Source organism: Schistocerca gregaria, chromosome 11 (genome assembly GCF_023897955.1).
Source record: "Schistocerca gregaria isolate iqSchGreg1 chromosome 11, iqSchGreg1.2, whole genome shotgun sequence".
In the NCBI taxonomy this organism is placed as follows: domain Eukaryota; kingdom Metazoa; phylum Arthropoda; class Insecta; order Orthoptera; family Acrididae; genus Schistocerca; species Schistocerca gregaria.
In genome coordinates this window covers 63,739,488-63,883,666 of record NC_064930.1, presented here as the reverse complement: position 1 = coordinate 63,883,666, position 144,179 = coordinate 63,739,488, and the positions used below count along the sequence as shown (strand labels likewise).

General features: G+C 40.6%; 1 protein-coding gene across 4 annotated transcripts; it reads right to left on the bottom strand.

Annotated features, from left to right (window-relative positions):
• Window positions 1-67,599: 67,599 nt before the first annotated feature.
• Window positions 67,600-139,815, bottom strand: LOC126295466 (zinc finger protein 691-like). Of its 4 annotated transcripts, XM_049987999.1 has the most exons (8): window positions 139,294-139,769; window positions 114,014-114,109; window positions 104,306-104,401; window positions 95,621-95,686; window positions 95,416-95,490; window positions 83,643-83,717; window positions 75,613-75,650; window positions 67,600-69,764 (listed from the first exon to the last, which is right to left on the bottom strand). In XM_049987999.1, exons 1-8 carry the CDS (start codon window positions 139,348-139,350, stop codon window positions 68,927-68,929), a joined length of 1,341 nt encoding a protein of 446 aa, XP_049843956.1. In that variant the 5' UTR covers window positions 139,351-139,769; the 3' UTR covers window positions 67,600-68,926. The 4 variants fall into 4 exon arrangements, with proteins under 4 accessions (XP_049843956.1, XP_049843958.1, XP_049843957.1 ...); XM_049988001.1 differs by lacking the exon at window positions 95,416-95,490 and having other exon boundaries at window positions 139,294-139,815; XM_049988000.1 differs by lacking the exon at window positions 83,643-83,717 and having other exon boundaries at window positions 139,294-139,787.
• Window positions 139,816-144,179: the final 4,364 nt, after the last annotated feature.

Below are 144,179 nucleotides of genomic sequence, written 5' to 3'. Positions count from 1 at the left end.
ATTCAGTTGTGGTAATATTGGAAAGTGTTGGGTACTGAAAAAGCTGGAAATTAATCCAAGTGAAAATATGATCACTGGGCTGCAGCAGTGCAATATAATGAGGATAGCCGATGCGGAAAGGTCTGCATCTAATATGGCCAAGAAAGAAAGACGATCATCCAGGAAGGTGAAAAAGAAGATGGAAGACCTGCTAGAGGCCAAAGAAGGGCCATCATATGCAGCACGACAGTTTTAATTAACTGTAAGTAACAAAATTAAAAAGTTTTTTCTGTAAAGTCAATTTCCCATAAACTAAAATTTTCAGTACATATGCCCCATTGTAACAGAAACTATAACAAATAAATGAATGAAATTTTCAGAGACTCTGCATAACAAAAAAAGACACCACTGGTATTACGTTCATTAATATTCCACCATTACAAAGCCCACAAAAAATATTTTCTGCAGAAAAACTCAATATTTTAGTTGTTGTTGTCGTCTTCAGTCCAGAGACTGGTTTGATTCAGCTCTCCATGCTACTCTACCCGCTGCAAGCTTCTTCATCTCCCAGTACCTACTGCAACCTACATCCTTCTGAATCTGTTTAGAGTATTCATCTCTTGGTCTCCCTCTACGATTTTTACCCTCCACGCTGCCCTCCAATACTAAATTGGTGATCCCTTGATGCCTCAGAACATGTCCTACCAACCGATCCCTTCTTCTGGTCAAGTTGTGCCACAAACTCCTCTTCTCCCCAATCCTGTTCAACACTTCCTCATTAGTTATGTGATCTACCCATCTAATCTTCAGCATTCTTCTGTAGCACCACATTTCGAAACCTTCTATTCTCTTCTTATCCAAACTATTTGTCGTCCATGTTTCACTTCCCTATTCCCGGAGTAGACAACATTCCATTGGAACTACTGATTGCCTTGGGAGAGCCAGTCCTGACAAACCTCTACCATCTGGTGAGCAAGATGTATGAAACAGGCGAAACACCCTCATACTTCAAGAAGAATATAATAATTCCAATCCCAAAGAAAGCAGGTGTTGACAGATGTGGAAATTACCGAACAATCAGTTTAATAAGCCACAGCTGCAAAATACTAACACGAATTGTTTACAGACTAATGGAAAAACTAGTAGAAGCCGAACTCGGGGAAGATCAGTTTGGATTCCGTAGAAATACTGGAACACGTGAGGCAATATCGACCTTACGACTTATCTTAGAAGAAAGATTAAGGAAAGGCAAACCTACGTTTCTAGCATTTGTAGACTTAGAGAAAGCTTTTGACAATGTTGACTGGAATACTTTCTTTCAAGTTCTGAAGGTGGCAGGGGTAAAATACAGGGAGCGAAAGGCTACTTACAATTTGTACAGAAACCAGATGGCAGTAATAAGAGTCGAGGGGCATGAAAGGGAAGCAGTGGTTGGGAAAGGAGTGAGACAGGGTTGTAGCCTCTCCTCCATGTTATTCAATCTGTATATTGAGCAAGCAGTGAAGGAAACAAAAGAAATATTCGGAGTAGGTATTAAAATCCATGGAGAAGAAATAAAAACTTTGAGGTTAGGCGATGACATCGTAATTCTGTCAGAGACAGCAAAGGTCTTGGAAGAGCAGTTGAACAAAATGGATAGTGTCTTGAAAGGAGGATATAAGATGAACATCAACAAAAGCAAAACGAGAACAATGGAGTGTAGTCGAATTAAGTTGGGTGATGCTGAGGGAATTAGATTAGGAAATAAGACATGTAAAGTAGTAAAGGAGTTTTGCTATTTGGGGAGCAAAATGACTGATGATGGTCGAAGTAGAGAGGATATAAAATGCAGACTCGCAATGGCAAGGAAAGCGTTTCTGAAGAAGAGAAATTTGTTAACATCGACTATACATTTAAGTGTCAGGAAGTCGTTTCTGAAAGTATTTGTATGGAGTGTAGACATGTATGGAAGTGAAACATGGACGATAAATAGTTTGGACAAGAAGAGAATAGAAGCTTTCGAAATGTGGTGCTACAGCAGAATGCTGAAGATTAGATGGGTAGATCACATAACTAATGAGGAAGTATTGAATAGGATTGGGTAGAAGAGAAGTTTGTGGCACAACTTGACCAGAAGATGGGATCGGTTGGTAGGACATGTTCTGAGGCATCAAGGGATCACCAATTTGGTATTCGAGGGCAGCGTGGAGGGTAAAAATCGTAGAGGGAGACAAAGAGTGACTACACTAAGCAGATTCAGAAGGATGTAGGTTTCAGTAGGTACTGGGAGATGAAGAAGCTCGTACAGGATAGAGTAGCGTGGAGAGTTGCATCAAACCAGTCTCTGCTACTCATTCATGAAGAAATACTTTCCAATATGTCTATATCTGCAGCTTATTCCGCTTAAAGCAAGAGAATGTAAATACATTTCATGCCTGAGAAGCCCATATTTCTGTTGTCTGTTATTATTAGAGGCACTTTCGTTAATATTTAAAACTTTTTTGTGGAGTCCAATGACTCACCCTTTCTTACACTTCACTCGACCTTCTGGTACACGATTATTTTTGTAAATGTAATTTCTTTTGCTTTAGAAGGGAATGTGTTGAAGATTCTTGCCATTTGTGACTCAGATATGGCAACATTGTGGATTTGGTGTCCCCTGTGCTGGGAAACAATTTTACCGCGTTTGACGATTTAGCGTATCTGTGTTTTTTACTATAAAGCTACAGCTATGGTGGCTTATTGCGTATGTTAAATAGTGCAAGTATTACATTCCACAGAAGTTCCCTGTGTTCCAAATTCACTGATTTGACTCAGTGTAACGAACAGAATTGCACTTTGCTCGATAGATACACTATGTGTTCAAAAATATCGGGACATCTGGCTGAAAATGACTTACAAGTTCGTGGCGCCCTCCATCAGTAATGCTGGAATTCAGTATGGTGTAGGCCCACCTTTAGCCTTGTTGACAGCTTCCACTCTCGCGGGCATACGTTCCATCAGGTGTTGGAAGGTTTTTTGGGGAATGGCAGCCCATTCTTCACGGAGTGCTTCACTGAGGAGAAATATCGATGTTGGTCCGTGAGGCCTGGCACGAAGTCGGAGTTCCAAAACATCCCAAAGGTGTTCTGTAGGATTCAGGACTCTGTGCAGGCCAGTCCATTACAGGGATGTTATTGCCTTGTAACCACTCCGCCACAGGCCGTGCATTATGAACAGGTGCAGTCTCCATTCTCGAACTGCTCTTCAACAATGGGAAGCAAGAAGGTGCTTAAAACATCAATGTAGGCCTGTGCTGTGATAGTGCCACGTAAAACAACAAGGGGTGCAAGCCCCATCAATGAAATACACGACCACACCATAACAGCACCGGCTCCGAATTTTACTGTTGGCACTGCACACGCTGGCAGATGACGTTCACCGGACATTCGCCATACCCACACCCTGCCATCGGATCGCCAATTCATGTAGTCTACCATGATTCGTCACTCCACACAACGTTTTTTCACTGTTCAATCGACCAACGTTTACGCAGTTTACACCAAGCGAGGCGTCGTTTGGCATTTACCGGCGTGATGTGTGGCTTATGAGCAGCCGCTCGACAACGAAATCAAAGTTTTCTCACCTCCCGCCTAGCTGTCATAGTACTCGCAGATCCTGATGCAATTTGGAATTCCTGTGTGATGGTCTGGATAGACGTCTGCCTATTACACATTACGACCCTCTTCAACTGTCGGCAGTCTCTGTCAGTCAACAGACGAGGTCGGCCTGTACGCTTTTGTGCTGTACGTGTCCCTTCACGTTTCCACTTCACTATCACATCTGAAACAGTGGACCCAGGCATGTTTAGGAGTGTGGAAATCTCGCGTACAGACGTATGACACAAGTGACGTCCAATCACCTGACCACATTCGAAGTCCGTGACTTCTTTGGAGTGCCCCATTCTGCTCTCTCACGATGTCTAATGACTACAGAGGCCGCTGATATAGAGTTCCTTGCAGTAGTTGGCAGCACAATGCACCTAATATGAAAATCGTATATTTTTGGGGGTGTCCGGATACTTTTGATCGCATAGTGTGTGTGTAAAAAGTCAGGCCTTCTGAAGTTAACCAGCGATTTTTTTTGTTATTAAAGGAAAATGACATTCTGCAGTATTTCTACGTGACAAACGAATCGTAAATAAACTGTACTGTAATGTACCATTTCGTACCTCCCAGGATCCTTGGAAAACAAATGTGGTTTAATTTTTTAGTTATTGTCGATTTTTATGGCACTACATACACAACCTATTTTAAAAACTATGTTAAGAATCAATATCGTATTTACAAGTGTCGCTTGCTGACCGTTTGGGGGTAACAAAAACGATACGGCGTGTCGTGACTGTTATGTTAGACTGTGATACTCACTCCCCTCTACGCATCCCAGAAGTTTGTAACGGGAATTTCCCGTTCACGTGCTCTTCCAAGTCCTTTGCTGTCTCTGACAGAATTACAGTGTCATCGGCAAACCTCAAAGTTTTTATTTCTTCTCCACGGATTTTAATACCTACTCCTAGTTTTTCTTTTGTTTCCTTCACTGCTTGCTCAATATACAGATTGAATAACATCGTGGAGAGGCTGCAACCCTGTCTCACTCCCTTCCCAACCACTGCTTCCCTTTCATGCCCCCTGACTCTTATAACTGCCATCTGGTTTCTGTACAAATTGTAAATAGCCTTTCGCTCCCTGTATTTTACCCCTGCCACCTTCAGAATTTGAAAGAGAGTATTCCAGTCAACATTGTCAAAAGCTTTCTCAAAGTTTACAAATGCTAGAAACGTAGGTTTGCCTTTTTCTTAATCTAGCTTCTAAGATAAGTCGTAGGGTCAGTATTGCCTCACGTGTTCCAGTATTTCTACGGAATCCAAACTGATCTTCCCCGAGTTCGGCTTCTACTAGTTTTTCCATTCGTCTGTAAAGAATTCGCTTTAGTATTTTGCACCCGTGACTTATTAAACTGATAGTTCGGTGATTTTCACATCTGTCCACACCTGCTTTCTTTGGGACTGGAATTATTATATTCTTCTTGCAGTAGTAGATATACACTAGGCAGTGTAAAGCAGCGTTGATGGAACCACTACCTGATACCAACCATACAGAGCCCGCGTAACTCAAGTTGCAAATCAGTTCCTGTAAGTTCATTTTCACAAATTTCGTGTGGTGGGAGAATCCATTTTAACTGCAGTAAGCATTTGAAAATTCTATTAATGTCTTTTTATTCACATGGAGGGACATGAAATGGCTATCAAGTCCGTATTTGCTATGGTAATACTACCATTCACAGTTAACTGTCTATCCAACATATTTCACACGTAAAAGCAGCCAGAATTCCTGCAAGTCCGACGCGGTTAATTTTGCGATCTAACAGTCACTGACCCACCACTGTTAGCGAGTTGAGCATTCGGTCGTTTCAGCGGTCTTCTATGTTAGAAGTGCTCGCCAAAGTATTCCAGCAAGAACACGGAATACGCCACGTGGAATTTTTGGATGCTGCTCGTTTAAATCTTTAGTAATTTCCTCTATTTCTTCTTTTTTCCCTTTGAATAATAAAGTAGTGTCGTCAACATACCGTCTGTAAAAATTCAGTTCACGCTAGAAATGGAGAACAATGGGGCGATTAACTATTTAGATTTGACCGTCAGAAAGGAGGGAGGTAGCAACGTTTTCGGCGTCTATAGGAAAGACACTTGTTTCGACATCATAGAAGCGACGTCGCACCACACGGGACAGCATAAAAGAGCCTACTTTCATGCAATGTGCAACAGAGCCCTGAGATTGCCACTAAAGGAAGATGAGCTGCAGAAAGAATTAGGTATTATTAAGCAGGTTGCAGCAGCTAATGGATACAGGACACAATATGTTTAATAAGATCAAAAACAAATCCGCGGGTATCAATAATGATTCTAGGAAAATTAAAGTTAAGAAGAAGTTTGTCGCTATGACATACAAAGGGCGTGTGTCGGAAAGAATTGCTAAATGCTTTCCAAAAAACATCGCTGTGGCATTCCAGAATGATGGGCAAATGGCACATAGACTAAGACATAAACCAGCAACGAAAAAAACAATTGAAATAAAACAATTCCGGAGTATATAAGATCAAATGTGCTGAATGTGACAGCTATTACATAGGGCAGACGGGACGGAATTTTGAAATTCGATACAGGGAACATTGCAGTCATAGAAATCGGACAGCATTTGGAGCGCATGTAAAAGGTAGTAAACATGAAGAGAGTAATATAAATGAACAAATGTAGATGCTACATAAAGCTCCAAAAAGTCTCTATCTTAACGTGCTCGAAGAGATTGAAATATACGAGAAAAAAAAAACCCGATCTACTACTTAATGAGCAAAGTGATTTTATGCACAGAAGTTGTTATGAGATTTTTAAAGACTTCTTTTAGGCTTACTCTTGTATGCAGCAGCACGCCCAAGTAAGAACCAGTTGCAGCGGAAGGGCCCTCAGCGCTCTGGCGACGAGGTGAATTGGGCACGGAGGAAGAGAACTTGGCGTGGCGTTGTATACATTCTGACGTAGGGAAACCCTCTCCACCACCAATCAATACAAAGAAGAGGAAACGCACATTTTCGAATGAATATCTACATTTTAATAATATTTCCATGTTTCTTTATACAAAATTTTTGCATTAGTGTAAATTATTTCGGTTCGTGGCCCACTCAAAAATAAACTGTTTTATTAAAAAGTATATTCGCCATTAATATGTACGGTGAAAAAATAACATATGCACAATTCTTATAGGTAGAGGGCACTTTTTACTGTTTCCAATCAGGTTTCTCCAAAACTGCTATATAAGCTTGTAACAGATTAAAATTTACTTTAGTTATGACAGTGAACCGATAGTTCTGTACTGACAAGTTACTCTGTAACTGCAATGTATGGTATATTGGCATTTGATACACCCCAAAATTTCTTCATTTTTTGGCAAACTAAGATATTACTATCAGTAAATGTATCTCTCTTGTTAATTATATATTTAACTTTGTCTAACAGATCTGAAGATGGGCAGCTAGCCTGAAACCGATAATGAAAATAAAAAATAGAGATCAAAGACTGAAATGCCATATTTTTATTTCTCAGAAGTGTTCTTCGAAATGAATGTCTACTTCCCTACAGGGATTCCCACTTGAATACATGGAGCATATTTGTAAACTCTTGCATGCTGATCAAACCTACAGATAACAAAACTAGCAGATCGCGTGTGAATTGATTTGATGTCTTCTTTCAATGCGACCTGGTGCAGATCCCACACACTCGAACAGTACTCAGGAACAGACAGCACTAGTGTCCCATATAAGATTTCCTTTACAGCTGATTCACACTTTCCTAAAATTCTCCCAATAAACCCAAGCTGACCGTTCACCTTCCCTACCACATTATTCACATGCTCGTTTCATTTCATATCTCTTCGCAACGTATCTTCAAGATATCTAAACGATGTGACGTGTCAGTGTATGTGAACATTGTTGTTGTTGTGGTCTTCAGTCCTGAGACTGGTTTGATGCAGCTCTCCATGCTACTCTATCCTGTGCAAGCTTCTTCATCTCCCAGCACCTTCCGCAACCTACATCCTTCTGAATCTGCTTAGTGTACTCATCTCTCGATCTCCCTCTACGATTTTTACCCTCCACACTGCCCTTCAGTACTAAATTGGTGATATCTTGATGCCACAGAACATGTCCTACCAACCGATCCATTCTTCTTGTCAAGTTGTGACACAAACTCCTCTTCTCCCAAATTCTGTTCAATACCTCCTCATTAGTTATGTGATCTAATCTTCAACATTCTTCTGTAGCGCCACGTTTCGAAAGCTTCTATTCTCTTCTTGTCCAAACTAGTTATCATCCACGTTTCACTTCCATACATGGCCACACTCCATACAAATTCTTTCAGAAATGACTTCCTGACACTTAAATCTATACTCGTTGTTAACAAATATATCTTCTTCAGAAACGTTTTCCTTCCCATTGCCAGTCTACATTTTATATCCTCTCTACTTCGCCTGTCATCAGTTATTTTGCTCCCCAAATAGCAAAACTCCTTTACTACTTTAAGCGTCTCATTTCCTAATCTAATTCCCTCAGCATCACCCGACTTAATTCGACTACATTCCATTGTCCTCGTTTTGCTTTTGTTGATATTCATCTTATGCCCTCCTTTCAAGACACTGTCCGTTCCGTTCAACTGCCCTTCCAAGTCCCTTGCTGTCTCTGACAGAATTCCAATGTCATCGGCGAACCTCAAAGTTTTTATTTCTTTTCTATGGATTTTAATACCTACTCCGGACTTCTCTTTTGTTTCCTTCACTGCTTGCTCAATATACAGATTGAATAGCATCGGAGAGAGGCTACAACCCTGTCTCACTCCCTTCCCAACCACTGCTTCCCTTTCATGTCCCTCGACTCTTGTAACTGCCATCTGGTTTCTGTACAAATTGTAAATAGCCTTTCGCTCCCTCTATTTTACCCCTGCCACCTTCAGAATTTGAAAGAGAGTATTCTAGTCAACATTGTCAAAAGGTTTAAGTCTACAAATGCTAGAAACGTAGGTTTGCCTTTCCTTAATCTTTCTTCTAAGATAAGTCGTAGGGTCAGTATTGCCTCACGTGTTCCAACATTTCTATGTAATCCAAACTGGCCTTCCCTGAGGTCGGCTTCTACCAGTTTTTCCATTCGTCTGTAAAGAATTCGCATTAGTTTTTTGCAGCTGTGACTTATTAAACTGATAGTTCCGTAATTTTCACATCCCTCAACACCTGCATTCTTTGGGATTGGAATTATTATATTCTTCTTGAAGTCTCAGTGAATTTCGCCTGTCTCATACATCTTGCTCACCAGATGGTAGAGTTTTGTCAGGACTGGCTCTCCCAAGGCCGTCAGTAGTTCTAATGGAATGTTGTCTACTCCCGGGGCCTTGTTTCGACTCAGGTCTTTCAGTGCTCTGTCAATTTGGTCTGTAATTTCGCCTGTCCGTTCTTTTACCCTTCTTATATACAGGAGTCACCTGCGTTTTTTTCCAGTCACTTGCGACTTGGCGCTGGTCGAGAGATTCGTGACAAATGCAAACTAAGTAGGAGGCCAAGTCGTAGGGTACACATTGTAAAACCGAACTGGAATTCCATCTGGACCTGGCGCCATATTTATTTTCAGTTCTTTCGTTTGTTTCTCTACCCCAGGGATGCTTACTACTATGTCATAGATACGGGACTGTGCAGTTGTCAAACTGCATTACGTTTGTACGATTTTCCTGCGTGAACGATTTCTCAAACGGCCTTACGTTTGCTATCTTCTACTGCCAAACCAGACTGATCGAAGCTTTAGAGTCACTTATCGGTTTTACATAGTACCCCAGCAATATGAAAGCATATGTTCAGGAAGCACTGAGGAGAGATGGCAGCTCTGCTTGGATACGCTGGGTAGTTATGTCGAACGGCAGAGATTTCATTGAATAACATGTCTTCCTCCATGTTATATTCACGCCACAAATCCCCGTTTCTTTAAAGAATCAGTTCTCGCGTAAAAATAGCTTCAAACGTCTGGTTACTTTACAAATGAGCTAATTCATTAAATACTTCCCTTAAAAATGTAAGCGAGAAAAACTTTAGGAAAGATTTCAAGCCATGTTTCAAGTGTGTTGTATGTCGCTAAATGCTCTTCTTATGAAACACTGGATGGATATAAACTGGGTTATCTGCCCTCCATTATGAGCAAAGCTGGTTCCTCACGCATCTAAATGTTTGACATCACATATCCAGAACTATGTGTCGTACAATTATATAATATTGCAGTACATTCAATGTTGTTTTTTTTTTAGTCATCAGTTTTTCTGATCGCTTGACGCGGCCTGCCACGTATTTGTCTGCTGTGGCACTCTTCATCTCAGAGGTAGCATTTATTCCCTGACATCTTACCGTGTGTCCTAACATCCTGTCCCATCTTCTTGTCAGTGTTTCCGAATTGTTTTTTCATCGCCGATTCAGCGGAGAACCTTCGCATTCCTTACCTTATCAGTCCACCTAATTTTCAACATTCATCTGTTGCACCACATCTCAGGTGCTCCGATTCACTTCTGTTCCAGTTTCCCACAGAACACGTTTGATTAGCATGCAATCCTGTGCTCTCAGAAATTACTTCCTCAAGCAGCCTTTTTGCAAAGGCTAGTCTGCTTTTTTTTCCTGTTTACAGCACAGAATAATGGATAGAAATTAGAAAGTTTTATTAAAACTCATTCACATTGTGTGGCGTGTGTACTGTAAGACCTTCAGTACACACACCATCAGGTTATTTGGCTTGTCGCTCTAACACAGTAGGCGAGTGTCAGCAATATGTCTCGTGGTCTTATCGTGGCGCGTTTATCTTCTGCCGTTAGGTCAGACGATAGAAATGCCACTTGCACGCTTAGAGTAGCAGACTGACGGTGACCAACTTTAAACAGAACTTGATTAATTTTCACACACATTTATTAAAATAATAACAAGCATAAAAATTACTTAACTTGGTTCTGGATGGTGTTTACAATTGACAATATGAAGTTCCTTTGGTACTGGTACGTTAATCTTATTCTCACATATATCTCTGATACTTGAGAAAAGTGTCTATACAGTTATCTTCATGGCTATGTACAGGAATATGGTAATCTTATTAGGCACAGACTAAAACTTGACTATAGACTGGTGCAGACTGACTAATCGGAGGTCTGTACACTCGTTATAATACCTCGCGTGTTCAGGTATCACTGCGCGAGTGTGATCCGCGAGGAGAAAAGGTTCTACGTTAGCAGCAATCTCATTGGCTGCATTACATATTAATACGCAGATCGGCGGAAGCAGAATTTGGTCCGTCTCTCAGGCAGCGCCATCTCGTAGCGCAGACACGGATGAGCGCTGCGCCTGCGCTGTTGTCCATAGCGGGGTGCGCTCTAGTGAGAAAGATGTGTACGCACTGACTATGCGTAACTATGTACACAACACATTGCCACCACATTGCCACAAGCAAACTCAAGTCGTCCTAGAGACAGAGGTGGACTGTACTGTTTTGTTTTGTTTTAGGGTGCAGAAACAAGTAGGGTCATATGCGCACATGTGAAAACTGTAGAACACACAGACAAAAAGGAGTTAAAAACGACTACACGTCAGACCCAATCGACGGAAGAGAAGTCAGCTAAAACAGGGACGTGGAGAGAGGTCTATAGAGAAACGGAGGTTCAGAATTAAAAATTAAATGGGCTTTGCCATATTGCTACGACGGATAAAAATTAAATCGCGGTCAGCAGCCCACGCGACAAAACGGCCGATAACTCAGAAGGCAAGAACAAACGAGAACGTAAGGGTTTAAGATGTAAGTAGGCTGTTTAGGTTTTTATATTGGTAACGCCACGTAGCGCTCTGTATGAAAATCACTGAGTGTGCTGTGTGCAGTCTGTGGCTGGTTTGCATTGTTGAAATATTCGCTATTGTAGTGTTGGGCAGTTGGGCAGTTGGCTGTCATCAGCATGTAGCGTTGCGCAGTTGGAGGTGAGCCGCCAGCAGTGGTGGATGTGGAGAGAGAGATGGCGGAGTTTTGAGAGCGAATGATCTGGACGTGTGTCCATCAGACAGAGTAAATTTGTAAGATTGGATGTCATGAACTGAAATATATATATATATATATTATGACTTTTGAACACTAGTAAGGTAAATACATTGTTTGTTCTTTACCAAAATCTTTCACTTGCTAACTATGCCTATCAGTAGTTTGTGCCTTCACTAGTTTGAATCTTTTATATAGCTGGCAGTAGTGGCGCTCGCTGTATTGCAGTAGTTCGAGTAACGAAGATTTTTGTGAGGTAAGTAATTCATGAAAGGTATAGGTTATTGTTTGTCAGGGCCATTCTTTTCTAGGGATTTTTGAAAGTCAGATTGCGTTGCGCTAAAAAATATTGTGTGTCAGTTTAGTGATGATCAGAATAAGTAAAGAGAAAAATGTCTGAGTGCGTTCAGTTTTGCTCAGCTGTTTGAAAATCAAATAACGTAAGGGGTTTCTGAGCACAGTAATTCACTGATTTTTCTAAGGAGACGTTTCAAAGAAAGGTCATTCCATCAGGAAATGATGGACCGTGAAAAGTTGAGCGCAATGTGCACAAAGTGGTGGGGGAGCACCACTTAACAGATGGCGGTGGCTAAAAAGGCAGTGCCCAATACGCAACCTAATTAAAATGATCTTGCGACGAGAGACGAGAGCAAGTCGTCCAAGGTGCTGGCAGAGGATTAGTGACCCGGAGCTTGGTCCCATGAAGGGAAGACCAGTGGTGATGCCAAAGTGACACCATCTGCTGACAGACGGCAACACAGAGATCATCGGAGGGAATTTAAGAACTAGGAGTCTGAGGTACGAGGACTGCAGCTTCAGTAGCCTCGTCGCCACCAAGAGTGAGCAAGTGGCAGTTTTCCTGGACCTGCTGTACTAAGGGATGGGCAGTGTACAACGCACGTAGACTTTGAAGGGCGCTGATAACGTCAGAGCAGAGGACACAATTGAAAAGTCTGTGTCGCCGGATGTACTCCGTGGCCTGATACAGACCGAAGAGCTCAGCTCTAAATGCTGACCAGTCTTCCGGAAGCCGATACCGAAAAACGTCGGCGCCAATAATGCAGGCACACGCGACACCACAGACAGCTCGAGAGCCATTAGTGTATACTGAGGTACTATCGCGAAGTTACGAGGGGCGTTTGAAAAGTTCGTGCAAAAATTAAAACTACGTACGTGTTTGTGGTAAACCATTTTTTTTATTTTTCGACATAGTCTCCTTTTAGACTTATACACTTCGTCCAATGCTGTTCTATACTACTGGCCATTAAAATTGCTACACCAAGAAGAAATGCAGATGACAAATGGGTATTCATTGGACAAATATATTATACTAGGACTGACATGTGATTACATTTTCACGCAATTTGGGCTATTAGATCCTGAGAAATCAGTACCCAGAACAACAACCTCTGGCCGTAATAACGGCCTTGATACGCCTGGGCATTGAGTCAAACAGAGCTTGGATGGCGTGTACAGGTACAACTGCCCACGCAGCTTCAGCACGATACCTCAGTTCATTGAGAGTAGTGACTGCCGTATTGTGACGAGCCAGTTGCTCGGCCACCATTGACCAGACCTTTTCAATTGGTGAGAGATCTGGAGGTTGCGTTGGCCAGGGCAGCAGGGGAACATTTTCTGTATCCAGAAAGGCCCGTACAGGACCTGCAACATGCGGTCGTGCATTATCCTGCTGAAATGTAGGGTTTCGCAGGGATCGAATGAAGGGTAGAGCCACGGGTCGTAACACACCGGAAACGTAATGTCCACTGTTCAAAGTCCCGTCCATGCGAACAAGAGGTGACTGAGACGTGTGGCCAATGGCACCCCATACCATCACGCCGGGTGATACGCCAGTATGGCAATGACGAATACACGCTACCAATGTACGTTCACCACGATATCGCCAGACACATATGCGACCATCATAATGCTGTAAACAGAACCTGGATTCATCCGAAAAAATGGCGTTTTGCCATTCGTGCACCCAGGTTCGTCGTCGAGTACACCATTGCAGGCGCTCCTGTCTGTGATGCAACGTCAAGGGTAACCGCAGCCGTGGTCTCCGAGTTGATAGTCCATGCTGCTGCAAACGTCGTCGAACTGTTCGTGCAGATGGTTGTTGTCTTGCAAACGTCCCCATCTGTTGACTCAGGGATCGAGACGTGGCTGTACGATCCGTTTCAGCCGTGCGGATAAGATGCCTGTCATCTCGACTGCTAGTGATACGAGGCCGTTGGGATCCAGCACGGCGTTCCGTATTACCCTCCTGAACCCACTGATTCCATATTCTGCTAACAGTCATTGGATCTTGACCGACGCGAGCAGCTATGCCGCGATATGATAAACCGCAACAGTTCGACCTTTATCAAAGTTGGAAACATGATGGTACGCATTTCTCCTCCTTACACGAGGCATCACAACAACGTTTCACCAGGCAACGCCGGTCAACTGCTGTTTGTGTATGAGAAATCGGTTCGAAACTTTCCTCATGTCAGCACTTTGTAGGTGTCGCCGCCGGCGGCAACCTTGTGCGAATGCTCTGAAAAGCTAATCATTTGCACATCACAGCATCTTATTCCTGTCGGTTAAATTTCGCGTCTGCAGCACGCCATCTTCGTGGTGTAGCAATTTTAATGGCCAGTAGTGTAATTTGTTGATCCCTTCCGAATAATAGGAATTGTCCAAGTCCGCAAAATAGCTATTAGCTGCAGCAGTCACCTCCTCGTTCGAATAAAATCTTTGCCCTGCCAGCTATTTCTTCAAATTGGGGAACAAATAGTAGTCTGAGGGAGCCAAGTATGGGGAATGGGGGGGAGGGTGGATGGGGGATGTGAAACGAGTTGGAATCCTATTTCCATTAACTTGTGACCACAACTGCTGAGGTGTGTGATGGTGCATTGTCGTGATGTTAAAGGACTTTTTTTGCGGTCCAATCGCCAGCGTTTTTCTTGCAGCTCGGTTTTCAAACTGTCCAATAACGATGAATAATATGTACCTGCAATCGTTTTACCCCTTTCCAGATAGTTGATGAGGATTATCCCTTGCAAATTCCAAAAGACAGTTGCCATAACGTTTCCAGCCGAAGAAATGGTCTTCACCTTTTTTTGGTGCAGATTCTCCCTTGGTAACCCACTGTCTAGACTGTTGTTTGGTCTCAGAAGTATAGCAATATATCCATGTGCTTCCTGGTTGGTTGATTCGGTGGAGGAGACCAAACTCCGAGGTCATCGGTCCCATCGGATGTGCCCTTTCAAAGGAACCATTCCAGCATTTGCCTGAAGTGATTTAGTGAAATCAGTATTTCCCTCATCCTGTATAGTAAGTCGCCTCTGACCTGTGGTTCTGAGTGACTTTCCCAAAATCTACCCGTTTTTCTAGACCTCTCCAGTTCTTTTCCTTCACCCTTCTCCCTGAAGGAGGAGCCACTGGCTCTGAAAGCTTGCCACTCACATCAGTCTTTTATGCATATGTTCTGCAGCTGTTTGCTTGGTGAGTAGATTTTTATCTATCCTGTCACTATCGATTTTTGACTTTGTTGCCGGAGCCACAACCTCATTTCTGCTTTCACTGCTTCATCACTATCGAAGTGAAGTCTTTGAAAATGTTCTTTAAGTTTTGGTTGTCCGCTCCATTCTGTCACTCATGTTGAGGCTAGAACCACCATTTCCTTCATTACAAGCACAAACTATACGATGTCATTAATTACTGATGTCAATAGCCTCACAGCTTTTTTCCTTGTATGGATTTCAATTGGAAGTTCATTTTCTGCCGTTGGAAAATCAATTACAGCTTGCTGTTTCTCACGCACTGACATAATTACGTTACATACTGCCACGTTACACGTTACAATTCGAAGCCCTCTACAGGGCAGAAGGACAGAACATGTGTCAGCGAAGCAGGAGTAATATGTATGACATGTAATAACTCAACTGATATTGAGAACTCAATAAAAAATTCAGAGGCATTACTTTTCAGCACCCTCTTCTATCTTAAAAATACTACACATATAACTAAAAGTCCATGTCGAATTAATCAGCAACTCTCTGCATAAAAGAAATTTAATTTCTTAACTGGTTTTGGGCACTTAGTTCCCTTCTTCAAATGGCTGTACAGGAAAATACACCACAAATAAGTAGATGTCACAGAAGAATATTAAAATTAAGGACAAACCGTTAAGAAATTTTAAAAATTTAAATATAAGAACTGGTACATTCTTATACCTATTACATTACTTGCGTCAACAATAAGACGCATACAGCAATACGCTGATGTCCTAAAAAATACAACAGTAAGAAGTAATACAATACCGAATCCATGAACACAATAAGAGCTCATAGATGCTTACATGTGGTTCATAGTGGCTGTACACAAATGATATAAAAAAGAGAAACAATAAATGCAGTATTCATGCCAGAAATGCAGCTAATCAGCTAACGACATGCATGTGTTGACGTTGGTCTCAGGGTGGAGATGGGAGTGTGATAAAACAATAAAACAACACCGTATACGACTATAGTTGTCATAAGGCATAAACAAAAATATAAGTGGACATAAACAGCATCATTCATTTCTTTATTTTTGAATTTGGCCAGCTATGGATGGCACACAACTTAAGACATATGGTGTTTCTTTTTCTTCCTTTCTTCTCAGTACTTCTTCATTTTCTCTCCAACTGCTCGTCTGTGCTCATCTGTCCACATTCTCTTGGGTCGAGGTTTTGGCTCATCTTCTTCATAGTCTGCATTTTCTATCAGTAACCTGAAGGGATTCCTGTCACATATTATTTCTTCTGTAACACCTATATTGCTGGCATCTTTCTTTACTGCTTCTATCCATCCTACAGTTTTTTTCAGCTTACTAATGTCATTAATAATTTTCTTTGTAATCCGTGGTTCTTGCATTCTTTTTAAATGTCTATAAAATTTTAGCCATATCTTCCTCATTGTATCTGTAATTGTTCCTATATTTTTGTACAAATCTTCATTTCTCCTTTTCATCCACCTATTTTCATTGTTTTTCTCAGGACCTAGAATTTTTCTTAGTATTTTTCTCTCTCTTTTTTTTCTAGTTCTCTTAATTAGGATTTCTTATTCAATTTTAGGCACTCTGATCCATATGTTGCTTGTGTCCGAATAACTGAATTATGATGACCAATCTTCACTTGTATGGATATTGATTTCTTATTGTAGTAGTTTTGTGTTAAGTTATATGCAAATTCTATCTTTTTTATTCTTTCTTTATTTATTGTGCTATGCAGTCCACCCGCCTGGATCCACTCCCCAAGGTATTTGAATTTATCAACACTTTTAATTTTTCCATACTTCGTTTTTATACACTTTTCTGTATTATGTGTGTGTTCAACCTACTCAGTTTTTTCATAGGATATTTTTATCCCAGACTTTTAAGCAATCTCGTGTAACAGATCAAGCGTAACTGTTGCATCTGTTCACTTTTCAGTTGTCAATGCCATATCATCCGCAAAGGCTAAAAATTTAACTTCAAATTTGTTCTTTCCTTGACCCATGCTTTGTGGCTCTGTTTTTTTGATGTGCTTTCCCATGTTTTTACTATTTTATCTAAAACCAAGTTAAAGAGAACGCCTGTTTTGATTTTGAATGGTTTAGAAATTTCACCTTGAAACTTAATCCTTGGTGTTGTATATGTCAGCATTTGTTCAACAAGTCTTCTGGTGTTTTTGTCTATCCCTGATTCATAAAGTATCTGGGACAGTGTTTGTCTGTCAAATGAGTTGTAGGCCTTCTTGAAGTCTATGAAAGTATCTACTGTATTTTTATTTTGTAGCGCTTTCACTCTCAAAATAGTTTTTAAATTAAGAATCTATTCTGCACATGATCTACCTTTTCTAAATACTGCTTTATAATCTCCTATATTGGGTCCCGCTTGTTCCTCTATTCTATTTAAAAGTGCTTTAGACAGTATTGTGTATGTTACTGATAACAAGAATATACTCCTGTAGTTGTTGGTGTTTGTTTTATCTCCTTTTTTATGGAGAGGATGGATCAATGCTTGTTTCTAGTCACTTGGTATGATTCCTTTTGTCCAAATGTCTTTAATTACTTTGCGAATTTTCTGCCATGTATATAAGCCCCCTAGTAAGAAATATAAAACCTAGTGATAAAAAGTTAAGTTAATATCACCGACAAGTGGCATTGTGGATGGGCAATTTGGGAACTAATCTCCAAACAGCTGCAGCATTTTTGAACAGACACTATGAACCACATGTATGCATCTTTTTTTTTTTTTTTTTTTTTTTTTTGGTCATCAGTCTACTGACTGGTTTGATGCGGCCCGCCACGAATTCCTTTCCTGTGCTAACCTCTTCATCTCAGAGTAGCACTTGCAACCTACATCCTCAATTATTTGCTTGACATATTCCAATCTCTGTCTTCCTCTACAGTTTTTGCCCTCTACAGCTCCCTCTAGTACCATCGAAGTCATTCCCTCATGTCTTAGCAGATGTCCTATCATCCTGTCCCTTCTCCTTATCAGTGTTTTCCACATATTCCTTTCCTCTCCGATTCTGCGTAGAACCTCCTCATTCCTTACCTTATCAGTCCACCTAATTTTCAACATTCGTCTATAGCACCACATCTCAAATGCTTCGATTCTCTTCTGTTCCGGTTTTCCCACAGTCCATGTTTCACTACCATACAATGCTGTACTCCAGACGTACATCCTCAAAAATTTCTTCCTCAAATTAAGGCCGGTATTTGATATTAGTAGACTTCTCTTGGCCAGAAATGCCTTTTTTTGCCATAGCGAGTCTGCTTTTGATGTCCTCCTTGCTCCGTCCATCATTGGTTATTTTACTGCCTAGGTAGCAGAATTCCTTAACTTCATTGACTTCGTGACCATCAATCCTGATGTTAAGTTTCTCACTGTTCTCATTTCTACTGCCTCTCATTACCTTCGTCTTTCTCCGATTTACTCTCAAACCATACTGTGTACTCATTAGACTGTTCATTCCGTTCAGCAGATCATTTAATTCTTCACTTTCACTCAGGATAGCAATGTCATCAGCGAATCGTATCATTGATATCCTTTCACCTTGTATTTTAATTCCACTCCTGAACCTTTTATTTCCATCATTGCTTCCTCGATGTACAGATTGAAGAGTAGGGGGCGAAAGGCTACAGCCTAGTCTTACACCCTTCTTAATACTAGCGCTTCATTCTTGATCGTCCACTCTTATTATTCCCTCTTGGTTGTTGTACATATTGTATTTGACCCGTCTCTCCCTATAGCTTACCTCTACTTTTTTCAGTATCTCGAACAGCTTGCACCGTTTTATATTGTCGAACGCTTTTTCCAGGTCGACAAATCCTATGAACGTGTCTTGATTTTTCTTTAGCCTTGTTCCATTATTAGCCGTAACGTCAGAATTGCCTCTCTCATGCCTTTACTTCCTTGTCCCAAGCCCATATTCTCCTGTAACCTTTTCTTCTACTCCTTCCCCTACAACTGCATTCCAGTCGCCCATGACTATTAGATTTTTGTCCCCCTTTACATAATGCATTACTCTTTCAATATCCTCATACACTTTCTCTATCTGTTCATCTTCAGCTTGCGACGTCGGCATGTATACCTGAACTATCGTTGTCGGTGTTGGTCTGCTGTTGATTCTGATTAGAACAACCCGGTCACTGAACTGTTCACAGTAACACACCCTCTGCCCTACCTTCCTATTCATAACGAACCCTACACCTGTTGTACCATTTTCTGCTGCTGTTGATATTACCCGATACTCATCTGACCAGAAATACTTGCCTTCCTTCCACTTCACTTCACTGACCCCTACTATATCTAGATTGAGCCTTTGCATTTCCTTTTTCAGATTTTCTAGTTTCCCTACCACGTTCAAGCTTTTGACATTCCACGCTCCGACTCGTAGAACATTATCCTTTCTTTGATTATTCAATCTTTTTCTCATGGTAACCTCCCCCTTGGCAGTCCCCTCCTGGAGATCCGAATGGGGGACTATTCCGGAATCTTTTGCCAATGGAGAGATCATCATGACACTTCTTGAACTACAGGCCACATGTCCTGTGGATACACGTTACGTGTCTTTAATGCAGTGGTTTCCATTGACTTCTGCATCCTCATGTCGTTGATCATTGCTGATTCTTCCACCTTTAGGGGCTGAGGCTGACTTCTTATGCTGAAAGTCTTCGGCCGCCAGTGCTGATTATTTATCAAAATTTAGGCGGTGGCAGGAATCGAACCCGGGACCGAAGACGTTTTGATTATGAATCAAAGACGCTACCCCTAGACCATGGGTCTTGCATCTGTGAAGTTTTATTGTGTTAATCGATTCAGTATTGTATTACTTATTGCACATGTATTTTTTGGACCACAGCATTTCGCTGTATGAATCTTATTGTTGACACTCACAAATAATTCAAAAGGTATAGGTATGTACCATTTTTATTTTTAAAATTTTAAAACTTTTTAAAGTTTTCATCCTTAATTTTATCATTCTTATCTGACTTATATTTTCCTGTACAGTTTTCTGAGGAAAGGCACTAAGTGCCCAAAAACAGTTAAGAACTTAAATTTCTTTTATGCACCTGATTGCTGATTATTTCAATATAATTTATACAACTGCAGTTGCTGAGGACGGATAAAACACTAAACTATCAGTGTTTAGAGATACAATAACTCTGTGTCTTTCTTGTTACATTTAGTTCTCGGGACATGGCACATTTTCATATTGACTGAATTAATTGTAAGTTTCGAATCTTGCCTTGACTTGAAAAAATTTCTGTGAATGCCCATGCATGCGATAGGCTTTGGTGCTGTAATAGTTTTGTCTACCACTCCATGACTAGGGAGAAAGAGCAACTGATCTTGACTCTCAAAGCTGATTTGGCCATAGCACAGGCAGAATTAGAACAGTTGATAGCCACACTTAGCAGCAGTCTAGTTAGTAGTAACATAGGTGACTGCACTGTGGTCAGACCTGAATCTTGTGAGGTGAATTATCATCTGTGGTTGACAGGTGTCTTGAAATTAAATATAACTAGGGTGACCAGATGCAATTGTTGAAAAACGAGGTCAAACAGCTTCAAAAAGGAGGACAAAGGAAGAAAAAAGAGGACACATCAAAGGGGTCAACTGCAGATGAGGAAACCATCCGTCAGCTTTAGACAAGTCACGTGACTGCCGGGAATTACTGGTAAAACTGGTAGTTAATTGTCACTGGTGATCAGGTGGTGTCTACTAGAGCAAATTTTTTTTTATTTTAAATTAAAAACATTGATTGTGGTGGCAGTGTGGCGTCAATTGTTTTATGTCAACAATACGGAATTGTTTACCAAGCGAAAAACGTAAGACCCTTCACCTCCCTTCATTCGACGCACCGCTACCAGCATCTACTATTCAAGCACCCACTGACAACATTTAAACTGCACTTTAACCTTCCGAATACAGATAAATTGTATGACTATGAAACAATGAAATAAAACCATGACAGTTAATCTGTCGAGTTACTTCTTACCTTTATTGACCACTGAGACGTACGTTACAGCTCCACATATCATACATTTCGCTTCAAATTCATTTCTCCCTTTCTTGAAAGTCGGATAGTTGCAGGAAAGGACATCAGAAAATGTACACTTTCGTTTAGGCATAGCCAAATGTTTTACGTGACTCACTTGGTTAAAAATTACACTCACAAATCTCACGTATACTACAGGAAGGCAGGCCAATACAAAGCGAAGATACGAAAAGAAAATTTTAAATAATCGATATTTGCATTTGCTTATAGGTCGATCAACGATAACATAGACAATCCTGGTGCCACCTAGTAACACTGCCTTTGTGTGTGTTTATCACGAAGGCTGTGCCAACAGTCAAAGTATTTAAGAAAATTGCAATAGAACGGGACAAATTGTAAATTTAACTGCATTACGCTCAATTTTGCGAAAATTGCCGGGCACTGTAAAAATCAGCCCGGACCCCGGACAAAGATCTAAAAAGGAGGACATGTCCAGATTAATCTGGACGTCTGGTCACCCTAAATGTAAGAAATACATGAAGAGGTTTTGTTAGTTGTTTTAAGCCATGTCAGGACACTGGAGATGTCAGTGACACTACACGGAAATGAAGTAATAGTTCTTCCACTTCATGTGAATCACCACATTCTCAGGGCGTATTACGTGATCCTTAAAACTGCAGGGATTCAGAAGTAACCGAACTTTGTATGCTGCCATTATTTTGGCTATAAAGTGTTGAGCCATCATTGGATGAACCTACAAGACTGAGGCAATGTATTGGGTTCAAATTTTGAGGAACCATTGGGCCATGCCTATCTCACATCAGAATGTGCTAGTGCAGTAAATATGAGGGTTTGGGGAAGGAGCTTCTGTGTAAATGTTTTTGTTTAATGTCTGCATCTGCTTCTGATCTCTAAAGTGGTGGAGTAGGGTAAGTTTTGGATGGCACATTATTGCAAAGGTTGAAGGTGTTTGGTGCCTAAATTTTGAATGAGAATATTGGGCGATATTTGAGTTTGTTCCTAGAATTTTCATGGTTTATTTAGGATGGAACTGTAAATGGTGGGCTGGCCTAAAAGATCTCTAGTATTTGTGTGTGGAACATACATTCCGCACCTGAAATAATTCTGAAAGTTTTGTTTCAAGGGGTTTGGTGACATTCGAGGGTGGTGTCTGCCACCAGAAACTATACTTCCGAGCCATAGCTGCTAGTATGAGCTGGTGCCAGAAAAGGAGTTTCCATTAAACTGTCAATCGTTCACCTTTCAGGAGATGGTACAGGCAAGATAAGACTGCACCACCTTTATTTGCAGCTTTTGTGTCTTGTTTGATCCAGGCCTAGATATTGTTACACCGAGGCAAATCCTAGTCGACAATGGAGGGTTCACAGTCTCGGAGTGTGATCTTGATCAAGAAATATATAAGTTGGCATATTTCTGGATTAATTATCACCCTCTAAATGTTGCACCATGGTGTAATTCTGTCCAGGTGCTGTTGTAACTTGCAGTGTATGAAAAGAAGGGTGCGATAACTCTTGTTTATAACATCATCAGCATAGAGAGCAATCTCACCACTGATCTGTTTAGAAATATTGTTTGTGTAAGACAGGGCGCTGAAACCCAAATTATGGCAATCTTGTGCCTCAATCAGTACTTCCTGGCTGGATTGGATACTTTTCTCATGAAAAACTTGCAAGAAAGGGCTGAACAATCCAGATTATGTGCTCTGGCCACCTAAGTTGGCCAAGTTTGTAGATGAGCCCTTATGCCAGTGGTGGCCAAATGCTTTTCCTATATCCAGGAACACAGTTCCTGTTAATTCCCTCTTTGCCCTGGCAAGGCAGACATATTCTACGAGTACAGGGAGATGGAAAAGTGGAACACACACTGCAGAAAACGAACTGTGTAGGCATCAAGATATTTTTCTCTGTGAAGAATTGGCAGGGGGAAGTGAGGGTTATTTGTTCTACGATTTTGATGAGGCCTGTTAGAAGGTTGATAGGTTTATTATTTTATTCATGGCTGTAATTTTCAGCAATTGTAGTCTGCCTCGTATCTAAGATATTTTTGAACTAGGGCAAAAACTTGATAGTGGCGCCTCCCCCTCGAATGTTTGAGTTAAGACATCAAAAATTAAAAACATAAAAACAATTTTTCAAAAATATGTTCATTTTGTAGTGCACATCTTTTTGAACATATATGTGCAAGGAAATGTAAGACATGTTATTTGGCCTTCAGTGTGCAAAAGTGCAATGCCACACCTCTTCACACAGCATTTTTCTACCACTTATCACTGTATTTCATAATGTGGAATTCAGACGTGTTTATTTTGTAATGTAAGATAAAAACTGTGTGCAAGACAGTGGAAATTAAAATGTCCTGTGGTGCCTCTCCTGCACCCACTTGGCGGGTTTGACATCCTACCCCCTTAAAAAAATCTCACTAATAACTCTGAGCAGGAGAGTGAAAACTCTCCAGAGAATTTGCACTCTTTATTGCCTATTAGCTAATAACTTTCTATTTTGTGTGAGATAAAATTAAAAATAGGAATCATAAAAGCAGTAAAGGATCAAGACTGCACACATGTCTTCAATCCCTTGATCCCAGCATTTTTTTTCTTTTCCTGTCTAATCTTGCCACAACTTTACACAAGTTTTGCTTTCTGTCAAAGAATCTATCACTTCATCAAATGTATTGCTACATAAAAAATCAAAATCTCCTTGTCTAATACTGAAAAACCTGTTAGTATGAATAGTACCCAAGACTGGTGTGGTTTCTCGATTTGATTATGTCTGTTTTGTCATTGCCCGCTAGATAAAATAAAATAAGCCATTCTAATATTGCAGCAGTTGTAACACACCCCAAATAAGCGAGGTTGTTTTGGCACAAAAGGTCATTTTGTCCACCTCATTTACACACATAACCTGTCAAAATATAATTCACAAAGTACCAATATCAAATGCCTATTATGCCTACTACAATAAAAAAGTTTTGTGTTAGGAAATAGTTTCACACAACACTCATATGCTCCAGTTTTTCAAGCATGAGATTGAAAAGTAGTAGTAGTATGAAATTTTTGTATATATTTGAAATAGTCATATTCTTCCACATAATTTGTGCAATATCCCTGTTTCTCCTCCTTCCTCATTGTAACAAACAATGTTGTCATCGCTACTTCTGTAATTGTTTCTGCTACTGCCAAAACTTATTCTCCAATTAACTTCGCTAGCTCTGCCAGAATCACTGGTTCAGTTACCACACGTTTACTCTTCGGTTAGGCATTATTACACGTTCACACAACACATTTTCCGCACTATTCTGAGAATAGAACTTAAGCGGCTGCTAAATGGAGATTGTACAACTGACCCGTACTACTGTAGCAATCTGGAAAAAATTTTCTGTCAAAATTTCATGTCCTTGGATACACCAAGAAGATAATATGTAATCTTTCTTACCTGTTATTCTTTTTAGTCATTTATTGCCACTCTGGTAGTCTGAATCTGTGGATTTGCTAATAATTATAACAATGCTTATCTTTCGCACACTCAGTCAACCACATAAACAAACAGCAATTGGCATTCATCTGTTCAGATTTATTTGGCACAGTTCATATAGCCCCATGCCGTTTTGTTTGCGGGAAAGTTTTTTATTTCTATATGGGACTGGGATTCCCCTGGCAGAGACATCATGTCCACTGTGCACACATTCCAAAATCAACTTCTGATTTGTTCAGATATCAAATAAGAATGTGTTCAAGAATGTTCAGAAACCAACTGGGATGCATTTCAAAATCACATAAACAATTAATAGAGCAACGTGCACAGGATGCTAGGCAATTAGTGTAACAAGGTTTTTTTTTTTTCCTTCAAGAACATGAATTTGGTGCCCCCTGAAATTGCCGACAGGGGCAGATACCCCAATTTACCCCCCTATTCCCTGTAGATCTGGGGCTGACTGTAGTACATTCTTTTCAGAATAAAATTTAGTCATCAATTGCAAAACATTTTTCATTATACTTTACAAATTTTGAAAAATGAATTTTTCATCTTCAGAAGCTTAGTATTGGTTTAGTAGATGTTGTTATCTTCTTCATAGAAGCATAATGCCATGATACGTCAAGAAATACACATATTGTATGTGATTATTGTAACCACAGATTGACAATTTACAGTAACTGAATCACATCTATGTATATGCCAAGCTCCTGTGCTGGCAGTAGGAATATTTACAGTAAATTTTCATTCTGTGTTTAGGATTATCCCATACAATATGAACATTTGAACAAGTGTTATAAATGCTAGTTAGTTATGTAACAGCAGGAGTGTGAAAGCATTTTAGGGGTGAGATGCGAGTACAGTCAGGGCCAGCAGATTTGTAGTTCCCTTGACACCAGATTAGGATGCATGCTGTCGGCTCGCTAACAGGCACGAATTCTGTGATTGTGGTGGTTTTTCTTTGATTTCCAGCCAGATTTGAGCTCCATTTCACTTTCAAACTATACAGACAAATAAAAATAAACTTGTCTAACTTCTAAATACAAAATTTTCTTGAATTACTAATTTCAATCAAATATCAATATTTCGGCACATGTAAAACAACTCTCTGAAAATTTATTTCCTCAAAGTCATGGAAAAGACCTGTCTAATGCAAACTAAAATATTTATTGTTAATTACAACACACAATTACAGTTACTAACAAAACAGCAATCATGAATTATACACTTTATATATTTCCAATCGATATCAAGATTGATAGCAACATAACACAGGAATTTGCTTACAAATTTTGTTATGCATGTTTAATTTACAATACACTATTGTCCACTTTAAAAAGTTTTACATAAATTGTGTAACTAGAATAACAACCAATAAACTAAATTAAAAATGTATATAAATACCGGAAATACAAAAAGATTCAGTTTCCTCAGAGTATTATTCTCAAAGCTTATGGGAGAGCCTGCTGATGCATTTTATAAAAGATAGTGTCACATGTGAGGCAGCTGTCCCAGGAACTGAATGAGACAAGAACTGTGATGTTCTTGTTAAGATTTTAATACTGTGTAGTACAAAAATACTGATTGCACCACATATTTTGTAGTTGCTAATGGGTCTTCTGGTTGTTTGGCTATGGTCCAGAAGACTCATCAGCAACTGTAACATCCAGTCATGAGAGGTTTCATTGTGTAATCTATATTGAGGTGAAAATTGTGCATCAAGGAAATACAAATTCTGTCAATTCACAGTGAATCAATAAAAGGTGAACTAAATTCAGCTACTGTGAAGATTTGGCGAAACAGAAACTTAATGAAAAACTCATCCTCACACACTAAGAGACGAACAGAAAAAAGAAAGATGAAGAATTTCAGCTCAACTACTGGATAGAGCCAGACATGATCCCACTTTTCTGTCAAAGATTACTGCTGGGGCTGGTGCTACCAGTATGAACCTCACACACACCATCAAAGTGCTGAATGGTGGAATCCAGGATCACCAGTCTCAAAAAAAGTAAAACGGCAATCTTTGAGAAAAAAGAAAATGTTGATCGCAATTCTTTGATAGTAAAGAATTAATTCACCATGAGTATTTTCCTCCACATCAAACAGTAACCCAAACTCTTTCTTTACATTCCAGTCTTAAAACGTTTGCGACAAGCAATACAACATCGCTGCCCTGATCGGTGGCATTCTCGGGACTGATCCTTTCTGCGTGACAATGAAAGACCCTATACTGCTTTATCTGTTACCAAATATCTGACCAGACATTCTGTTATTGCCATTCCATATCCACCAGATCTCTCACCTTGTTTTTTTTTCTGGTTTCCGTGAGTGAAAAGGAAACTGAAATGAAAGCTTCTTAAGATATTACAGACATCCAATGGGCTGTGACAAATGAGCTTACAAGCATCATAGTTGAAAATTTCCCTGCTTGCATTGGAGACCTTCAGAAATGTTGGCAACTGTGAATAGGTAGCCAAGAGGACTACTTTGATAGGAGGTATGACATTACATGGTAAGTGCTATTTTCTATTTTTAAAAAAGGCCTGTCCTTGGTCTTTCCTGACAAAATGAGTATTTTGTTAGAAAATAATGCAATTAAGTGTACCTTACACTTCTACAGCTGTTAAATGTTTTCTAGTAGGCAATCAGCGAGAGAATCGATTGCACACTAGGCGAGTAAAGCAGATTCACTTGAAAATCTATTTCATGAATCTTTCCGTGGTGCAATGCCAGATTCAGAGCTAGCAGGATCTTTGTTGTTAGTAGGAATATTAAGCAGAACAGTACTTGTTCAAGGAATTATGATAAGGACATACAGATGATCATAAATGCAAGCAGCAAAAATGTCACCTTAACTAATGCCACTGAGGTAGCTTTGATGGAAGAATCAGCAATTATACATATCAAAGAAAAGAGATTTAATGATAAAAATCATCAGGGCAAAATGGGGCAGTTATTATTAAGTGTTTCTCAGAATTCATAAAGTAGAATCAGCTCTATTGTGTCAAGAATCAGAGACTCCAAAGCCAGTCAGATGCAAAAGTTGCTATTTATTACGGGCCTCTGAAAGAAAGCGAAGGTGATTATGTGTTTTGCTTGTCACAGGCCAGGGTGGAGAGGGCTAGAGAGTGTATTGAGAACATGGGATTATCACTTAAAAATAAGAAGCACAGAAAATACAAAAAGGTGTAAGATTACAGCTGCCTTATGCTGAACTGGGAAAAATATTAAAGTCAGCTGTGAAAATAAAAATGAGTTTGCAGAGTTAACTTGCCCACAGGGTACAGAAAATCCATTAAAACTGCTTCTTGATAATAGAGCACAGATTAGCTTGTTTAATATGAAGTATCTGAGGATCCAGGTCTGGTACAGACCTAAAGAAAGTACAAAGATTAAATATACTACAAGTCTGGTCAACTCATATGGGATGGCTGTTTCAGATCAGGAATTATGAGTGAAATGTAAGCTAAACACGCAGTGGAGTGGCCCATACAGTGTAGTTAGGACAAGAGGTCCAATAGTGTCATTCATTTACAGAGAAACAGATTTTCAATGGTGCCTATGGGTAAAGGTGTTCTACTCAAATAGAACTTTTTCTGGATTTTTTTTTTCCTCACTATGGGACTTACCATCTGAGGTCATCAGTCCCCTAGACTTAGAACTACTTAAACCTAACTAACCTAAGGACATCACAAACATCCATACTGCAGCAATGTGGTTCTGGACTTCTTGAATTTCAGATGAGGAAACTGACAGAAGTGTTGCACCTGGTGAGTCGTATTGCAGCAGTGCACACCCTTCGACAGTTTCAAGATTTTAATACAGAGAAGTTTCCCCCATCATCGGTCTTATATTATGATAGTAATAGCAAGTTACAAATTTACAATGTTACATGGAAAATCGTTACCTATGCACATTTAGGGGAACTTTGAAGAAAAGCTTATGAGACAGAGAGACTGGCACAGATATCTGTATAATATTGTAAACAAAAATTAGCAAGTTTGGGAATAAGAGATGAAGAATGTCCACTTTCAGAACAAGCCTTACAATGGCATGTCAGAAAGATGCGGAATTCACAAGGTTTACTTAGACAACTGAGGAGACACGAGACCCATAGGGAGTGTGGTATCTTGAATTTCGTGGGTGAAATTAGTAAAATTTGATTGGGACATTAGATGAACAGCATGCCAATATTTCAAATCAGAGAATGTTTTAACTGAACACGAACAAAAGCGGTTGCTTAATGTGACCAAAGAGCAATTAAGAGTAGTAAGACAACTTTAACAAGTTTCAATCTCACATTAGCTAGCCTAGCACATAACAAGGAAATAGTTGTCAAAAATATGGAACAGCTTGACAGATACATAAATGAATATGCAAATAAAGTAATCGAAATATACAGCACACAGATAGTGATCACTACAGTTAATGAACAGGTAATACAGCTAGTAATGATATATACTGAGTTAGAAATTAAATATGAGCTATTGATTTCTGCCATTGTACATGTGTAGAAATGAATACAGGAACTTTACCTAATTAATCCAGTACAAATAGTTCAATACTTGCATTTAATATGGACAACATTAAATATGAGAAGTTCCCAGTTGCTTTCTAAGGAGAGAGTGGATACCAGTTATTATGCATAATTGATGTTGCTGTGTTTATGTTTGGCTAAATGTTATGTACTGAATGTCCCATTAGTGGAAAATGAACAGTTTAATTTGTACAGAGTATTACTCCTACCTTGCAAAATTGACAGAACTCAAAAGTTATTCATGTACATAAATATATAGAAAGACAACTTGTCAACTGCCGAAACAATGTGGCACTGTGCAAAACTGAGCAAAGAACAAGTGTTGTGTAAAGAGACTGATCGATTTTGAAAAATTTGTAAGTAAAGGTTTGTTTTCATGTCCACGTATGATCTCTAAATGTGTGAAGCTAGGATACAACATTAGTATGGTATGCAATAGTTCCACATACTTTATTTTTGTTCTCCAGGGTAATGTAATTGCTGTGTAAAACTTTTCCCTGTGAATTGGATTGGTGCTTTAGAAAGCCAGTATTTCAGTTGTAAACAGCAAGATTACCTTGTGCATTAGACATGCTCAGAAGCGTCCAATTCCACCACTTAAGGAACACAAGACACTTGCAGATACTTATAACTTGACCAGTGAAACTGCAGTTTACACAGTGAGTAGATTCATGTGTTAGGACACTATCTAAGCTATATGACCAATATCTAAACTTAAAGAACAACTGAAACAGACTGACAAAAGTTGAAATAATGAAACAAAATACATTCAGGAAAGTCCTGAAGAAGTTGTTTGATATTGCTACGAAACTTGCAATAAAAGAGATTATAAATGAAGAGGAGATGCAGTTTCTTCAAAAGTAAAGAGAAGATGCCTTTTCCTGTAATAGAGCAGGAGCTGATCTGAAGACAGCAGCAAAAGAAAGCAAGAAGAGGGAGATGGAGGAAAAAGATATAGCGAGCTCAATATGAAGACAAAATAAAATTATTCATGAAAGGTTCAGCAATCATCCTTTCTTCTATTTCATCATCATCATGATGTTCATCATCTACTGAAACTTATGACAAAGAATGATACAGACCATCCAGATCATTAAGTACACCTTCAACATCATCTGCTGCAGATGTTCTCTCCGTACCACCAAATGCACATGTAAACATATTCAAATCATCTTAAGTTGTTAGTGCTTTGGATACAGTAAATCTTACAGATTGTGGAGCAGTATTTGTAGCTGGAGACACTGCGCAGGCACTAGGTCATGTTTCTGATTTAACTACCTCTAGAAGTTCGATCAGGAAGATGACAAGGAAAACGAGGAACGCAGTTATAGAAGATGAAGAGAACGGTACCCTATTTCGATTGTCCTTCTCTTTTACACTGGGATGGCAAAATGGTTCCAGATATCAGTGGTCGAAGGAAAATGATTGACCGGATTGCTGTCCTCGTTACAGGAAATAGACAAGAAAAGCTCCTAGGTGTTCCAAAAATAGAAAGAGGAATTGCTGAATCCCAGGCTCAATTTTCATAAATTTAATTAAAAAGTGGAATCTGATGTCAAAAATAAAAAGACTTGTGTTCAATACAACAGCTAGTAACACAGGACTCCACAAAAGGAATGTGTACAAATATCCAATTAACTTTCATAAAGAGTTGGTATGGATTGCTTGCCATCATCATGTTCTAGAAATTATATTATCAGCTGTATTTTCCTATATTTTTGGTACTTCTACAAGTCCAAAAACAACAATGTTCAATGCTTTCAACAAAAATGATATTCAATGAATTACTCTAATTATTCTACAGCACCAGACAAACTATTCAAGGATGCAGTAATGAAAAAAATCTGGCATCAAATGCTGGATTGCCCGCCAAATGCCCTACAAGTTCAGTAACAAAAAGATGATTATAAAGTATTCTTAGTAATATCCTTATTGTTCCTCGGTGGCGGAAGACATACTACCGTGTCATTTTGAGCTTCTAGTCCAACGTATCACGCTCACTAGATGGCAGAAGGCATTTGTGCACTGAAAATATTTTTTTTTGCAACCTCAATTTAAATAACACAACAAGAGGTTCAGAATATAGCTGGCTTGGCTTTGTTTGTCAGTCTTGTTTATACCAGAGTATGGAATGAAGCACATATTAGTATCAGAAGTCCTTACAATGATACCAGACGTATTACTCTCCTCTAGAATTATCCCAACATAACTGTGGCTAATAAATTTATTAAGATAGTAACTGTTCTCTAAAGAACAGATACAATTGATGACCGTGCAGATTCTCTGAAATAAATGATAATTAATTGAAACCCTCAGCTGCCAACAGGTGGTGTTGATATACCTCGATTGGGACAGCTGAAAATGTGTGCCCAGACCGGGACTCGAACTCGGGTTCTCCTGCTTTCATGGCAGACGCTCTATCCCTCTGAGGCACCGAGGATACAGACGAATAGCGCGACTGCAGGGACTTATCCCTTGCACGCTTCCTGTGAGACCCACGTTCCCAACTGTCCACAATCTACATACGTAATTTAGCTAATTGATATTTGCCCATCCACTCATTACTCACGTACACTAAGAGTTCGGGCAACCTGTGCGTATTCGCACAGACGAAGATCAATGGCTGGGTAGCCTATAACTATATATAGTAACTGTTCTTTCGAGAACAGTTGGGAATGTGGGTCTCACGGGAAGCGTGCAAGGGATAAGTCCCTGCAGTCGCGCTGTTCATCTGTGTCCTCAGTGGTCTGCCATGTAAGAAGGAGATCCCAGGTTCGAGTCCCGCTCAGGGCACTCATTTTCAGCTGTCCTAACCGAGGTATATCACCAACACCTGTCGGCAGCTGGAGGTTTCAATTAATTATCATGTAGCCAATAAGGCATATAAGGCTCTTTGCAGACATCTTTGGTTCCTCTCTGAGCACATGGTTGCCCTAGCCTTTTTTTATGCTTCAGTAGAAACAGAGACAAATGAAAACATGGTGAAAGCACCCACGAATATCTGGTACTCCTCACTGACTGTAGATGACGAATCAATTGGAAGAGTTGGAAGACCTGAAATTACGGAATCTTGAGACGGAACAGATGGCTTGCTTGTCTGACGTATTCATTGAAGGAGGAAGAATTAAATCAACATACACTCCTGGAAATTGAAATAAGAACACTGTGAATTCATTGTCCCAGGAAGGGGAAACTTTATTGACACATTCCTGGGGTCAGATACATCACAGGATCACACTGACAGAACCACAGGCACATAGACACAGGCAACAGAGGATGCACAATGTCGGCACTAGTACAGTGTATATCCACCTTTCGCAGCAATGCAGGCTGCTATTCTCCCATGGAGACGATCGTAGAGATGCTGGATGTAGTCCTGTGGAACGGCTTGCCATGCCATTTCCACCTGGCGCCTCAGTTGGACGACGCTTCATCCAGTCCCAAACATGCTCAATGGGGGACAGATCCGGAGATCTTGCTGGCCAGGGTAGTTGACTTACACCTTCTAGAGCACGTTGGGTGGCACGGGATACATGCGGACGTGCATTGTCCTGTTGGAACAGCAAGTTCCCTTGCCGGTCTAGGAATGGTAGAACGATGGGTTCGATGACGGTTTGGATGTACCGTGCACTATTCAGTGTCCCCTCGACGATCACCAGAGGTGTACGGCCAGTGTAGGAGATCGCTCCCCACACCACGATGCCGGGTGTTGGCCCTGTGTGCCTCGGTCGTATGCAGTCCTGATTGTGGCGCTCACCTGCACGGCGCCAAACACGCATACGACCATCATTGGCACCAAGGCAGAAGCGACTCTCATCGCTGAAGACGACACGTCTCCATTCGTCCCTCCATTCACGCCAGTCGCGACACCACTGGAGGCGGGCTGCACGATGTTGGGGCGTGAGCGGAAGACGGCCTAACGGTGTGTGGGACCATAGCCCAGCTTCACGGAAACGGTTGCGAATGGTCCTCGCCGATACCCCAGGAGCAACAGTGTCCCTAATTTGCTGGGAAGTGGCGGTGCGGTCCCCTACGACATTGCGTAGGATCCTACGGTCTTGGTGTGCATCCGTGCGTCGCTGCGGTCCGGTCCCAGGTCGACGGGCATGTGCACCTTCCGCCGACCACTGGCGACAACATCGATGTACTGTGGAGACCTCACGCCCCACGTGTTGAGCAGTTCGGCGGTACGTCCACCCGGCCTCCCGCATGCCCACTATACGCCCTCGCTCAAAGTCCGTCAACTGCACATACGGCTCACGTCCACGCTGTCGCGGCATGCTACCAGTGTTAAAGACTGCGATGGAGCTCCGTATGCCACGGCAAACTGGCTGACACTGACGGCGGCGGTGCACAAATGCTGCGCAGCTAGCGCCATTCGACGGCCAACACCGCGGTTCCTGGTGTGTCCGCTGTGCCGTGCGTGTGATCATTGCTTGTACAGCCCTCTTGCAGTGTCCGGAGCAAGTATGGTGGGTCTGACACACCGGTGTCAATGTGTTCTTTTTTCCATTTCCAGGAGTGTATTTCCTACAGTTATCTCCTACAGAGTGGCCAGATCGTGCAGTATCCAACAAACTATGTAATTATCATGCAAAATAAACAGTTCAGCTAACTTGTTCCCTTACACTCTACAGACTGCACTGTGCAAACTGTGATGTCTCTCTGGCGATCTCTGGAAGACTGCTTCATCTATGTTCATGACAATTGTTGGTCAGACACAACAGTGTGGCACATGCATTTTTATCAGTCACCAATTCATATACCAGCTGTGATACAGGATCCAAAAATTAAAGTCTACAATATACTTAGGCATTTTAGAGATGGTCTGAACCGAGGACCTCTCGTTCTGCAGCTGCTCACGCTAACCAGGGGACCACGGCACTCCTGCACTCCCTATCTTCCACATGGACTACACAGTTTTATTTTGCCTATTTTTTTCATAGTTCCACACAACTTCTTCCTGTTTTCTCGATTGATGTGTGTTCAGTTTTTCAAGGCCTATCCACTGTGCCAACTTATAACTAAATCTGAGGGGGGTGCGATCGGGAGGTTCCCTTCTTAGTACTATCCTTATTGTTCCTGGTCTGTATGATCATATATGCTTTTCGACACGCACTTGCATTTCATACCAGTCCTATGTATTTTGACATAAAAATCAGGTAAAGAACCATGGTATTTACACACTATTTTTTATGATTGCCCTGTGATTTGTACTTCTATTGTTTACTCCTTGTTCTTTCACTTGAAAATGGCCTTACGCCAAAATCTGGATCATAAAACAATAAAATAAAAATTATTATAGTCAAATGGCGCCAGCATCATTCAAAAAATTTACGACTATGGCTCTAGCTAAAATAAAAATTATCAGTTGTAGTGATTGTTTTAAGTGTTTGTGGAAGGGTATGTGTGATGACAACCATAGTGAACACATGTGAAGGGTTGGAGGTGACATGCATTCATGGCAGAAGACCCCCAGCCCCCCCCCCCCCCCCCCCCCCTCTCTCCCTGCCCAATGACTCAAACAGTGAAGAATGTGATGAAAGCTCCATTACTTTTGTAACACAGTGAGCAAAGACGTTTGTTACTTATCCCAGCTACATGCAGAGATCAAAGATACTGCAAGGCAATGCAAAATTCCCATAGAGTATAAGAAATTACATTCATGCTCATTGTTATAACCAGGAATAACACAATAACCTCTTCAGTCTGGTTTATTAAATCACAAATCACTTTTTAACAATTATGTTAGCCAAGTGTCTACCCAGCCTCACACTCAGAAGTAATGCATAATTAAAGTTTGGTTATACCAATGTCCAAATGTGCATGGTGGGGTGCACGTCCCGTAATTATTCCCAAGTCCAGTGAAGTTCAGTCTCTCCGAGTGAAGTCGCAAGATTTCCGCCGAGCAGCCAGGTAACGTCGAGTGGTGCGGCGAGTGATCCACAAGCAGCTGGAACACGGCGTACTGCACTTCCCGATGACAACTGTCGGCTGGGTTTATATAAGGGTTTGCGGTGGCGGCCGGGTTTATATATAAGGCTTGCTAGTTAATGGAGCAGTCAGCTGGGGTCGCTGTTTTCCAGTGAAAACCAATCGCGATGTTCCTGGCGTAGGCAATTGCTGCGTGCTGACAAAGGCGCGCGCGAAGGTGGCCAGCGATGGTAGGCACGAGCCGCCCGGAGAAGTGCGGCCAGCAATGTATTTGGCAGCCGCATACTGGAGCGCGTTGTTCGGTGTTTGTTAGAAGTGGTGTATACCACACTCATCAATTAAGGATAACTGCAGAATGTGGTGCCACACAACATGGCACTGCACAAAAGTGGTGCTAATAACATTGGCACAAAGGGAACACACACGTCGCAGATCTATAAGTTCACAGTATTGGTGATAAGTTGAGAAAACCGTCCCGAAACACATGGGCTACAAAACGCCACTATTCCTTGCGCATGTACCCCGACATGAATATGGGATATGATCACCGTGCACACGTACACAGGCCGCACAACGGGTTGGCATACTCTGGATCAGGTGGTCGAGCAGCTGCTGGGGTATAGCCTCCCATTCTTGGACCAGTGCCTGTCGGAGCTCCTGAAGTGTCGTAGCTGTTTGAAGACGTGCAGCGATATGTCGACCGAGAGCATCCCAGACCTGGGTTTTAGGTCTGGACAACAGGCAGGCCACTCCATTCGCCTGATATATTCTGTTTCAAGGTACTCCTCCACGATGACAGCTCGATGAGACCATGCGTTATCATCCCTCAGAAGGAAGGTGGGCCCACTGCACACATGAAACAGTGGACATACTGGCGCAAAATGACGTCCCGATACACCTGACCTGTTACAGTTCCTCTGTCAAAGACATGCAGGGGTGTATGTGCACCAATCATAATCCAACCCCACACCAGCAAACCACGACCTCTACACAGGTCCCTTTCAAGGACATTAATGTGTTGGTATGTGGTTCGTGGTTCACACAAGATGAAAACCCAGCGAGAATCACTGTTCAGACTATACCTGGACTCGTCCGTGAACATAACCTGGGACCACTGTTCCAATTACCGTGTACTGTGTTCTTGACACCAGGCTTTACGGGTTCTCCTGTGACCAGGAGTCAGTGGAATGCACCTTGCAGGTCTCCGGGCGAATAAACCGTGTCTGTTCAGTCGTCTGTAGGCAGTGTGTCTGGAGACAACTGTTTCAGTGGATGCGGTAAAGTCCCGAGCAAGGCTACCTGCAGTAATCCATGGCCATCTGTAGGCACTGATGGTGAGCTATCGGTCTTCTTGTGGTGTTGTACACTGTGGACGTCCCATACTGTAGCACCTGGACACGTTTGCTGCCTGCTGTAATCGTTGCCATGATCCTGAGATCACACTTTGTGGCACACGGAGGGCCCGTGCTACGACCTGCTGTGTTTCACCAGCCTCCAGTCGCCCTAGTATTCTACCCCTCATAACATCATCAGTATGTGTTCTTTGAGCCATTTTCAACACACAGTCACCATTAGCACGTCTGAAAACGTCTGCACACTTACTCGCTGCACCGTACTCTGACATGCACCAAAACACCTCTGCGTATGTGGACTGCTGCCAGCGCCACCGTGCAACGACGGCAGGTCAAATGCACCGCACGGTCATACCCCGAGGTGATTTAAACCAGCAAACTGCTCACCAGAGCGTTGTTTCACCATCTATCAGCATTATCCTTAATTTATGAGCATGAGTGTAGTATTGTTAATCACATTAGGAGAATGATCATAGGAATATTGTAAACATACGTGTCCTTTTTCAGGTATATTATTGTGAACATGAGAGGCAGCTTTTTGTATTGTATATTGCACACTGATCAGCCAGAACATCATGACCAACTATCAATATCAACCCCTCCAAGCGACAGCAGTGTCACCTGGCGAGGAATGGCTGCTACAAACAAACAAACAAACAAACAAACACACACTCACACACACACACACACACACACACACACACACACACACACAGTGCATGTGGTATCAATGAGTGGGCTTTCCATGTGTAGAAGGCACGTGATCCATCAGAGTTTGACCAAGGGCAGACTCTGATGGCCCGGAGGCTCATCATGAGCATTTCAGAAACTGCGTGTCACATTGGGTGTTTGAGTGGCGATGTGAGCATCTTCGACACATGGCAAAACCATCGTGGAACCACATCCAGACGTCATGGAGTTGGGCAGCCACCGATCATTACAGGTGTAAGATGTTGTAGGCTGGGCAGACTGGTAAAACAGTACTGGCAGTGAACTGGGGCAGAACTAACATCAGATTGTGGAGCTGAAAACACAGTGCACAGACCGCTCCTAATGACGGGCCTCTGCAGCCGACGACCCGTGCATATGCCAATGTTAATGCCACTACATGGGCAACTACCACTGAAATGGGCACGTGACCATCAGCACTGGATGTTGGCACAGTGACAGAGCATCACAGAGTCTGATGAATCCCAATACCTTCTTCATCGTGCCAATGGGAGGGCGCTATTCTGTTGCCTTTCAGGGGAACGTCCCCTCGACACCTGTACTGCGGTACGGAGACAAGCTGGCGGTGGCTCCATTTGTGCTCTTGGGAACATTCACATCGGCATCTGTGGGTCCAGTGGAGCTCGTGAAAGGCACCATGATAGCCACCATGTATCATACACTGTTTGCAGACAACATACACCCCATGATGACGATCATGTTTCCTGACAGCAGTGTCATTTTTCAGCAAGATAATGCACCACGTCACAAGACCAGAAGTGTGACGGGGTCTTCTGAGGAAAACAGTGGTGCATTCTAATTGATGTGCTGACCCCCAACCCACCAGGTCTGAACCTTATCGAACACATCTGGGGTGTGATTGAATGTGGCATCAAAGCTCATCATCCCCTCCCTGGAATTCGTGGGAATTAGGTGACGTGTGTAAAGATGTGGTGCCAACTTCCTTCAGTGACATAACAAGCTCTCATTGCTTCCAAGCCATGATGCATTGCCACTGTTAACGATGCTAAATGTCGTTATCATGTAGGTGGTCATTACATTCTGGCAGATCAGTGTATATGTACATCTAATGAAATACTAATAATAATAAATTTTGATGAGTACATGTCTATGAGATATGGAAGGGAAAAGTGCAGCAAAGAATATTTTATTCTTATGTTTCCATGTGTGTGTTAAGAGTTACGGGCTTGAAGGCAGTATTTTGCATGAGTAAGTGCGTGAGCTGGCACTATCTTGGAAAGCTGATTACTACAGTGTCAGTATACACTGGTTGCAGAGCGCTGCTATACACACAGTAGTTGAGTCACATTGCTGGCAGTCTGCATTGGCAGAACTGTTGTCAATGCATGTGGTTTCAACACAGAATTAATGTCCTTTTTGGCTCACAATGGAGTCCCAATAAACCCACACCTGTCCGTGCTAGAACGTCACACACAGTTATGACGGGTTTGCATAGCGAGTGTGTTATTATAACAGTTCTTATGGAAATTAAGTGATGAAGATTAATAACATGGTGTTCACATACTTCTGTAGCTCACAGACACAATACCTCAGCTTCCTGACAAACAGCAAGGGAGGCCATCAACTGAGGACAATAACCCTGTAACTCCATTGTATGTATGTAAAAATGAAGTGAAAAGTGAACCAAAGGGTAGACAAAACTTGAGTGGTTATCAAAGCGTGTATACATCACATTGTTAGAACTAAGATGTTTTAACCACAGCAGAAGTCAGATTGCAAATATGTTGGCAAGAGATGTCATATGTTGACGGACAACTGACTTATACGTTGTTAACTTGGAAGCTATTGGGACCCAGTGAGGACACTCCAAGATAGGAAGTAAACAGTAACGGGAGGTGCAAGCCAACTAGGAGAACTCTAGGCAGTTGTCTCACAGTAAAAAAGTTTCCATTCAAAGATAGATCAGGGGTGTCCAACCTGCAGCATGCATGAGGCACAAAGTATCAGTTCGACCCAAGAAGTTAGCATCTATCACACAACCAGTAAAAGAAAAAATAATTGCATAAAATTCCATTTCATAAAGGTATGATCAATTGATTTTTTAAATTTTTGCTCAGAGGTTAACTGGTAGTGTGTTAAGTACACTCATGTTCATAAATTAAGGATAATTGCAGAATGTGGTGCCACACAACGTGGCACTACACAAAACTGTCAGTAATAGCATAGCCACATAGGGAACACACATGACACAGATCTGTAAGTCCACAGTATAGGTGATAAGTTGAGAAAACCGCCCCGAAACACACGTGCTACAAAACGCCACTGCTTCCTGAGCATGTACCCCGACATCAGTATGGGATATGATCACCATGCACACGTACACAGGCCACACAATGGGTTGGCATACTCTGGGTCAGGTGGCCGAGCAGCTGCTGGGGTATAGCCTCCCATTCTTGCACCAGTGCCCGTCGGAACTCCTGAGGTGTCGCAGGGGTTTGAAGACATGCAGCGATACGTCAACCGAGAGCATCCCAGATGTGCTTGATGGGGTTTAGGTCTGGAGAACAGGCCTGATATCTTCTGTTTCAAGGTACTCATCCACAATGGCAGCTCGGTGGGGCCGTGCGTTGTCATCCATCAGGAGAAAGCTGGGACCCACTGCACCCCTGAAAAGGCAGATATACTGGTGCAAAATGACATCCCAATACATTTGACCTGTTACAGTTCCTCTGTCACAAACATGCCGGTGTGTACATGCACCAATCATAATTCCACCCCACACCATCAAACCACAACCTCCATACAGGTCCCTTTCGAGGACATTAAGGGGTCAGTATCTGGTTCCTGGTTCACGCCAGATGAAAACCCGGCGAGAATCACTGTTCAGACTATAGCTGGACTCGTCCGTGAACATAGCCTGGGGCTACTGTTGCAATGACCATGTACTGTGTTCTTGACACCAGGCTTTACGGTCTCTCCTGTGACCAGGGGTCAGTGGAACGCACCTTGCAAGTCTCCGAGTGAATAAACCATGCCTGTTCAGTCGTCTGTAGACTGTGTGTCTGGAGACAGCTGTTCCAGTGGCTGCGGTAAGGGCCCAAGCGAGGCTATCTGCAGTACTCTGTGGCCATCTAAGGGCACGGATGGTGAGATATCGGTCTTCTCGTGGTGTTGTACACTGTGGACATCTCGTACTGTAGCGCCTGGACACATTTCCTGTCTGCTGGAATCATTGTCATAATCTTGAGATCACACTTTGTGGCACACCGAGGGCCCGTGCTACGACCTGCTGTGTTTGACCAGCCTCCAGTCGCCCTAGTATTCTACCCCTCATACCGTCATTGGGCAATGGCCTTGCCGCAGTGGATACACCGTTTCCTGTCGGATCACCGAAGTTAAGCACTGTCAAGCGTGGCCGGCACTTGGATGGATGACCATCCGGGCCGTCATGCGATGTTGCCATTTTTCGGGGTGCACTCAGCCTCGTGATGCCAATTGAGGAGCTACTCAACCGAATAGTATCGGTACCGGTCAAAGAAAACCATCTTAACGAGCGGGAGAGCAGTGTGCTGACCGCACGCCCCTCCCATCCTCAGCTGAGGATGACACGGCTGTTGGCCAGTCCGATGGGCCACTTGTGGCCTGACGACGGAATGCATAATGTCATCAGTATGTGTTCTTTGAGCCATTTTTAACACACAGCCACCATTAGCATGTCTGAAAACGTCAGCACACTTACTCGCTGCACCGTACTCTGAAACGCACCAACACACCTCTGCGTATGTGGACTGCTGCCAGCGCCGCCGTGTGATAACTGCAGCTCAAATGCACAGCATTGTCCTACCCCTAGGTGGTTTAAACATGCAAGCAGCCCACCAGAGCATTGTTTCACCATGTATCAGCATTATTCTTAATTTATGATCATGAGTGTATAATGTGTGAAAGATAGTCATCTCCTTCCAATGTCATCCAGGTAAGGTAAAAGACCGAGCATTCCTGATCTGCATGCTGTTGTAAGGTGTAACAATAGATGGTGGTTGTAAAGAGGCACGTCCCAGCATATGATTCTTCCTCTTCTTCTTCTTCGTTTCAGTGATCATAGGTCAGGTAGACCAAGTGCTGCATCAACGAACTGCTTCCATCTTCTTCTACATCTCACTGTCTGTCTCCACCCTGCAGGGATTTCTAATACTGCGACATACTTCTTTGTGTTACCTTTCTCCCATGTGCGATGTTGGTCCAATGGTCTTGTTGCTTAGAGAGTGCCCTCAAATGCCTTCTTAGGAATGCTGTCAGTTTTACATTCTAGCAACGTGCCCAGCCCACTGCAATCTCCTACTTTTTAATTCCTGCACAATAGCGGGCTGCTTCATTAGCTGATAAATTGCAGTGTTCTTTGAACTCTCCATATGCCATTCTCCAACATACGTAAAAAGCTTAATACTTGCTCCTGAGAACAGCAATGTCAGTGGATTCGTACAGGTTAGAGTCAGGTGGGAATGAGTAAAGCTGCTGGAACAGCAATCCCCCCTCCTGAGAGAGACTTCACCCATCGGGTGGGGAAAAGTGAAACAAAACAATGTTATTGCTAGCCCTATCAGGAAGAGTATGGACGTTTAGCTTTCAGCTGAAGGCTACTGCTTCCAAACATGGAGTTTTTTTTAATATGAAGGTCAGGAATGACCATACTTACAGAGACGGAGAAGGGAAAGGACCTGAACGTGTCTGGTCAGAGCCACCAGAGAGGTGTAGAGCCACACGTCAGATTGGCCGGTGTCTGCAGAGTGATGATTGGCCGACTACAGATAGGGAGCAACAATAAGCTGCCACAATCCTTTGAAAACCACAGATTTTTGTGTTCAGAAGACTTCTCAGTCAGACTGCTGGGTTGACCGCTCTGTGTCACTCCATGCTAGCCTCAGCTAAACTCCAATTTAATCTGTTTTCTCACTTGGAGTACTGCTCAAATGTCTGTACTTTATAATGCTCTTAGTGATTGCTATGTGTGTTAGCTGTCACCCCACAAACTCCTTGCTCAGATTTCACTGACAGTTCACAAAAACCTTTTGTATTTATATTTGACAATGAACTACAGTTTCAAATATTGAAATTTATCCCTGAAACTCAGTTTAACTGTAATATGTACAAAGGTACTATTTACAACGACATATCAAAATTTGTGTCGGACTGGGATTCTAACTTGGATTTCCTGCCAATCGTGAGCACTTCAGTTGTCTGAGCATGGTCCCACTTAATTTGAAATTTAGGAATAAATTTAAATATTTGAAACTATAGTTTATCATCATCATCATATAAGGTGAAGATGGGCCTGTGACGAAAATGACAATGACAGCCTATGATAGAATTTTCTCATTTTGAGAGTACTGAAGGGTAATCTGTTTTAATTGTAAAAAAAAAAAAAACTATTCAACAGCCAAGATTGCATAAAACACTTCTTTATTTAAAAACAACAGGTTTCAACAGATTTTGCTGTCATCTTCAGGTCCTAAAACCTTGTGTTTTAAAAGATGTTCACTTTACACTGAACCTCACACACAAGATGTCAATTGGATAAAAGCCCACACATTATAAAAAGGATTATCATCACTGAAATATTTGAAAAACTAAAAACATACCATATGGACATGGCCTTTTGCATTAGGTACTTTATATTGAAAACAGTTTTTTTACATATTTTAGTAACGACAAACCTTTTATAATGTGCTTATTTTACTTGACATCTTGTGTGATGCTCAGTGTAAAGTGGACACGTTTTACAACACAACATTTTAAGACCTGAAGATGGCAGCAAAGTCTGTTGAAACCCATAGTCTTAAATAAAGAAGTATTTTATGCGATCTTGGCTGTTGAACGGTTCTTTATGATAGCCTATGATTTAACATTTTCTTGATTCCAAAACCAGTCAGAGTTCTCACGAGATGTGCAAGTGAGGGTAAATGAATTAATAATGTATGAGAAGACATAGGCCGATGTATGACATATGGAAGTTTGAAGTTTGGGTTGATCCGGGGAGCATGATCAGATAGTCGAAGTGTAAGACGACTGCACACAATAAGCAGGAAATCTGGATTCGAGTCCCAGTCTGTGTTGCTTCATGTAGTAAATCTATACCTATCATAGTTAAATTGAATTTCAGGAATAAATTTCAAAAAACTTTTGGTTTCCAGGCACACACTTTACCAGTAGTTCATGATGCCTACCCATAAAGTATAAATGAAAAATATTAACATCTAATGTGTGCATTTTGGCAAGGAACAGAATGATTGTTTTTTTTTTTTTTTTTTTTTTTTTTTTTTTACATATTTTTCCGTATTTGAAGTTCACTAATAAACCACTTCAAGTGCTGTAGTCTTTCTCTGCTTTGGAATCATAACACAAACCTTGCACTGGTTATATTTTTCATCTTCTGTGGGAGAAACATCACATGTACAGCAGAGAGGCAGGCTATCATGATGTGCTTCATGAAGAACGTTGTTTCGCACATTATGGTGAACAGGAGAACAGTTCTGCTGTCTATGACAGCAGACTATTTCCACTGCTGGAGTTCACATTTTATCAAGGTCAAAACCATCATTATCATTAATCCTGTGGCGCGTGGTGTCCACTGTAGTGGACGGTTGTTATTGGTCACTTTTACTTTCACTGTGACCCTGTTTTTAAGTCTCCAATGCATGCAGTCTACTCCAGTGGACGCTCTCCACCTGGTGCTGCCATCTGTAGGGTGATACCGGAACTATTAGTGTGTCTGTCTGCATACAGACATCACAAGTGATCAAGATGGATTTCTTTGAAGCATGGCTGTGCACCAACATGTATTGTTTCAGTGAAAGACTTCTATGGGTGTTCAAGATGAAGGGTATGAAAATTCTTGACGAATCTAGATAGATACTGCTCTATTAATAAATAATCAAAGACTGCCAAACTATATTTTTACAGTTACTATGAAGCAAAAAGTATCTGTTCACTGCAGTGGACATTGTGCAATAATGGTGTTGGCCATGAGCTGTCTTACAATGTGACATAGTAACTGAGCACACTGAACAATTAGTTTGTTTCCAGAATGAGATTTTCACTCTGCAGCGGAGTGTGCGCTTATATGAAACTTCCTGGCAGATTAAAACTGTGTGCCAGGAAGTTTCAGTTTGTTTCTTATTTTACAGTTTTTAGTAAGGTTCCATAGTTTAGCATAGATCTTATAATGTATAGCACACGAAATCCTATAATTAGTCCCAAAATTTCAAATTACAGGAAGTAATCAAAAAGTTGCCATCCGATTTAGAGTGCACACTGGCAGACGAAACTGACGATGAAGTCGGGGAACCAGTCATCGAGAAACGTAATTGTGGAAAAAAGTTCTCACTCTGACGATAATGGTTATGATTCTCAGGATAATGAGAGTGAAATTCCGTGTGATGCTACAAAGTTCCCAACCAGTGAAAAGAACACGGCTGTCAAATTACAAGTGCAGCAGATCAACAGTAATTACATACTACTACCAAAATTTACCAGTGTGGAAAAAATAAATATAACTGGAGAAAGTCCCATTGATTTTCTTCGCAGAAATAATTTATGACGAAATGCTGGAACACATTATGTTTCAAACTAATGTGTATGCTCTTCGGAATGGCAAATTCCTGAACTGAAAACATTTTTAGGTGTGAACATAGTGATGACATATATCAAGTACCATTGTAACCGATCATACTGGTCATCAGATGAAGGACTACGGATGGATTTAGTAGCCAACTCTTTACAGTTAATTGGTACAACAACATATGGCATTTTCTTCATTTTGTGGGTAATAGTGCAGTGGTTCAAAGCAACACAGATCATCCGTACAAAATCCGCCCATTTCTGGAGAGTCTGCAAAAAAAAAAAAAAAACTTTCTTCATGCTGCAGAATCTGAGGAGCATCAGTGTATTGGTGAGCAGATCATACCTTTCAAGGGACGTAGCAAATATCAAACAGTATGTTGCTAAAAAATCAAAGAAATGGGGACTGAAAGTCTGGGTGAGAGCTGGTTCTTCTGGTTATGTCTACCGTTTTGAAGTGAACCAACGTGGATCTGGAGGGAGGCAGCTAGTTAGTGAGCTTGGAGCTTGTGCTGATATGGTTCTACAACTTTGTGACGATATCAAGCACAAGAACCACAAAGTACAGAGTGGTGCACATAAAACCGGCCCCTGTGCTGAAAGGAATATGAATGAAGAAAAGCAACATGCATCATCGCATTCTTACATTTTTATTGTACAGTTTCATTATTAACTATGTAATTAACAGTTTAAGTAACAGATTTGCTTTTATTAGTTTTATAAGCATATTTTAGAAAGGAATTTAAAGTCTGTGTTCTAAATGTTCTCCGCCAAAATCCAAGCAAAGTTGTGCATGTCGAAGCATGTTAAAGAAAACACTTTTCAGTACTCTTTGAGGAATGTTCAAAATTTCTTCACATATCTTGTTTTTTAATGTGTCAAGTGTTCTGGGATTGTTGCGGTAGACTCTAGCCTTTAGAAATCTCCACAGGTAAGTCACATGGTGACAAGTTGGGAGAGCAGGATGGCCACAAGCCCTTACTAATGGTCCTCTCTTCTGTAAAATCAGTATGTGTATGAGCTAAGGACAAATCTGACATATGAGAAGTTTCCCCATCTTGCTGGAAATATGCACAACATTTTCCGTTGGAGTTAACGGGGCTGAAAATTCATTTTAGAGTTGCAAGTAAATGTGTGTTGACAGTTTCATTGAAGAACAATGGTTCGATAATTCTGTTACCAGATACAGCACACCATACACCAACTTTTAAATTGTGTAATGGCTTTTGCAGTATACCAAGGCGATTCTCTGTAGCCCAGTGTCTTGTGAATTCATGTAACCGGACAGATGAAATCGAGCTTCACCCATCGAAAAAAGGAGGAACGGATCAAGATGTCCCCCAATGACATTTTCCAGCAACCAATTACAGTAATGTGTATGCTTACCCTTGTCCGCTTCTTTTACTTGCTGAACAACACACACACGGTAAGGTTTCATTTTTAAGCCATGAAAGATGCATTGACATGACCTGCAAGATATTCCACACTGCTGTGATAATCGTCGTGTTGACTTGTAGGGACTTCTTTCAGTGTGTGTCGTCACGTTTGCCACAACTTCAGGTGTACGTACAGCTGAAGCCTTAATTCTCTTTGAATTAATGCCGTACAGAAGATATCGTCATCGTTCAAGACAGACAGTCTACAAGACCATCGAGAACATCCAATTCGCTACAACAGCTGGAGACAAGAAGAATCGTATTCCAGTTAAGTCTGTCGCTGCCCAAGCCCTGCTCAACGGCCCAGCTGTGTTCGTTAGTTGCAGACTTAATTTTAGTTTAGATATTAATGATTCTTTTGGTCATGGTTCACCGTAGCTGTTGTTCGAGGAGGTACAGGAGTACTTAATGTGCCAGGACTGGAAAGTTTTGTGGACAGGGACATTATTGCTTTTCATACTTACCATATTTCTGAACTAGCTAATAAGGATTTTGGTAAATCAGCATATATATATCTCCTTCTTCTTTGTCTTTGTATACATGTAACAGGAGGAAGATATCTGTAAATGAGTCTGTATTTATTTGGGTTAAAGGAAAAGGTGTATGTGAGTATGTAAAGTTTGTTGCTGATTGTACTCTATATTTCCACAAATAAAGTTTTTATTATTTGCAAACTGATCTTACTGACCTTATTAGGTCCTGAATCATCAATTTTGCAGGAATATTACTTTCAGGAAAAGTGTCACGAACAACTTTAATGGATTCAGAGTTCACATATTCTTCAACAATAAACACACGTTCTTCAATGGAGTAAAGCATGACAATTAAGAACACAGTTTATAACGACTACTTTCCATATGAACTACTCACACGCTACTGCTGTTGGAAAGTGGCACAGAAACTGACTAGTTAGTAATGCTACTCACGCACGTTCACATTCCGGTTCGGGACAATTTTATGTGCACCACTCTGTATTTTTCAAAAACTTATTTACACTAATCCAGGAGCTAAAAAAGAGAGAGAGAGAGCATTTAGGGTGCTGGGACATGCCTAGTAAAGCAGTTTTGAGGTGCTCAGTCAGTGCTTCCTTCAGACAAATACATGAGAAATGGCACACGAGGGACTGTGCAACTGTTGTGTGTAAAGAGGGCATCACCATTACAAAATGGTTTGACAATAAGTGTGCACATATTGGTTCTACCTGTGCTGGTGCACAGGCAATATCACAAGAGCAAGAAGGAGAGCTGGACAATCAGTGTACCTTAGCCAGTCAGCGTCACATGTTACAATCGTAATATAGTAGGTGTAGACATCCTGGTCCACATCATTGATGAAACAGGCATAGGTACCTGTATGTCTTTTTTCACTGATGTGCAAGGTGGTGCCAGTAGGTCAATGCAGTGCTGCATCAAACTCAGTAGAAAAGCAAGTTTATAACAACTTGGCATGTAAAAAATGTAGAAAACATGTGATGAAGGGCATCCTGTGTCTGAAGTGCAAATTCTGGTTACATGAGAGGTGTGCGAACATTAACTAAAGTTTGTAAATGATTATATTTGCCGGACCGCTGGCAATTGTGTGCGTGATGAGCGTAAAGATCTTCTCAACGTGGTACACACAAAAAACGAAATTATCAACTTAGTAAACAGTGACATTGAAACCTTCAAGAAAGAAATAGCGTTCCTGAAACAAGAAAACAAAAAACTCTTAAGTAAAAACACTTTGTGGTCCAGTGAAACAGTGGTGGAAAATAGGCACAAAAACAGTCGTATTGATATTGTTAAACATAATTTGCAAACCAAAAAAAGTGCAATTTATGATGAAACAAATGTAATATCGAACTCACAATATGTCAAAACTATAAACAAATTTATGTGGAATGCAGTGAAGTCCAAAAACAGAACATGAAACCGTCAAGGAAGTGAAAAACGAAAACAAAGTACTAGAAACAATGTGCCAGTTACATTGAATAAGTTTTCAGCTCTAGGCTCAGCCAGCGAAACAACGAATAGTGCAAGTGAAACTAAATATAATGAAGCCTCCGATAAAGGCCGAAACAGAAAAATTCTAGTGCCTGAAAGCACAAAAAAGCTATTACTGTATGTGGACAGCCACAGAAAAAGCCTTTCAGCTTCCCTTCATGAAGCTTTACACAATGAATATTATGTATTCGGCAGGAGCTACATTAAGTGCTGTAGTAGAGAATTTATCAGAAATAAACAATCTGAGAAAAGACTGCCACATTGTAATCATTGGCAGTGGAAAGATGTTTACAAAAACGAGAGCAAGTCAGCACTCGCAGTTTACAGGAAGTTATTGCCAAAACTGTACAACACAAATGTTACCCTAATAAACCTAACAGTGCGACATGATCTCCCGCAGTAGTCGTGTGTTAATACAGAAATTGAGTGATATAATTTAGAACTACAGAAACTGTGTAAAAATCTAAATCATGTGCACTTGCTAGATGGAAGCAGACTGAAACATGAAGAACATACCAGGCATGGACTTCACTTAAACAGAAATGGAGAGCTCAAGTTAGTGAACCAGATAACGGAACTTTGCAAGGAGCTGCATAAAACCACGGACCCAATCATCTTAGATTATAATCAACAAGTTCTTTTAGGCTCAATTTCAAGCAACATGATGCTACTGAACTAAGCCCCTCGGATTGGAAAGAACCCTGTTCACACGCTGAAGAAACCGACTTGGAAGTGAGTAAATTGTCATTACAGTGCAGTGTCCACGACTTGTGTAATAATTCGACTGACTCAGAATATCATGTCACATAGTGTTGTAAAATATCAGTGCTCTTTAGAATAATGCCTCTAACGTGCAGTACCTTAGGGTGAGGAGGAAATTAGCATTTAACATCCCGTCGACAATGAGGTCATTAGAGATGGAGCGCAAGCTCGGGTTAGGGAAGGATTGGGAAGGAAATAGGCCGTGCCCTTTCAAAGGAACCATCCCGACATTTGCCTGAAACGATTTAGGGAAATCACGGAAAACCTAAATCAGGATGGCCGGACGCGGGTTTGAACAGTCATCCTCCCGAATGCGAGTCCAGTGTGCTAGTCACTGCAACACCTCACTCGGTAGTATCTTAGGAATACACTCAATTTGCTGCAAGTATTTGTGGATGAGAATTCACCACACCTGTTAGTAATTAGAGAACATGGACTAAAAGACAATGAAATTGAGCATTACAAATTAGATGGTAATGTGTTAGCAGATAGTTACTGCAGGCAACAATACAAAAGGGGTGGGGTGGCAATATTTGTAAATGAACATCTTCCATTAAAGAAAATCTCATTTGTTGAACAATACTGCAAAGAAGGAACGATTGAAATGGCTGGTGTTGTGGTCCACATAAACACTCACTCAAGCAGATTAGCTAAACATGAAGGTATTGCTATGTTCCGACCACAAAATACAGATGTGTTCTACTATTTTGATAGACTTAGCAGGGCAATTAAACAGGCCCCACTGAACTTACCATGGTTGGAGATTTAAATATTTATGCAAACTCCTGTAGTATAACCTATTTGAAAATAAGATATATTAAACTCATATAATCTCACAAATATTGTGAACTCTGACACTAGAGTAACAGGGTCAAGCTCTGATAGATTATGTAAGACAGTGTTAACTTTCAAAGGGCCGATTTTCATTACTCAGATCACTATTGTCATGTGTTAGAATATTTAAGGTTTACTGTACTAACAGCAACTAAGAAAACTGAGAAGAAGTAGATTCTGAATAGCACCAACATCAGTGCCTTCAAAACAAAGTTAGCAGAGGAGAAATGGGACACTATTTACCAAACTAAAGGGTGAGAAAACAAATGAGAAAAATTTTGTAGGGCAGTGCTGAAGCATTTTGACTCCTGCTGCCGTCTCAAGGAAATAACCAGAATATGAACCAACTGTTGTCTTGAAAGTAATACTAGGCTGAAACTTACACCTAGGCTGATTACGTTAAGGCAGAGTAAATACGGGGTGTTCAAAAAGACTCTTTGCAGTGCCGTATGACTGTTCATCTGCCTGGGTTTTTCAACGAAACAGTAAACGCACAACGATATTGCAGTGACACTCTGTACCCACTCTTAGGAGAACTTGTGTTAAGTGAAATACTGAATGGTTATTTTCAACAAGTTGGTGCAACCGCACATACAGCTCACATTCCAATGTTACTGCCTGCTGACGTTTTTGGTGATCGCATAATTTCACAGGGACTTTGGCCGCCAGGATTGTCTGACCTAACACCACCAAATTTTTTCTTCTGGGGTGAAGTGAAAGCAACTGCCTATAAAAACTATCCGAAATCCATCGATGAACTGAAAACTGTAATATCCACTTTCACTGCTTCTGTTACAAAAGAAATGTTGCAGCTTCTGTTTGGAGACACGATTAGACGAATTGAATTGTGTATTCAACAACGGGGAGGGCGGGGGGAGTAGCTTTCAACATTTAATGTGAAAATTTGTAAGTAAAACTGAATATTCAATAAATTAATACCTTGTACTTCACTCAGTTTCATTTCGGTATATTCTCTGTGGCATATGGCACACGCGGCTAACAACAATAAGGTACTGCGGTGAGACTTTTTGAACACTCTGTATGACCTTGACTGTTTATATAAGGAAAGAAAGCTACATATATTTAAGAGAAAGTAAAATCAAGCCAAAAAAACTTTTAAGGCAGACCCTTCACACTTAAGGAAACAGATAAACAATGATGCAATAGAGACTTCAGCCAACATAGGTAAGGCATCCTGGAGACTAATCAATAAACATCATAAAGCCACCAGCAAGGGACAGAGAGAACCAGTTAGCATTAGAGATGAGGGCCATCTAGTAAAAGGTCCAAATGAAGTATGTAATTTATTTAATAAGCATTGTATCTCTCCTTTTGACCAACCAGCCCCTACTATAGATCTACACGCTGGCACACCAAATGATGTCATGGCTGGTATAAAGCTGGAATTTATGGAGGTAAATCAACAGGAAATATTTAAAAGCTAAACAACAAGCATTCATCTGGATGGGATGATATCACAAGTGTGGTGTTAAAGAAATGTGCCAATTAAATAACTAAACCCCTTACCTACCTTATCAACTGTACTATTAATGAGAACATATACCCAAATGACTTAGAAAAAGTGTGATACAGCCAATCCATAAGAAGGGAAGTAAAGAAGAAGTTTCAAATAGTAGACCGATATCACTAATCCCTATCTTCAGCAAAATATTTGACTCAGTTATCCTATCACAACTCACAGTATTTTTCTCAAGACACAAAATGCTTACTGAATCGCAGCATGGGTTCAGGAAAGACCTAAGCAGACCTAAGCACGGCCACTGTTGTTACTAGTTTCTTCCATGGAGTATATAGCAATATAGAATGGGGTATGCACACAGCTGGAATATTCTTTGACCTGAGCAAAGCTTTTGGCTCAATAAACCGTGAGCTTCTTTTACAAAAAAATGCAGGCATAGAGTATCAGTGATGCATCAATCAAACTAATATCTAATTATCTCGTAAATCGGAAACGGTGTACTAAACTTACACATCAAACTGACAATAAGATCTTAACTTTTGAAACCACAAGTGAAACAGTGCACAGAGAGTCCCTCAAAGCTCAATTCTTGGACCTTTCCTCTTTTTAGCATACATTAATGACGTCGTGCACTCCTTTAACTCACACACTGTAAATTGTGCTGATGACACCTCAGTTCTATTTCATGGTAAAGATTGAGAGGAACTGAAATTTTCAGCAAGTAATGGGATACTAGAATTAAGTTCATATTTTCATGCACAAGGATTAAAGGTCAATGTAAATAAATCCCAGATGCTAATATTTACAACTGGCAGCTCACACCACTAAATCACAAATGAGGTATGCGGCATGGTGGCAGAGGAAGCAAACGAGTGTTAATTTCTAGGGGTCCATCTGGACTCAACCTCCAGTGGATTAGCCACATTAATGGTGTTAATAAAAAAGTCAGCAATGGGCTGATCTTCTTAGGCAACTGTCCGAAATGGTGCCCACCCACACACTTAAAAACTATGTATTGTGGGAGGATCCATCCCCATCTTAGCTACTGTATAGAAATATGGGGTTCTGCTGCAGACATTTACCTTAAAGAGTACTATTGCCACAAAAAAGAGGGTTAAGGATTATACATTGACTAGATTATAAAGACTCTTGCCATGATATTTTCAGACAACACAAGTACTTCACCATATACTCTTTGTTTCTTTATAAATTAATTACTTTTTTTGTCTCACAGAAAACTAAAGTAACTAAAAGTAGTGATATACACGACCATAACACCAGATCCAAAGGAATTACTACCAACAAAGAACAAGATTAAAAATGATAGACCAGAGCTCATATACTAATAGACTGCTATGGTATAATACTCTACCAGAGGCCATTAAAAACAGTAATAAAAAGCAGTTCAAATCAAAACTAAAAGAATTTTTAACTGAAAAGTGCCTCTATTCACTCAATGAATTTTAAATGGTTGAGTTTAAGAGTTGTAAAATAATGTATAAAAAATAATGGACTGCATTAATATGTGTTAAGATGTAATGTATTTTGACAAGCATCAATTTACTGTTTAATTACTACCTGTAAGGCTAAGATCTAAATGTAAATGGCTCTGAGCACTATGGGACTTAACTTCTGAGGTCATCAGTCGCCTAGAACTTAGAACTACTTAAACCTAACTAACCTAAGGACATCACACACATCCACGCCCGAGGCAGGATTCAGACTTGTGACCATAGCAGTCGCGCGGTTCCGGACAGAAGCGCCTAGAACCGCTCGGCCACAATGGCTGGCATCTAAATGTATTTTATGTTTATAACTGTACTTGACATTTGCAAAAGCCATCATATTGATGACTCCGCCCAAAAAAATCTAAATAAATAAATGTGGCTATTGTGAACTCTTGGTTGCTATATAGGCAGGTAAGAAATGATATCTATCTCCTTGATTTCAAGGTATCAGTGGCACGATCCCTCATAAACCTGGGAAAACAGGAACAGTCACCAGGAAGGAGAGAAAGACCTGTTTCTACTCCCAAGATTCGAGAAAAAGAGAACAATTTGTAAAGCAGCACATGAGGTGAGATTTCATGAAGGGAATTATTGGCTGAAACTTTTGGACATAAAAAATGCAAACAGATGTAATGATCAGTCGTGTAAAAGGAAAACTAAGTATGTTTGCACTAAATTTAAGGAACCCCTATGTCCAAATTGTTTTGAGAATCTCCATACAAAAAGAAATAACTAACAGATGAAGACTCGGGAGTTCCTAAGTGCATAGTGTCCACACTCCAGCAGACATCTCTCTCTCTCTCTCTCTCTCTCTTTTTTTAAATAACAAATTTGAATAAAATTTTGTATTTTGTGATAATAGGCATTGTTGTTTACTATATAAACCCCTTTTCAAAAAAAAAAAATCACTTGTTAATAATTCATGCATCACAGTGTTAATTCAATCTCTCCCCAAACATATCTCAATGGCTTACCTCCAAACCGAATCCCAGAAAGAAGATATAGACATTAAGATATGGATGTTCTTGAAGTCAATAACATGGCCTGTTTGAATATAGAGCTCGGTCACAGTGGATTTATCAGGCTGTAGCACATGGGTGTAGTATCAGTGTCCTGTACAATTTTCTTCAGCTGTACTTAAAACACATCTCATATATGAAAATACACAATGGCAGAGAATCTCATACATACCTCACTTCTGTAGAAACAAGTTGTCCTTCACAGAACCAATGAGCTTGGCTACCTTTGGTGCTTCTTGAAAAATATCACTGACTACTTTTAAAGAGGATTTGACGTATTTTAGAAGTCAGATTCTGTACAAATGGAATGAAGGCCATGGACTTGAAAGTTTCACTTCAGCTTCTTGAGATGAGACACGTATGAACTGCGAAGCATTCTGGACCTTCCATTACGGTCAACTATTAAAATAAAAAACTTTTTTGAGGTGTTTGAGTTCTTCCATCATCCTTATCGGCAATGATATAAACCATGCTATGAACCTTGCATACAATTTGTGCCAGGAAGACCATTGGTTTGCACAGGATAATGACTGCTGTCATCTATCGGCTACAGATCTGTCTGTGGCGGTACAAGAAAGACACCAAATCCTTCAAATATGGGTTTGGTAATGGGGCCATTGTTATTTAATGTATTTGTTAATGATATAGGTGTTGAGGAGGAAGAAAAGAAAATATTGTATGCTGCTTTTGACATGACAATACTAAATAGTGACCAAAATATGGAACAGCTTGAGAGAAGAGCATACATATCTGCAAACGTCACAGCTCAATGGCTGTCGGAAAATGAACTGGTTATACATCTAAAAATGACTATGTATGCAGTGTTTAAAAGCAAGGAAAAGGCTATAGACATTGATTTAGAGATTGATGGAACAAGGCTGGAAGAAGTAGAATCTGCTAGATTCTTAGGTATTCTTGTGGATAATGAACTGAAATGGAAAAAAAACATATTAATAACGTCTGTAAGAAACTGAGCTCTGTCATGTTCTTAATGATGCAGCTATCACAGTATTCAGACAAGAACCTTCTGTGTACAGTGTATCATGGACTTTTCGAACCATACTTACAGTAAGGGGTGACTGTGTGGGGAAACTCAAACAAACAAGAGACAAAACGAGAGTTCACACACACACACACACACACACACACACACACACATACACACACACACACAAAAAAAGGCGGTTAGGACCATTTTAAGAAGAAAGACCTCTGAAACATGCAGAAACTGTTTCAAGAATTTAGGTATCTTAACTTTTTCAGCGTTGTATATATGCAAAACAATAATGTACATCACAAAAGGTAGTGAGGACTGGATTACAAATGCTAGTGTGCACACCCACAATACAAGAAAGAAGAATGAAGTACGGAGCATACCCCACCGACTGGCAATGCTAGAAAAAGGACCCCAGTACTTTGGTGTCAGACTACTAAGAAGTCTGCCCAAAAACCTGCAAGATAGTGTACTTCATAATGACTTTCCAAAGAAACTTAAAGACTATCTCATTCAAAAAGAGTTTTACAGTGTTGCAGAATACTTATGACATTAAATTTGTATATATTGTTACTCATTATCAGTGATGTAAAAATGTAAGCTAAAGGTGTAGAAAAATAAGTGATAAAGAATGTTAATACTTTGACATGTCCTATATAACATGTACATTTACTGTACACAATGTTATCTTACAGGATCAAATAAAATTCAGTTCAATTCAATTCAATTCAAACCACATCCCAGGAAGCCATTGATTTTACAGTGAACCAAGACTTCCAAGAAATTGAGCCTTTTCCAGCTGCGAGGCAAATTGGATGCTGGCACAAATGGGATTCGTATGTTCGAAAAGTGATGAAATTTCTCCTCACCATGGAGCTGTACTACAAAAGTGTCATCCACATACCTCCAAAGAATGACAGACTCAAAACATGCAGGGTCCAATACCTTCTCTTGGAAGGCAGCTATGAGTGACAAGGGACTTTCCATGGAAACCCCATACAATTCCATATTCAACTGACTCACCCTACAGTGGAAGGGAGCATTTTACGATACCTGTGTGACCTCGTGCAGAGTTGGAGTGTGAGCCTTACTGCTCGCCGAGTTGATATTCTGCATAGTGAAAGCTAAGATCCTTGTAAAAGACTATAGCAGTAAGATTTTAATCAAGAGTAGAGGTTTGGTAGTAACTGTAATTTTATTTTTACATATGAGGGTCATTGCAAAAGACATGGAAACTATTTTTGTCTCAAAAATGGTAATGAATTAAAAAATACTGAAAGACCAAACTAATTTTGTCGTTTTAAATGTGTTTTACAGTCAGCGTCAACAGTACACAACAGCACAGGGCAGGAACACAGACATGCGACATCTCAGAGTCACTCGAAATAGTCCCCCAGCAAATCCGTCACACACTGCCAATGCTACAGAAGATGCTGAATACCTGTGGTCTCACCATAAGTGAATCATTGGATCTCACGTGTCACTGCAGTGGTAATGTCTCCAACTGATCAAAAGCGTGTACCACACAATGACTCTTTCAGTTTTGGTATGAGGTCAAAGTCACAAGGTGATAAGGCTTGTGAATATGGTGGGCTCATCCTCATCACATGAGCAGATTCCACATATGTGTTGCTGTAGAGGCTCTCACGTTCTCCAGAAGAATTAATGCACCGTGTAAACATTCTGGATGTTTCTCCCGAATAGTCCATCCTAAGTGTCATTGCATGAAAGTGCGACAGTACTACAGTGCATTAACAGTTTGTCCATGTGGGACAAAATGGCACAAAATCACTCCTATCATATAAAGGCTAAGATGACTATTAGCTTTACAGGAGACGGACTGCGACAAAATTTCTGCCTGTGTAGTGAACCTGGATGACACCATTCTGTGGACTGGCATATCAGTTCTAGCTCGTAGGCCCTGGTCCAAAATTCATCTACGGCGACGATTTATACAACACGTATTGTCTCCCTATGGCCAGGAAAGCTTTTCTGAAGAAGAGAAATTTGCTAACATCAAATATAGATTTATGTATCAGGAAGTTGTTTCTGAAAGTATTTGTTTGGAGTGTAGCCATGTATGTCAGTGAAACATGGTCGATAACTAGTTTGGACAAGAAGAGAATAGAAGCTTTCGAAATGTGGTGCTACAGAAGAATGCTGAAGATAAGGTGGATAGATCACGTAACTAATGAGGAGGTATTGAATAGGATTGGGGAGAAGAGAAGTTTGTGGCACAACTTGACTAGAAGAAGGGATCGGTTAGTAGGACATGTTTTGAGGCATCAAGGGATCACAAATTTAGCATTGGAGGGCAGCGTGGAGGGTAAAAATCGTAGAGGGAGACCAAGAGATGAATACACTAAGCAGATTCAGAAGGATGTAGGTTGCAGTAGGTACTGGGAGATGAAGAGGCTTGCACAGGATAGAGTAACATGGAGAGCTGCATCAAACCAGTCTCAGGACTGAAGACAACAACAACAACAACAACAACATTGTCTCCCTCCTGCTCGTAACACACTAGATGCACTTGACAAGTTTCGTAGCGTGTCCACCCTGTCCACTTCACTTAGCACATGAGGCGCCCATTTGGCAGCAACTTTACACACATGTACGAGGTGTACAACTTTGTTCCGCTGTTTTTACCCCAACATTCGAGTCTTTAATGAAACAAATTGGTTACACATGTATCAATCAAAATATTTTCCAGAGCTGGTCACTACTTTCTCCCATCTTTCAGGCAGTGTACGAATCCCATGTTGAAAAAATTCTTCATCTTTTGAAGTGATCCACGAATCAATCCAATTTGTGACTTCTTCATGAGATCGAAGCACTGGTGAGCCAGGCCATGTGCCATTGATCTAAACAGGTGATAGTCAGAGGGAGCAATGTCTGGAAAATACGGCATGTGGGGTTTTGACCTCTTTTGCAACGTGTGGTCGAGCGTTGTCATCCTGCAAAATCACTTTATTGTACCTCTCATTGTGTTGTGGCCATTTGTCTTTTAATGCTCCACTCAGACATATTAACTGCATTCGATAATGAGCACTTGTCATTGTTTCACTTGGTTTTAACACCTCACAGTACACAATGCCGAGTTGGTCCCACCAAATGCAGAGCATGATTTTGGAGCCATGAATATACCGTTTGGCTGTCGACGTGGAAGCATGGCTAAGATATCTCCACAATTTTTTTGCATTTAGGGTTATCGTAATGAACCCAGTTTTCGTCCCCAGTCACAATGCAATGCAGAAATCCCTTTCATTTTTGCCTCTGAAGCAACTGTTCACAAACACGCAAACGCCGTTCAACATCTCTTGGTTTCAGCTCACACGGGACCCAAGTTCCTTCTTTCTGAATCATGCCCATAGCCTTCAGACGTTTTGAAATGGCTTGCTGTGTCACTCCCACTAATTATGCCATATCTTCTCGAGTTTGATGCGAGTCATCACTCAGCATTGTCTCCAATTCTGTATCTTCAAAAACATTCTCTCTTCCACCAGTATGCCGCTCTACGATGTTAAAATCACTGTTCTTGAAGCATTGAAACCACTCACGACAAGTTCTTTCACCAATAGCGTCCTTACCATACATACTTGAGAGCAATCGACAAGACCGAGCTGCTGTTTTCTTCATATTGAAACAAAACAGTAACACCTCCCGCAAATGACGAGGATTAGGCACGTAGACTGACATTTTCAACCGAGAACAACTTTACGATGCCGACAAAAATCAACTAATGTTTGAATGATGTTACATTGACCGAGGTCCAAGCTAAGCTACTTTCCATTGTCGCCACCTACTGGAAAATGGTGGAAGCAAAGTTGTACCCTTGTAGCTTGTCTCGTACAATCCTATTGATTGTTGTCTCCTCAATAGCAGTATGGCACTGAAATTCCTGCAGTGTCTATCTTCTCTCCTTCACCAAACACTGGGTGTTCTGGGTGTGAGCACAGCCCATACACATACTGACAGGCTGCCTGGATTGGTGCATGTCGGCTGTCGAATCTCTGCCACACCTGACTGCATCAATCCACTGAGCAGCCATTCGATAGGGTAGAGCAGCAGTTCCTACCATTTCCACAAGCTCTGTGTGGCATTATTGTGCATTCCTTCCACGGTGAACTGGAATCTTTATGTAAGAACACTGTTCAAGTTGGGTAACATCCTTCTAGAATGACTGCTGCATTTACACTGTGGTCTCTCTTTTACTTTGTTCTCTTGAGAAGAATTCCCATCTAGAATCATGTCATGTCATTGAAGGTTCTTGGGGACACTCTTCATGCCATGGAATGCTTGTAGTTTGTCGTGTACTATCGTGTAATGTTGCAATTGACAGTAAAACATATTTGCAATGACAAACTTTTTTTTGTCTTTTTTCTCAGGCTATATTTTTATGGCAGTGTGTTTCATCCATCTCCCTAAATGTATTGTTTACATATGAACTACCCTTCCATTTGCATATTTCAGAAGTTTTTAATTCATTACCATTTTTGACACAAAAAACAGTTGCCATGACTTTTGCAATGACCCTCATGTATTATTAAATTTTAAATAACATATTGTCAAAGAGCCAGAGTGTGAGGGCAACCAGAGCCATAAAATTGCTTACACAGCTGGAAGTGCAGTGGAAGAAGTCTGTCTGGGCAAAAGATCTTGATGCCTGCTGCCTGGATGAGTATGAGTTCCACCTGTTGGTGAGTAAACACCTCCACAGAGAACTCACTTATGAGGAGTTCAAAGAAAAATTGGGGACACTTTCTGACATCTATTCCATCAAAATGAAGGTCAGACCTAATGGCAACCTCATTTGCATCTGCAAAATTAAGATTAATATTAAGAGTGGGGCAGTTAAAAAGCAGTCTATAGGCAGCCAAATATGAGGGCTGCCCGGAAATTAAAGGCTGTTTTTTTTCTTAACATCAGGAAAATTTTTCGGTCCGCAAACCAGTTTGACACTACAGGGTGTTCCATTTATCTGATGACTGCCTGTGCGGTGCAGTAGAAGCCGGGCAGCGAGCGCTCTGTTGGATGCCCTGTCGCCCGTCTACTGCTGCACTATGACGTGACTACATTTAAAATACAAGCTAATAAATTTTTTACTCACCCGTGTCAGGCAAGGAGATGCTGGATCTGCCTGCCATTATTTTCCATGCATATCTAACATCTACTCACAATAAATTATTAATCACATGATGTTCTCCGAGATATCAAATTAATTTATTCACGGATATTATCCTTGATATCCTCTATCACGTGAGGATTTGTTATGTACACTTTGTTCTTCAGTGCACCCCACAAATAAGAATCGCACGGACCTAAATCAGGACTTCTAGTGAGCCAGATATCCTTACTAATCACTCTTGCATCGAACACATTGTGGATTGTGTGCAAAGAAACATTGGCTGCATGAGCTTGCCAAGTCCTGCTGAAAAATGTAAAGCTGTGCAAATCTCTCTCGCTAGTAACTGTGTCACTAAAAAAAAAAAAAAAAAAAAAAAAAAAATTGGGGTCTATTATTCTGTTACCACTAACTGCACACCACACTCCTGCTTTCTGATCGTGACGGGGTTCCTCATGAAGCACAACAGGTCTATCTGCACTCCAATGTTGGCAGCTTTGGGAATTAACATACCAGTGTAAATGGAATTGAGCCTCGTCTGAAAAGAGAATGAGGCAAGGATCCATTTCACCATCATGCACTTGTTTTAAAACACATTTCAAAACTTAGCCCAGTGCACCGGATCATCAGGTCAAAGTTCTTGTACTAGGGAGACTTTATATGGCCTTAGCCCAAACAGCTTAGCACCTCTTTGTACAGAGTTGCATGATATTTGTGTTTGCCTGCAAAATATGTCTAACAGGATTTTTAGGGGAATTTTCCAGGCTTTTGAGCACTTCCCATATCACGAAATTTATTCACTAATTTGTGAACAGCATCATGACTCAGAACTTGGAACACCTGTAAACTTCTGTTCAAACAATCTCTGAACAGTACGAGCAGACTCTGTATGCACATATGAATCATAAATGAACACTCATTGTGGAATTGAATAATCACCATAACCTATCCGGCCAATGGAATGGTCTTCGCCTTTTTTGGTGCAGATTCTCCCTTGGTAACCCATTGTTTAGATTGTTGTTTGGTCTCAGGAGCATAGTAATGTATCCATGTTCCATACACAGTGACAAAACAATGCTTAAAGTCCTGCAGATTCTTCTGGAATAGCTGCAAACCATCCTTGCAACACTTCACACGATTCCATTTTTGGTCAAGTGTGAGCAATAGCAAAACCCATCTTGCGGATAGCTTTCTCATGTCCAAATGTTTATGCAAAATATTATGTACTACCCATTCATTCGAGATGCCCACAGCACTAGCAATCTCACACACCTTAACTCTTCTCTCATCCATCACCATGGATTTCGTCAATGATTTCTGGAGTCGTAACCTCCACAGGGCGTCCAGAACGTTCAGCATCACTTGTGACCATATGGCCACTCAGAAAATGTTGAACCCGTTAGTGCAGAGTCACCATAATATTTATCAAGCTTCTCTTTAGTCTCCTGAGGCGTTTTGCCTTTCTTAAAGTAATTTTTAATCACCACAAAAAATTCTTTTTCGTCCATTTTTTGACAATCAATCGACTTCCTTGATTCACACTTGGTGTGTGTTCTTTCCAAAGATGCTACTAACTAAACATGACCTTGGTATGCACTGGTGGTGTCATCTCTCGGACTTTGCATGGGCTTTTCAAACACCCTTCGTATAGCACAGGCAATAGTAATAAGATATCTAGGCCTTTACAACTTCGAGGGAGTTTTAGAAGACCAGGATTTACTGTCTAAAAGAACAAAATCAGCAAGATGAGTACACTGACTAAATGATATCAATCCTGACTGAGGTTTTTAGGGAGGTTTTCCCTCAACAGTCAGGCAAATGTTGGGGTTGTAGATACTCCAACGTACTAAAAAAGGAAAAAGAACTTGCAACAACGAAAGACAAGACCTCAGTCCCAAAAATTTCTAAATAAATAGTGTCAATACGAAATAACTGAATTACGCCCATATGATGATGTGCAAATTCCACAATATTTACTCAGAGCAATTGTCCGACATCTTCAGGTGGTTCAACCCTGCTGGTGGCTAGGTACGGCTGACGGTATCCGCACGTTGGTACCCTGTATATAGAACATGCGTGCGAAGAATGTGCAGCCACAGAAATTACAAATGCGCAATGATTTGCAGATAGATGGTGCCGTACCAAAATGCCCTCTGTCAAAAATCGCAGAGCAGCCCTCCTGCACATGCGCTGTACGCTATGTTTACTAACAGTGAAGTCAGACGTCACTCACTAAAAAAACTATACTAGATCAATTTTATGATGAGTCTGTTATAAAAAAAATCTTAATTTTCTCATAATTATTTAATAGAAGCCAATGCAGAGTTCCAGGCTCAGTTGAAATACCTCATCCCTGTTGATGAGATTATCAGCTGTACAGATATGTGTTGCTTCCTTAATGACGCAATTCCAGAAAGATGATGCTGGGGATAAAACTACCCGTCTTTTCATAACTCATGTGATGTCCTGTATTTAGACAGTGTTCTGCAATTGCTGACTTTTCCATGTCAGCCCTAACATACTGCCCCACACTGACAAGGAATCTTGTACACACCACATTTACTCAGGCCAAGACCATCCTTAACCGAACCCAACAGGTTCATCAGTTTTGCAGATGGTCAAAAAAACACATTTAACATTATATCTTCCGAGGACACTTCCAATTCTTGATGACGTGGCACCAAAATATGGTAAAAAGGCCAAAATGGTGTCTTTGTATTTTCATTCTGCTCCATAGATTGAAAACACTTGGCCCTGAATGCATTACGTATCTGTCACTCAGAATAACTGTTTTGTCGGAACACTGTCTTCTAATGATGTATTTCGCTCGACAGGCTTTCAGGATCAGATACCACATGCACTCTATGAACTAAGGTATGTAACGCACTACCGCATTGTGCAGGATGGTGGCAGCTTGTGGCCTGTAGATGTAGATTTGTACGCGTTTGCTTGCAGTAGATGCTGTGTCCCAAGGTTCCATCTGCTTTCCTTCGTACCAAAGCATCAAGGAGGGTAAAGTACCATCTTTTTCCACTTCCATTGTGATGTTTATATTCGTTTGGAGTGAATTCAAATGCTGAAGAAATGTAGGTAGAGTATCAAGCCCATGTGGCCACACCACAAATTTATCATCCACATATTGCAGAAAACAAGAGGGTTTGAGAGTGGCAGACTGTAGCGCTTTTTCTTCAAAGTCCTCCCTAAAATAATTGGCCACCACAGGAGATGAGGGCTTCCCATGGCAACACTGTCCACTTGTTCAAAATATTGTTCATCAAATAAGAAGAATGCTGAAGTAAGCACATGTTTAAATAATACTACTATGCCCTCCTCAAACTTGTTACTACTTACCTCAAAAGAGTCCTGCAATGGCACCTTTGTAAATAAAGACAAAACATCAAAACTTACTAAGAGACCTGACGATTGCAATCTAAAAGTTTTCAAGTGACCTATGAAATCTTCAGAGCTTCGAATATGATAGTTGCACTTGCCAACGAGAGGTCCCAACAGTGATGACAGACATTTGGCAACAAAATAAATACATGCCCCTACGTTACTTACAATTACATGGAGAGGCACCCCATTCTTATGGATCTTGGGTGGGCCATAGAGTCTAGGAGGAACTGCAGCCCGTTGACGGAAACCCTAAGTGACTTGTGCTGGAATCTAGCTCTTCCTGATGAACTACAAGGTCTTTCTCTGGATCCAACCCGTTGGGTAACTTTAATTTGTTATAAGTGGGATCGTCAAGCAGTTTGTATGTCCTGCTATTATGTTCTGTACTTGAGAGAAGTACAGTAGCATTTCGTTTGTCAGCAGGTAAGATGACGATGTCTTGGTCTCCTCTCGATTCTTGTAGAGCATTTCTTTCAGCTGAGGTGATGTTAATGTTGGACTTCTTAGGTGAACTTCAAGTCAAGATGCGACATGTGTCATGCCTAATCTCTTTGGTAGCATCCTTAGGAAGTTTCAAAACAGCCTGCTCTATTCCATTAATCACATCTCGAATGGGAATGGTCCCCAGTGTAGGTGCAAAATTCAGACCCTTCCTTACACCGAAACTGCAGCATCATCCAAAGTCTTCAGAATGAGATTTTCACTCTGCAGCGGGACCTGAGTTCGAGTCTCGTTCCAGCACACAGTTTTAATCTGCCAGGAAGTTTTATATCAGCACACACTCTGCTGCAGAGTGAAAATCTCATTCTGGAAACATCCCCCGGGCTGTGGCTAAGCCATGTCTCTGCAGTATCCTTTCTATCAGGAGTGCTAGTTCTGCAAGGTTCACAGGAGAGCTTCTGTAAAGTTTGGAAGATAGGAGACGAGGTACTGGCAGAAGTAAAGCTGTGAGTACCGGGCGTGAGTTGTGCTTGGGTAGCTCAGATGGTAGAGCACTTGCCCGCGAAAGGCAAAGGTCCCGAGTTCGAGTCTCGGTCCGGCACACAGTTTTAATCTGCCAGGAAGTTTCGTCCAAAGTCTTCTCCATGAGATTAAACACGGTACGCCTTCTTGCATTTGGGCTTCAAATCGATCGTATTTTGCCATTTGATGAACCTTAGCTTGTTGTTCAGTCCAATCAGTCAGTGCCCAAGTGGCACTGTCAACCCAGTTCCAAGCTACTGCTGAATGTTCACTGAAATCTTCAGATGGAGTGATAGTAATTGTCTTGTCAACACATACAATTCATGATGCGTATAGTGCACCCTTTCTCTCAATGTGCCCCACTCGCCCGCCATTTAAAATTCTAATGGCAACTTCAGAATTTATACAATGTTTAAATTCAGCAAACGTAGGGATGGTTTGCTTGTCATGGCATCTCAGTAAAAATGCAAGGCTGCTTAACAATATACCTCTCTTGAGATGTAACTTGTCAAACTCACATATGTTCTTCATCATCTCCTCCCCATAAAGGTACCAGATTTGACGCTTTAAGCATTCCCAGTGGATCTGCTGGGAAAGCCTGAAGAGTCACAACTAAATTACCACTTGCCCAAATGAATCAATGACAATTCAAAAATGGACCTGCCATTCTCTTCAGCAACGGGGAAAAACAATGACAAGAGGTTTACTGTTAGTCTTTACGGATTCCTCAGTAGATGGCTTCATGTTTTACAGCTGAAGTATTAGCAGAAGACAAAGTCTGGTTACAGCTGAATTATCTCCCTTTCTCTGCAACTGTTATCGTAAACAGAGTCACACAGAATTAGCACTCCTCTTGACACTGGTTTCTTTATGTATGGATTGACAGCGAACCCTTATTTTTTTAATGCTAAAGCAGTTTTAAATGTCTGCCACACAGTTGCATCAGTGAAATATGTGTCATACACTGAAACCCCCCTTTTACAGTTTTCAAGGGACTTCAAGAAAATGGTGTAAAATGTGGGAAAATGTAAAATGTGGGAAATAATGTTTTAAGCTGTAAAAGTTACTTGTACTTTATGTATGATATATGTACATAACAGGCAGCAAAAGACTTGTCAGAGACTTGTTTATTATCTAATAAAGGTTTATTATGTAATAAAAAACTGCTGATGTAACTGGAACTGATAACTATCTGGGAAGGAGGGACATCTGACTTAATTTCATACGTCATAATCGGTGTTTTTGAAAGCCTGCAGCTGCCATTTGTTATTTAAATAATGAAATACTGCACTAATTACATATTTTTTCATGTTTAACACAACACGTTTTGAGCATTTTTTCTCGCTGTCAAGTGCAAATATGTAAATAAGTATTTTGTGTGGTGATGAATACGTGTTACTCGGCATCTCTTGCACTGTAGTCGTCTTTTTGAGATTATCAGGTACTGTGCCTCATCAGTTATGTAGAAAACCACACACACATACAAACTATCACTCACATTGTTTGTTTGTGTAACATCACAAAAAATACATACATAAATACAGATTTCAACGAGAATATGTCAGTGAGTGCAGTGACGAAATGAAAGAAGAAATCAGAGATTCTGTGAAGGATGTACTTATTTTGATTGTAGCTGATGAAACGAGTGACAAAAATGGAAGGTGCGTATTTGCGGTTTTATTTCGGACAATGGCCTCAACTTCCGAACAGAAACTATATCTGGCTTCATGCAACTTCTTAGATGTTGCTAACAGAAGTAGTTGTGCCCAGGCCATAATGGATACCCTAAAAGACTACGACATTAAATATGAAAAGGTTGTGGGTTTAGTATCAGACTCTGCTGCATACATGGGATGTTGTTTTGAGGCACTTCAATTGGTGACTGGAGACCATTTAATACATTTCAAGTGCTGGGCCCACAAAATGAACTTAGTCGGTGACGTCTTTATGAAAGAACTAAAGGAGCTAAATTTTCTTGTGAGTAAAGTGAAAATGGCGTTCCTACACTCTCGAAAAATGAAAATCACCTGCCTTCAGTTTTTCCAAGAAAACATATCCTCACCTGCCAAAGAACCTTTTTCCCGACCCGATAATCACGAGGTGGAATTCTTGGTTCCATGCAGTGAAGTACTTGGACACATACTTAACAGCTATCATCGAATTTTTCAGATCACTGCAAAACAGAAATGCTGCTATTGAGCTCATTCTGGATCACTTAAAAAATGAAGCTGCCTCAGATATAGTCGTCCTGCAATGCAAATTTGTAAGTGTCACATGTGCTTGTTAGTTTCATCACAACTCTAGAGGGAACGACTTACCCGTTGGCACATTTGTTATGGGAGGAACTTGACAGTATTAAATCAATACTGAAAAGAAATTCTGAAGGTTGGTTTTCAACAGGCACTATTAATTACATAAACACACTCCAAAATGAGGCACAGAAAGCATCTGCAAAAAGTTGTCTTAAATCTGCTGCTTTGAAAAGTTTACTAAAGCTATGTAAACACACAGCACCAGACCCAGCTAATATTTTTTTACGAAAACACTGGCAAGCTCTTCAACCCTGCAGTTTGTGGTGCAAAGTTATATTTGGACAATTCTGCTGTTGTTAATATAGCAAAAACAATTCCGCAATTTGAAAGCATTCCAACTGGCGGTTTTATTGAGGCATATTCATCATTCCATCGACACCTTATTTACTGTTCGAGGCATGATGAGAAGCCTGATATATTGCACCTTCTACTAACTGACAAGCTTAAATATGATGAATTTGGAAGTGCTGCTTCATCTGCAATATGGGCACCTATCAATAGTGTGTATGCGGAGTGGTCCTTCTCAACATACAATTTAATTGTAAGTTACAGGAGGAGGTCAATGAAGCCAGACACTATTGAAACAACTTCAATGATTGCATTCAATAGATAAACATTTTTATATTGGTGTATAGTGAGTGGTAATTTGAATGAGCAATAAAATTATTATGACGTGTTCCATAAATAATCAGTTTCCTATTTTTTCTTCTTTTTGCTATTATAAGAAAACTGGGAATAATGAAAAGGAAAAATCAAACTTTAAGGTAAGAATTTTGTTGTTTAACTGTGTAAATGAAGCCAGACACTATTGAAACAACTTCAATGATTGCATTCAATAGATAAACATTTTTATGTTGGCGTATAGTGAGTGGTAATTTGAATGAGCAATAAAATTATTATGACGTGTTCCATAAATAATCAGTTTCCTATTTTTTCTTCTTTTTGCTGTTATAAGAACACTGGGAATAGTGAAAAAGAAAAATCAAACTTTAAGGTAAGAATTTTGTTGTTTAACTGTGTAAAGAAACAAAAAAAGTAAATGCTAAATTCAGATATAAAAAGCTAAATTCAAATTTCAAAATGCCAAATTTTCCAAGTTTATTTGGTAATCTCATGTAGCTCTATAAATACTGCACTTGACAATGACAATAAATTCTCGAAACACATTTTGCTCAGTGTGAATAAAATGCATAGGCGGCGCTGTGTTTAAACTAAAAACATTTGAGCAACACAATGACGGTTTCAACCCCCACTCCAAGTGGCCATACACCGAAACTGGCTAAATATGGTTCGACAAAGGTGTCACGATGATCACAACAATCACAAAACTGTGTTTGCGTAGTAGAGACAGTTTGGAAATGGCCATGATTGGTCACGATATCTTGATTTGAATGACCCTAATTACTGCCATCAGCCATCACGCCAAGTAGAGCTTGACAGGGCACAAATTGTTCCATCTTTTACACATTTACCATTTCAACTCCACTGAGTTGAGTGCCCTGGTGTCAAGAAACTTAACCACTTAATATTTGTAAACGCTACTGGACAGCCAACATCGTGCCAGCGTCATTTTTTCTCCACAAACATTTTTTTGTAATGCATATACCGCGGGAAAATTATAAACATGTTGACACAAAATCAATGTGCAAATTAACATTGTGGGCATAGGAAATTTGACCGGACGATAAAAAATGAAGTAAACGTAGGAAAACGTTAATTTTGGGAAATGTAAACGCGGAGTTATACTGTATTTGAAATTATTTAGTGCTTCACACACACACACACACACACAGACACACACACACAAAGCTGCATACACCACCCTGAACATCACATACTGCATACACTGTCCTGAACATCACACACTGCATTCATCGTGTAGCATGTCATATAACTCAATTCCCTTCCTCAGAGATAAACACCTACTTACATCCAAGTGAGTGAAAGGACAAGTTGTGCTGTTAAATACTTTAAGTAAGGACGTGGAAGCAATTTGTCACCAATCCAGTTTTATGACATGCTAAACGACACATTCCAAATTACAGCATGCAGCAGCATGTGCAAATTTTTTATATATGTGTGAGAACCTCTCCATCCGCACAGCAATAAATAGTTTTTAATATAACACACACTTGACCAATGCAACAGCATTTGAAAATGGCCACAGGCCAGAACTCGCCATTAATGTGATAAAATAAAGTTCATCTGCAGAAAAAAGAGGGGAAAAAAACTGTATACACATTTAAAATTGCTTTAGCTCTCTTGCCGATACTGTTTGTAATTGGCAATCACACACGACAAAGCCCGTCAGCTGTAGTTTAGTGACCACAAAACTGTCACAGACCGTGTAAGCACTTACACCGTCACTTCTTTTCAACCGCAATTGTCCTCACTCTACGATCAGGTATCCACAAACTCACTGTCACCGTTGCGACACAATTCCAGGAGAGGTGTGTATGTGCCTAACAGACAGCCGGTGCGTAGATGGTACGTCAGTTTTGTCTTCGACTTGAACGACTTCCCACAGACGGAGCACGCGAACGAGGCAGAGTCCACACGAGAGCTGTCGGGGGATCCGGGTGCGTCTCCAGTGTGCGTCCACACGTGGAGCCTGAGGTTGACCCGGGTCCTGAAGGACAGCCCGCACACGGCGCAGGGGAACGGCCGCTCGCCGCGGTGCGAGCGCTCGTGGCACGCCAGCTTCGCCTTTGTCCGGAATGCCTTCTCGCAGGTCGGGCAGCCGTACGGCCGCTCGCCCGTGTGCACGCGCGAGTGGGTCTGCCACTGCGCGAACGTTGTGAACACCCTGTCACAGGACTCGCAGCTGTAGGACTGCCTGCCCGCGTGGATGCGCGTGTGGACTTTGAGGTACACCAGCTTCCCGAACGACTTCCCGCAGTCGGCGCAGAAGTACCGCCCGTCGCCAGACTGGGCATCCGGATCGGCATTCGGACCGGGCGCGTCGCCGCACTGCACGGAGGACTGAGCCGGCGTCACCTCGGGATGCCCGAGAGACTCTCGCTCTTCCGCACTGCCGGGGGAAACGCCGTCACGTGCCCTGCCGACGTCCGACAGTGGAGGTATGTCCGGGGGACGTGAGTGCGGGCTTCTCCACTGCAGCCCGTCGTCTCCGGACTTTGCACTCTCAGCCGAAGTGGCAGTCAGTCGTAGTCTCGGCGTCACGGTGTCAGGGTACAGGCTGTGGTCGGTTTGTCTGCTCTGTTCTCGCTTCACTGAGCTGTAATTAAGAAAAGAAGGTTACTAGTCCACATTTCTGCATTATGAAAACACACATTCCCATTCTCTGCAGGCACGCTTACACAAGAGCATTAACACTTTCGCTGCGGCTGACGCTATTGAGCGTCCGCGCTGACTGTCGGATTACTCAGTCTAGTTGCAGCGTCTAAGCTAGCATCAAAGCGTGTAAACTTTTGTTTTGTGTGGTCAGTTATCGAACATATATTGTTCGTAGTGGAGAACAACGAACAGGCACCTGGACCTTCCAATGTGAAAAGGAGCAGGAAAAGTGCTAAATTGACAGAGGAACAGTTACTTAGTGTACTAGACGACAGTAATTTTCTGTGTAGTGAGGATGAGGAATACCGCGGAGGTTATCACTTAGAGGCTGCAGAAGAATTGCAGAGTGATGATAGCGTCAAAGCACAGCTTTCGAATCTGTTTCATGACAGTACCCGCATTTTCAGAGTGTTACCGACCCGCACCCGCACGTTGCCGGGCCACACTGGAGAGTTGAGCACCTGCACTGATGCCGCAGGTTAAGGTGTGCTTCACTGGATTCAAGAGGAAACAGAAATTACATTGTGAATCACTAAACAAAGAGCTTAGGAAAAGACTTGCCAAATGTTACACCTAGAGTGTTGCACTATATGGTGCGGAATCTGGACATTGAGGAAGGAGGGTGAAACAAGACTGTAGAGGCACTAGAGATGTGGATATGGAGAAGAATGGAAAAAGTGAAATGCGAAGACTGAGTAATGAATGAAGAAATATTAAGAAGTACTGGAGAAGAAAGAAACATGCTGAAAGTTATCAGAAAGAGAAAACAGAACTGGATTGGACATTGTTTGAGGAGGGACTGTTTGTTGTACGAAGAAATAGAAGGAATGGTGGAGGGAAAAGGGGGAAGAGGAAAAAGAAGATATCAGGTGCTGGAAAATATAAAACGAGACAAATATTCAGAAATGAAAAGACTGGCTGTGGACAGACAGAAGTGGAAGAGGCTTAACCCATGACAAGACCTGCAGTAAGGCAGAATACCAAAATTATGGGACAGTAGGTTCCAAAAATAGTCAAATACTAGTTACTAGAACAGTAGGAATAATGTGCAGATGTTCTGCAAGCAGTGACATTCCCACTGATCCTCTATTCTTACCACACAGTATAAAAGTACTTTCGCTCACAGTAATACACATGTTTAGCCATCGAGTGGGTGTGTCGTGGCACGTGGTGCACTTTGTACACACGTAAAGAATAGCTGTCTTATGTTACCAAGGTAAATGTGTATGAGCAAAATTACAGTTTAATCTTAGCTAAATTCAGCAATGATAAAATAAACTCACATTATATTAGCTAAATCAGTGTTTAATTAAGCAATAACAAAGTAAACTTTCATCATACCATTCTGTTGCTGCATACAAGTACACTACTCGCCATTAAAATTGCTGCATCACGAGGATGATGTACTACAGACGCGAAATTTAACCAACAGGAAGAAGATGCTGTGATATCCAAATGATTAGCTTTTCAGAGCATTCACACAAGGTTGGCGCTGGTGGCGACACCTACAACATGCTGACATGCGACACCTACAACATGCTGACATGAGGGAAGTTTCCAACCGATTTCTCATACACAAACAGTATTTGACTGGCATTTCCTGGTGAAACATTGTTGTGATGCCTCATGTAAGGAGGAGAAATGCATACCATCATGTTTCCGACTTTGATAAAGGTCAGATTGCAGTTCATCGTATCGTGACATTGCTGCTCGCGTTGGCCGAGATCCAATGACTGTTAGCAGAATATGGAATCGGTGGGTTCAGGAGGGTAATACGGAACGCCGTGCTGGATCCCAATGACCTCGTATCACTAGCAGCCGAGATGACAGGCATCTTATCTGCATGGCTGTAATGGATCGTGCAGCCACGTGTTGATCCCTGTGTCAACAGATTGGGACTTGCAAGACAACAACCATCTGCACGAACAGTTCGACAATCTTTGAAATGTCGTGGACTATCAGCTTGGAGACCGTGTGTGATGTTATGGGATACCATTTGTTACACGTCTCGGTCAACTCTTGTTCGCACTGACGGCACATTACAGTGGACATTACATTTTAGATGTGTTTTGACCCGCAGCTCTACCCTTCATTCGATACCTGCGAAACCCTAAATTTCAGCAGGATAATGCATGCCCACATGTTGCAGGTCATGTACTGGCCTTTCTGGATACAGTAAATGTTCGACTGCTGCCCTGGCTAGCACATTCTCCAGATCTCTCACCAACTGAAAAGTCTGGTCAATGGTGGACGAGCAACTGGCTCGTCACAATACGCCAGTCACTCCTCTTGATGAACTGTGGTATCGTGTTGAAGCTGCATGGGCAGCTGTACCTGTACACACCATCCAAGCTCTATTTGACTCAATGCCCAGGAGTATCGAGGCCGTTATTACGGCCAGACGTGGTTGTTCTGGGTACTGATTTCTCAGGATCTATGCACCCAAGTGTGAAAATGTAATCACATGTCAGTTCTAATATAATATATTTGTCCATTGAATACCCGTTTATCATCTGCATTTCTTATTGGTGTGGCAATTTTAATAACCAGTAGTGTAATGACACACACTGCCTCATTACAGGATTGTGCTGCTAGCCCATAATCTAGGTCTTTTCTTGCATGGATTGTAAATTTTTTCTTGCATAGCTCGCTGTTGATTTTATGTTACTGCTGGTCACTTGGACATATGACAACTTATCACAGTGTTAGCTGATGCAATAATGAAGGAATAGGCATGGGCTCACAATTGTAAAACAAACAATGGATGGTAAAAGACAATATTATTTGTGGTTTGCACACTTCATACAAAGGCTCATCTCCTCAATAGTTAGCTTATACACTCCATGAATACAATTAATATTTTTCATGTAATAGTCTGTTGTTACTAACCTATTTAGCAAAGGGTGTCCCAAAAAGAATGTCAGAGTTGGAGCTACTATAAATCAAGTTTGTTTATTTGGAAGAAAAAAAACATCATTCTCTTCAGATGATGAGGTTTCAATGTGATACAGAATATCAGGCTTGTGCCTCAATTACCACTGAGAAATAAAGTATTGTTTCCACAAAAGTAAGCAGTAAGAAGAATATGTGGTGATCAGTGATGGATGTCACGTAGGCACCTCTTCATGATTTTAGGCATTTGAATTGCACCGTCACAATACATATATTCAATACTAAAATTCATTATAAATAATTCATCATAATTTGAGAACAATGAGGTCCGTACCTACAATACGAGAGAAAATGACTTCCTTTATCCATTATTGAAGATGTCAGTGGCTCAGAATGGAGTTCAGTATGCAGTAACAAAAATCTTTAATTGTTTGCCCGATAATATATAAGTAAAATGTCTGACATATAGCAAAGCAACTTTTAAATTTAACCTAAAATAATTTCTCCTGGACAACACTTTTTATTCCATGGATCGATTTCTATTTAAAAACTGGTAGCCAGTAAAAAATAAAAGTGTAGATACACGAGTAGGACTAAAAAAATGAAATGTTCATTAATGTTAATGCTAATCACGTATACATATCCTGTAAACTGACTGAATCCATATTATTTTGACACAAGAATCGTTCAAACAATCTACGGAACATGTAACTATGTGCCTAATTCGTAATAGTGTGGGGAGCTATCAGTATTATTTTAGGTCACAGCTGATAATGGACTCTGAAGGCAAAACAGTACACCTCAGAGACATCATGTGTCCTCACGTGTTACTTCTCTCGCGACACTATCGTGGTGCCATTTTTCAATAGGACAATGCTCATCCACATACGACACATGTCTATGAACTGTCTGCTGCATGCAGCAGAGGCACTCCTGCAGCTGGCAAGATCACTACATCTGTAGGCAATAAAATATGTGTCGTGCGTGTATTTGGAGCTTACGGGCACTCGTCACGAAGATTATCGGCACCGATAAAACATGTGGGCCCAGTTCGAACGTCAACACCATGACGGTGCCAATAGCCTAGAAATTGATGACCAGTTACAAAAATTCTGGGTCCAGTTTGCCTCAGCAGAGGATAAAAAGGCTTTGTGACACCCTTCACAACCGAATCAGTGCATACATCCATGCCAGAGAGGGGTACAATGACACATTGACAAGTGGGCTCACATTGCCAAGTTGCTGATAAATTTGACTCGATCATGTAATTTTTGAAATAACATTACAGTCCCTCTCGACGTTACGTTTCACTTCATTTACTGCTCCTTTTCTAGGTGTTTCACTATCCTCGTAGTCCAGTGTAGTTACAGTGAAATAGATCATTTACTGTATAATACTGGTGGCACCTTTTTCTTCAGTAACACTGGTATATAATTTTCCCAAGGTAGTAAGTTTTCTGATTTTTCCCCAATTGAAGTCAGAACACAAAAGGGTATTACCATGGAAAGAGGGGCAAACAACACACACACACACACACACACACACACACACACACACACACACAAATACAATCTTCCATTACGGACATTGTTGTTGTTGTGGCTTTCAGTTCGAAGACTGGTTTGATGCAACTCTCTAGGCTAGTCTATCCTGTGCAGGCTTCCCCATCTCTCGGTTTTTCTTGCTTCTATCACCACATTTCCCTGCAGTAGCAAATTGTTGATTCTTTGAAGCATCACAATGTGTCCTATCAACCAGTCATTTCTTTCAGTCAGGTTGAGATAGACATTCCATTTTGCTCAAATTCAGCTCAGTACCTCCACATTAGTTATCAGATCTACCCATCTAATCTTCAGTATTCTTCCATAGAACCTCATTTCAGAATATTTTACTCTCTTCTTGTCTGAACTACTTATCATCCACATTTCACTGAAATCCTTATCATGCACTTTTCACTTTCAATGGCTATACTTCAGAAAAGACTCCCTGACACTTAAATTTATTTTAGGTGTGAAAAAATTTCTCTTTTTCAGAAATGCTTTCCTTGATACTGAAAGTCTGAATTCCATATCCTTGCTACTTTGGCCACTGTCAGTTAATTTGCTGCCCAAGTAACCAAACTCATCTACCATTTTTAGTTCCCATTTCATAAACTAATTCCCTCAAATTACCTGTTTTACTTTTGTAGATGCTCATCTTATGGCCTCTTTTCCAGACACTTACCCGTTCCGTTCAGCTGCTCTTCCAAACCCTTTACCCTCTCTGACAGAATTACAATGCCACCAGCTAATCTGAAGTTTTTGTTCTTTCTATGTGGACGTTAATCCACTTTCCAAATGAACTGATAAACTACTGTGATAGAAAATAATTTATTTCAAACAAATGAAAATACAGCATGGAATGTAACAATATTATGAAGAGGAAAGTTGCTACTGACTATATAGTGGAGATCTGAGTCACAGATAGGTACAACAGAAAGACTGTCGCAAATAAGCTTTCGGCCAACAAGGCCTTTGTCGAAAATAGACAATACACACACACACACACACACACACACACACACACACACACGTTGCGCGCGCCTGTCGTCTATCATCAACAAAGGCCTCATTGGCCAAAAGCTTATCTGTGGCAGCCTTCTTGTTGTGCCTATCTGCGACTCATCTCCGCTATATGGTGAGTAGCAACTTTCCTTTTCACAATACCATTTATTTGTACTTTAGTGACTAATGACTAACTTAATCTACTTCTGAATGCTTAAAAATAACACATCACTACATGAGATGTAAATTTTCATGTTTAAAAAGTTTAATAACATTACATTTTATTTACTGCTGGTGATAACTAAATAATTTACAGTGTTTAGTTAATGTTTCTTACTATAAATGGAGACTTACCCCATGGTGAAGTGTGTTTCGGGATTGGCCTCCTGCAACTGAAAATACAATATTTCAGCTACACTACCAAAACAGACCCAAACAGTTAACAGTGATTTATCCAAAAATGTAAATAGATGAATCAGAAATCATGACTCAGTTATAATTGTTCCCATGAGACCTGTTCAGGAGTGGCTCATTACAGTGAAAAAATAAAAAAACCCTTCAAGCTGTAATACTTTACTTCCAAAAATCCCTCTTTCTATTGCTGCTTCTGCTTTTATGTTGTGTACCCCATCAACTCAAAAATTTGCAAGACAGAACCAATAAAAATAGAGCAAGTTAAGATGGTAGTTTTAATGCTTGATGATGTTCAACTCACACACTGCATTCACTTGAATGTCAATTACATCATCAAACCACTGGCCCTTCATGTGAATTTCTGCACTTTGACCTTTTATGATAGGTTTCTATTGATAACACCATGTATTACCACCCAGCATTATTTTTTCTGAAAAAGAACTGTCTGCATTTTGCACTTCAATCAAGCAGGGGTAGGCGTTCATGCTTTTTTATTTTTGTTTGGGAGTCACGATGTGCAGGACAGACTTTGCACACTCATCATCTCTTCAAAACATTTTGGAGAATGTCTTGAACATTTGATTTAGAGATATTGCTCCACTGTGATTTGTGACACAACAACAGTGAGACAGCAAAGCCGCATTTCCACTGCTGAACACTGCCAACTCACAGCTGACTGGTCAAAGACAAGTGACTGGTCAAATGCACATCTGTTGTTTACAATTGTTAGTTCAAGTTTCCACCACAGTTCCCACTATGGCATTGATTCAGTCACGTACACAGAGCTTGAAATATTTTCAAAACATGTTTCCAGCTACTATATGAGGACACTATCTGAAAACATGTTTCAAAATGTGGAGACATCTAACCGCAGCAGTGCCAGTAAATGTCAAAGAAAACAATGTTTCAGGCCAGCTACCACTTGTCTCTACAGAGCAGCAGTGGCGTGTGTTTATATGTCACGTTGTTTTATCTACTGCATCAGAGTTGTTAGGTGTTGTGTCTCAGCTTTCTGAACTTATGGAGTGTGTGATGCCGCTGTATCAGGATGAAGGCTGCTTGCGAAAATACAAAGTAAGCAGTACAAGAGCAGCAAGATGTTCTGCAGAGAATTGCTGCTTCATTTGTACTGACAAAGACTGCGTGGGAAAGGAAATAATCTTGTCAATTGAAGGGTGCTTCAAACTGTGAAATAAATAAGCAAGACTCTGAAATGAATTTCCCTTTTTCAACACATTAAGAATTACATCATGTCTTTGGTTGACTGTAATTGCTTTCCTAAAATTTTCCTTCTTTTTAAACAAATGGTACGATGTTTGCCAGAAATTCAAAATCTATAGATGACATTTCAATGAAATTACTGAAACTAGCAAGTTACTCCCACATGTTCTTCTATAGAATGTTTTCATCCAGTACTGACAACAATGATGTGTTTCAGTTTGTTTTCGTGACCCATTGAGTATTAGTACAGCAGCACCACATATCATTAGAGTTTCCTTGTCTCCAGACATAATTTAGCACACGATATAAAAATAAAACGAGGCATGTTTGCCATCAGTGTGTACAGAGACAAGGAAGAAAGTGAGACACATATAGCAAAATACCACAGGAAATATGTTTCCACTGGACAGTGTGTACATGGCTTTGTATGTCATGGAAAAAAATCATTCTATGAACTTTTTGGATAGATGGTGTACTTCTAAATATTTTTTTTTACTTCTTAGATCCAATTGTTCTTAATTTATTTTTCCGAAAACACAAAGATGCACTTTGTCAGTTTATTGCTATTCATCCAGTATAAATGTTCAAACAGTATCAGTCCCCTTTTCCTTATTGTTTCTGCTTTTTTTTAAATTTTATTTTTTGCTTCTTACTTTCCAGTCTTTTTTAATTTTCACAGAACCCAAAAATTTCCTCACACTCCAGTCTAACATTTCTAGTTTGTCCACTTCATAATTCAGTGTAGGCAATCACTTGCACAGTGGCATTTTGGTTTCACCACTATCCAGAAATGATGTGTCTCGAACAGAATGACACCCTCCACAGCACGGATTGCAAAAACATCGATCAAATTTGCACTTCTCTCGCATGACATCCTGAAAGCTGTGGATCAAGGCATACATGTAGATGAAGTATGTTTTGACTTCTAAAAGGTCTCTGACTCAATACCACAGCTACAGTTATCATCAAAACTACAAACATACGGGGTATCATGTGAAACATGTAACTGTTTTAAGGACTTTTTCATAGGGAGGACATAGCACGTTATGTTGGATGGAGAGTCATTGACAGATGAAGAAATAACCTCAGGTGTGTCCTAGGGATGCATGTTAAGAACTTTACTGTCCATGATGCATATTAATAATCCCACAGACAATATTAATAGAAACCCGAGTCTTTTTGCAAGATGATGCTATTATCTCAAATGGAGTACAATCTGAAAATAGATGCACCGTGTTCAGTCAGATCTTGATAAAATTTCAAAGTGGGGCAAACATTGGCAACTTGTGTTAAATGTTCAGAAATGAAAAATTTTGTGCTTCACAAAATGAAAGAATGTAGTTTCCTACGACTTCAATATTAATGAGCCATAGTCAGAATTTATACATAGAAGAAGCCTGGAGATACTGACAGGTTTCAGATAGATTATATAATGGTAAGATGGAGATTTACGAACCAGGTTTTAAATTGTAAGACATTTCCAGGGGCAGATGTGGACTCTGACCACAATCTATTGGTTATGAACTGTAGATTAAACTGAAGAAACTGCAAAAAGGTGGCAATTTAAGGAGATGGGACCCAGATAAACTGAAAGAACCAGAGATTGTACAGAGTTTCAGGGAGAGCATAAGGGAACAATTGACAGGAATGGGGGAAAGAAATACAGTAGAAGAAGAATGGGTAGCTTTGAGAGATGAAGTAGTGAAGGCAGCAGAGGTTCTAGTAGGTAAAAAGTGAGGTCTAGTAGAAATCCTTGGGTAACAGAAGAAATACTGAATTTAATTGATGAAAGGAGAAAATATAAAAATGCAGAAATGCAGATAATGAAGCAGGCAAAAAGGAATACAAACGTCTCAAAAATGAGATCGACAGGAAGTGCAAAATGGCTAAGCAGGGATGGCTAGAGGACGAATGTAAGGATGTAGAGGCTTATCTCACAAGGGGTAAGATAGATACTGCCTACGGGAAAATTAAAGAGACCTTTCGAGAAAAGAGAACCACTTGTATGAATAACAAGAGCTCAGATGGAAACCCAGTTCTAAGCAAAAAAAGGAAAGCAGAAAGGTGGAAGGAGTATATAGAGGGAACAGGTGAGCAAGATGTATGAGACAGATGAAATACCCTCAGACTTCAAGAAGAATATAATAATTCCAATCCCAAAGAAAGCAGGTGTTGACAGATGTGAAAATTACCGAACAATCAGTTTAATAAGTCATGGATAGAAAATACTAACGCGAATTCTTTACAGACGAATGGAAAAACTGGTAGAAGCTGACCTTGGGAAGATCAGTTTGGATTCCATAGAAATATTGGAACACGTGAGGCAATACTGACCCTACAACCTATCTTAGAAGCTAGATTGTCAGGAAGTCGTTTCTGAAAGTATCTGTAAGGAGTGTAGCCATGTATGGAAGTGAAACATGGACGATAAATAGTTTGGACAAGAAGAGAATAGAAGCTTTCGAAATGTGGTGCTACAGAAGAATGCTGAAGATTAGATGGGTAGATCACATAACTAATGAGGAGGTACTGAATAGGATTGGGGAGAAGAGAAGTTTGTGGCACAACTTGACTAGAAGAAGGGATCTGTTGGTAGGACATGTTCTGAGGCATAAAGGGATCACCAATTTAGTATTGGAGGGCAGCGTGGAGGGTAAAAATTGTAGAGGGAGACCAAGAGATGAATACACTAAGCAGATTCAGAAGGATGTAGGTTGCAATAGGTACTGGAATATGAAGGAGCTTGCACAGAATAGAGTAGCATGGAGAACTGCATCAAACCAGTCTCAGGACTGAAGACAACAACAACAACAACAACAACAACAACAACAGCTTCAAATCCTATTACTACACAATTGGAGCAGGCATCTGTGCTGTTTTTACAATGCCATGATGTTACTAATATAAAATACTTTACATTACATAAGAATGCACAATAACACGACTGATACACTTCATCATAATTTATTCAGTGATGTAATCACAGTCTTTGTCAATGACCACCCCCCAGCATTCAGGTAAGAGTTTGCTATAACAGAATAAATACGGTTTATGGGAAATAGTACTCTACACAGAAAATGTAAGATACAATGAAGTGCAGGCTGTCTGTAGTATTGAACTCACAGAGTGGACAACAATGATACAGGTTACAGAATAGGCCGAGCACTAATACTGTTTGTTTGGCGGCTCACCAGAGCGTGCCAGAGGGGCAATCCGTGTGGCCTCTATAAACCAGCCTGTAAATGGCGACGTACTTCCAACATAATGGATGTCCGGCACATAGCTCACGTGCGGTTGAAGCGGTACTGACAGGTGGATTGGTCGTCAAAGCATCATACCGTAGCCCGCACGTTCACCAGATCTGACGCCCCCGGATTTCTTTCTGTGGGGAAAGTTGAAGGATATTTGCTATCGTGATCCACCGACAACGCCTGACAACATGCGTCAGCATATTGTTAATGCATGTGCGAACATTACGGAAGGCGAACTACTCACAGTTGAGAGGAATGTCCTTACACGTACTGCCAAATGCATTGAGGTAGACGGACATCATTTTGAGCATTTATTGCATTAATGTGGTATTTACAGGTAATCACACTGTAACAGCATGCATTCCCAGAAAAGATAAGTCCACAAAGGTACATGTATCACATTGGAACAACCGAAATAAAATGTTCAAACATACCTACGTTATGTATTTTAATTTAAAAAACCTATCTGTTACCAACTGTCTGTCTAAAATTGTGAGCCGTATGTTTGTGACTATTACTGCGCCATCTATCACAAAGTGAAAAAAGTGGTCCAACTAAAACATTCATATTTCTTTACGTACTACACGAATATGTAATAAAACGTTGGGGTTCCTATTTAAAAAAATGCAGTTGATATCCGTTTGACCTGTGGCAGTGCCATCTAGTGGGCCAACCATAGCGCCATCTGGTTTCCCCTTCAAGCTAGACAAGTTTCGTTCTTTGTAGTTTTTTCGTTTGGTGCTTATTTCGTGAGATATTTGGCCCTGTTATGATCAATGGACCACCTTGTATACATCACAGATGTTTGAGTTTTGTAAAAGGTTCTGGAACAATATAGCTTCATTTAAAAGCATCAAATACTGCATTTCAAGACATATGTTCATGGCATGTAAAAAGTTCAACAGGCTACCACCGGAATTAAAAGATCTTTTCTTTAATCATCAGACATTAAAATCTACATTGAAGAATTTCCTCCTCATTGATCGCTCCTATTCTGTTGGGGAGTTCCTGGTAAAATTAAGCTAATTCCTGTATATCTTGTTCATTATGGTAATATATATTTGCAGTCTGTTATCTGCTAAGGATTTGTCTACATTTTATTTTGTTTATGTCAATTTCATGTACTTTCATGTAGTAACTCATTCCATGACCATAGAGATTTTTCCTCAGCATGGTCCTATGGAACTTAACATAAAAAAATAAAACACTTGAGTAATCCAGAAAATACATCATGACTCAACGACTGGTTGCAAAAGTAACTGAAAACAGCACAAGATCTTAGTACTTTAGTAGAGATACCATCTTGCTCAGCAGGGTTATTACTTTTTAGTGACCTAATAATTTTTTGCCTCTCTAACAGATGAGAGCCGGGCAAACTAATTTGCAGTGATGGAGTGTGCATCGCATTCCCAATAAGTTAACTGGGTCTGCTTTTGATAGACCATTTTTCATCTCCATGTTTTCAGCAGCTATTTGCAAAAAATCTAGACTGCACAAACAGGTTTGCTATGTACAACATACAGGGTGTTTCTGTGAAAGTGTGGAAAACTTTAACAGGACATAGAGGTACGGAACGTGGGGTCAGAGAATAAAACTCAAGGAGATGATATGAATAAAATGACTTCACTATATACTTTTTTGTTTACATTAGTTACAATTAACTGCAAATATCATTGTTGACACAATGAATGTGCCATTTGAACTGTAACTTACAAAATGTGCTGAAACTGACAGCCATCCACCCCAATGCAAGCATAACATCTGCAAACAAGGTTCTGACGCAGCCTCACAAATATCCCTGGCGTGTTCGAATCACATCACAGGCAGCTACAATTCTGGCAAGTAATTCCATCTCCATATCCACTGGGGACTGATACACAAGTCAATTTAGATATGCCCATAGGAAATAATCAAGGGGATTCAGGTCAGGTGACCTCGCAGGCCATGGAATAGGACCTCCCATTCCAACCCAGTGACCAGGAAATACAGCACTGAGATGGCTGCGGACTTCCACAGTGAAGTGCGGCGGTGAACCGTCACATTGTATCCACAGCCTCTCATGAAGAGCCAAGGGTACGTTCTCCAACAATTTAGGTAGAACTCTTTGCACGAATCTCAAGTACAGGCAGCCATTCAGATGGCCAGTTAGATGATATGGCCCAATGAGACTGCCACCTACAATGCCTGCCCAGATACTCACAGCAAAACGTACTTGATGATGTGACCACTAGAGCGTGAGGGTTTTCCTCATCAGACACATGGCTGTTCCTGCTGTTCAAAATACTATCACGATAATCTGAGGATTTGGAGGAAATCTGGTTGATCAATCCATTGTTGGAGCAACCACTGGCACAATGCGACCCTTGGTGCAAAGTCAGTCACAAGCACTGCATGGACTTGTAGTGGCTGATATGGGTGTAATTCAAACTTCCTGGCAGATTAAAACTGTGACTCGAACTTGGGACCTATGCCTTTCGCGGGCAAGTGCTCTACCAACTGAGCTACCCCAGCACGACTTTACTTCTGCCAGTACCTCGTCTCCTACCTTCCAAACTTTACAGAAGCTCTCCTGCGGACCTTGCAGAACTAGCAGCAGAGTGAAAATCTCACCCTGGAAACATCTCCCAGGCAGTGGCTAAGCCATGTCTCCGCAATATCCTTTCTTTCAGGAGTGCTAGTTCTGCAAGGTTCGCAGGAGAGCTTCTGTAAAGTTTGGAAGGTAGGAGACGAGATACTGGCAGAAGTAAAGCTGTGAGGACGGGGCGTGAGTCGTGCTTGGGTAGCTAAGTTGGTGGAGCACTTGCCCGCGAAAGGCAAAGGTCCCGAGTTCGTGTCTCGGTCCAGCACACAGTTTTAATCTGACAGGAAGTTTCGTATCAGTGCACACTCCGCTGCAGAGTGAAAATCTCATTCTGAAAATTACAATGTGTTTAAAGATTTATTGAAAAAATAAAAGGATAGAGGCAATAGATGCCTACAGCATTAAGAAATTTATGCCAATACTAAATCTCATTTTAAAAGAAGTGTGAGAACAACTGTAGTACAAGAGCTCAGAAACAGTCTTGGAAAACTGATAATGATTACTTTAAACAATGTGAACAAGAATGGCTGGTTCTACATAGACAACAGATAAAATATTGAGTCACAGATAGTAGGCACAACTAAAAGCTTTCGGCTGATGGCCTTTGTCAGCAATACACACGCACACACACACACACACACACACACACACACACACACACACACACACACACACACACACACGACTGCAGTCTCAGGCAACTGAAACCGCATGGATTTTCCTTTGTTAGATAAAATATTGAATTTTTTGAAGGAATTAATGAAAGAAACCTTCTTTATTCTTTTTATGATTTATAATGAACCAGCAATAAAATAATCTATGATATCATTATACAAACGAAATATTAAATATATTCCAATGAGAACATAAGTGGAGAAGAGTATCGTAGTTTACCAGTATACTGTAATGATACTCACTCGACATGTTCCCTCCACTTTAATGTCTTTGACTTCTAACATACTCCTCACCTCTTTCCTCACGTTTTTATATACCTGAAGCAAGCAGATGACCAAAAGTTACTTTCAACAGGACAGGAGCAGGCAGTAAAGTGCTGTAATATGATTAACATGTGCCGGCCAAAGAAAGCAAAAAAGTGCAACATGTGTACAGTTTCGTTACAAAGCATCCTACATAGACTATAGTTAAAATACCACAATTTGTAAAGGAATTAATGGAAGAAACCTTCTTGATTCTTTTTATGATTTACAATAATTGTGCCACAAAGTAATGGACACTATTAACCAAAAAGAAATATTATTTACATATTGTGTTGAGAAAAATATTGCAGATGGCATTTTTGGAGGAAATAAGTCCACTAATCTAATACTCAAATCAGTTCTCTCTCTCTCTCTCTCTCTCTCTCTCTCTCTCTCTCTCTCTCTCTCACACACACACACACACACACAAAATCAAAATCACAGTGACCAGAGACTGGTCGTGTGCATGTGAGTTGTGCTCATGTGAATGTGAGTGTGTTTTCTCCTTCAGAAGAAGGCCTTTTGGCCAAAAGCTTAACTGTACAGCAGTCTTTTTGCTGTGCCTGTCTGCAATTCAGCATATCCTCTATATTGTGAGTAGCAATATATTCTTTTCATAATGTTGTTATATGTATTTGTACATACAGTAGTAGAAATCAGTGTACTAGCATGGGTCTTTGTAGAAAAAATAACACTGTTAGTTGTAACAATTGTGCACAGTGTGTATGAGATCCAGTATACCCACATATGCTTCAATGATAGGCAGCTAATGGGGTTATCTTAGGGACATGGCTGCCCTGCCAACGTGCATTCCATGTGCATAGCGGGTGGAGTCATTTCAGATGTGGAACAGGCCCTTCTGGATGCCATGACGAGCACAGGTGCAGCCAGTTGCAGGTGGTGGCTCACATTGGTACCAATGATGTGTGGCACTCTGGATCCGAAGAGATTCTCTCTGGTACCGGGCGTCTAGCAGAAGTTTGAAAGGTTGCCAGCCCTGCTCGCAAGATGAAAGCAGAGCTCACCATTTTGCAACATTGTTGACTGGACCGATTCCAGACCTCTGGTACAGAGCCAAGTGAAGGGTCTGGATCAGAGACTCAGATGGTTCTATGACCGTGTAGCCTGCAGTTGCCTTGACTTGCACCATAAGGTGATCGAGTTTCAGATTCCTCTGAATGGGTCAGGAGTCCACAACATGCAGGAGGCAGCTACGGAGGAAGCAAGGACTGTGTGACGTGGACTGCGCAGTTTATAGGTTAGAGGGTCTCAGGAAAACACAAAAAAGGCTTCAGTCACAAAGAGTGCAAGTCGAACACAGGAAGGATGTAGATCCAGGAACCATTGGTATGAAAGTTGTAAATTGTAGTAGCTATGTTGGGAAAGTACCAGAGCTCCAAATGCTAATAGAAAGCACACCGACACTCAAATCTTTATAGGCACTGAAACCTGGCTAAAGCTGGAGATCAGTTCAGCTGAAATTTTTGTGAAGGACCTAATGGTGTTCACAAAGGATAGGCTAAACACAGTTTGCAGTAAAATGTTTGTTGCTCTTACAAGTAGTTTATCTTGTAGTGAAATTGAAGTCAATAGTTTGTGTGAGCTGGTATGGGTCATTCTTGGCAACTGAAATAAAATAATAATTGGATCCCTTTAACGACCTCTCATCTCAGATGATACAATCGCTGAAAGTTTCAAATAAAAATGGAGTCCCAGACTCATACAATTATAGCTGGTGGCGTCTCTAATTTACCCTCAGTATGTTGGTAAAAAAAAGTTTAAATCCACAGGTATGCCAAAAACATCATATGAAATTGTGTTAAATCTCTGAAATTATTTTGAGCAATTAGTTCATGAGGCCCCATTAAAAATACACAATTGTGAAAATATGTTAGACCTCTCAACAAAAAATAATCCTGAGCGAATAGCAAGCTTCAGAATGGATATAGATGTTAGTGAACACAGGGTTGTCATACTGAGATTGAATACTGTAACCCCCAAAGCCTCCTAGAATAGACTAAAATTATAACTGTTCAAAAAAGCAGATAAAAATTCACTCGACAGCTTCCTGAGAGACAATCTCCACTCCTTCTAAATTAACAATGTAAGTGTACACCATATGTGGCTTGAATTCCAATAAATAGTAACAATAGCAACTGAGAGATTTATACCAAATCAATTGACAAACAATGGAGCTGATCCCCCCCCCCCCTCTGGAACACAAAATTGGTCAAAACACAGTTTCAGAAACAACGAAAAAAGCAGGTCAAATTTAAACAAACGCAAAATCTTTAAGTTTGGTGATCCTTTACAGAACCTCGAAATTTAGCATGGACTTCAATGCAAGACGCTTATAATATTTCCACAACGAAACTTCATCTCGAAAATTGGCAGAAAGTCCAAAGAGATTCTGGTTGTATGTAAAGTATGCTAGTAGCAAGACAATCACTGTTTTCTCTGCGCAATATCTATGGAAATACTATCCATGACAATGCTGCTAAAGCAGAGTTACTAAACACAGCCATCCAAAATTCGTTCACCAAAGAAGACTAAGTAAATATTCCACAGTTAGAATGACGAACAGCTGACAACGTGAGTAACTTAGAAGTAGATAGCCTCGAAACAGTGAAGCAACTTCAATTACTTAATAAAAGCAAGTCTTCCAGTCTAGACCGTATACCAAATTAGGTTTCTTTCAGAGTATGTTGATGCAGTAGCTCCATACTTACCACTCACATACAACTGCTTGCTCAATGAAAGATCCATATCCAAAGATTGGAAAATTGCACAGGTCACATCAACATTCAAGAAAGGCAATAGGAGCAATCCACAAAATTACAGGCTCATATCATTAACGTCAAAATTCAGCAGGATTTTAGAATGTATATTGTGTTCGAATATTATGAATTACCTCGAAGAAAACTATTGACACACAGTCAACCGGGGTTTAGAAAACATCATTCTTGTGAAACGTAACTATAGTCCGATCCACAAACGATGGCAGTTTGCGCAGCTTGAGACACAGATGGGGACTGCATTGTTGTGCCAAGTGTTGAAGAAAGTGTTGTTGTTGTTGTTGTCTTCAGTCCTGAGACTGGTTTGATGCAGCTCTCCATGCTACTCTATCCTGTGAAAGCTGCTTCATCTCCCTGTACCTACTGCAACCTACATCCTTCTGAATCTGCTTAGTGTATTCATCTCTCGGTCTCCCTCTACGATTTTTACCCTCCACGCTGCCCTCCAACGCTAAATTTGTGATCCCTTGATGCCTCAAAACATGTCCTACCAACCGATCCCTTCTTCTATTCAAGTTTTGCCACAAACTTCTCTTCTCCCCAATCCTATTCAATACCTCCTCATTAGTTACGTGATTTATCCACCTTATCTTCAGTATTCTTCTGTAGCACCACATTTCGAAAGCTTCTATTCTCTTCTTGTCCAAACTAGTTATTGTCCATGTTTCACTTCCATACATGGCTACACTCCAAACAAATACTTTCAGAAACGACTTCCTGATACATAAATCTATATTCAATGTTAACAAATTTCTCTTCTTCAGAAACGCTCTCCTTGCCATTGCCAGTCTACATTTTATATCCTCTCTACTTCGACCATCATCAGTTATTTTACTTCCTAAATAGCAAAACTCCTTTACTACTTGAAGTGTCTCATTTCCTAATCTAATTCCCTCAGCATCACCCGATTTAATTTGACTACATTCCATTATCCTCGTTTTATTTTTGTTGATGTTCATCTTATATCCTCCTTTCAAGACACTGTCCATTCCGTTCAACTGCTCTTCCAAGTGCTTTGCCGTCTCTGACAGAATTACAATGTCATCAGCGAACCTCAAAGTCTTTATTTCTTCTCCATGGATTTTAATACCTACTCCAAATTTTTCTTTTGTTTCCTTTACTGCTTGCTCAATATACAGATTGAATAACATCAGGGAGAGGCTACAACCATGTCTCACTCCCTTCCCAACCACTGCTTCCCTTTCATGCCCCTCGACTCTTATAACTGCCATCTGGTTTCTGTACAAATTGTAAATAGCCCTCCGCTCCCTGTATTTTACCCCTGCCACCTTTAAAATTTGAAAGAGAGTATTCCAGTCAACATTGTCAAAAGCTTTCTCTAAGTCTACAAATGCTAGAAACGTAGGTTTGCCTTTTCTTAATCTTTCTTCTAAGATAAGTCGTAAGGTCAGTATTGCCTCACGTGTTCCAACATTTCTACGGAATCCAAACTGATCCTCCCCGAGGTCCGCATCTACCAGTTTTTCGATTCGTCTGTAAAGAATTTGCGTTAGTATTTTGCAGCTGTGACTTATTAAACTGATAGTTCGGTAATTTTCACATCTGTCAGCACCTGCTTTCTTTGGGATTGGAATTATTATATTCTTCTTGAAGTCTGAGGGTATTTCGCCTGTCTCATACATCTTGCTCACCAGCTGGTAGAGTTTTGTCATGACTGGCTCTCCCAAGGCCGTCAGTAGTTCTAATGGAATGTTGTCTACTTCGGGGGCCTTGTTTCGACTCAGGTCTTTCAGTGCTCTGTCAAACTCTTCACGCAGTATCGTATCTCCCATTTCGTCTTCATCTACATCCTCTTCCATTTCCATAATATTGTCCTCAAGGACATCACCCTTGTATAAACCTTCTATATACTCCTTCCACCTTTCTGCCTTCCCTTCTTTGCTTAGAACTGGGTTGCCATCTGAGCTCTTGATATTCATACACGTGGTTCTCTTCTCTCCAAAGGTCTCTTTAATTTTCTCGTAGGCAGTATCTATCTTACCCCTAGTGAGATAAGCTTCTACATCCTTACATTTGTCCTCTAGCCATCCCTGTTTAGCCATTTTGCACTTCCTGTCTATCTCATTTTTGAGACGTCTGTATTCCTTTTTGCCTGCTTCATTTACTACATTTTTATATTTTCTCCTTTCATCAATTAAATTCAATATTTCTTCTGTTACCCAAGGATTTCTAGCAGCCCTCGTCTTTTTACCTACTTTATCCTCTGCTGCCTTCACTACTTCATTCCTCAGAGCTACCCATTCTTCTTCTACTGTATTTCTTTCCCCTATTCCTGTGTATATACTGCAAATTATGCCTCTCGCTTCCTTGGCAGAATTTGCCACTTACCATCACCATCAACCGTGACGATTCACAACTAATGGAATAGCAATTCACTGAATAACAAGCTACGATCATGTTTAATTCTTGCATTGGCTATGACATTCACAGCAGAGGGCTGAGAATGCTATTGAACGCTCATTGGCTGTCAGAGAATGCGTGGCGTAGATACGTAGAACAAGACTAAACTCGACTGCCATCATTTGTGACTCCAACTACAGCTCTTTACTCATACAATATGTTTAGTGCTACTGACAAGGGATTTGCAAATGATTCTGTATTTCTAGATTTCGAAATGGCTTTTGACACTGTACCACAAAAGTGGCTTATAGTGAAATTCATGCTTAAAGAATAGTGTCTCAGTTATGTGACTGGATTTGTGATTTCCTGTCAGGGAAGTCACAGTTTGTAGTAACTGATAGAAAGTCGTTGAGTAAAACAGAAGTGTTTTCTGGTGTTCCCCAAGATAGTGTTATAGGCCCTTTGCTGTTCCTTATCTATATACAAGATTTTGGAGGAAATCTTAGCAGCTGTCTTACGCTGTCTGCAGATGATGCTGTCGTTTATCGACTAGTAAAGTCATCAGAAGATCAAAACAAATTGCAAAAGATTTAGAAAAGATATCGGTATGGCGCAAAAATTGGCAGTTGACCCTAAATAATGGAAAGTGTGATGTCATCCACATCAGTGCTAAAAGCAATCCATTAAACTTTTACACGATGGTGACGTTTGTTTTGTGGTGCGCTCAACTGCTTGGTCATCAGCTAGCCACTAGACCGCAAGCTGCGGACTCAGTATAATCAGTCAAATCTAAAGCCCTTAAATTCATCTAAATAATTGGGAATTACAAACATCTTAAATTGGAAAGAACACAGAGAAAATGCCATGGTGAGGACAAATCAAAGACTGCATTTTATTGGCAGAACACTTAGAAAAAGTAACAGAGCTACTAAAGAACTTGCGTACGCTACACTTGTCCGTCCTCTTTTGGAGTACTGCTGCACAGTCTGGAATCCTTATCAGATAGGATTAACAGATTACATCAAGGAAGTTAAAAGACGAGCAGTATGTTTTGTATTACTGAAAAATAGGGGAGAGTGTCACTGAAATGATACAGGATTTGGGGCGGACATAATTAAGACAAAGACGTTTTGCGTAGCAGTGGAATCTTCTCACGAAATTTCAGTCAACAAGTTTCTCTTCCGAATGTGAAAGTATTTTGCTAATGTCAGGCTACATAGGGAGAAATGACCATTGTAATAAAATAAGGGAAATCAGAGCTCGCACGGAAAGATTTAGGTGTCCGTTTTTTCAGTGCGCTGTTCGAGATTGAAATGACAGAGAATTACTGTGAAGGTGGTTCGATGAACCCTCTGCCATGCACGTAAGTATGATTTGCAGAGTATCCATGTAGGTAAATGCAAACAAATGGTATCACATTTGCTGACATTAATCCAGTATACGACAAGAAATCAAAGATTTATGTGGTAGAGGGGGGGATCTCAGTATAAAGGCAGTCGCCTCTCTGTGATGACGTAGCGTGTGTGTATGTGCCTTCACTGCAGCTAGGAAACAAACACCATTAGTAATAGTGCAAGTTATCTACATAAACTGTAATTCTAAGAAAGCTGCTTTAGAGAAAAATAGTTATCACATGATAAAAAAGCAAGGAAATGGAACTCTCTAATCATCAAATCACCAAGAAGTTGAATTGTTCAAGTACACTGATTGATAATTTCATTAGATTCAGTCCACAATACGAACAGAATGTAAATTATGGGCAAAGCAGAAAACTACTTGAGGCATTAAAATGGTTATGTTTGCATAGAGCAAGGGCCACAAACCATTGCCAGTAACTGAATGACGTGAACAACAAATTTTATCAAATGACAAAATATCTTGCATCCAAGAAATGGCTGCAGAAAAATGCAGTAACACCTAAATATAAACAGTCTAGATTGGAGTTGGCTGAAAAACATATGTCATTGAGATGAGAATGGGATAAAGTGATGTTCTGTGACAAGAAGAGTTTACTTTAGATGGTCCAGATGGATTTCAGTATGATTGGCATGATCTGAGAACAGAGCAGCAGGTAACAATGAGCAGAAATTTTGGTGGTGGAAGTGTTATGATTTGGGCAGCCTTCTGCGCTAAGGGTAAATCACACATTGCTTGAAGAAACACTAAAAGGAACTCTAATATGTACACTGAGATGTTAGAGACAGAATGAATTCAAATGTATGAAACCTAGGTGACAAAAATCTAATGTTTGAATATGATAATGCATATGTGCATGTTTCTGCTACAAGTAAAAAGTGGTTTGAAGATAAAGATATCACTGTCTTGCCCTGGCCTGCAAGTAGCCCAGATTTGTACCCCATGGAAATCTTTTGTGGAATACTTGCAAGGTGTGTTTATCACAATGGAAGTCAATTTACGCCATATGGGAGTTGAAAAGAATGATACAATAAGAAGGGGTGACAAATTTCATGCAAGAACTACAAACCCTGACAAAACTAATGCCAAAGGGAATTTTTGAGGTTATTAGAAAGAACAGAGGTTGGACAAAGTACTATTCAATAACACAACAGGACGGTGAGTGCCTTTATACCAATTTCCGGCCAGGAAGTGAAAACTTCTTATTTTGTTACTCATGTTATGAAAGAAACTGTGTAATTCCATCAAGACTGTTTATCTCTTATATGTAGACTATCTATTACTTTCATAATAAATTCAATACATGTGTGCTTCAGACATCGTATATACTTTTGTAGGAACCCTGCCTTTATACTGATTTCCACTACTGTATGTGTGCATGTGTATGTACATGTGTATGCATGTATTTATGCATAAATGTATATGTTATGTGTGTATGCACACGTATATTTATATATGTATGCATATGAATGTCTTTTGTTTATGTATTATGCATTTGTGTTTGTGTGTGTATATGAATACAGGGTGCCTATACGAAGTTTTTTGCTTTACTGGATCTTTCCTGCCATATCCCTGAAACTGAAAGCAGTCGCTAACTTGAGTGGAGTTGTGAAAATGTTAATGCTGCTGCAGTGGGAATGAATGGTATAAATCATAGGGACCTTTTTTTTCTAAACATCAAGGACAATAAGCTTGGTGTTTAATACAAGCTGTTACTGATTTCAAGAAACCCTCTTCACCATTTTTGTATGTATAAACAGCATCAAGTTAAGTGGAGGAGAGAAAATTTCTGCTCATTGTTACCTGCTGCTCTGTTCTCAGATCATGCCAATCATACTGAAATCCATCTGGACCATCTAAAGTAAACTCTTCTTGTCATGGAACATCACTTTATCCCATTCTCATCTCAATGACATATGTTTTTCAGCCAACTCCAATCTAGACTCTTTATATTTAGGTGTTACTGCATTTTTCTGCAGCCATTTCTTGGATGCAAGATATTTTGTCATTTGATAAAATTTGTTGTTCACGCCATAAAATATTGTTTGTTTCCTTATTTCACATGAAAACACACGTAAGTCAATAGTTAATAATATTTGCACATATTTTCTGTGCCCCGAATGTGTGATCGAGCAGGTCTCGACTCACGTGACCCAAGTCGTACTGCCTACAACTAACTTCAAATATTTTATTTTGTCCCATATTGTACAACACTGATGTGAATATACGAATATGACTGTTCTTGCCCACTTTTCATAATATGCTGCACAGCTGTGCACACAGCACTAGCCTGTGACCCACTCGGCAGGCACCCTCAGACGAGACTTGCTCATTTCTGCACACCAAATTGGCAGATGTCAGAATCACACCTATCTCGAATGACGGGACTTCCCAGCACGACCTGAATGTTCTGGTCTGGCAGCACTGGGTAAGAGCGTGATATAATATCTGTACCCTTACAATAATATAGGCCACTGTATTTAATGGAGGTATCTGATCGGCAACTTAATTAAGCCATGAGCCATTTCATGGGACCAACTTCCTTATCATCTGCGGATGAATAATTTCAAAGTCAAATTCTCACAACTGGGCCGTAGAATCTATCAGTACGATAGCTCGACCAGGGCTCTGTTGACCAATAACCACTACCTCCAGTGCTGAGCACATGGCAGACTAGAAGTAACACCAACATCCTTCACTGAAACTAATAAAAGTAGAAAAACTGACAGAGACTGCTGTTTATACATTCATTCATCAAACAGTATAAGTCTTAAATGATACAATATTGCCAGTTGCTATTTTTTGTGATCTTTGCAAGGGGTCTGACTGTGTCAAGCATGTTATTCTCTTAGAAAAAGTTTTGTGCAATTGGTGGCTTCACACACAAGTGGTCTGAATCATACTTCACAAACAGAACGCAAAAAGTTGTGCCGAATAATTCAAACAGCGTTGGAAGCGTAGAAAAATTAGTGAGTGAGGAGAAATCACAAAGGGGATCCCAAAGGTTTCAATTTTGGGTCCACTCCCATTCTTAATATATCTTAATGACCTTTCACTTAGTGTTCAAGAAGCAGAATGGTACTTTTAGTGGTGAGATTAATGTCATAATAAATCCCACCAGACACAAGGCAATGGATGATGTTGTACATGTTTCCCAAAGAATTATTAAGGGGAAGTTTACTATCTTTTGGTTCAAAAAATCAGTTTTTTTAAAATTGCATTTTTGGATCCATAAACGTGTTTAGAATCCACCATTGAAACAGTTTTACTGAATACTGAATAGAAATGTTTGTTATTCGTGGTTGGGAAAATAATAATAATAATAAACAAAAGGCACTTTCCTGAAATCGGCCTTTTTCACGCACCAGTTTTTTTTCTTTCAGAGGACGAGTTATTGTACCGGTGCTAGCGAGGAAACACACAAAATTGAAATGAAAGTCTGAATGTGCATGTTTGGAAGTTAGCCCCCAAGCATTTGCATTCTGGTGCGAAGGCTGTGGAGATTGTGACTTTCCTGGCAGTGAGCAGCTTCAACGAAAGGTATTCAGCAATTCCGAAGAACATGACAATGATGGACATCACCCTGGGACCCTATTTGACGCAGTTCTTCAAGCATTTGGACGACCACTGGATTCGAGCGGCCGAAAACTGCTTGTCACCGGCCGTACGAGCGGCTCTGGAGCAGTGCAGGATGGCCCAGGTCGAGCAGAATGCCCTCTATGTGGAAGAGGAAGGACCTCTTTATGGACCTGGAATAGCAGATTAAACGTAAGTTGCATATTATTGGATTTATATGTAGCCAAAACTTCAAATGCGTTTTTCTCTAAATGACGTTTCTTTTATCGTGCAGTATGGTAACTTCGAATCTATTGAACCGATTGGCATGTTTCTTTGTTTTCGACGAAGCTAACTAAACTGTCTAGGAGTTTTACCACTTTTATTCCGATCCATCAACTATAAATATTTTTACTTGGTCAATAAAGTTGAAAAATCGATGAGACAAACTCTATTTTTTTCAAATGGCCACCATGTTGTTTCCTGTGGTCCAAATAGCTTAAGCGAGGTACAGCTCCTAAAGAGTCTTATATACTTCGCTAACGTCAACTCAATTTTGATATCAGAAGAGCCGGCTGACCTGTGAGATACCGCGCGTGGACTGACCTGTGACATACCAAGTGTGGAGGTCTACATCGAAATTTTGTTTCATTCTGATGGCACTTATGTCTTTGCTCTTAGACATTTCTGGTCAAAAAAAATTCAGTTTGTAGAGGAAATATAAAAAAAAAATTTTGAGCAAATTTGACATTGATATCTGCAACACATCCTGAGAAAAAAATTCTCAAAGAACATGCTTTTTTTTGGGCCAAAGATAGTAAACCTCCCCTTAAATGGCTCTTAGAAAATGGACTCTCATATTTTGAAAACACACACCAAATTCAATTCTGCACAACAAATAGTAATACCAACAATTAATGTAGCACATGAGCAGGAATCAGTAAATACGGCAGAATGCTCTAAATTTTTGAGTATGGATACTGAGGAAAACTTGAACTGGAAGAAGCATACTACTGAGCTTCTCAAACAATGAAGTTCAACTACTTTTGTTCTTTGTATAAATGCTAATCTTTGAAACAACTCCCGGCGTATTTTTCCACTCAATAATGTCATATGGAATAACTTTCTGGGGTAGCTCACCACTTGCAAAGAAAGTACAGTTTGCACAAAAGCAAGCAGTAAGAATAATATGCGGTGTTCACCGACAGGTGTCATATAGGTACCTCTTCAGGGTACTAAGCATTTTCACTATGTCGTCACAATACACATATTCGCTGCAATGATACATCACAATTTGACAAGAACACTGAGGTCCACACCTACAACAGTAAAGGAAAAATGACCTTATTACCTATAATTAAAGCTGTCAATGGCTCAGAAAGTAATTGAATATTAATGTTAATCATGTACACATAACCTGTAAACTGACTCTTCCACATCATTACACAAAGAATCATTCAAATGATCTATGGAACATGCAGTTTTGCTTATTCTCACAACTTGCCAAGACCACTGCCCGCTAGGTTCATACGCACACATTGATATAAGTGCACACACACACATTATTGTAAGGTAATGATACTCACTTCAAGAGTTCCATCCAATCTAGTTCCTTTGACTTTTAAGGTACTCCTTCCTTCTCTGCCTGCATCTTTATTTGCCTGTAACAAGCAAAAACAGACAATTACTTCTTAAAGAACAAGAGCAGGCAGTCTACACAAAGCACTGCAGTAAAATTAACATATGGCTGCCAAAAGAACAAAAAAGTCTTGCTCCACTGCAAAGACTCACCTGGTGTCTGTGGGGAATTAAATTGTCTGCCAACTGTTGCACGGCAGCTAAAGCTCCTGAGGAAATCTGCAACACAGCCACAAAGGAGTATTCAAAAACAAGCAACAACAGCAGCTTCAGTAACCCTGTCAAACAAACATCTTCTAACAGTGGAATGACAACAGGCATAAATGAGTTGAGGTTTATATGCTTATCCATTATGGGTGATCTAGAAACCATACTTGTGTATCTATACATAGTGAGTCAAGCAGGACTTTACAAATTTGAAATAATATAGAAATTTATAGATGTGTCTTTTGTAGAAAACAACCTCAAGTTTCACACAAAAGTATCAAGTGACATTATGGTTCAATGTGACTACCATTTGTGATGTGGCAAGCGTCCCACAGGTAATCAGTTTCTTCCCACATTCGTTACAGCAAATCGGACATAACTTGTGCAACAGCAGTGTTGATTCGATTTTTTCAGCTCAGCTAAATACTCTCTTTGAAACTCTAAAGGCAGTAGGGGTAAAATCTAGGAAGCGAAAGGCTTTTGACAACTTGTACAGATGCCAGACAGCAGTTATTAGATTGAGAGGCATGAAAGGGAAGCAATGGTTGAGAAAGAAGTGAGGCAGGGTTTTAGCCTACCCTCGATGTTGTTCAACTGTACACTGAGCAAGCAGTGGAGGAACCCACAGAAAAATTTACAGTAGGAATTAAAGTTCAAGGAGAAGACATAAAAACTTTGAGGTTTGCTGATGAGATTGTAATTCTTCCATAGACAGTAAAGGATTTGGAAGAGCAGTTGAATGGAATGGACAGAGTCTCGAAAGGTGGGTATAAGATGAACATCGGCAAAATACAACAAGGATAATGGAACATAGTCAAATTAAATGAGTTGGTGCTAAGGGAATTAGATTAGGAAATGAGATAGTCAAAGTATTAGATGAGTTTTGCAATTTGGGCAGCAGAATAAGTGATGATGGCTGAAGTAAATCTACATCTAAATACATACTTTGCAATCCACCATACGGTGCATGGTGGAGCGTACCTCGTACGACAACTAGCATCTTCTCTCCCTGTTCCACTCCAAAACAGAACGAGGGAAAAATGACTGCCTATATGCCTCTGTACAAGCCCTAATCTCTTTTATCTTATCTTTGTGGTCTTTCCATGAAATATAAGTTGGTGGCAGTAAAATTGTACTGCAGTCAGCCTCAAATGCTGGTTCTCTAAATTTCATCAGCAGCGATTCACGAAAAGAACGCCTCCTTTCCTCCAGAGACTCCCACCCGAGTTCCTGATGCATTTCCGTAACACCTGCGTGATGATAAAACCTACCAGTAACAAATCTAGCAGCCCGCCTCTGAATTGCTTCTATGTCCTCCTTCAATCCGACCTGATAGGGATCCCAAATGCTCGAGCAGTACCCAAGAATAGGTCGTATTAGTGTTTTATAAGCGGTCTCCTTTACACATGAACCACATCTTCCCAAAATTCTACCAATGAACGGAAGACAACTATCCGCCTTCCCCACAACTGCCATTACATGCTTGTCCCACTTCATATCACTCTGTGACATTATGCTCAAATATTTAATGCTCAAATATTTAATCGATGTGACTGTGTCAAGCGCTACACTACTAATGGAGTATTCAAAAATCAAACATTACGGGATTCTTTTTCCTATTCATCTGCATTAATTTACATTTATATATATATTTAGAGATAGCTGCCATTCTTTACACCAGTCACAAATCCTGTCCAAGGCATTTTGTATCCTCCTACAGTCACTCCACGACGACACCTTCCCGTACACCACAGCATCATCAGCAAACAGCCGCACATTGCTATCCACCCTATCCAAAAGATCATTTATGTAAATAGAAAACAACAGCAGACCTACCACACATCCCATGGGCACTCCAGATGATACCCTCACATCTGATGAACACTCAGCATAGAGGACAACGTACTGGGTTCTATTACTTACGAAGTTTTCGAGCCACTCACATATTTGGGAACCAATCCCATATGCTCATATCTTAGTTAGGAGTCTGCAGTGGGGCACCGAGTCAAACACTTTCCCAAGGTCAAGGAACACGATATCATTCATCCATGGTCCGCAAGATATCATGTGAGAAAGGGACGAGTTGTGTTTTGCAGGAGCGATGCTTTATAAAGCCACGCTGATGCATGGACAGCAACTTCTCTGTCTCAAGGAAATTCATTATATTCGAACTGAGAATATGTTCGAGAATGCTGCAACAAATCGATATTAAGGATATTGGTCTGTAATTTTGAGGATCCATCCTTCTACCCTTCTTATATACAGACGTGACCTGTGCTTTTTTCCAATCACTCGGGACTTTACGTTCGGCAAGAGATTCATGATAAATGCAAGCTAAGTAAGGAGCCAATGCAGTAGAGTACTCTCTGTAAAACTGAACTGAAATCCCATCAGGGCCTGGCAATTTATTTATTTTCAACCCATTCAGCTGCTTCACAACCCCAGGGATGTCTATCACTATGTCCTCCATACGGGAATCTGTACGAGACTCAAATGGTGGTATGTTCGTACGATCCTCCTGTGTGAAAGATTTCTCAAATGCTAAATTTAAAATTTCAGCTTTCGTAGCTGTCTTCCATTGCCAGGCCAGACTGATCAGTGAGTGCCTTCAACCCGCTTACCGATTTTACGTAATACCAGAATTTCCTTGGGTTTTCAACAAAATCTTTTGCTAAGATAGTGGTTGTATGCTTCATGCATCGCTCTTTTTACAGCAGCACGAATCTCTACTAACTTTTGCCTGTCCTCATTCTCCCGCTCTTTCTTGTACCGTGAATGCAACTGCCTTTGCTTCCTGAGTATTCTCCGAATTGCTCTGTTAAACCACGGTCGGTCTTTTCCATCCGTAACCCACCTTTTTGGCACATACTTGTCCAATGCGTGATTTACAATGTGTTTACAATTTGCCCATAATTCTTCCACGTCCATCGTACCGGGAGTAAATGAAGTCGATTCATTTACAAAGTGGGATGCTAACAACTGCTTATCTGCTCTTTCCGGTAAGAATACTCTCCTAGCCTTCTTGAACGACTTTTTAACTTTCGTAACCATAGTCGTAATGACAACATCATGATCAGCTAATCCCTGTCTCAACAGTGACACCATCGATGAGGTCTGGTCTGTTCGTGGCTACCAAATCTAAAATATTTCCATTACACGTTGGCTGTCAATTTAGCTGCTCAAGACAGTTTTCGGATAATGTGTTGAAAAGTAATTCACACGATGGCTTGTCTGTACCTCCTGTAATGAATCCATAGACATCCCAGTCTGTATTAGGTAGGCTGAAGTCGCCTCCGAGTAGTAGTAGAGAGTATGTAAACTGTAGACTGGCAGTGGCAAGAAATGTGTTTCTGAAGAAAAGAAATCTGCTGGCACCAAATGTAGATTTAAGTCTTACAAAATCTTTTCTGAAAGTATTAGTCTGGAGTGTAGCCATGTGTGGAAATGAAACATGGATGATAAAAAGTTTAGACAAGAAGAGAATAAAAGAAGAATGCTGAAGATTAGATGGGTAGATCACGTAACTAATTAGGAGGTACTGAACTAAATTGGGGAGAAAAGATATTTATGGTACAACCTGACCAGAAGAACAGGTCAGTTGATAGAACACATTCTGAGACAGCAAGGGATCAGCAGTTTAGCAGCAGAGTGAAGAGAAGACAGACAGACAGAGAGAGAGAGAGAGAGAGAGAGAGAGAGAGAGAGAGAGAGAGGTGTGTGTGTGTGTGTGTGTGTGTGTGTGTGTGTGTGTTTGTGTGTTTGGGGGGGGGGGGTGTTAAAAATTGGTAAGGAAGACAAGGACATGAATACAGTAGGCAGATTCAGAAGAATGTAAGTTGCAGTAGCTATTTGGAGATGAAAAGGCTTGCACAGGGTAGAGCAGCGTGGATAGCTGGATCAAACCAGTCTTTAGACTGAAGACAGCAACAACAACAACTGCTAACGTTAGGGATCATCTACATAATTTTTAAGATGAAATCACAAGAAGCTGTCAGGACTTCAAGAAATCTGAGCCTCAACTCAATTTGTTCTCTTATCCTATCACTCCTGATATAGACACAGGAACAGAGGAGCTGCAGCTTGCTTGCTGACATGCAGTCAGATCACAATGTGAAATAAATATTTAATGCTGTGACATTAGTTGACTTTTACAAATATTTGTCTGTTAAAAAGTTTCCATGTATAAAGAAAATTGTTGGGAAAATGTTCTCTGTATTATTTGCTGGAAGAGGAGTATTTTCACAGTACCAAAGATGAACAAATACTCATAATTCTTATTGTATGCAATGCAAAGCCCTCATTTAATGAACAATTTTTTTATTCTTTTGGTTCACACTAAGTCCTCCCAAAATAGCGAAAGCAAAGAACTTGAAGTAGAACAGGTCACCTATCAGAGGTATCGGAAAGATTTTCACTTATAACTTTCGACTTGCCTCGTTTCTGAACCACCTGAAGTTGATCCCCTTACGGACCTCCACCATTTCTGGAAGTTTGTAATGTCATCATTAATCATCCTGCAGATGCTCTTTGGCAGACACTAGCTAGAAGGCTTTGATCAGAATTTCAACAATCAATCTCACTTATGATTTTTTTGTAGGAAAGGGTGATGAGGTACATCTCATTAAACTGATTCTAATATTAAACATGCTTTCAGCTATAGATCATACAAAATTAGCACAATAAACAAATTCAATAAAACTGCCACTATTTTATTTAACTTCTAACTGTAGATTTTATGGTATAGTTTATAGCTATCCTAAAATTCAAATTTAACTAATGAATGCAACCATTTTAAAAGGTGTTGATGATTTCCACTTACACAATGTGGCTCCTGAGCCAAAATAATTACCTTACCCTGCCCTTTGGCATAATCTGCTGTGGCACTGCAGCTACAGTCAAGAAAGTGTTTATTCTACGCATGCAGACAATAAGAATATTGTGTAAAGTTGATAACCAAACACCTTCCAGGCACCTTCAGGCACCCAGTAATTCTTGCACTTATATGTCACTCGGGTGATGCTGAGGGAATTAGATTAGGAAATGAGACACTTAAAGTAGTAAAGGAGTTTTGCTATTTAGGGAGTAAAATAACTGATGATGGTCGAAGTAGAGAGGATATAAAATGTAGACTGTCAATGGCAAGGAAAGCGTTTCTGAAGAAGAGAAATTTGTTAACATCGAATATAGATTTATGCATCAGGAAGTCGTTTCTGAAAGTATTTGTATGGAGTGTAGCCATGTATGGAAGTGAAACATGGACAATAACTAGTTTGGACAAGAAGAGAATAGAAGCTTTCGAAATGTGGTGCTACAGAAGAATGCTGAAGATTAGACGGGTAGATCACATAACTAATGAGGAGGTATTGAATAGGATTGGGGAGAAGAGGTGTTTGTGGCACAAGTTGACAAAAAGAAGGGACCGGTTGGCAGGACATGTTTTGAGGCATCAAGGGATCACAAATTTAGCATTGGAGGGCAGCGTGGAGGGTAAAAATCGTAGAGGGAAACCAAGAGATGAATACACTAAGCAGATTCAGAAGGATGTAGGTTGCAGTAGGTACTGGGAGATGAAGAAGCTTGCACAGGATAGACTGGCATGGAGAGCTGCATCAAACCAGTCTCAGGACTGAAGACAACAACAACAACAACAACAACAACAACAACAACATGTCACTCTCTAATGGAGTGAAATTCGGATGAACTCGTCAATTCACAACTACAGTACTGGAAGCAGAAATTACTTCCACATACAGTATGCATCCCTGTCTAGGGTTCAGAATGAACTTTTATATTCTGTGGACGTCAGGTAGGACATTCAAGATCATGAAATATTTCTATGGAGCTACTGCTCCTTCAATTAAGCAGGATATTTTAATTCAGAGCTCTAAATTTCATGTAACTCTAATAATATTTGTGCTATTTGTCAGTATATAGACTGCTGACAGCGTTCTCTGTACAGTTACACAGACTCTTTCTTTGAAATATGAGGCATAAACAGCAGACGAATGTTATACGGTAAGGAGCAGTGGTTTTATTAAAAAGTAACTGTTTTTCTTCAAAAAAAAAAAAAAAAAAAAACACACACACACACACACAGACACACACACACACGGAGAGAAGGAGGGGGAAGGGAGGGAGAGGGGAAGAGTGGGTGCACCATTACACCCCAGAATGAGAAAAAGGCAGCACATAAGGATGTAAAAAGGACGAATATGCACCCGTGAGCTACGAACTGTCTCTCTCTGGGGAAGGTTTGCGCAATAGTCTATTTTGATTTTAAAGGAGTTCTTCTCATTAATTATTTTCCACAAGCATAGTACAGTGAATGCAGCATACTACTGCCAACTTTTGGACCAAACAAGACACGCATATTGTCAGAAGAGGTGTGTGTGCACTCCCAATTTGGGACGTGTGATTGTGCTTCGTGATGACATTCGACCACACACAGCCACCAGACCTCCACAAAAAATTCAGGAATTGTTGTCGAGCACACTATAACACTGGCCCTGTAGTTCAGGCTTATTACCCTGTGATTTTCATTTATTTGGACCACTAAAGGAAGCAATCAGAGATGACAGATTTGACAATGACGGCACCATCAGTGTTCCTGCGCAACTGATTGTTGTTACAGTCACATTCATTTTACAAAAATGGGATCAAGAAACTGCCTATCTGCTGGGGAAAATACTCTTACAAGTGAACAGAACGGCATGTGATGGCACACAAACATACTTCCATTGACTCTGTTATCCATATCCCTATCCCCTAAGCTACGCCGGAGACATGCTATTTTTGTCTTTTTTGTCAATAATCCTAGTCTCTATTGAAGGTTTATATTGTTGAGGACTCATTAACTGACATTTAATTATAAGGGTGGCATGTTTGAGATAACTCTTCAATTGCTTTTGCCTTGAAATGGCATACTGCAAGTTATAACACAAAACAGCTAAATACACCAAAATCAGTACGGCATCTGCCACATCGAGTGACATGTCATTCTGATGTCACTTCCTACTGAGTAATACTGTATGGCCCCATATAGAGGTGGTATAATTCTGCCATTAACATATACTGTCATTGCACAACATTCGACACCTTTTATCTGCTCCTTTAAGTGTGTGCATCTTTGTTGGAACGCATTTCCGGCTGTATTTCCATTTGACATTTTTTGCTCCTTATCCTCTCAGGGACCGTTTCCTGCAGTTCCTCCTCATTTGGCAGAATCGTCCTGCATAAAATTATATAGAAGTAATTACCACATTTATCTGCTTAAGCAGAATACAGCTAGTCATAATTTTGTTGGTGGTACACTTTATAGAACACAGGTTGCGTCTGTATTTTAAAGTACAACTTGACTCATCCCACTTCCCTTAAGCCTCTGCTCTATCATGTGATTTACAGAATACAAGTGAGAATGAAGGAATGCATTTTATTCAGTTTTAACCAGTCAAGCTGGGTTATTTCCTTTTACCGGCACACAACACCAGGATTCCAATATGATGCCACACTGTTTACTTTCTCGCAGTGGAAGGTACATTGTGGAGTATACACTGTGCAGATCAAATAAATGTAAACATCATACGGTATGAAACTTCCTGGCAGATTAAAACTGTGTGGCGGACCAAGACTCGAACTCAGGACCTCTGCCTTTTGCGGGCAAGTGCTCTACCATCTGAGCTACCCAAGCACGATTCATGAGCTGTCCTCACAGCTTCAATTTTGCCAGTATCTCATCTCCTACCTTCCAAACCTTACAGAAGCCCTTCTGCGAACCTTGCAGAACTAGCACTCCTGAAAGAAAGGATTGAAGCTGTGGGGACAGGTCGTGAGTCACGCTTGGGTAGCTCAGTTGGTAGAGCACTTGCCCGGAAAGGCAAAGGTCCCGAGTTCGAGTCTCGGTCCGGCACACAGTTTTAATCTGCCAGGAAGTTTCATATCAGCACACACTCTGCTGCAGAGTGAAAATCTCATTCTTGATCATACGGTATTGTTGGCAGTGATATTTGCAACAGGTGCGTTCAGACGTGTGTCAGAGAAACTCTTCTTCCTCCGCACACACTGGCTCCTTCCCTTACGGATACGTGGCAGCTGTGTCGTACGTGTAACTGTGAAGTGTAGGAGAGTGTAACGAATGTGGTGTACAGCACGGTGTTAATCTTGTGATGTACAATGATAAGAGAAGGAAGAGCGTCAAATTCAGTGCTGTCACACAGCCTTCTCCTCGTGAATAGCACTTAGCCCCTGTCGAGCTTAATGTATCGTTCCCACGAACGGATCACCATCGGCAGTGTCGGTTGGCCCCATTTCGTGAGACACTACAGCAAGGTTTGGAATTTAATCTGGAACATTGGCACAAGGATTGGAGATTAGGAACTTTATCTCACCATCTCACCTCCCCTCGCACGCTGAATACAGGCAGTGAAAAATTTCATCCACCACCAGAATTCGGACTGGCTTACTCCCAAGTCGAGCACAACCACACGAGCATTCATCAGCGACATCAACTATGGAGGTTGATACAGATAAGGTCACAGATAGTCAACATCACTGTAATGTCCCACAAATAAAGAAACTGGTATGCAACACTTCCCAATCAGTAAGATAATCATAAACAAGAAAGGCTGGGCTCACCTCTGCCAGGCCTCCCGCACTGCCGCCAGCCTGCCCTCCTTCGAGAGACAGAGGGTCCGTTAGCGGTTCACCAGCTGCCACTGCTCCGCACGAGATCTGAAATGTAAACACCGAGATGAGACACCGTATCCCTGATAAACGGATTCAGGTTATCTATTAGTCATTTCACAACAGGACATCTTGTCCCACTCACAACTAGAGAGAGGAATAATGACTGTCTATATGCCTCTGCATTGACTTCTACATGATAATTGAATGTATTAATCAGCTACTTTGAAAAGGCCATGACTTCTTAAAATCGTGCCCTGAAATGAGATCCATTCTGTCTGAGATTTTGCCCACCACAGTTGTTGTTGTTGTTGTTGTTGTCTTCAGTCCTGAGACTGGTTTGATGCAGATCTCCATGCTACTCTATCCTGTGCAAGCTTCTTCATCTCTCAGTACCTACTGCAGCCTACATCCTTCTGAATCTGTTTAGTGTATTCATCTCTTGGTCTCCCTCTACGATTTTTCTCCTCCACGCTGCCCTCCAATGCTAAATTTGTGATCCCTTGATGCCTCAGAACATGTCCTACCAACCGGTCCCTTCTTCTGGTCAAGTTGTGCCACAAACTCCTCTTCTCCCCAATCCTATTCAGTACCTCCTCATTAGTTATGTGATCTATCCACCTTATCTTCAGCATTCTTCTGTAGCACCACATTTCGAAAGCTTCTATTCTCTTCTTGTCCAAATTAGTTATCGTCCATGTTTCACTTCCATACATTGCTACACTCCATACAAATACTTTCAGAAATGACTTCCTGACACTTAAATCTATACTCAATGTTAACAAATTTCTCTTCTTCAGAAACGCTTTCCTTGCCGTTGCCAGTCTACATTGTATATCCTCCCTACTTCGACCATCATCAGTTATTTTGCTCCCTAAATAGCAAAACTCCTTTACTACTATAAATGTCTCATTCCCTAATCTAATTCACACAGCATCACCCGACTTAATTCGACTACATTCCATTTCCTCACTTTGCTTTTGTTGATGTTCATCTTATATCCTCCTTTCAAGACACTGTCCATTCCGTTCAACTGCTCTTTCAGGTCCTTTGCTGTCTCTGACAGAATTACAATGTCATTGGCGAACCTCAAAGTTTTTATTTCTTCTCCGTGGATTTTAATACCTACTCTGAATTTTTCTTTTGTTTCCTTTACTGCTTGCTCAATATACAGATTGAATAACATCGGGGAGAGGCTACAACCCTGTCTCACTCCCTTCCCAACCACTGCGTCCCTTTCATGCCCCTCAACTCTTATAACTGCCATCTGCTTTCTGTACAAGTTATAAATAGCCTTTCACTACCTGTATTTTACCCCTGCCACCGTTAGAATTTGAAAAAGAGTATTCCAGTCAACATTGTCAAAAGCTTTCTCTAAGTCTACAAATGCTAGAAACGTATGTTTGCCTTTCCTTAATCTTTCTTCTAAGATAAGTCGTAAGGGCAGTATTGCCTCACGTTTTCCAACATTTCTACGGAATCCAGACTGATCTTCCCCGGGTCAGCTTCTACCAGTTTTCCACCACAGTTAGAATAGCTTTTTTGTTGCCCTCCCAATCTCTGCAGTATTCTTGTCAAATGTTATGCTCCTTCTGCATCCATCTCCCTACCCTATGAGTCCTTCCCCTGTGACTGTCCCCACTGCGATATTTGCCCCATGTACCCTTCAACCACCAGCTATACCAGCCCTGTACCTGGCAAAACCCATACTATTAAAGGGAGAGCCAACTATGAAACAACACATCATATACCAGCTTTTATGTAATCACTGTTAATCCTTTTACATCACCGTGACTACCACCTAGTTATCAGTCAGGATGAATGGGCATAGGCAGTGGGTGTATACAGGCAACACAAAATATCCTGTTGCAGAGCGTGCTGTATGACACGACAGTCGTGGCCTCTGTGTCTGTTTCACCAAACGTGACATCTGTATTCTTCCCCCAGACACCAGTTTCTCAGGAGTCCACAAGTGGAAATTAGCACTACGACACATCCTTGGTTCTCGCCACCCCCCTGGCCTTAATTCATGTTAATTCCTTCCATCTCAGCATTTCGTAAGAGTAACTACTCCTTTCTCCACTCAATTTTAGTTTGCTACGTTTTTCATTTTCTAACTTGTCTATTTTTCACTGTCCTTCTTCCCTACACACCTGAAATCACTCTTACTTCAAAAGACTTCTCTGCATTGAGAATGACATGCTTCATTCTGTTATCTAGGAATTCTTCAATCCAATCACACAATTGATCTGCTGGTCCATATGCTCTTACATTGTTCATTAAACGGCTGTGGGGAACTGTATCGAACACCTTGCGGAAGCCAAGAAACACGGCTTCTACCTGGGAAGCCGTGTCTATGGCCCTCTGAGTCTCGTGAACGAATAGCGCAAGCTGAGGTTTCACACGACCATCTTTTTCGAAACCCATGCTAATTCCTACAGAGTAGATTTCTAGTCTCCAGTAAAGTCATTATACTCGGAACATAATACGTGTTCCAAAATTCTACAACTGATCGACGTTAGAGATATAGGTCTATAGTTCTGCACATCTGTTCGATGTCGCTTCTTGAAAACTGGGATGACCTGTGCCCTTTTCCAATCCTTTGGAATGCTATGCTTTTCCAGAGAGCTGCAGTGCACTGCTGCAAGAAGGGGGGCAAGTTCCTTCGCGTACTCTGTGTAAAATCGAACTGACCACTTTTACACCAACTGATATCTTGCCTAAATCATTTTGCAGTTTGTTTTGATCATCTGATGACTTTACACGATGGTAAACGACCTCTGTACAAGCCCTAATTTCTTTCATGTTACGTTTGTGGTCTTTATGAGAAATTTACATCGGCACCAGTAGAATCATTCTGCAGTTGTCAGCCACAAATGACAGGTCTCAAAATTTCTTAGCAGTGTTTCACAAAAAGAAAGTCATCACTACTCCAGGGATTTCCATTTCAGTTTACAGTGATTTCTGTAATGCTTGCAACTTAATCAAGTTGCAGGTAACATATCTAGCAGCACTCCTCTGAACTGCAACAATGTTTACCTTTAATCAAACCTTATGCGATCCCAACCACTTGAGCAGCATTCAAGAATAGGTCACACTAGTGTTTTATAAGCTGTCTCCTCTACAGGCAACCAAAATTTTCCTAGGAAAGTTGACCATTCACCTTCACTACTACCAACACTGCATGTCCATTTCATTTCATGTCACTTTTTTTGCAAAGTTATGGCTTCATATCTAATCAGCATGAACTGTGTCAGGGAGCACACCACTGATACTATATCTGAACACTGTAGGATTGTTTTCCTACTCATTTGCATTAACTTGTATTTTTCCATGTTTAGAGGAAGCTGGTATCCATCATATCAAACAGCAATCCTGCCCTAGTCGACCTGTATCCTCCTACTGTTGCAGAAAGATGACACTTTGACATCATTAGCAAATAGGTGCTTACTGCAATTTACCCTGTCCGTCAGATCATTTATGCATGTGGGCAACAAGAAGAGTCCTAACACTCTTTCCCTGGGCACTCATGGCAATACCTTTGTGGTGGCCGCAAGTACGAACGAGGCATCTCCACCATCGCAAGTTCTTTGACTCTGTTACCCTAACGGCCCACGCCATCTTGCTTGTTGTAAGACTTATAATGTGGATGTCTGTAATAAAATATGCCAAGTCTTACAGAAATGAGTGTGTTTCCTTGGACTACAGCCACACCCTTGTTTGTGATGAATACTCACCATCCAGGACAACATACTGGGTTCTACTGCTTAAGAAACCTTCAAGCCACTTACATATTTAGAACCTATTCTGTACGCTTGGACCTTCATTAACAGCCATGATTTCTTTTGACTGCAAATAATTTATTTATAAAATCCACCACCGCAATTTCAGCTCTGTTGGCGTATTCAAGTGGAGTATTTTGAAATCTTGATTCAGCACAAGTCAAAATATTAAAGAAATACCTGACAGGTACATATGTCATCACCACATCCATATGTTTGGTGTTTACTGTGAGCATTATATTTATCTTTTACAAAAATCAAAAAACGTTTCTATTCACGAAAACAGTGGTGATATCAAATATCTAACATACAGAGGTGACGATCATGTATATACGAGTCAGATATTGTTTAAGGTTTTGAAATACACAATACACAAGGCCAAAATTGCAAGAGTGAATTTTATAAACAAATAATTTACAATCAAAGACTCTCATGATGTGTATTAAATAGTTTTACATAGCTGTGAACGATGAGTAGTTAAAGAATTTGGGATTTGCCAGTGAACCTGCATTTCCGTCTGACATGCGAAAGGATGCAGCTGAATCGAATGGACAGTGTCTTGGAAACAAACATCAAAAAAAGTCAAACAAGGGCAATAGAATGTACTCAAATTAAATTATATGATATTGAAGGAATTGGAATTATGAAATAAAATACTAAGAATAACAGATGAGTTTTGCTTTGCTATTTGAGCAGCAAAATAATTGATAATAGTCGAAGCAGAGAGGATACGTGATTGGCAACAGCAAGAAAAGCATTTCTGAAATAAGAGAAATTTGTTATCAAAGAATAAAAAATTAAATGTTGAAGTCTTATTGAACAATGAAGGAAAGATAGTTTGCTACTTACCATAAAGATAACATGCTAAGTTGCAGATAGACACAATTAAAAGACATTTACATTTAAAGCTTTTGGCCATAGCCTTTGTCGGAAAAAGAGAAACACACATCACCCATTCACACACGAATGCACACCTCACGCAAACATGATCGCCAACTCCGGCAGTCCTGTGAGTGAGATGTGCTTGCCTTATTCTGCCTGTCTGCAACTTAACATGTTATCTATCATTCCTACATTGTTGATATTCCTACCTGGAGTTTCCATTAAGTGTTTCTGAAGGTATTTGTCAGGAGAGCAGACTGTTGCAGAACTGAAACATGGTATTAAGCAGTTCAGAAAAAAAGAGAACAGAAGCTTTTGAAATGTGATGTGACAGAAAAACATTAAAGACTAGATGGGTAGATCATGTGACTAATGAGGAGTAGTGAGGAAAAAAGAAATTTATGGCACAACCTGACTAGAAGAACACATTGGTTGGTAGGCCACATTCTGAGATATTAAGGGATCACCAATTTAGTAGGGAGGAGGGGGGGGGGGGGGGGGGGGGAGTGTGAGGGATAAAAATCTAAGAGGAAGACCAAGGTATCAATACAGTAAGCTACAGTGGATAGTGTAGCATGGAGATTATAATAGTCATTTACGAACAGTTCGTTTTAATTGGGAGAAAATCCCAAATTCAAAGTTATTTGTGCCAGGAGTTGTATACACATCAAAAAAAGTTTTGCATCATCCCAGTTCCCAGAACTCCTGAAGATAGACATTGACTGTGGATATTGTATCACAGGCACAGTCCCTTTGACTGTTCAGAGATGTCACTAAACACACCCAAAGATGTAAACAACCATGCATGAGCAGCGCCTACTAGACGGAGGGGTTCTGACAGACGATCAGCTCGTCATTCCACCGGGAAGGAGGTACACGGCTCGTGTTCTCTGTAGTTCAACCATGCCTAGACAGTCAATACTGCGGTTCGATCGCATCTGCATTGTTACTTTGTGCCAGGAAGGGCTCCCAACAGGGAAATGTCCAGGTGTCTCAGAGTGAACCAAAGCAATGTGGTTCAGACATGGAGGAGATACAGAGAGACAGGAACTGTCGATGACATGCCTCGCTCAGACTGCCCAAGGGCTACTGCTGCAGTGGATGACCACTACCTATGGATTATGGCTCGGAGGAACCCTGAAAGCAATGCCGCCATGTTGAATAGTGCTTTTCGTGCAGCCACAGGACGTCGGGGTACGACTCAAACAGTGCGCAATAGGCTGCATGACGCGCAACTTCACTCCCGGCATCCATGGCGATGGCCATCTTTGCAACCACGACACTGTGCAGTGCGGTACAAATTGGTCCAACAATGTGCCAAATGGACCATTCAGGATTGACATCACATTCTCTTCACCGATGAGTGTTGCATATGCCTTCAACCAGACAATCTTTGGAGACGTGTTAGGAGGCAACCCGGTCAGGCTGAACGCCTTAAATGCACTGTCTAGTAAGTGCAGCAAGTTGGAGGTTCCTGCTGTTTTGGTGTGGCATTATATCAGGCCAATGTACGCCACTGGAGGTCACGGAAGGTGCCGTAATGGCTGTACGATACGTGAATGCTATCCCTCAATCGATAGTGCAAACCATATTGGCACAATACTGGCAAGACATTTGTCTTCATGGACGATAATTCACGCCGCCATCGTGTACATCTTGTGAACGATTTCCTTCAGGATAACGACATCGTTCGACTAGAGTGGCCAGCATGTTCTCCAGATATGAACCCTATTGAACATGCCTAGGATAGATTGAAAAGGGCTGTTTATGGACAACGTGACCCACCAACCACTCTGAGGGATCTATGCCAAATCGCCATTGAGGAGTAGAACAACCTGGACCAACAGTGCCTTGATGAACTTATGGATAGTATACCACGACGAATACAGGCAAGCATCAACGCAAGAGGACGTGCTACTGGGTATTAAAGGTACAGCAGTCTCGACCACCACCTCTGAATGTCTCGCTGTATGTTGGTACAACATGCAAGGTGTGGTTTTCATGAGCAATAAAAAGGGCGTAAATGATGTTTATGTTGATCTTTATTCCAATTTTCTGTACAGGTTGCAGAACTCTCCGAACCAAGGCAATGCAAAACTTTTTTTGATTTGTGTATACGATGAGGAATGTACATGAGCAAAGTGTATACTGTTACTCATATAAGTTTGTAATTTAAATGCTTTAATAAGTTTCTTGGTTACTTGGAGAGAAATCTCATAGGGGTGATGTGAATCACAACTTGGTTGGCTGCAGAAATGATGGTCACTGGCAGACTATGAAAACCAGTCATCATCATGCCTAAGAGAAATGCAGCTAGACTGAGACGGTGTATATAAATGCAGTTAGCTGGACAATAATTGCAATCGAATTTAACCATTTCACAAGGAAATACAATGTAGTAAGGGGATCAAAGCTTTGTTCTTTTGATGTATTGAAATTCTGAGAGCTGGCCAATGTCTATGGTCATGAACTATTATCGTTTGTATAACCACGATGGGGAAAGCACAAGAGTCATTCATATGTAGCTATCTGCAGTAAAATATATCCCAAATTAGTGTGGGTCGCTTCTGAGTGGAATATTAATGTAGTTACTTACTGGAGTGAGACAAGGAAAGAAAGATAACGTCAGAAGTGGCTGGGCAATTTTTGTGTGGTAGACTAAGGTGGTGCCTTTCAGAAGAAGTAGAAATGTCTTTTACATTATTATTTTGTATGGCAGCCACTAAGCAAAAGCTTTAAATTCGTAAGGAAACAAAATATGTAAGGTGCTCAGAATGCTATACCACAAGTGTAAGAAAAGGAAGTAATAAATTTGTTATTTGTGTTTTAAATGAGAAGCTAGCAACTGTAAGTGCCTATAATTTATTTTAAAATGAAGTGGGCTGATAGTTTTGTTTTTAGCTCACACAATCAGTTACCTGAAAGTAAATGAAAAAGTATTTTATGTAATCACAATATTGAGCCACTACAGTAACAAAGCAGTCAAGAAAAGAAAAGAGATTGCTTTGTCCATGAATCTCAGATTTAAATAAAAAAAAGAAACAAAACAAAGTTTGAATATCCATATTTGAGGTTTAAGTGCAAAAATTCTGTTATTAAAAGCCAGTTAGATTTTTCAGGATAAAAGTAATCATTTGTGAAAAAGCTCCTGATATTTGTTGGTTATAGCAGAGAAATCAGATTCATTCAAAGATGCATAATCAATAGAAGAAAATAATAGTCAGTGCATAATATTCAGGCCAAAAGAATTTTTTTTTAATTTCATTACCAATAGAAAAGTAATGTCAGAGAGGTTCACTGACGCAAAATTGCAAGAATAAGAGTGCAGCAATTTAAAAATATTGTTGTTGGCAGATGCGTGATCCTTGGAGCATAAAAAAATTACATATGCTCATGAAATAAATGTCTACCGACGATTAACGGATGAACTATTCAGCAATAAATAGTAAATGTTGACCAGTACTTAGCACTCCTGACATAGTTCTGTGATGTATATAAGAACTAATGCAATGGGAGTGCTTCATTGGTGTATCAAGCAGTCACTTGCCGACTGAATACACGAAGCTTAGCCCCATAGGCACGTTGGGCTTAAGATGAACACAACTAAAAACATAAAAGTCAAAAGGGAAAAGAGCTGCATCAAACCAGTCTTTGGTTGAAAAATCCAGCAAACAACAACAACAAAAACAGCACCTGTCACATCAGATATGCAGCCGGTGACACTTTTTCAATCGAAGTGCTACTCTTTTACTTTGAAATAAGCAATTTATTTCGGTTTTTAGCTATATTAATGTAATTGCTGATGTAGTGTTTTAATTTATTTCCTGAGTGACGTGATGCTTGGACCTTGCTGCATTATTACTATTGCAAGACACTACTGTGTTTCAGACAAACTTAAAGTTTTACCACACATTCTCAAATAATTCACATCAGCCATTTCAAAATGCGACAAACTGAAAACACCAAGAACGTGAAAAGGGAGATTACTATCCACTACATAGAGGAGGTGTTAGGTCACAGACAGGCATAATGAAAAATCAAACATTTAAGCTTTCATCCAAAAGGTCTTCTTCAGAAATAGAAATCACACACACACACACACACACACACACACACACACACAATTCACACAAGCACACCTAGCACATACATGGCCACTTTCTCCAGCAGCCAGGCAGCATTAGCCAGAGACAATGGACACGACACGTGTGTGTGTTCCAAAGAAGGCCTTTCAGTCAAAAGCTTAAATGTTTGCCTTTTCATTGTGCCTATCTGCAACTCAGCACCTCCTCTATGTTGTTTGTTGTAGTGGTCTTCAGTCCTGAGACTGGTTTGATGCAGCTCTCCATGCTATTATGTCTTGTGCAAGCTTCTTCATCTCCCAGTACCTACTGCAGCCTACATCCTTCTGAATCTGCTTAGTGTATTCATCTCTTGGTCTCCCTCTACGAATTTTACCCTCCACACTGCCCTCCAATACTAAATTGGTGATCCCTTGATGCCTCACAACATGTCCTACCAACCGATCCCATCTTCTGGTCAAGTTGTGCCACAAACTTCTCTTCTCCCCAATCCTATTCAATACTTCCTCATTAGTTATGTGATCTACCCATCTAATCTTCAGCATTCTTCTGTAGCACCACATTTTGAAAGCTTCTATCCTCTTCTTGTCCAAACTATTTATCGTCCATGTTTCACTTCCATACATGGCTACACTCCATACAAATACTTTCATAAATGACTTCCTGACACTTAAATCTATACTCGATGTTAACAAATTTCTCTTCTTCAGAAACGCTTTCCTTGCCATTGCCAGTCTATGTGTGGAGTTCCAATCTAAACTTTTCATACTACTGTTGTTATTTCATTCAGGATTTTTCCATTGTTTAAATTGCAAACAAAATTCCAGAAAAAGCCTACACAGGGAAGCTACTTCCTTTGAGAAATTCAGAGCAGCTGTGGATCATACATACGAAAGAGTTCTGTTGATACTTACCCATGGAGAACTCATGTCGATACAACACTGCTCTTCTTCAACTTCTTCCTTGACTTCGGGACAATCTGCTGACTCCATATTGAGTTTTTCAGTTACCTGTAACAAAGAAACAACACCATCAAAAAAGAAAAAAGAAACAGAAATTGGCAGTAGAGACAATAACATAGGGAGCTAATACTATTCCTAAGCGACATAGTGCAATGGTATACGTCGTTATTTGAAGTAGCTACACATCTCAGCTCCTTCTACTATACTGACAAAAAATGTCCGTGAAAAAATTTGATTTTAGTTGATGTGCGTGCATTTCTTTTTTAATTTATATGTAGACACAAAAAGAGAAATGTGAATGCAGCAAATCTATAAGATGCGACAAGTGTCTTTATTTGGGTTGGAGAAGTCATTTACACTTTGCCTTTGTGACTTCGCGACGATGTGGGCTCCAGATAAGACGAGTTCCAGATGACAATAATTTCATATCAGAACAAAAGAAGCTTGTTGTAAAAATCTGTTATTCACTTTCTCTCTCTCTTTGTCTCTCTCTTCACATTTTCTCACTCTGTCACTTGCAGTTGTCATGAGTTTCATTGAAATTGTAAGAAAAGAGTTCTGTCTAACTGAGGTTATAAAATGTAATTACCTGGCATTGCCAGAAGAGAGTGATCTCTATATCAATGTAAAAATCTCCCAAAGTAGAAGTTTTATTGATAGCGGTGGATATGCTCTATCTGATACCTCTGTGCCTTGCTGTTACAGTTATGGCTTTTATTTTAGTGTACTTAGCGTTTTGTAAGAGTGTCTGTTCTGTGAATTTACCGCCATGTTTTCAACAGCCAGACAACAATGTGACACACAGAGGGGCTTTATCATTACGTATCCAATGACCCGAAAAGGTCAATATAACTTTGCTGGAACTACACTACTGGCCATTAAAATTGCTACACCAAGAAGAACTGCAGATGATAAACGGGTATTCATTAGACAAATATATTATACTAGAACTCACATGTGATTACATTTTCATACAATTTGGGTGCATAGAACCTGAGAAATCAGTACCCAGAACAACCACCTCTGGCTGTAATAACGGCCTTGATATGCCTGGGCATTAAGTCAAACAGAGCTCGGATGGCGTGTACAGGTACAGCTGCCCATACAGCTTCAACACGATACCACAGTTAATCAAGGGTAGTGACTGGTGTATTGTGACGAGCCAGTTGCTCGGCCGTCATTGAGCAGACGTTTTCAGTTGGTGAGAGATCTGGAGAATGTGCTGGCCAGGGCAGCAGTTGAATATTTTCTGTATCCAGAAAGGCACATACAGGACCTGCAACATGCTGTCGTGCATTGTCCTGCTGAAATGTAGGGTTTCGCAGGGATCGAATGAAGGGTAGAGCCACGGTTCGTAACACATCTGAAGTGTAACGTCCACTCTTCAAAGTGCTGTGACTGCGAACAAGACGTAACCGACACTTGTAACCAATGGCACCCCATACCATCATGCAGGGTGATATGCCAGTATGGTGATGATGAATACACGCTTCCAATGTGTATTCACCACGATGTCGCCAGACATGGATGTGACCATCATGATTCTGTAAACAGAACCTGGATTCATCCGAAAAAATGACATTTTGTCATTCGTGCACCCAGGTTCGTCGTCGAGTACACCATCGCAGGTGTTCCTGTCTGTGATGCAGCGTCAAGGGTAACCGTAGCCACGGTCGCCGAGCTGATAGTCCGTGCTGCTGCAAACGTCGTCGAACTGTTCGTACAGATGGTTGTTGCCTTGCAAACGTCCCCATCTATTGACTCTGGGATCGAGACGTGGATGCACGATCCGTTACAGCTGTGCGAATAAGATGCCTGTCATCTCGACTGCTAGTGATACGAGGCCGTTGGGATCCAGCATGGCGTTCCGGATTACCCTCCTGAACCCACCGATTCCACATTCTGCTAACAGTCATCTGATCTCGACCGACGCGAGCAGTAATGTCGCGATACAGTAAACCGCAATCGCGATAGGCTACAATCCGACCTTTATCAAAGTCAGAAACGTGATGGTACTCATTTCTCCTCCTTACTCGAAGCAGCACAACAACGCTTCACCAGGCAATGCCAGTCAACGTTGTAGGTGTCGCCAACGGCGCCAACCTGGTGTGAATGCTCTGAAAAGCTAATCATTTGCATATCACAGCATCTTCTTCCTGTCAGTTAAATTTCGCATCTGTAGCACATAATCTTCGTGGTGTAGAAATTTTAAAGGCCAGTAGTGTAGTAATCAGGATATGTATTACCTGCAATCTGGGCAGTAAAACTTCTAATTTGGAAGCTTTTTTATGATGTTATAAAAGTTTAGGAAACCTGTTAAAATACAGAGGAATTACTGAAAATGTGGTTACATGAGTTTATAGCTAGTCAACAGAGAATACAAACTCCCTTACAGCCCTTGACCCGCTGCAGTTGGAACAAAGTTTGAAAAATAATTGGTGGTGATGCATAGCAGGATCACTGCATCAGAAATTGATGAAAAGGTGACCGTAACAAGATATTTGAGGTAACTGACATATCTACTAAAGTCACGGTGACAGATCTCTTCATTAATGCTAACTAAACCTGTAACGAGATGGTACAATTCCAATAGAGCACTGAAACCGAACTGGCAGTCTGGCGGCTTTTTTTCATCAACAAATTTCCTGGAATTTTCAGATTTTTCATGGCTCAAATCAAAACTTTTATGACGTGTTGAATATGACAGCAAGTTTACTTTATCAGATTCTCATAGTTGCTAATGAAATGTTGTGAGTTGCTACATCAAGTTTTAGTGACTCTTCAATTGTGATGCACGGCTTAATCAACAATTCTGTAAATTACATGGTCTCGCCTCATCTATCACCATTCTAGCCACAACCTCAAGTATACAAGAAATCCTCACTGGAACATAGTTCAAACTGTTCTGCCTGGAATGTAACACGGAATGACTTTAACAGCAGTGACACTTCATGGTTCAAACCGGACACTCTTCACTTGTAGCAAGACACTGTGAGAAAGTTAGCAAAGTGCAACTTACCATTCTTATTCATAACTGGAATAAAGGGAACAATCTGAGAACTATGTTTTTGGCTTTTGCAGATAAACTTGCAATTCTAGTTGAATCTCTATGAAATAACATAATGCACATAAATATCTCACAAGAAAGAGCTCCAAAAGCTGGCCTATTGCAAAGGACACACCGTAATAAATGGAAACTGATTAGAGAAGAAAAAACAAAGCCACAAAATTTACATATCTATGTGACAAAATTACAGAAATAAGCAAACTTAGCATGAGTAAGGAACATGGGAGTGGCTTTTCAATTAACAAAAAACCTTTGTAACAAGAAATCCTGTTATAACAAGAAATCTTTATCTATAAATGGGAAACTCTGACATCACAAGTGTCATTAGACTAGTTGTCTTTATCTTCAAAATGCCTTTCACTAAATACAGCCAAACAATTAGGTGAAATAGAAAAGAGGGAAAGGAAAATAATCAGGAAAATATAACAGTGGGAAATCAAGAAGTAATAAAGAAGTTTAAGGGGGGGGAGGAGGGGGTAGGAAGTTAAACGGGCCGACTTGGAGCTGGAGAGGCACCACACGACATTTTAATTTCCACTGTCTATACTTTTACAAATAAATTCATAAAACTTTGTCAGCATCACCAGGAAGGGTTCAGGATTCATGCTCATAGCAGTGGAAGTTCAAAAATATAACAAGATATATTTTTTTACATGTAAAATGTCATCATTTTTTCACTTACTATTTGCTGCATTCGTTGCTGTAGGTACAATTTTCTTCATAAGTACGGGAGATTCTTTGATGAATTTTGCACAGCATACAAACCATACTTACGGGTGTATGAAACTTTAGAATTATCCAAATCTATTAAAAACTGTGCTAAAAAATGAGATATTTAACCATAAAATTTGAGTTTCTTCTAAACATGAAGTTTAAAGTGTAACAGCTCATTCATTTTTTCATTAATTAAATAAATTCTAGAGTTTCAGACACCTGTCAGTATGGTTTGTATGCTGTGCAAAATTCATTGAAGAATCTCTCTTACTTATGGAGGAAAGTGTACCTATAGCAACAAATGCAGACAATAATAAGTGAAAAAAATATGAAATTTCACACGTAAAAAAAATTTATTTTGTTATACTTTTGAACTTACATTGCTATGATTTTGAATCCTGAATCCTTCCTCGGTCGTGTTGACAAAGTATTATGAATTTATTTGTAAAAGTATAGACAGTGGAAATTAAAATGTCGTGTGGTGCCTCTCCAGCTCCAAGTCGGCCCATCTGACGGGCTACTCCCCTTAATAAAGAATAAAATTAATACTTGACAGAGTGAGGAAGAGAATAAATATATTCTATGTACGCCTAAAATGGCTAGATGAAAAAGGAATAACAAAGAGAGTTTGTAACTTTTTTGACAGAAACCAAAAAACATCAACATGGTGACTACTCAAACCTGGCGGGAAAAAAAATGTCTCTGAGAATTCCAGGTATTGGGAGGAAGAGGATATCATAAGAAGCTCCTGGGAAATTAATGGTAAGTGGGAGAGGGTGACACGGGGCAGTTTTTTCACATCTATAATCTCTCTTTATTATTTTTATAATTAACACACTTTGAAATATTAAGTATTTTACAATTTGTGATTTGTAAAGCGCAATAAAATTAAATACCAATGTTAGGTTAATAACCCAGAACTCCCTGAGATATTACAAAATTCCTGAATATCTTTGAGATTTCCCTGATTTTTCCAGGTAAAATGTAATTCCCTGAGAATTTCATGTTTTCCAGAAGAATTGCCACCCTGATCAATGACATAGATCACAGAAGTCAAAGCAGACCTGAGGAAAATGTAAATAACAGAGGAAGAAATAGGAGAGACAGAGAACTTCAGAGCAAAAGTATAAAGTTTCATGAGCTTCAAAAAGAAAAAAATTAAGAGACAAATACAACACGGAGAAAAGAAAGAAAAGAAGAGCACAGGAAAGGAATGAAAAACTACTAAAAAGAAAGAAATGGGAAAGCAAAGAAGACATAATATCATGAAAAGGAAAGTTGCTACTCACCATTAAGCAGAGATGCTGAGTTGCAACTTTCCTTTTCCAAAGAAGACATAAGTTATTTCACATGATCCTCAGTAGGCCAAACCGATTTGAAAAAAAATGAGGCTGATCTCAAATATGCTTGTTCAGATATGGATCTGTACTTATTATTTTTTTTTTCAAACCTTAAGGAAATCACCACTGCCTTTGTGTGAATGATTAATTCACAGCTGTGTAACAGATTATCATGCACACTGCACTCACAACAAGGAAATGGTCCTGGAGCTTATGCAAAGATCTCTCACAAGGCACAAAGAAAATTTGGCCATAAGTAAAGAATTGATGGTAGGAAAGCAAAAGTAGATTTGGTGAACTCTGTTTTCAAATGCCCTTACAGAGGAAAGTGTAGGAGAACAGTTCTAATTAATTCTCACAGCACTGTAAAGAAGAGCAAAATAGACATTAGTGCAGTTGGGAAACTGCTGAAACCGGTAAAACAGAACAGAGCTCCAGGGCATCAGGGAATCCAAGTCAGGTTCCATAAAGGATTTGCAGCTGGGTTAGACTACATTTCAACGACAACATTCCTTAAATGCCTTGAATGAAAAACTTTACCCTGTAGTTGGAAGAAAGCATACCTCACACCCACCCATATCAAGTGTTGCAGAAGTTAACCATAAAGTTACTGTGCTACGCTCTTGACCTCCATCTGTTGCAAAATCTTAGAAATGACCTCCTCCACATTAACGAGAATGCATTCCAAAAACATCAATCATGTGGAACGCATCTCTCATTTTATCGCCTGACATCCTGAAAGGTATGGTCAAAGGCAATCTTGACTTTCGAGAACCAACTGATTCAATACCACAATATAGTTATTATTGAAAGTACCAGCGTATGCTGATGTTATCTTTGCTGGAGAGTCATAACTAGAAGTAGAAGTGTGTTCAAGAACACCCCAGGGAAGTTTGTTGGGACCCTTGCCATTCTTGTAGTATATAGATAATATTAACAGTAACCTCAGATTTTTGCAGGTGGTGCAGCCATGTATACTGAGGTACTGACTGAAAAAAGCTGCACAAATATTTAGTTACATCTTGAAAGATTTCAAAATGGTGCCAAGATTGGCAACTTGCCTTAATGAACAGAAATATAAAAGTGTGAACTTCACAAAAAGAAAAATGTTGTTTTCTATGACTATAAAACCAAAGAGTCACCACTGGAATTGGTCAACTCAGACAAATACGAGGATCACTCCAAAAGAAATGCACACTATCTTTGTAAAAATACAGTTTCCATTCTGCACGTGTGAAAGTTTTACAGTGTGTAGATACATCATTCCTGCTTGTTTTCAAACTTAGTGCAACCTGTTCCCACGAGTGGTGCCGTCACAGCATGTCTTCAAGATGGCTGCTACACTTGACGTTCGTCAGAAGCAACGTGCTGTCATAGAATTCCTGTGCTGTGAAAACAGGACAGTGGGAAACATCCACAAGAGGTTGAAAAAGGTGTACGGGGATGCTGTTGTCGATCGCAGTACAGTTAGTCGGTGGGCAAGCAGGTTACGTCACGAAAGCAGGTACGGCAATATTGAGTATTGTCCTCGCAGCGGCAGGCCTCGTACTGCACACACTCCAGACAATGTGCAGAGAATTAACGAATTGGTGACTGCTGACAGACGCATCACAGTGAACGAATTGTCATGCTACGTTGATTTAGGGGAAGGAAGTGTTTGCAGAATACTGAAAGTGTTGGCATTATAAACGGTTTTACCAGGTGGGTTCCCAGGATGTTGACAGTGGCTCACAAAGAAACAAGAAAAACGGCATGCAGCAAACTTTTGGAACAGTACGAGAATGGTGGAGATGAATTTCTTGGAAGAACTGTGACAGGTGATGAAACGTGGCTCCATCATTTTTCACCAGAGACGAAGAGGCAATCAATGGAGTGGCACCATACAAATTCATCCAAGAAAAAAAGATTCAAAATCACACCTTCTGCTGGGAAAATTAAGGCTACGGTGTTTTTTGATTCCAAAGGACTCTTGCTTGTGGACATCGTGCCAAGTGGAACCACCATAAATTCTGATGCATATGTGATAACAATGAAGAAACTTTGAGCTCGACTGAGTCGTGCTCGACCACATCGGCAAAAGCAGGACGTTTTGCTGTTGCACCACATTGCGCGGCCACATGTCAGTCAAAAAACCATGGAAGCGATCACAAAACTCGGATGGACAACACTGAAACACCCGCCTTACAGTCCTGACCTGGCTCCACGTGACTGTCACCTCTTTGGGAAACTGGAAGACTCTCTCCGTGGAACAAGGTTTGAAGATGATGACTCCCTTGTGCACGCTGCCAAACAGTGGCTCCAACAGGTTGGTTCAGAATTTCACCGTGCGGATATATAGGCACTGGTTCCAAGATGGCGTAAGGCAGTTGAGAGGGATGGAAATTATGTGGAGAAATGAAAATATTGTTCCTATCGGGTGTATCTACACACTGTAAAATTTTCAAACATGTAGAATAACAGATGGATTTTAAAAAAAATAGTGTGCATTTCTTTTGGAGTGACCCTCACACCTGGTTGGAACAATTTACAGGGGTATGAAATGGAACTGTCACATCAACACACAAGTAAAAGTGATGGCAGACTTCAAATCTCTGGTGTCCCGGTCCAGTGTGTCTGAAGACCTGCTGGACAGTACAGACATCCAAGAACAGATGCTAGGCAGCATTGCCACAATAGAGGCGCTGTGGCCACCAATGTAAGTGCTGCCATAAACCTTGCCTGTCCGGCTGGCCTATCAATGCTGTGCTGTAAGGGCGGCAGTTAGGCCTCTTCAATCCGTTAGTTGCGATTTCTCTCTATTACTGTACAGGTCTCGCTAGACATCATTTTATGAAAGCGTGGCGTCTGTTCTTTCGGGCATGTCCAAAAGAACAGACACCACGCATCATGTAATTGATTTGCCTTGATAGGCAGTGAGCCCACAACCTTCAGTGTGGATGCACGCCAACATTTGACCTCTACCAGGAACCTAAATTTAGCAAGGGACTGAGGATGGGTGGTGCCGGATGGGAATGTGCGTATGCTGGCTAGCATGCTGGTGTAGTCCACACAACTGCGATAAACACTGTGTCCAGATGGCGCAATGGTTAACACAAGCAGGACATCTCGGGTTTGAGACCCGGTCTGGCATACATTTTCTCTTGTCGCTGCAGATTCCGTTTAAAGCCCCGATGCAACTGATATTGTTAGTTCTTCCCCTTTCATCTCTATTCCTTTCTCCCTACCCCTCTCCACCTTCAATTTACATGTGTTGTTGTTGTGTTCTTCAGCCCTGAGACTGGTTTGATGCAGCTCTCCATGCTACTGTATCCTGTGCAAGCTTCTTCATCTCCCAGTACTTACTGCAACCTACATCCTTCTGAATCTGCTTAGTGTATTCATCTCTTGGTCTCCCTCTATGATTTTTACCCTCCACACTGCCCTCCAATGCTAAATTTGTGATCACTCGATGCCTCAGAACATGTCCTACCAACCAGTCCCTCCTTCTAGTCAAGTTGTGCCACAATCTTCTCTTCTCCCCAATTCTATTCAATACCTCCTCATTAGTTATGTGATCTACCCATCTAATCTTCAGCATTCTTCTGTAGCACCACATTTTGAAAGCTTCTATTCGCTTCTTGTCCAAGCTATTTATCATCCACGTTTCACTTCCACACATGGCTACACTCCATACAAATACTTTCAGAAATGACTTCCTGACACTTAAGTGTATACTCAATGTTAACAAATTTCTCTCCAGAAACACTTTCCTTGCCATTGCCCGTCTACATTTTATATCCTCTCTACTTCGACCATCATCAGTTATTTTGCTCCCCAAATAGCAAAACTCCTTTACTACTTTAAGTGTCTCATTCCCTAATCTAATTCCCTTAGCATCACCCGACTTAATTTGACTACATTCCATTATGCTCTTTTTGCTTTTGTTGATGTTCATCTTATACCCTCCTTTCAAGACACTATCCATTCCGCTCAACTGCTCTTCCAAGTCCTTTGCTGTCTCTGACAGAATTACGATGTCATCGGCGAACCTCAACATTTTTATTTCTTCTCCATGGATTTTAATACCTACTCCGAATTTTTCTTTTGTTTCCTTCGCTGCTTGCTCAATATACAGATTGAATAACATCAGGGAGAGACTGCAACACTGTCTCACTCCCTTCCCAACCACAGCTTCCCTTTCGTGTCCCTCAACTCTTATAACTGCCATCTGGTTTCTGTACAAATTGTAAATAGCTTTTCGCTCCCTGTATTTTACCCCTGCTACCTTCAGAATTTGAAAGAGAGTATTCCAATCAACATTGTCAAAAGCTTTCTCCAAGTCTACAAATGCTAGAAATGTAGGTTTGCCGTTTCTTAGTCTAGGTTCTAAGATAATTCTTAGAGTCAGTATTGTCTCACGTGTTCCAATATTTCTACGGAATCCAAAATGATCTTCCCCGAGGTCGGCTTCTACCAGTTTTTCCATTCGCATGTAAAGAATTCGTCTTAGTATTTTGCATCCGTGTCTTATTAAACTGATAGTTCGATAATTTTCACATCTGTCAGCGCCTGCTTTCTTTGGGATTGGAATTATTATAGTCTTCTTGAAGTCTGATTCAATTTACATAATAATACAAGTCAAAACATTATGACCACTGCCCACCACAATGCGGCAACAACAGCATGTAAGTGGAGCATACACAGATGGGGGAGCACGCCAGCGAAGATATGGGCTGCAAATGGTAAAAGGGTAAAATCCATTGTGATAAGCTACTTTAACAAAGGGCAAATTGTTACTACACAGCGCTGGTGAACAAATATCTCAAAAACGGCGAAGCTGATCAAATGTTCACGTGCTACTGTCTTGAACATCTACAGAAAATGGCACAAGGCAATGAAACTACCATTAGGTGTTAAATGGTTGGACATTGGTGACTCTTCACAGAATGTGGGGTTTGGAGGCTTGTCAGCCCTTTAAAGTAGGATGGATGGTGACCCGTTGCATCTCTGCCAAAAGATCACAATGCTCACGCATGCACAAGTGTTTCAGAGCACACTGTCCATCGTACATTGTTGAACTTTGAGCTCCTCGGCAGACCACGCCTGCATCTTCCAAAGTTGACCCAACAACATTGTCAATTATGATAGCTGTGGGGACAGGACCATTGGGATTCAACCATAGATCAATTGACACACTTCAGCGCATCAGGTGAATCACATTTTTGGTATGCTAGGTTGACGATCATCTGCATAAACGCCATCACTGAGGTGAACAGCAGCTCAAAATGTGCAATGCACCACAGATACAGGCTGGTGGGAGCAGTATTATGCTACAGGTGACATTCTCCTGCACCTGCATCGGATCTGTGGTAGTAATTGAGAAACACTGACAGCTGTGAACCGCCTTCATACTTGATGTCTTCCCTGACAGCGATGTCATCTTTCAGCAGTAAAATTGTCTCTGCCTTGGAGCCAGAACCACACTACAGTGGTCTGAGGAGCATTATAGTGAACTCATGTTGCTGTCTCGGCAACCAAATTCACTTGATGTAAATCCTATGAGACACATCTCGGTCACTACAGGGCGCCATTACTGCTTACGCAAATCAGTGGTCCCTTATTTAATTGAATCACATGACCTGTGCTTAGACATCTAATGCCACACACCTTCACAAACCTACCAACAAACATCCCTAATAAGCAGGCTCAGTGATGTATTTTATTCCAAAGATGGACAAACAAGCTATTAAGCTCTGGCTCATCGGTGTACATATCATTGGCTTGGTTCTGAATCTACATCTTATTATTCTATCTCAGTTTGACCTTTGGACTTGTCATTCCACCATCTCATCTCCACTGCTGGGCATTCTCTTGTCACCCACTTGTCATTCTCTGACGATTCGTTGTCGACGCTCTCAGCCAGTCAGCAAGCCACCACAGTTTTCCAGAGTCATTTCCGGACTTGTCTGTTTCCGGTCACTATAAAATCATTTTTAGGATAGGAGGAAGCTGAGGTCACCCTACAAAGGAGATTATTAACAAAACATTCAGGCAACCAATCATAATATATTGTTCAAGTGTGTGGGATTCATACCAAACAGTACTACTGGGAATATTCAATGTATACAGAGAAGGCAAATTGAGTGATCACAGTTTCTTTTGACACTTGGTGGAGTAACTGAACTGGCAGATTCTCAAAGATAAACATAAAAGGTCAAGATCACCTACAATGTTTCACAATATGCTTAAAAGGTGAATCTAGGAATATACTACAAGCCCCTATATATTGTTATATACTACAAGCCCCTATATATTGTTACCATTCAGGCTGCAAAGATCATATTAAGACTAATTGCAACCCACTCAGACAGCTGAGCTCATTAAAGTGACTGCTTCCAGAGCACAGGGAGGGGTATAGAACCTAGACTAAATCTGCCTCGTGGATTACTGATCACACACTTTTACTTGGCCCCTGAGTGTAGCATGCTGGGAGTGGAAGCTTGCAATCAGCTCATAGCACACTGTCTGCTGAGACAATCCCCGCCTACTTTTCCCAGAGTAGCCAGTGTATACCTTATAGTGCATAAAGGAAACGAACATGTGGCAGATTAATGTCTCACAGAAGTGGCAGGAAAATTTACAGTGACTCACTAGAAGGACCAGATACAGCCTCTTCACTCATTTTTGTAAATAGTATTAACAATCTCTATACACAACAGTGCACGCAGATAAACACTGTATTCACAATGGCTACTTATTGTCACGGTACAAAGTCAGCTGACTTCTGCTGATCGCAGGGGGGGGGGGGGGGGGGCAAATAAAGACGTGCAGTCGGTAACTACAGGGCATGGTGTGTGGGTTAGCCTGGATGTGGTCTTTAAATGGTTTTCCACATCTGTGTGTTGACGGTTTTCCTCTATCTCTGTCATGAATTCGATGTCCTGGTTCAGTGAAATCAGGTGCTGCAGGAAGTCTTTTCATCTGTGGGGCCAGATTACGAATGTATTGTCCACATATCAAAAAAAGCATGAGGTGTCTGTGTATGAATGGATGGATATGTGTGTGTGTGTGTGTGTGTGTGTGTGTGTGCGCGCGAGTATATACCTATCCTTTTTTCCCCCTAAGGTAAGTCTTTCCGCTCCCGGGATTGGAATGACTCCTTACCCTCTCCCTTAAAACCCACATCCTTTCATCTTTCCTTTTCCTTCCCTCTTTCCTGACGAAGCAGCCGCTGGTTGCGAAAGCTCGAAATTCTGTGTGTCTTTGTGTGATTCCCGTAAGAGTTTGGGCAACCTGTGCGCATTCGCACAGACAAAGGGCAATGGCTGGCTAGCCTTTAACTATATATATGGAGATAAATGACTTAGAAACAACATTCAAAGATATCCAGTACATCTATCAACCTATTTGTCTCAGTGCAAACTAGTATATTTACTCAAAGTTGCAGTTTCTTTGAGCAAAGGTACCTACAAACAATGTTCACATGCACAAGGTGTAAGAGTTCTAGAGTGTCTAGAATTATCTCTGCTGCACCCATTACGCAGGCAGACAGGTCCTGTCACTCTACAGGAGTCTCATAAACAATACCCTTCATGTAGTGCAAAAAAAAAAAAGAAAGAAAGAAAGAAACCAACAACAACAGAGGCATTAAATTGGGAGATTGTACAGCCAATGAATTGGTTCACCATGACCTATCCACCTCTCCCTCTCCCTGAATGTTTCATGAAGCTGCTGGTGGACATTGCGTGAAATGGGCTGGCACGCCATCACGCTGGAACCTCATCATTCAACAAATCTGCAATGGCACACCTCCAAATGCTGCACCTGTATGTCTCGCAGAAAGACCACTTAGCTGTGACCTGTTACACAGTGTGGTAGAGTACACGGGCCAGTCGGATGACCATGCATAACACCAGCCCACACATCAGTACCGAAACAATGTTTAAATCCAATGGGATGTGTGGCACGAGGATTGTACTCATCCCAAATGAGGCTGTTACGATGGTTGAGCAGATCTTCTTTTGCAAAAAGAATGATCCGAGGAACATCTGGAATGTCCACACTGCAGGGTAGGAACCACGTGCAGTAATCAGTACGTGGCTCAAAATGAGGTTGACTCGAGGACTGCAACCTCTGGAGGTCGTACAGGAAAAGTTACTGTTTGTGGAGAAATCTCCAGATGGATACTCTGGGATACATCCACATAGCCTGCGATGTTATGGGTACTCGTCGACTAGTCACAGGATGTCCTCTTCCAGGTCGACAGTGCGTCGTGTCTGGTGACGACCACAATTGGCCCTGTTAGCACTTGGAGGTGCTAGTTCCCTTAAGCCGTCGTTCATATCTAAAGTTTATTACCGTCACTCACTCACGTTTGATTAGTTGAAAAGCTAATAACGTGTCAACTGTAATAAGCATTGCCAAATATGCGTAATGTAGGTAATACTATACTTTGAGAACTGTTATGATGAAATAAACCAGTAGAAAGTATTCCTTATGCCTCAGGTAGACACTGTAATTGGTAAGAACATTTGAATCCGTGCTTGAAATAGTAGGAAGATATGGTGCGGAGATGGGGCTGACAATTAATCAAAGACCAAATATATGTTAACATCTAGGAAAAGATATGTTGTTGTTGTCTTCAGTCCTGAGACTGGTTTGATGCAGCTCTCCATGCTACTCTAAACTGTGCAAGCTCCTTCATCTCCCAGTACCTACTGCAACCTACATCCTTCTGAATCTGCTTAGTGTATTCATCTCTTGGTCTCCCTCTACGATTTTTACCCTCCACACTGCCCTCCAATACTAAATTGGTGATCCCTTAAAGCCTCAGAACATGTCCTACCAACCGATCCCTTCTTCTCATCAAGTTGTGCCACAAATTTCTCTTCTCCCCAATCCTGTTCAGTACTTCCTCATTAGTTATGTGATCTACCCATCTAATCTTCAGCGTTGTTCTGTAGCACCACATTTCGAAAGCTTCTATTCTCTTGTTGTCCAAACTATTTATCGTCCATGTTTCACTTCCATACATGGCTACACTCCATACAAATACTTTCACAAACGACTACCTGACACTTAAACCTATACCCGATGTTAACAAATTTCTCTTCTTCAGAAATGCTTTCCTTGCCATTGCCAGTCTACATTTTATATCCTCTCTACTTCGACCCTCATCAGTTAATTTGCTTCACAAATAGCAAAACTCCTTTACTACTTTTAAGTGTCTCATTTGCTAATCTAATTCCCTCACACCTGACTTAATTCGACTACATTCCATTATCCTCGTTTTGCTTTTGTTGATGTTCATCTCATATCCTCCTTTCAATACACTGTCCATTCTGTTCAACTGCTCTTCCAAGTCCTTTGCTGTCTCTGACAGAACTACGATGTCATTGGCGAAGAAGAAAGAGGTACGACTTTGAACGGAGAAGAATATGAACGCTGTGAGAGCTTTAAATATCTTGCTTCACTGGTGAGTGAGAATAATGATATGAGAGAAGAAATACATGCAAGGATTGCAGCTGGTAACAGGAGCTATTTTGCACTGGTTAAAGTGTTTAAAGCAAGGAGCCTTAGTAGGGATCTGAAGCTGACTGTGTATTGTACAGTAGTTAGATATGTGGTGGTGCATGGTTCGGAGACCTGAACTACGACACAAAATGATGAGGAGCTGTTGCTGAAATGGGAAAGCACGATATTTAAGAATATCTATGGACCAGGGGTTTTGGAGAATCAGAAATAATTAGATCAGAGAGTTGTACACCAAACCAGATACTGTGACACAGAAATAAAGAGTAATAGACTATGTTGGTTGGGACATATAGAAAGAATGGTGGAGAACAGCACAGTCAATACAGTTTTCAAAGGAAAACCTGGTGGGCATCGTATAAGGGGCAGACCGAGGACCAGGTGGCTAGATAAAATGGAGGAGGAATTGAAAAAGGTGGACAGCCAGCAGAGAAGAGTGAGCAGAGATTGTCCGGGCGGCCACGGCCCTACAAGGGCTGTAGCATGAAGGAGTAAGTAAGTATTTTAAACCTTGTTATTTACTTAAAATCACTAAAATACGGTTCCGATCATTGTCTGTGACACACAGTGATTCTGTATGCCACGGATTCGACAAGCAATTGATAGGGTTCCAGAGGTATGTGGCACCAGATGCCAATGCAGCACACACACCTCTCTCTCTCTCTCTCCCCATAATTTATGGGCTCTAGGTTTGTGAGCATGGAGCTGGAGGCCGATAGCGTCCCAGTTGGGTTTCATGAGATTCAGATAAGCCGAATATGGCAGCCAAGACATCAATGTTAGTTCACTATTGTGCTCCTCAAACCACTGCAGCACAATTCTGGGCTCATCACACACCGTTATCCTGCTGGAAGATGCCATCGCTGTTAGGGAACACATCAAACATATGGGGTTACAGGTGGTCCCTAGTAACGTTCACACAGTCCATAGCTCTCACGATGCTTTTGATTACTACTGCAGGTCCTGCAGAAGCCCAGGTGAATGTCTACCATAACATAACACTCCTCCCACTGGCTTGTATCTGTGGCACGCAGCTCGTTTCGAGCAGCCGTCCATCAGGATGAAAGCGTTTCTGGACACGACCGTCGACACGGTTTAACAATAAACATGATTCATCAGACTGGGCAACACAGTTCCATTGGTCCACAGCCCAACCTCGATGATCCTGTGCCCACTGTAGTCATAATTGACACTGTCATTGGGTCAGCACGAGAACACGTACATCTACATGGATACTCCGCAAATCACATAAGTGCCTAGCAGAGGGTTCACTGAACCACTTTCACAATTCTCTATTATGCAAATCTCGTATAACGCACAGAAAGAACGAACACCTGTATCTTTCCGTACGAGCTCTGACTTCCCTTATTTTATCGTGGTGATCATTACACCCTACGCAGGTCTGTGTCAACAAAATATTTTTGCATTCAGAAGAGAAAGTTGGTGATTGGAATTTTGTGAGAAGATTGCATCGCAATGAAAAACGCCTTTGTTTTAATGATGTTCAGCCCAAATCCTGTATCATTTCAATGACACTCTCTCCCATATTTCGCGATAATACAAAATGTGCTGCCCTTCTTTGAACTTTTTTGGTGTACTCTCTCAATCCTATCTGGTAAGGATCCCACACCACACAGCAGTATTCTAAAAGAGGACGGACAAGCGTAGTGTAGGCAGTCTCCTTAGTAGGTCTGTTACATTTTCTAAGTGTCCTGACAATAAAACGCAGTCTTTGGTTCGCCTTCCCCTCATCATTTTTTGTGTGTTCTTTCCAATGTAAGTTGTTCAAAATTGTAATTCCTCAGTATTTAGTTGAATTTATGGCCTTTAGATTTGACTTATTTATTGTGTAACCAAAGGTTAACGGGTTCCTTTTAGCACCCGTGTGGATGATCTCACACTTTTTGTTATAACTGCCAATTTTTGCACCATTCAGATATCTTTTCTAAATCTTTTTTTTTTTTTTTTTTTGCGCAATTTGTTTTGATGTTCTGATGACTTTACTAGTCGATAAACGACAGTGTCTTCTGCAAACGACCTAAGACGGCTGCTTAGATTGTCTCCCAAATCGTTTATATAGATAAGAAACAGCAAAGGACTTGTAGTACTACCTTGGCGAATGCCAGAAATCACTTTTGTCTTACTCAATGACTTTCCGTCAATTACTACGAACTGTGACCTCTCTCACAAGAAATCACAAACCCAGTCACATAACTGAGACAATATTTAATAAGCAACACAATTGCACTACAAGCCGCTTGTATGGTACAGTGTCAAAAGCCTTTTGGAAACCCAGAAATCCAGAATGAATCTAAATCCCTTGTCAATAGCACTCAACACTTCGTGCGAATAAAGAGCTAGTTGTGTTTCACAAGAGCAATGTTTTCTAAATCCATACTGCTGTGTGTCAATAGACCATTTTCTTCAAGGTAATTCATAATATTGGAACACAATATATGTTCCAAAATCCTGCTGCATATCGGCGTTAATGATATAGGCCTGTAATTTAGTGGATCACTTCTACTACCTTTCTTGAATATTGGTGTGACCTGTGCAACCTTCCAGTCTTTGGGTACAGATCTTTCATTGAGCGAATGGTTGTATATGATTGTTGAGTATGGAGCTAATGCATCAGCATAATCTGAAAGGAACCTAACTCGTAAACAGTGTGAACCAGAAGACTTGGTTTTATTAAGTGTCTTAAGTTGCTTCACTACTCCGACGATATTTGCTTCTACGTTACTCATGTTGGCAGCTGTTCTTCGATTCGAATTCTGGAATATTTACTTAGTCTTCTTTTGTGAAGGCGTTTTGGAAGGCTGTACTTAGTAACTCTGCTTTGGCAGAACTGTCTTCGGTAGTATCTCCACTGCTATCACGCAGAGACATACTGGTCCTCTGCTGTGGAACAAACATTTAAAACTATGCACTGAACTTGTGCCTGCACCAGTACTGTGCTCTGCCATCAAATCTGCTACAGATCACTGGCTGTCCCGCTTTAGAGAGGGTGGCAAGCTTCCAATCCCTAGGTTCTGTGATGAGGTACGGAAATTCAGCTTCTCGTCACCTGCTTGTGGTTTCAGCATTCTTCAACCACTTTCCGTAGATGCTCACAACAGTAGCACGTGAACAGCTGACTAGCTTCGCTGTTTCTGAGGTGGTCCCTCCCAGGCATTCTGACAACAATCTCGCTTTTGTCAAAGTCGCTTAAGTCTGCAGATTTCCACACTTGCCCACTTATCCTCACTAGAGCGATTCCCCATTCATCTCTGCTCAGCTTGTATACTTCTCTTACCGTGTCCACTGCCCTCGGCGGCACCAGACAGCATACAACCTCACAAAGACAGTGATCATAAGGTTCTGACTCAACAGAGTATTTTAAATCAGATATTATCTGTAACTAAAAAACTGAATTAAATTACACTATAAGCCTTGCTATGAAACTGCAAAGCATTCTCCTGTCTGAGAGAAATGTAGTTACTGTTATTAACAGGAAGGCCAATTGCAAGTATGTAAACAAACTACTTTAAGGACCTTCCGGAATGTTATTACTGAAATGGAATACAGAGAGGTTGGTAGTACGGCGTGCACAGAGGGAGAAGGTGGCAAAGAAGGGGAATAGAGAGAGGTAGGCAGAAGGGATAAACAGAGAAAGGGGAGGAACGGGGGTGATGCAAGATGTACGTGGAGGTTGGTTGGTTGATTTGTGGAAGGGGACCGAACACCGACGTCATCAGTCTCATTGGATTAGGAAAGGATGGGGAAGGTTGTCGGCCATGCCTCTTTCAGAGGATCCACTCCGACATTTACCCGAAGCGATTTAGGGAAATCACGGAAAACCTAAATCAGGATAGCTAGACATGGGTTTGAACCATCAACCTCTCAAATGCAAGTCCAGTGGGCTAACCACTGTGCCACCTCACTCAGTAGTAGAGGTATGAGGGGCAAGGGAACAAGTGGAGAAAAAAGAGGTGGGAGAAGGATAGAGATAGAGGAAGGAGAGGAAGAAAACAGTCGGAGAAAGTACGTGGAGGAGCTGGACAAATAAGAGTGGGGAGAAGGAGAGAGAGAGTGGTGAGGACAAGATGGACACACAGAGCTGATAGAATGAAGTCGACAGAGAGACGGGGGAACCAAGAGGTGGACACAAAGAAAGAGGATGTGGAGATGTATCAAATGTGTATGCAAGTGAAGACATGGCATGGTACCAGATTTGTTGATGTAAATAGAACTTGGCCAATTTTGGGCCAAGAATTATGTGTGTCCAGCAACTGCCAAAAATAAGCACCTATGAGTAACATTGTCAAACCATGAAGCATATGTGTAGGCCATAACTGCAAGAGGAAAGTTGTGTACGTGTTGGTCTTCGGTCAGGCATGTGTCCTTGTGGGGGGGTTCCACTATATCAACCACTGATGTAAACAAATTATTAGATTACATTAAAAACATTTTATGCACAGTGTGTCTGAGACAAAACAGCCTCATCTGTTACACTTCTACTCATCATAATAAACAACCCATGCAATTTTGTCAGATGCTAGTTGGTAGATTAGCTATGGAATTTCATTATTTACAATATTCTATCAAGTTCATTTTTATGTTTATTCACTTTTTATTTCAGGATCTGAAAACTGAACAAACTGAAAGTTTTCAAACAAACGAAAATGGTAACAAATACTGAAAAGCACACACCGAGTGATAGTATGCAAACTAGGGTCCATTGTTGCAGTTCAACAATATTTTTCTGTGCTATGTACCACATAAGCCCTCTTGATGTCAAGAGAATCAAGGCATGGAAGCCAGTATTTCTAGAGACAGGATCTGTTGCTAAGAGGCACGATGATGGACCATCAGTAACATTGGAGGTGACTGTTAATCAACTTCAAATATGTTTGCAAGAGGTCCTAAGAAATGTGTATGGCACTATATGTGCTGCTTGTCCTAAAATCAGCTATCCACAATGTGCTAAACAAGAGTCTAAAGCTTTATGCATAAAAAGTGCAACTGTTACATGAGGTAAAACTCAATGGTAAACCTAAACCTGCAGTATTTAAAATTACTCTCCTGCATATCTTCATACGGGGGTATGCTACAGACAGGTTGTACTGTACCAAAGTGAGAACTCTAGAACAGCTCCATGAGAAGATTAGAACTAATGGAGACAGTTCAGCCACATATGCTAAAGGATACTTTGAGAGAAATCAAGTATCAATTAGACACCCTCCATCCCTCTCGTGGGTCTTAAAAGTAGAAATGTGAGATTGAACAAACAAAACTTCAAAACTTTGCGTATCCATTACTGAGCGAATCTTCTATATGTACTGGACACATGTTGTATCACAGACATGTCAGATTCAAGTGTTTCATCTCTCACCCCAGTATTTTGTTACTGTTATTATTAAAAATCCTAGGCATCTGTGACAAGTCAAATGTGGGAGTGATGGTAAACTGTATTATTTTGTTGGGGGTGGGGTGGGGGTGGGGAGGGGTGAGGTGGGCGGAGGTATAAGTAATTGTAACCCTCTCCTCCAGAACTGAATCCTGGAGCAATGCCTGGCTCTGATAGGCAGAGCTTACTTCCTCCACTCTCCAAACCCCCAAAGAAACTTATTCATGGAGTCATGAACAAAGAATAAATGTTCAGCATGTTGCATATTTTTCCCTGTGACTGTTTATTGCAACTGTAAAACAGACATGTTTCACACTCTAATGAGAGTTTGCAACTGTGAGCCACAGCTAATGGAGCTAACTATACTAAAACGGAAATAATTGCCTGTAAGACCTAAAATTATTATAAATAATGTAACACTGTCAAAGGCACTTTCAGTATTACAGCTGTGACACATGAAGAAATTTTAACAATGAAATTGATAACAGGATCCTAAAATTTAACAGTCTGTGGAACAATTACAAATAGGTTTTAAAACAAACCAAAAAAGAGCCACAGGTGAAGTACCAGAAAGTCATGGCAGTTCCAACTATGCTCTAGGGATCAACTATGCTCTAGGGATCTGAAACATGGTTTCCCACACAAAAGAATGTGAGCAGGATCCAGACTATGTAAATGAGATTTTTCCTTAATGTTAAAGGGTGCACCAGAGAAGATCACTTCAGAAATGAACACATTAGAAATGAATTACTAGCCGATTCAGTGCACCAGAAAGTTGATCTAGATAGAAACAGATGGTAGAAATGTGTATACGGACTGCATTGAAACAGATTTCCAAAACAAATTCTTGACTAGAAATCTACAGGGACAAGACAGCGGAAGACAACAGAGGAGATGGCTGGATCTTTGTTGACCAGAACAGATGAAACCACCAAATTTGTAATGGAAAGAAACTGAAGATCTTGTCACATTTCATATCTTTGAAAGTAGTCCTTCAATACTAGGTTTCACAGACTGTCACATACAACAATTTTAAAGCATAGTTAATCTAGGGAAGGCACTTCTCGGAATTATTTGTGAATCACCAACATATTTACAACATAATATGGCCCGAAAATCCTGTCACCATGAAATAAGCAGGCATAAAATTGGTCCCATATTATTACACTCAATTACATTATTAAGATGAACATTCAAATAATGCGTTCTTCACTTCTGCTGTTGCCCTAAGCTGCAGGCACTGAAACCATACATTGAACCAAAGACTGCTCTAACCATTTAATAACATTCAAATGTAAGTCAACTAGGCCTAACTATTTATACGCTGTTACATATATATTTATTTGCCCATTTAATCTCTATTTCAGTACATATGATGCACACGAGATACTGGACAGAAAATCTTTTTACCTGTTGGTCGAACAACTTCTAAGCATATGCCCTTTAAATTTTGATAACCCCATAAAACTAAACTACAATAAAAAAGTATGACTTACATGTTTGGACATACAAGGTATTGAAAGATTGAATAAAAGCTGTTTCGCAGTAGACAGGATGTTAGATCTTTTACAAGAACATAGTTTACAAACAGATTTTATACATCAGAGTAATCTGTTGCATAGTTCTGTTCCTGCTTGATACAGACCTTTTTGGCATAATGTGGTGTTGTACTGGTTAACATGTATGGCACTGACTATCTACTGCAGACATGGAGAATGTTGTTTCGAGTAAAAAGTTTTCTTTTCCTTGGTATACTTTTTTTGACATGCATAACTACTTACATAATAGCAAGAGGTGGGTAAGATATTTAGATCTCTTTAAAAAAAAAAAAGTTTGCATGGTTTTCTGCTACTTTGTTGTATTCGTGTGGTGTACATATGTACCTAGATATGTACCTGCTTGTATTTTGAAAACATTGATCATGTGAAACCCAACTCACACTTTTCTTTACATGATCAGGACAGTCATGTACAAGCAGTATTTCTTAATTTCCAAAAAGCATTTGACTCAGTACTATACCTCCGATTATTGTCTGAAGTATTATCATATGGGGTAACAAGTGAAATTTGTAACTGGGTTGAGGACTTCTTGGTAGGAAGGAGCATGTTATCTTGGATGGAGAGTCATCCTCAGATGTAGCAGTAATTTCAGGTGTGCCCCAGGGAAGTGTGCAGGGACCCTTGCTGTTCATGTTGCAGACAATATTAAAAGTAACCACAGACTTTGCAGATGCAGTTATCTATAATGAAGTACTGTCTAAAAGAACTGCAGAAACATCCAGTCAGATCTTCATACAATTTCAAAGTAGTGCAAAAATTGGCAACTTGCCCTAAGTGTTTAGAAATGTGAAATTGTGCACTTCACAAAACAAAACAAAAGTGATATTCTTTTATTATAAAATCAATGAGTCACTGTTGCAACTGGCCAATTCATACAAATACCTGGGTGCAACACTTTGTGGGAATGTTAAATGGAATGATCACATACGTTCAGGCATGGGTAAAGCAGACTTCAGTTTATTGGTACAATACTGGGGAGGTGCACACAGTCTACTAAAGTGATCACTTACAAACCACTCATGCACCCAGTTCTACAATATTGCTCAGGTGTGTGCGACCCATTGAACTTATACAGAGAAGGGTAACATGAATGCTCACAGGTTTTTCTGACCCATGGGAGTGTGTCACAGATATACTGAAGGAACTGAACTGGCACATTCCTGAAGATTGACATAAACTATCCCTAGAAAACCTGTTACCAAAGTATCAAGAGCCAGCTTTAAATGATGACTCTAGAAATATACTATAACCCCCTATGTACCACTCCCATAAGGATCACGAGGCATTCAAACAACCATTCTTCTCGCATTCCATACATCAATGAAATGGGAAGAAACCCTAATAAGTGGCACTATGGTATGTACCCCCTGCCATGCACCTCATGGTTGTTTGCAGAGTATACATGTAGATGGGGTGTGATGATGAGATCTCTACTTACGGGTTTCTTTAACATAAATACAAATAAATTTTGCAGAATGTTGGACCTACAGATGTGGCAAAAACAAACAAAATCACACCGAAAAAAGTATAGTTATTGCTTAAATATGGGATCTGGTGCTGTCAGCTTAAGTACTGGATATCTGACTGGTGGAGGCTAATTTACCAAACTTAGATGGCTGTCACAAAATGAAATGATCATGCTTTGCACTTAGATGTATTTTGTATTAATTGACTTGGATATAAAAATGGTATCTCGTTCTTTCTATCCATGTTATCTTGTGGAATGATTTTCTATAGCAATCCAAAAAAAGTCATTAACCAAAAGCAAGCAGTGAGAGTAATGTGAACAGATATAACTGCATACTTTGCAGATGTCTTGTCAAATATCTGGATTTCTTATCTCACTTCCCAGAAAATTTACTCACTGGTATTATGAGTAATAACAATAATACGTTTCAGTTTATTTATAAATCACATAACCACAGCGCAAGGCAACAAATATTTAATTCAATGTTGGTTTTCCTACATACCTAGGGTTATGCGTTCTGGTTCATATGTTAATTATATTCTGTAGCTACCCATCAACAAGGAGAAACTGGGGATGTGGAAGAGTCAAGGTATGAAATTAACAAAAGACTAGGACATCATACAAACTTAATTTGTATATTCTATTAACAATCATACAGTACCACACTGCTTCACGCTATTCACACTTATGCAATCTATGTTTAATCGAGCAAACTAGAAAGGAAGTTGTTAGTTTGAAAAAACGGCTGCTGCCTTCTCAGTTTTACTATACATCTCATGTTCATTTACTGATGCTAGCTTCATATTTCCTTGACTGCAATGGTACTCTTCAGAGTGAATAATTTTAATACTGAGTGACATTTATGGTGCATTAAAACTTGTCTTACAGCTTTCCCACAAACACTACTACTAGCCATATAGATATCAGAACTTTTCAGTCTCTGAATTTAGATACTCTGATAATTTATTTTTTAAAAATGGCCCTTGTGAGATCTTTTTTGTCTTCTGAATTGGTAGGAATTCCCAATTTCTTGCTTAATTACGGACGGGAGTTTATTGAATATCTTCCCATCAGAGTACATAACTCAATTTGGCACCACTGACAAGAAGGAAAGTCTACATAAAATTATTTTTGTCTTGTTTTATGACTCTGTATCTCACAGTTATGCTGAAACTAATATTAATCACCGGCAACAGAAACGTTTACAGAGTAAATATACCAAGGGCACTAAACAATGAATATGGAACTCTCACTTGAATAGGTATCATTACCCACTCCTGCAAAATTATATAATTATCAGAATTTATGAGCTGAAGATTCGCACTAACAGAATGGTAAGTTAAGAGTGATTTTCATAATCAATCTACAGTTTTTACAGGATATGGAAACTATTATTTTTGTGTATATCTGACAGTCAAGTAAATACAACGCCAGCAAAAATACTGTAGCTTTGTACAGTAACTGGATCAGTAAAAACGTTTTTCAAAGTAGCAATTTTGCTCCTAATGTCATTATTTACGTTTTATCTAGTCTAAATACAAATAGTATATATCAGTTTGGTGACGGTTAGTTGTCAATCCAATGCAATGTAATGTGACAGCATTTGTTCTTTGCCTCATTAGGATCTCTATGAAAAGCAGAACGAATTAAGCTATCAACCGTAGCAAATATACAATTATGACAAAAATTACGGTTTCGAAGAACATGTGTTGTTTCTGTTTTAATTAAATGTAAATGCGTCTGTATGTACAAAAATACGGCCGATACATTAATGCAATTTTTTAAAAATTAATTAGTGTGCTAAGAAATCTACCAATCACTGCAAAGCAAGTATTGCAACTGCAACATCGGTCAGCATAATAGTCAAGTTTAAGTATTCGATAACTGTTGTTCTACAGAACGAATCAATGTGAAGGTTACTCAAGAGATAAGGTAAGAATTTTGAGCTCGCTGCTCTTTTAATGCGGCTTAACTGAAATGTCAACGCATTCACAAGTTGCAAAGAATTTCCCAGGCCACAAATGCTATGCTTTCGTGGGACAAAGTCGTAAAATACCAAAACACATTTATAAAACGCACAGACGGTCAGAACACAGAAGCTGTTCGTCAACAAATATACGTAAATGAATAAAACTATCGAACGACCGAACCCCACAAATAGTAAATAAAAACAACTGATCCTTACAAACTCCTCCCAAAAAATTATACGCTGAAAGCTGCGGGCAATGCTGTCGTCCGCCATCCTCGAATAACGAATATTTTATTTCAAAAGGTGTCTTCTCGAAAGCTGCGAAAATCTCCGATTTTGCAACAAATATCACCATGAAAAAGACGGCTTCGCGTGTCGATGAATGCTGCACATTCACTGCAGCTTCGAGTCTGCAACAATCAACAATTACCCATCCGCTGATCTTTTGAACTTCCGATCAAAATAACTTTGTGATTGACACTTGTGGGAGTCGAGGGGTGGGGGACGAGGAACCACCCAATCGCTGGGTGAGCGTGTTTCGCCCACCCACATGTGCGCCATATTGGTCTCTTGTATAGATTTTACACCACGTCCTTCAATGTTTAAGCAGCCTATGCCGCTACTAGCCGTCTGTCAGGACAGGTCTACAGTACGCTCGCTCCGAGAGTAACATCATTATGACGTTTTTACCACTGCCGACATATCCGCGTGTTGTATCGAAGACAACAGAGACCTTGTATCGACTTTTGTAATCGTTCGGGACGGTAGCCATCAAACAGTTGCAAACGAATTAATTCTGCTGTTTCTGCTGTTCGACTTTGAAAAACTCTCTTATGTTTTATGATCTAAATTTCGTGAATATAGTACCTGCCCATAAATATTTCTCAGCTTCACAAATCACAAACAGGCACAATTCCATTGTTGAAAAAAGGGGATAAAAGCCCGATTGGTCATCGTGACCCACAGCATACCAGTTACGTAAGAACTGTTGATTCAGAACTGGTTTCTTTCAATACCTTGAATGCAATAAAAGTTTAACAGTGGCAAAACAGTTTATTCAGGATTTATTGATAGTAAAAATGTCTGAGACTGAACGAAACAGCTTTAGTAATGAGGAAGAAAGTGAAGCTGGTGAGATAACACATGAAGAGCGTGAGCACGATTTACGCTCTGAGTTGCCTCCTAGTGAAGGTGAAGAGCGAGATACTGATAGCATTTCTTATTTCTTTGGGAAAGGAAAATAATTTCAGATAATCATCACAGCCTCTAGAGCGCAATTTGAAGAGTCCAGCATGTAATTTGGTCATGGTAGCCTTTTCTCTGGTAGTATGGTGAAGGAACCAAGAAGATCTACAAATAAAAAATTAATTTTGCGAAAGCGAACTATTAAGAGAACAGCTGCAATCTTGTTAATGAATGAGACATGACTGAATTGACATTTGCCTGTGAGAAACGCGGCATGCCGTTGATAGGATCCTGCAGCCTCCAGAGCCTCTCAAAATGCTCGTGCAGAAAGATTCACCAACTTCATGGAAAAGATGGTGTGTCTGCCCTTCTAATCTGAATGAGAAAACTAGCCAGTCCAGCAGCATCTGCATAACTCACGTATGTGGAATGTTCACTAGGCTTGTTTGTAAAGTGTGTGTCTCACAAAATGAATGAGAATCGATACAAAATAATCTTTTCATTTTGCTTCATCATGTACAGTAGAGAAGAAAATGTTTCAATCACCTCTTGTTCTAACAGTTATATCTATTTGCGATACATGATAATATTTGTCATACATTACACATTTTATATGTTTTTCTGATTAGCCACCAATCTTGCAAAATCCACATTAAGTTTTGTAATTACCATCAACATGCTCTGTTATATGATTTGCTAACCATTCATGTGTTTTCTATACTTGTCAAAGGATCATATTAAGGATGTCTCATAATGTTAATGTAAATGTAATACTGTTTTCTCAATTTTCTTATAAAACAAATAACAAAACAGATAATAATGGCCTTCACAAAATTAATAAACAAAATATTAACAGTGGGAGTGTACCCAGAATGTTTAAAAATATCCATAATCAATCAGGTCCATAAGAAAGGTAGAACATCAATACCAGACAATAACTAACCCATTTCACTAGTCCCGATTATTTCCAAAATAACACAGTAGTGTATGCACCAGCATATGAACCAATATTTTGACACAATAACCTAATCTGTCCTGCACAGTATGGCTTTAGATCGACCCACTCTACTGTGAAAGCAGTTGACAGCACTATAACAAAAGTATATGACTGTCTTGAAAATCTGTCGGTAAATTGAGTGACACTACAGGACTTAAAAACAGCCTCTGATACAGTGTTCCATGTTATCCTAATAAGAAAGCTACAGTTCCATGGAATTGGGGAGAAGACCATCCTCCTACTTCAGTCATACCTAAGTAATAGAAAACAATTTAAAAAATCAGATCCTTTACCTGCTAAAAAAATGAGTGCCACAGGGCTCCGTTTTTGGGGTATTTCAGTTCATTATATATATAAATGGTCTGCCTTCCATATTGCTCTGTGACACAAGCCTTCATGCACATGACACAACATTAACAGCTCAGAATACTAATATGGATGAGTAACAGTTGAAGGTGGCAGGGGTAAAATATAGGGAGCGAAAGGCTATTTACAATTTGTACAAAAATAAGATGGCAGTTATAAGAGTCGAGGGACATGAAAGGGAAGCAGTGGTTGGGAAGGGAGTGAAACAGGTTTGTAGCCTATCCCCGATGCTATTCAATCTGTGTATTGAGCAAGCAGGGAAACAAAAGAAAAGTTTGGAGTAAGTATTAAATTCCATGGAGAAGAAATAAAAACTTTGAGGTTCGCCGATGACATGGTAGTTCTGTCAGAGACAGCAAAGGACTTGGAAGAGCAGTTGAACGGAATGGACAGTGTCTTGAAAGGAGGGTATAAGATGAACATCAACAAAAGCAAAACGAGGATAATGGAATGTAGTTGAATTAAGTCAGGTGATGCTGAGGGAACTAGATTAGGAAATGAGACACTTAAAGTAGTAAAGGAGTTTTGCTATTTGGGGAGCAAAATAATTGATGATGGTCGAAGTATAGAGGATGTAAAATGTAGACTGGCAATGGTAAAGAAAGCGTTTCTGAAGAAGAGAAATTTGTTAACATCGAGTATTGATTTAAGTGTCAGGAATTCGTTTCTGAAAGTATTTGTATGGAGTGTAGACATGTATGGAAGTGAAACATGGACGATAAATAGTTTAGACAAGAAGAGAATAGAAGCTTTCGAAATGTGGTGCTACAGAAGAATGCTGAAGATTAGATGGGAAGATCACATAACTAATTATGAGGTATTGAATAGAATTGGGGAGAAGTGGAGTTTGTGGCACAACTTGACAAGAAGAAGGGATTGGTTGGTAGGACATGTTCTGAGGCATCAAGGGATCACCAATCTAGTATTGGAGGGCAGTGTGGAGGGTAAAAATTTTAGTGGGAGACCAAGACATGAATACACTACACAGATTCAGAAGGATGTAGGTTGCAGTAGGTACAGGGAGATGAAGAAGCTCGCACAGGATAGAGTAGCATGGAGAGCTGCATCAAACCAGTCTTAGAACTGAACACCACAACAAGACAAAAACAGCATAATGTAGCAACAGCAGTAGATGTATGTACCTCCTGGTTTCAGGCTAATGCACTACACAAGAATAATAGCAAAACAGAGAACATTGTATTTATTCTGAATTCCCCCAAGAAGGAAAATAAATCAGTGAAACTTCTTCGATTCTATATTGATCAAAGCTGAGACGTGTGATTTATCTGCTGTATAAGTTGAGAGGCCGTATAAGTGAAACTGTGCTGATCTATGCTTTCTTCCATTTCCTTTTGACATATGGTATTTTGGTGCAGAGAAGCTCACCTGAATCTAAGACTGTATTTAAATGGCCATCAGATTCGTCGTGGGACTCACACTACAAGAATTACACTCCTGGAAATTGAAATAAGAACACCGTGAATTCATTGTCCCAGGAAGGGGAAACTTTATTGACACATTCCTGGGGTCAGATACATCAAATGATCACACTGACAGAACCACAGGCACATAGACACAGGCAACAGAGCGTGCACAATGTCGGCACTAGTACAGTGTATATCCACCTTTCGCAGCAATGCAGGCTGCTATTCTCCCATGGAGACGATCGTAGAGATGCTGGATGTAGTCCTGTGGAACGGCTTGCCATGCCATTTCCACCTGGCGCCTCAGTTGGACCAGCGTTCGTGCTGGACGTGCAGACCGCGTGAGACGACGCTTCATCCAGTCCCAAACATGCTCAATGGGGGACAGATCCGGAGATCTTGCTGGCCAGGGCAGTTGACTTACACCTTCTAGAGCACGTTGGGTGGCACGGGATACATGCGGACGTGCATTGTCCTGTTAGAACAGCAAGTTCCCTTGCCGCTCTAGGAATGGTAGAAAGATGGGTTCGATGACGGTTTGGATGTACCGTGCACTATTCACTGTACCCTCGACGATCACCAGAGGTGTACGGCCAGTGTAGGAGATCGCTCCCCACACAATGATGCTGGGTGTTGGCCCTGTGTGCCTCGGTCGTATGCAGTCCTGATTGTGGCGCTCACCTGCACGGCGCCAAGCACGCATACGACCATCATTGGCACCAAGGCAGAAGCGACTCTCATCGCTGAAGACGACACGTCTCCATTCGTCCCTCCATTCACGCCTGTCGCGACACCACTGGAGGCGGGCTGCACGATGTTGGGGCGTGAGCGGAAAACGGCCTAACGGTGTGCGGGACCATAGCCCAGCTTCATGGAGACGGTTGCGAATGGTCCTCGCCGATACCTCAGGAGCAACAGTGTCCCTAATTTGCTGGGAAGTGGCGGTGCGGTCCCCTACGGCACTGCGTAGGATCCTACGGTCTTGGCGTGCATCCGTGCGTCGCTGCGGTCCGGTCCCAGGTCGACGGGCACGTGCACCTTCCGCCGACCACTGGCGACAACATCGACGTACTGTGGAGACCTCACGTCCCACGTGTAGAGCATTTCGGCGGTACGTCCACCCGGCCTCC

Coding starts and splice junctions, on each gene's coding strand:
- LOC126295466 (XM_049987999.1), bottom strand. CDS start 139,350: ATGGCGGACGACAGCATTGCCCGCAGCTTTCAGCGTATAATTTTTTGG. Junction 114,110..139,293: donor TAATTTTTTGGGAGGAGTTT/GTAAGGATCAGT, acceptor TCTTTGTTACAG/GTAACTGAAAAACTCAATAT. Junction 95,491..95,620: donor TAATTCCCCACAGACACCAG/GTGAGTCTTTGC, acceptor TGCTTGTTACAG/GCAAATAAAGATGCAGGCAG.